The sequence below is a fragment of the Pinus tabuliformis genome, chromosome X (genome assembly GCF_031772625.1).
Source record: "Pinus tabuliformis cultivar Carrire ecotype Pingquan chromosome X, CPIR1, whole genome shotgun sequence".
Taxonomy (NCBI): Eukaryota; Viridiplantae; Streptophyta; class Pinopsida; order Pinales; family Pinaceae; genus Pinus; species Pinus tabuliformis.
The window spans coordinates 438,798,410-438,941,064 of record NC_142308.1 but is presented as its reverse complement, the minus strand read 5'-3'; the positions used below and the strand labels follow the sequence as shown (position 1 = coordinate 438,941,064).

General features: G+C 38.7%; 1 protein-coding gene across 2 annotated transcripts; it reads left to right on the top strand.

The window, feature by feature from the left end:
• The first annotated feature begins 30,772 nt into the window (after positions 1-30,772).
• Positions 30,773-89,011, top strand: LOC149140454 (EH domain-containing protein 1-like). 2 transcript variants are annotated; one of them, XM_089447107.1, is made up of 16 exons: positions 30,773-31,152; positions 33,560-33,639; positions 54,083-54,151; positions 54,255-54,312; positions 54,445-54,506; positions 54,600-54,642; positions 54,754-54,815; positions 76,800-76,913; positions 77,192-77,294; positions 77,385-77,434; positions 86,180-86,308; positions 86,400-86,651; positions 86,752-86,831; positions 87,670-87,796; positions 87,902-88,045; positions 88,224-89,011. In XM_089447107.1, exons 1-16 carry the CDS (start codon positions 31,068-31,070, stop codon positions 88,407-88,409), a joined length of 1,644 nt encoding a protein of 547 aa, XP_089303233.1. In that variant the 5' UTR covers positions 30,773-31,067; the 3' UTR covers positions 88,410-89,011. The 2 variants fall into 2 exon arrangements, with proteins under 2 accessions (XP_089303233.1, XP_089303234.1); XM_089447108.1 differs by having other exon boundaries at positions 30,774-31,152; positions 54,448-54,506.
• The last annotated feature ends 53,644 nt before the right edge of the window (positions 89,012-142,655 follow it).

Here is a 142,655-nt window from a genome sequence, read left to right as displayed (position 1 = left end):
TATAATTTGTATGCACGTGTAATAAACACGAATTAACATATCAAGAAATCTAAGGTAAATAAACCCTCACAATGTAGGTTTCAAATTTCCTAATATATTTTAGTAGATTTATTTTGACAAATTGTCCAGTGGAATATCCATGACAATTTACAGATCAAATCCCATCTTAATTAGTTGGAGCAACTTGGACCATCTTAGAAAGGTCCCCCAAAATGGCTCACCAAAACACTTGAAAGTGTTCATCTTGATGAGGTTGGAAACACAGGACTATAGGTTCCACTAGACAATGATGTAGATAATTATGATTTAGTTGATGTAGATGATATGGATATTTCAAATGATTGTAAATTGAATTTGTGTATTAATTCTAACCAACTTTCTTTAAATGGGATGCTTTTCATGACAAATGGAAAGACGTAGTGCAAGAGTATGATGATGCTCTCATAAAGAATGGAACGTGGAAGTTGGTGGACCCTCCATTCAGAACCAAACCAATTGGATACAAGTGGTTCGACAAGAACAAGTACAAATTGGATGCTCACTTGAAAATCACAAAGAAAGGATCATGGCAAAAAGAAGGTGTTGGAGCGCAAGACCGTGGCTCATTACAAAAGTCCAGGTCGCGAGGCGATGTGACATGATCATGCTTACATACATGTCTCCTTCAGATAGATGGTTGTGATCATGCCATGAGTTTGTTATATGTGATCCTTCTCATTATTGGATGGTTGCGACCATACCTTGGTTAGATACGATCCTTCTTACTAGATGGTTGCACCCATACCTTGGATCCATTTACATGATCTTTTTCTGATGGTTGCGTCTATACCGCGATTCATGTATAAGAGATTTTAGTGATGTATATGTATCTATGCTTGCTTGCAGGTTTTCTGACGAAAGTTTCTGTTTCCATGCATCTACTCGTAAATCATTTCACCCCTCACTCTTGTTCGACCTTCACGCTTCAGGGGGCATCTTTACACAACATTTTATCACTGTCCCTGTACTCCCCATTCCTTGATCCTAGAGGACCTCTGCAGTGAACCTCATGTGTTTCCTTATCATGAAGAACATGTCCTTAAATCCCTCTTCATCTGCAAAACCTTTCCTTCTTACATCATTTCCCAAGAATATTCCTTCAAACTCAGTTTTCAAGACTGACGCTCTCTCAATTTCTTCCCTGCGCCGATTTGCAAAGTCTAACACTGGGCCTAGCGCCAAACAGTGCTAGTAATCCATTCATGACCCATGCCGACCCTCTTTTGGAAAGTTTTTTAAAATGGAGTTGAAGCTTCCAGGTCTAGAAGCTCTGTGAACGGAAGGTCGGAAAATGGTTAGTCGAGATAGAGCTGAGAGAGACTGTTTGGGCTCCTTTCCCCTATTAAAATGGAACAAGCAAAAGGGATAAGGCCTCTCCCATCATAAGAGGATCCATTTTCCCTCTCTCAAGCTATATAAACTCCTCCTTTTCCAACCTCACCTAGCTAATGTAAGGGCTAGAATAATCTGCAAAATCTTGATAGCCAAAACAACTCTCGAGAGATTTTGCTTTCTAGTTTTGTGCTTGTAAAGGGAGAATAAGTGTGTAGTTTTTGGTTTGGAACAAAGAGGAAGAAGCCTTGAACTTCCATTGTTTTGAGGTGAACCATGAGATGCTAATAGTGGTGCTGGAACCCAGACACGTCGAAGGAAACTTGCAACGCAAAGGCGAAGGTTGTACCTTCCTTTTTGTCATAATAATACAACTAATATTTGTTTCTATATCAATTCCATATGCTATTTGGTAGCTTAAGACTCCTTAGCCTCCTAAGTAGGTTGAATATATTGCATGCTATCATGTGTGCTTTGGTTTCTTGTCTCATTGTTTCAGGTGCTTGATTGACATTAAGGAGCTGATCGTTGGAGCAAAGACACAAGGACTTCATCAAACAAGGAATAGCGATACTAGAGGTAGGATCTTATCCATTCTTAATCTAACGGAAGCTATGTCAAATTGTCTTGTTTGTGGCTAGACCCTCTCCCCTGGGCTAGAGGGATTGTCTCTGTCTGCAAAGAGAATCTTCCTACTCCACGGACATTACTACATGTTCATGGTAGTTGACAAATTCAACAAAATGTGTGTTCTAATGCCCTATAAAAAGACCATCAACGAGCAAGAAGCAATGAACTTATTCTTTCGACAGGTCTGGGTGCACTTTGGAATACCAAGGAGCATGAACATGAGATTTCTTAGTGCATTTTGTACTATATTGTAAGAATATGAACATGAAGTTGAAGAGGTCTATAACATTCCATCCACAAATAGATGGGTAGATAGAAATAGTCAACAAGACTTTGGTGCAATTTTTCAGTAGTTGCAATCATAAGCATATGAAGACTTGGGATAAAAAATTGGTATATATACAACACTCTTATAACATAATAATCCACACTTCTATTGCGAGTCCCTCATTTGAATCTTGTTTTGGATTTTGCCACCTTCACCTTTGGATATTGCACATGGGAAACAAGGAGGAGTGAGGAGGATATTACAAGGAATGCCTTAAGACAAAAAAAAATGTTGAGAAGATCAGGCAGATCCATCTATGGGTATAGAGACACTACATAAGTCACAGGAAAAATACAATGTCGGGCATGATCAACATAGAACAAATAATTCATTTAGGGTGGAGACAAAGTATAGTTACAATTGAACAAGAAAGGTTACAAGGTCCCAATAAGAAAATCAAGGCTTTGAAATATGGTCCCTTTCAGATACTAGAAAATGTGGGAGATAATTCCTCTAGACATTCTACCCCCCATACATGTGCATTTACTTAGTGGTGAATGTAAAGAATCTAAAACTCTATGAGCCTTCCATTCTAGATTAGGAAGAGGAACAAGTCTTACCTTCTATAGACGATTTGACATAAATGCTTAGGCAAAGGATATAGTTTTGTAGAATATATCCAAAACTACAAGACATGGGCAACATGAAATTTGGTGGAAATACATCTTACAGGCAAAGCTAAATGGTACGAGAGAAGGTGGAGGAAAAATTTTCCTCACCTCATTTAGTAGAAGCTATTGGGGACCGAAATTCTCCCAAAATGGGGAGGTGTGATATCGATTAGATCATTATATTATTTTTCATCCATCTTGATGCTTTCAAAGTGGAAAAAGTGGTGGAATAAGCTCACAGAACCATTTTTACTAGCAGGTCCTAATTTGGTAAATTGGAGTCTAAAACATTTTGGAAGTAATTTGAGGCATGAAATGGTGTTTCTTTTGGGGGGTATTTTATTTTTAAGTGTTGCGCCATTTAGAACTACTGTACGCAGATACCTTTCCAAGGGTGCAAGAATCACCTCAATCGGAGTTTGTATGCAAAAGTTATGCCAACTGAAAGTTGACCTCCCTGTTTTGACCACCATTATTGAGAGGATGATGGCAACCCCCATTTCATGGAAAATGGCTTATCCATGTGACCACATGAAGAAGACTCTAACATATTCGATATTCTAATTCTAGTTAAAGTTGAAGGAGTCAAACTTACCACTGGTAGGCTATTGGGCTATGTTATAACCGGCTAGTAAGAGGAAAAGGGGTTCCATTCCATTCAAGTGCATTTTGTTTCATAGGTGAGTAGAGTAGTGAAGGTGGATAGGGAGACAGAAAACATAGTGTGTTTCATTCATTGTAGCAGCCCGCAGGCCACAAGCCTCACTTCTTTGTACTTGCATCCACTTTCATACAAAGAAAGAGAGCAGAGTAGCCTCACCTTCTAGTTGGGTTTTCTCTTGTAAGGTTTCCCAGGTTATATCTTGTGATAATTTGTGGTTTGTGAGTTTTATTTCATTGATATCTATTTTCTACATAATTATAATTTTGCACGTGTAATAAACACGAATTAACATATCAAGAAATCTAAGGAGAAATAAACCCTCACAATGTAGGTTTCAAATTTCCTAATATATTTTAGTAGATTTATTTTGACAAATTGTCCAGTGGAATATCCATGACAATTTACAGATCAAATCCCATCTTAATTAGTGGAGCAACTTGGACCATCTTAGAAAGGTCCCCCAAAATGGCTCACCAAAACACTTGAAAGTGTTCATCTTGATGAGGTTGGAAACACAGGACTATAGGTTCCACTAGACAAGTGATGTAGATAATTATGATTTAGTTGATGTAGATGATATGGATATTTCAAATGATTGTAAATTGAATTTGTGTATTAATTCTAAACCAACTTTCTTTAAATGGGATGCTTTTCATGACAAATGGAAAGAGGCAGTGCAAGAGTATGATGATGCTCTCATAAAGAATGGAACGTGGAAGTTGGTGGACCCTCCATTCAGAACCAAACCAATTGGATACAAGTGGGTCGACAAGAACAAGTACAAATTGGATGGCTCACTTGAAAATCACAAAGAAAGGATCATGGCAAAAAGAAGTGTTGGAGCGCAAGACCGTGGGCTCATTACAAAAGTCCAGTCGCGAGGCGATGTGACATGATCATGCTTACATACATGTCTCCTTCAGATAGATGGTTGTGATCATGCCATGAGTTTGTTATATGTGATCCTTCTCATTATTGGATGGTTGCGACCATACCTTGGGTTAGATACGATCCTTCTTACTAGATGGTTGCACCCATACCTTGGATCCATTTACATGATCTTTTTCTGGATGGTTGCGTCTATACCGCGATTCATGTATAAGAGATTTTAGTGATGTATATGTATCTATGCTTGCTTGCAGGTTTTCTGACGAAAGTTTCTGTTTCCATGCATCTACTCGTAAATCATTTCACCCCTCACTCTTGTTCGACCTTCACGCTTCAGGGGGCATCTGTTACACAACATTTTATCACTGTCCCTGTACTCCCCATTCCTTGATCCTAGAGGACCTCTGCAGTGAACCTCATGTGTTTCCTTATCATGAAGAACATGTCCTTAAATCCCTCTTCATCTGCAAAACCTTTCCTTCTTACATCATTTCCCAAGAATATTCCTTCAAACTCAGTTTTCAAGACTGACGCTCTCTCAATTTCTTCCCTGCGCCGATTTGCAAAGTCTAACACTGGGCCTAGCGCCAAACAGTGCTAGTAATCCATTCATGACCCATGCCGACCCTCTTTTGGAAAGTTTTTAAAAATGGAGTTGAAGCTTCCAGGTCTAGAAGCTCTGTGAACGGAAGTCCGGTAAATGGTTAGTCGAGATAGAGCTGAGAGAGACTGTTTGGGCTCCTTTCCCCTATTAAAATGGAACAAGCAAAAGGGATAAGGCCTCTCCCATCATAAGAGGATCCATTTTCCCTCTCTCAAGCTATATAAACTCCTCCTTTTCAAACCTCAGCTAGCTAATGTAAGGGCTAGAATAATCTGCAAAATATTGATAGCCAAAACAACTCGCGAGAGATTTTGCTTTCTAGTTTTGTGCTTGTAAAGGGAGAATAAGTGTGTAGTTTGTTTGGTTTGGAACAAAGAGGAAGAAGCCTTGAACTTCCATTGTTTTGAGGTGAACCATGAGATTGCTAATAGTGGTGCTGGAACCCAGACACGTCGAAGGAAACTTGCAACGCAAAGGCGAAGGTTGTACCTTCCTTTTTGTCATAATAATACAACTAATATTTTGTTTCCTATATCAATTCCATATGCTATTTGGTAGCTTAAGACTCCTTAGCCTCCTAAGTAGGTTGAATATATTGCATGCTATCATGTGTGCTTTGGTTTCTTGTCTCATTGTTTCAGGTGCTTGATTGACATTAAGGAGCTGATCGTTGGAGCAAAGACACAAGGACTTCATCAAACAAGGAATAGCGATACTAGAGGTAGGATCTTATCCATTCTTAATCTAACGGAAGCTATGTCAAATTGTCTTGTTTGTGGCTAGACCCTCTCCCCTGGGCTAGAGGGATTGTCTCTGTCTGCAAAGAGAATCTTCCTACTCCACGGACATTACTACATGTTCATGGTAGTTGACAAATTCAACAAAATGTGTGTTCTAATGCCCTATAAAAAGACCATCAACGAGCAAGAAGCAATGAACTTATTCTTTCGACAGGTCTGGGTGCACTTTGGAATACCAAGGAGCATGAACATGAGATTTCTTAGTGCATTTTGTACTATATTGTAGGAGAATATGAACATGAAGTTGAAGAGGTCTATAACATTCCATCCACAAATAGATGGGTAGATAGAAATAGTCAACAAGACTTTGGTGCAATTTTTCAGTAGTTGCAATCATAAGCATATGAAGACTTGGGATAAAAAATTGGTATATATACAACACTCTTATAACATAATAATCCACACTTCTATTGGCGAGTCCCTCATTTGAATCTTGTTTTGGAATTTTGCCACCTTCACCTTTGGATATTGCACATGGGAAACAAGGAGGAGTGAGGGAGGATATTACAAGGAATGCCTTAAGACAAAAAAAATTGTTGAGAAGATCAGGCAGATCCATCTATGGGTATAGAGACACTACATAATCACAGGAAAAATACAATGTCGGCATGATCAACATAGAACAAATAATTCATTTAGGGTGGGAGACAAAGTATAGTTACAATTGAACAAGGAAGGTTACAAGGTCCCAATAAGAAAATCAAGGCTTTGAAATATGGTCCCTTTCAGATACTAGAAAATGTGGGAGATAATTCCTCTAGACATTCTACCCCCATACATGTGCATTTACTTAGTGGTGAATGTAAAGAATCTAAAACTCTATGAGCCTTCCATCTCTAGATTAGGAAGAGGAACAAGTCTTACCTTCTATAGACGATTTGACATAAGATGCTTAGGCAAAGGATATAGTTTTGTAGAATATATCCAAAACTACAAGACATGGGCAACATGAAATTTGGTGGAAATACATCTTACAGGCAAAGCTAAATGGTACGAGAGAAGGTGGAGGAAAAATTTCCTCACCTCATTTAGTAGAAGCTATTGGGGACCGAAATTCTCCCAAAATGGGGAGGTGTGATATCGATTAGATCATTATATTATTTTTCATCCATCTTGATGCTTTCAAAGTGGAAAAAGTGGTGGAATAAGCTCACAGAACCATTTTTACTAGCAGGTCCTAATTTGGTAAATTGGAGTCTAAAACATTTTGGAAGTAATTTGAGGCATGAAATGGTGTTTCTTTTGGGGTATTTTATTTTTTCTTAAGTGTTGCGCCATTTAGAACTACTGTACGCATAGATACCTTTCCAAGGGTGCAAGAATCACCTCAATCGGAGTTTGTATGCAAAAGTTATGCCAACTGAAAGTTGACCTCCCTGTTTGACCACCATTATTGAGAGGATGATGGCAACCCCCATTGTTCATGGAAAATGGCTTATCCATGTGACCACGATGAAGAAGACTCTAACATATTCGATATTCTAATTCTAGTTAAAGTTGAAGGAGTCAAACTTACCACTGGTAGGCTATTGGGCTATGTTATAACCGGGCTAGTAAGAGGAAAAGGGGTTCCATTCCATTCAAGTGCATTTTGTTTCATAGGTGAGTAGAGTAGTGAAGGTGGATAGGGAGACAGAAAACATAGTGTGTTTCATTCATTGTAGCAGCCCGCAGGCCACAAGCCTCACTTCTTTGTACTTGCATCCACTTTCATACAAAGAAAGAGAGCAGAGTAGCCTCACCTTCTAGTTGGTTTTCTCTTGTAAGGGTTTCCCAGGTTATATCTTGTGATAATTTGTGGTTTGTGAGTTTTATTTCATTGATATCTATTTTCTACATAATTATAATTTGTATGCACGTGTAATAAACACGAATTAACATATCAAGAAATCTAAGGAGAAATAAACCCTCAAATGTAGGTTTCAAATTTCCTAATATATTTTAGTAGATTTATTTTGACAAATTGTCCAGTGGAATATCCATGACAATTTACAGATCAAATCCCATCTTAATTAGTGGAGCAACTTGGACCATCTTAGAAAGGTCCCCCAAAATGGCTCACCAAAACACTTGAAAGTGTTCATCTTGATGAGGTTGGAAACACAGGACTATAGGTTCCACCAGACAAGTGATGTAGATAATTATGATTTAGTTGATGTAGATGATATGGATATTTCAAATGATTGTAAATTGAATTTGTGTATTAATTCTAAACCAACTTTCTTTAAATGGGATGCTTTTCATGACAAATGGAAAGACGTAGTGCAAGAGTATGATGATGCTCTCATAAAGAATGGAACGTGGAAGTTGGTGGACCCTCCATTCAGAACCAAACCAATTGGATACAAGTGGGTCGACAAGAACAAGTACAAATTGGATGGCTCACTTGAAAATCACAAAGAAAGGATCATGGCAAAAAGAAGGTGTTGGAGCGCAAGACCGTGGGCTCATTACAAAAGTCCAGGTCGCGAGGCGATGTGACATGATCATGCTTACATACATGTCTCCTTCAGATAGATGGTTGTGATCATGCCATGAGTTTGTTATATGTGATCCTTCTCATTATTGGATGGTTGCGACCATACCTTGGGTTAGATACGATCCTTCTTACTAGATGGTTGCACCCATACCTTGGATCCATTTACATGATCTTTTTCTGGATGGTTGCGTCTATACCGCGATTCATGTATAAGAGATTTTAGTGATGTATATGTATCTATGCTTGCTTGCAGGTTTTCTGACGAAAGTTTCTGTTTCCATGCATCTACTCGTAAATCATTTCACCCCTCACTCTTGTTCGACCTTCACGCTTCAGGGGGCATCTGTTACACAACATTTTATCACTGTCCCTGTACTCCCCATTCCTTGATCCTAGAGGACCTCTGCAGTGAACCTCATGTGTTTCCTTATCATGAAGAACATGTCCTTAAATCCCTCTTCATCTGCAAAACCTTTCCTTCTTACATCATTTCCCAAGAATATTCCTTCAAACTCAGTTTTCAAGACTGACGCTCTCTCAATTTCTTCCCTGCGCCGATTTGCAAAGTCTAACACTGGGCCTAGCGCCAAACAGTGCTAGTAATCCATTCATGACCCATGCCGACCCTCTTTTGGAAAGTTTTTAAAAATGGAGTTGAAGCTTCCAGGTCTAGAAGCTCTGTGAACGGAAGTCCGGTAAATGGTTAGTCGAGATAGAGCTGAGAGAGACTGTTTGGGCTCCTTTCCCCTATTAAAATGGAACAAGCAAAAGGGATAAGGCCTCTCCCATCATAAGAGGATCCATTTTCCCTCTCTCAAGCTATATAAACTCCTCCTTTTCAAACCTCACTAGCTAATGTAAGGGCTAGAATAATCTGCAAAATCTTGATAGCCAAAACAACTCTCGAGAGATTTTGCTTTCTAGTTTTGTGCTTGTAAAGGGAGAATAAGTGTGTAGTTTGTTTGGTTTGGAACAAAGAGGAAGAAGCCTTGAACTTCCATTGTTTTGAGGTGAACCATGAGATGCTAATAGTGGTGCTGGAACCCAGACACGTCGAAGGAAACTTGCAACGCAAAGGCGAAGGTTGTACCTTCCTTTTTGTCATAATAATACAACTAATATTTTGTTTCCTATATCAATTCCATATGCTATTTGGTAGCTTAAGACTCCTTAGCCTCCTAAGTAGGTTGAATATATTGCATGCTATCATGTGTGCTTTGGTTTCTTGTCTCATTGTTTCAGGTGCTTGATTGACATTAAGGAGCTGATCGTTGGAGCAAAGACACAAGGACTTCATCAAACAAGGAATAGCGATACTAGAGGTAGGATCTTATCCATTCTTAATCTAACGGAAGCTATGTCAAATTGTCTTGTTTGTGGCTAGACCCTCTCCCCTGGGCTAGAGGGATTGTCTCTGTCTGCAAAGAGAATCTTCCTACTCCACGGACATTACTACATGTTCATGGTAGTTGACAAATTCAACAAAATGTGTGTTCTAATGCCCTATAAAAAGACCATCAACGAGCAAGAAGCAATGAACTTATTCTTTCGACAGGTCTGGGTGCACTTTGGAATACCAAGGAGCATGAACATGAGATTTCTTAGTGCATTTTGTACTATATTGTAGGAGAATATGAACATGAAGTTGAAGAGGTCTATAACATTCCATCCACAAATAGATGGGTAGATAGAAATAGTCAACAAGACTTTGGTGCAATTTTTCAGTAGTTGCAATCATAAGCATATGAAGACTTGGGATAAAAAATTGGTATATATACAACACTCTTATAACATAATAATCCACACTTCTATTGGCGAGTCCCTCATTTGAATCTTGTTTTGGAATTTTGCCACCTTCACCTTTGGATATTGCACATGGGAAACAAGGAGGAGTGAGGGAGGATATTACAAGGAATGCCTTAAGACAAAAAAAATTGTTGAGAAGATCAGGCAGATCCATCTATGGGTATAGAGACACTACATAAGTCACAGGAAAAATACAATGTCGGGCATGATCAACATAGAACAAATAATTCATTTAGGGTGGGAGACAAAGTATAGTTACAATTGAACAAGGAAAGGTTACAAGGTCCCAATAAGAAAATCAAGGCTTTGAAATATGGTCCCTTTCAGATACTAGAAAATGTGGGAGATAATTCCTCTAGACATTCTACCCCCATACATGTGCATTTACTTAGTGGTGAATGTAAAGAATCTAAAACTCTATGAGCCTTCCATTCTAGATTAGGAAGAGGAACAAGTCTTACCTTCTATAGACGATTTGACATAAGATGCTTAGGCAAAGGATATAGTTTTGTAGAATATATCCAAAACTACAAGACATGGGCAACATGAAATTTGGTGGAAATACATCTTACAGGCAAAGCTAAATGGTACGAGAGAAGGTGGAGGAAAAATTTCCTCACCTCATTTAGTAGAAGCTATTGGGGACCGAAATTCTCCCAAAATGGGGAGGTGTGATATCGATTAGATCATTATATTATTTTTCATCCATCTTGATGCTTTCAAAGTGGAAAAAGTGGTGGAATAAGCTCACAGAACCATTTTTACTAGCAGGTCCTAATTTGGTAAATTGGAGTCTAAAACATTTTGGAAGTAATTTGAGGCATGAAATGGTGTTTCTTTTGGGGGTATTTTATTTTTTCTTAAGTGTTGCGCCATTTAGAACTACTGTACGCATAGATACCTTTCCAAGGGTGCAAGAATCACCTCAATCGGAGTTTGTATGCAAAAGTTATGCCAACTGAAAGTTGACCTCCCTGTTTTGACCACCATTATTGAGAGGATGATGGCAACCCCATTGTTCATGGAAAATGGCTTATCCATGTGACCACGATGAAGAAGACTCTAACATATTCGATATTCTAATTCTAGTTAAAGTTGAAGGAGTCAAACTTACCACTGGTAGGCTATTGGGCTATGTTATAACCGGGCTAGTAAGAGGAAAAGGGGTTCCATTCCATTCAAGTGCATTTTGTTTCATAGGTGAGTAGAGTAGTGAAGGTGGATAGGGAGACAGAAAACATAGTGTGTTTCATTCATTGTAGCAGCCCGCAGGCCACAAGCCTCACTTCTTTGTACTTGCATCCACTTTCATACAAAGAAAGAGAGCAGAGTAGCCTCACCTTCTAGTTGGGTTTTCTCTTGTAAGGGTTTCCCAGGTTATATCTTGTGATAATTTGTGGTTTGTGAGTTTTATTTCATTGATATCTATTTTCTACATAATTATAATTTGTATGCACGTGTAATAAACACGAATTAACATATCAAGAAATCTAAGGAGAAATAAACCCTCACAATGTAGGTTTCAAATTTCCTAATATATTTTAGTAGATTTATTTTGACAAATTGTCCAGTGGAATATCCATGACAATTTACAGATCAAATCCCATCTTAATTAGTGGAGCAACTTGGACCATCTTAGAAAGGTCCCCCAAAATGGCTCACCAAAACACTTGAAAGTGTTCATCTTGATGAGGTTGGAAACACAGGACTATAGGTTCCACCAGACAAGTGATGTAGATAATTATGATTTAGTTGATGTAGATGATATGGATATTTCAAATGATTGTAAATTGAATTTGTGTATTAATTCTAAACCAACTTTCTTTAAATGGGATGCTTTTCATGACAAATGGAAAGACGTAGTGCAAGAGTATGATGATGCTCTCATAAAGAATGGAACGTGGAAGTTGGTGGACCCTCCATTCAGAACCAAACCAATTGGATACAAGTGGGTCGACAAGAACAAGTACAAATTGGATGGCTCACTTGAAAATCACAAAGAAAGGATCATGGCAAAAAGAAGGTGTTGGAGCGCAAGACCGTGGGCTCATTACAAAAGTCCAGGTCGCGAGGCGATGTGACATGATCATGCTTACATACATGTCTCCTTCAGATAGATGGTTGTGATCATGCCATGAGTTTGTTATATGTGATCCTTCTCATTATTGGATGGTTGCGACCATACCTTGGGTTAGATACGATCCTTCTTACTAGATGGTTGCACCCATACCTTGGATCCATTTACATGATCTTTTTCTGGATGGTTGCGTCTATACCGCGATTCATGTATAAGAGATTTTAGTGATGTATATGTATCTATGCTTGCTTGCAGGTTTTCTGACGAAAGTTTCTGTTTCCATGCATCTACTCGTAAATCATTTCACCCCTCACTCTTGTTCGACCTTCACGCTTCAGGGGGCATCTGTTACACAACATTTTATCACTGTCCCTGTACTCCCCATTCCTTGATCCTAGAGGACCTCTGCAGTGAACCTCATGTGTTTCCTTATCATGAAGAACATGTCCTTAAATCCCTCTTCGTCTGCAAAACCTTTCCTTCTTACATCATTTCCCAAGAATATTCCTTCAAACTCAGTTTTCAAGACTGACGCTCTCTCAATTTCTTCCCTGCGCCGATTTGCAAAGTCTAACACTGGGCCTAGCGCCAAACAGTGCTAGTAATCCATTCATGACCCATGCCGACCCTCTTTTGGAAAGTTTTTAAAAATGGAGTTGAAGCTTCCAGGTCTAGAAGCTCTGTGAACGGAAGTCCGGTAAATGGTTAGTCGAGATAGAGCTGAGAGAGACTGTTTGGGCTCCTTTCCCCTATTAAAATGGAACAAGCAAAAGGGATAAGGCCTCTCCCATCATAAGAGGATCCATTTTCCCTCTCTCAAGCTATATAAACTCCTCCTTTTCAAACCTCACCTAGCTAATGTAAGGGCTAGAATAATCTGCAAAATCTTGATAGCCAAAACAACTCTCGAGAGATTTTGCTTTCTAGTTTTGTGCTTGTAAAGGGAGAATAAGTGTGTAGTTTGTTTGGTTTGGAACAAAGAGGAAGAAGCCTTGAACTTCCATTGTTTTGAGGTGAACCATGAGATGCTAATAGTGGTGCTGGAACCCAGACACGTCGAAGGAAACTTGCAACGCAAAGGCGAAGGTTGTACCTTCCTTTTTGTCATAATAATACAACTAATATTTTGTTTCCTATATCAATTCCATATGCTATTTGGTAGCTTAAGACTCCTTAGCCTCCTAAGTAGGTTGAATATATTGCATGCTATCATGTGTGCTTTGGTTTCTTGTCTCATTGTTTCAGGTGCTTGATTGACATTAAGGAGCTGATCGTTGGAGCAAAGACACAAGGACTTCATCAAACAAGGAATAGCGATACTAGAGGTAGGATCTTATCCATTCTTAATCTAACGGAAGCTATGTCAAATTGTCTTGTTTGTGGCTAGACCCTCTCCCCTGGGCTAGAGGGATTGTCTCTGTCTGCAAAGAGAATCTTCCTACTCCACGGACATTACTACATGTTCATGGTAGTTGACAAATTCAACAAAATGTGTGTTCTAATGCCCTATAAAAAGACCATCAACGAGCAAGAAGCAATGAACTTATTCTTTCGACAGGTCTGGGTGCACTTTGGAATACCAAGGAGCATGAACATGAGATTTCTTAGTGCATTTTGTACTATATTGTAGGAGAATATGAACATGAAGTTGAAGAGGTCTATAACATTCCATCCACAAATAGATGGGTAGATAGAAATAGTCAACAAGACTTTGGTGCAATTTTTCAGTAGTTGCAATCATAAGCATATGAAGACTTGGGATAAAAAATTGGTATATATACAACACTCTTATAACATAATAATCCACACTTCTATTGGCGAGTCCCTCATTTGAATCTTGTTTTGGAATTTTGCCACCTTCACCTTTGGATATTGCACATGGGAAACAAGGAGGAGTGAGGGAGGATATTACAAGGAATGCCTTAAGACAAAAAAAATTGTTGAGAAGATCAGGCAGATCCATCTATGGGTATAGAGACACTACATAAGTCACAGGAAAAATACAATGTCGGGCATGATAAACATAGAACAAATAATTCATTTAGGGTGGGAGACAAAGTATAGTTACAATTGAACAAGGAAAGGTTACAAGGTCCCAATAAGAAAATCAAGGCTTTGAAATATGGTCCCTTTCAGATACTAGAAAATGTGGGAGATAATTCCTCTAGACATTCTACCCCCATACATGTGCATTTACTTAGTGGTGAATGTAAAGAATCTAAAACTCTATGAGCCTTCCATTCTAGATTAGGAAGAGGAACAAGTCTTACCTTCTATAGACGATTTGACATAAGATGCTTAGGCAAAGGATATAGTTTTGTAGAATATATCCAAAACTACAAGACATGGGCAACATGAAATTTGGTGGAAATACATCTTACAGGCAAAGCTAAATGGTACGAGAGAAGGTGGAGGAAAAATTTCCTCACCTCATTTAGTAGAAGCTATTGGGGACCGAAATTCTCCCAAAATGGGGAGGTGTGATATCGATTAGATCATTATATTATTTTTCATCCATCTTGATGCTTTCAAAGTGGAAAAAGTGGTGGAATAAGCTCACAGAACCATTTTTACTAGCAGGTCCTAATTTGGTAAATTGGAGTCTAAAACATTTTGGAAGTAATTTGAGGCATGAAATGGTGTTTCTTTTGGGGGTATTTTATTTTTTCTTAAGTGTTGCGCCATTTAGAACTACTGTACGCATAGATACCTTTCCAAGGGTGCAAGAATCACCTCAATCGGAGTTTGTATGCAAAAGTTATGCCAACTGAAAGTTGACCTCCCTGTTTTGACCACCATTATTGAGAGGATGATGGCAACCCCCATTGTTCATGGAAAATGGCTTGTCCATGTGACCACGATGAAGAAGACTCTAACATATTCGATATTCTAATTCTAGTTAAAGTTGAAGGAGTCAAACTTACCACTGGTAGGCTATTGGGCTATGTTATAACCGGGCTAGTAAGAGGAAAAGGGGTTCCATTCCATTCAAGTGCATTTTGTTTCATAGGTGAGTAGAGTAGTGAAGGTGGATAGGGAGACAGAAAACATAGTGTGTTTCATTCATTGTAGCAGCCCGCAGGCCACAAGCCTCACTTCTTTGTACTTGCATCCACTTTCATACAAAGAAAGAGAGCAGAGTAGCCTCACCTTCTAGTTGGGTTTTCTCTTGTAAGGGTTTCCCAGGTTATATCTTGTGATAATTTGTGGTTTGTGAGTTTTATTTCATTGATATCTATTTTCTACATAATTATAATTTGTATGCACGTGTAATAAACACGAATTAACATATCAAGAAATCTAAGGAGAAATAAACCCTCACAATGTAGGTTTCAAATTTCCTAATATATTTTAGTAGATTTATTTTGACAAATTGTCCAGTGGAATATCCATGACAATTTACAGATCAAATCCCATCTTAATTAGTGGAGCAACTTGGACCATCTTAGAAAGGTCCCCCAAAATGGCTCACCAAAACACTTGAAAGTGTTCATCTTGATGAGGTTGGAAACACAGGACTATAGGTTCCACCAGACAAGTGATGTAGATAATTATGATTTAGTTGATGTAGATGATATGGATATTTCAAATGATTGTAAATTGAATTTGTGTATTAATTCTAAACCAACTTTCTTTAAATGGGATGCTTTTCATGACAAATGGAAAGACGTAGTGCAAGAGTATGATGATGCTCTCATAAAGAATGGAACGTGGAAGTTGGTGGACCCTCCATTCAGAACCAAACCAATTGGATACAAGTGGGTCGACAAGAACAAGTACAAATTGGATGGCTCACTTGAAAATCACAAAGAAAGGATCATGGCAAAAAGAAGGTGTTGGAGCGCAAGACCGTGGGCTCATTACAAAAGTCCAGGTCGCGAGGCGATGTGACATGATCATGCTTACATACATGTCTCCTTCAGATAGATGGTTGTGATCATGCCATGAGTTTGTTATATGTGATCCTTCTCATTATTGGATGGTTGCGACCATACCTTGGGTTAGATACGATCCTTCTTACTAGATGGTTGCACCCATACCTTGGATCCATTTACATGATCTTTTTCTGGATGGTTGCGTCTATACCGCGATTCATGTATAAGAGATTTTAGTGATGTATATGTATCTATGCTTGCTTGCAGGTTTTCTGACGAAAGTTTCTGTTTCCATGCATCTACTCGTAAATCATTTCACCCCTCACTCTTGTTCGACCTTCACGCTTCAGGGGGCATCTGTTACACAACATTTTATCACTGTCCCTGTACTCCCCATTCCTTGATCCTAGAGGACCTCTGCAGTGAACCTCATGTGTTTCCTTATCATGAAGAACATGTCCTTAAATCCCTCTTCGTCTGCAAAACCTTTCCTTCTTACATCATTTCCCAAGAATATTCCTTCAAACTCAGTTTTCAAGACTGACGCTCTCTCAATTTCTTCCCTGCGCCGATTTGCAAAGTCTAACACTGGGCCTAGCGCCAAACAGTGCTAGTAATCCATTCATGACCCATGCCGACCCTCTTTTGGAAAGTTTTTAAAAATGGAGTTGAAGCTTCCAGGTCTAGAAGCTCTGTGAACGGAAGTCCGGTAAATGGTTAGTCGAGATAGAGCTGAGAGAGACTGTTTGGGCTCCTTTCCCCTATTAAAATGGAACAAGCAAAAGGGATAAGGCCTCTCCCATCATAAGAGGATCCATTTTCCCTCTCTCAAGCTATATAAACTCCTCCTTTTCAAACCTCACCTAGCTAATGTAAGGGCTAGAATAATCTGCAAAATCTTGATAGCCAAAACAACTCTCGAGAGATTTTGCTTTCTAGTTTTGTGCTTGTAAAGGGAGAATAAGTGTGTAGTTTGTTTGGTTTGGAACAAAGAGGAAGAAGCCTTGAACTTCCATTGTTTTGAGGTGAACCATGAGATGCTAATAGTGGTGCTGGAACCCAGACACGTCGAAGGAAACTTGCAACGCAAAGGCGAAGGTTGTACCTTCCTTTTTGTCATAATAATACAACTAATATTTTGTTTCCTATATCAATTCCATATGCTATTTGGTAGCTTAAGACTCCTTAGCCTCCTAAGTAGGTTGAATATATTGCATGCTATCATGTGTGCTTTGGTTTCTTGTCTCATTGTTTCAGGTGCTTGATTGACATTAAGGAGCTGATCGTTGGAGCAAAGACACAAGGACTTCATCAAACAAGGAATAGCGATACTAGAGGTAGGATCTTATCCATTCTTAATCTAACGGAAGCTATGTCAAATTGTCTTGTTTGTGGCTAGACCCTCTCCCCTGGGCTAGAGGGATTGTCTCTGTCTGCAAAGAGAATCTTCCTACTCCACGGACATTACTACATGTTCATGGTAGTTGACAAATTCAACAAAATGTGTGTTCTAATGCCCTATAAAAAGACCATCAACGAGCAAGAAGCAATGAACTTATTCTTTCGACAGGTCTGGGTGCACTTTGGAATACCAAGGAGCATGAACATGAGATTTCTTAGTGCATTTTGTACTATATTGTAGGAGAATATGAACATGAAGTTGAAGAGGTCTATAACATTCCATCCACAAATAGATGGGTAGATAGAAATAGTCAACAAGACTTTGGTGCAATTTTTCAGTAGTTGCAATCATAAGCATATGAAGACTTGGGATAAAAAATTGGTATATATACAACACTCTTATAACATAATAATCCACACTTCTATTGGCGAGTCCCTCATTTGAATCTTGTTTTGGAATTTTGCCACCTTCACCTTTGGATATTGCACATGGGAAACAAGGAGGAGTGAGGGAGGATATTACAAGGAATGCCTTAAGACAAAAAAAATTGTTGAGAAGATCAGGCAGATCCATCTATGGGTATAGAGACACTACATAAGTCACAGGAAAAATACAATGTCGGGCATGATAAACATAGAACAAATAATTCATTTAGGGTGGGAGACAAAGTATAGTTACAATTGAACAAGGAAAGGTTACAAGGTCCCAATAAGAAAATCAAGGCTTTGAAATATGGTCCCTTTCAGATACTAGAAAATGTGGGAGATAATTCCTCTAGACATTCTACCCCCATACATGTGCATTTACTTAGTGGTGAATGTAAAGAATCTAAAACTCTATGAGCCTTCCATTCTAGATTAGGAAGAGGAACAAGTCTTACCTTCTATAGACGATTTGACATAAGATGCTTAGGCAAAGGATATAGTTTTGTAGAATATATCCAAAACTACAAGACATGGGCAACATGAAATTTGGTGGAAATACATCTTACAGGCAAAGCTAAATGGTACGAGAGAAGGTGGAGGAAAAATTTCCTCACCTCATTTAGTAGAAGCTATTGGGGACCGAAATTCTCCCAAAATGGGGAGGTGTGATATCGATTAGATCATTATATTATTTTTCATCCATCTTGATGCTTTCAAAGTGGAAAAAGTGGTGGAATAAGCTCACAGAACCATTTTTACTAGCAGGTCCTAATTTGGTAAATTGGAGTCTAAAACATTTTGGAAGTAATTTGAGGCATGAAATGGTGTTTCTTTTGGGGGTATTTTATTTTTTCTTAAGTGTTGCGCCATTTAGAACTACTGTACGCATAGATACCTTTCCAAGGGTGCAAGAATCACCTCAATCGGAGTTTGTATGCAAAAGTTATGCCAACTGAAAGTTGACCTCCCTGTTTTGACCACCATTATTGAGAGGATGATGGCAACCCCCATTGTTCATGGAAAATGGCTTGTCCATGTGACCACGATGAAGAAGACTCTAACATATTCGATATTCTAATTCTAGTTAAAGTTGAAGGAGTCAAACTTACCACTGGTAGGCTATTGGGCTATGTTATAACCGGGCTAGTAAGAGGAAAAGGGGTTCCATTCCATTCAAGTGCATTTTGTTTCATAGGTGAGTAGAGTAGTGAAGGTGGATAGGGAGACAGAAAACATAGTGTGTTTCATTCATTGTAGCAGCCCGCAGGCCACAAGCCTCACTTCTTTGTACTTGCATCCACTTTCATACAAAGAAAGAGAGCAGAGTAGCCTCACCTTCTAGTTGGGTTTTCTCTTGTAAGGGTTTCCCAGGTTATATCTTGTGATAATTTGTGGTTTGTGAGTTTTATTTCATTGATATCTATTTTCTACATAATTATAATTTGTATGCACGTGTAATAAACACGAATTAACATATCAAGAAATCTAAGGAGAAATAAACCCTCACAATGTAGGTTTCAAATTTCCTAATATATTTTAGTAGATTTATTTTGACAAATTGTCCAGTGGAATATCCATGACAATTTACAGATCAAATCCCATCTTAATTAGTGGAGCAACTTGGACCATCTTAGAAAGGTCCCCCAAAATGGCTCACCAAAACACTTGAAAGTGTTCATCTTGATGAGGTTGGAAACACAGGACTATAGGTTCCACCAGACAAGTGATGTAGATAATTATGATTTAGTTGATGTAGATGATATGGATATTTCAAATGATTGTAAATTGAATTTGTGTATTAATTCTAAACCAACTTTCTTTAAATGGGATGCTTTTCATGACAAATGGAAAGACGTAGTGCAAGAGTATGATGATGCTCTCATAAAGAATGGAACGTGGAAGTTGGTGGACCCTCCATTCAGAACCAAACCAATTGGATACAAGTGGGTCGACAAGAACAAGTACAAATTGGATGGCTCACTTGAAAATCACAAAGAAAGGATCATGGCAAAAAGAAGGTGTTGGAGCGCAAGACCGTGGGCTCATTACAAAAGTCCAGGTCGCGAGGCGATGTGACATGATCATGCTTACATACATGTCTCCTTCAGATAGATGGTTGTGATCATGCCATGAGTTTGTTATATGTGATCCTTCTCATTATTGGATGGTTGCGACCATACCTTGGGTTAGATACGATCCTTCTTACTAGATGGTTGCACCCATACCTTGGATCCATTTACATGATCTTTTTCTGGATGGTTGCGTCTATACCGCGATTCATGTATAAGAGATTTTAGTGATGTATATGTATCTATGCTTGCTTGCAGGTTTTCTGACGAAAGTTTCTGTTTCCATGCATCTACTCGTAAATCATTTCACCCCTCACTCTTGTTCGACCTTCACGCTTCAGGGGGCATCTGTTACACAACATTTTATCACTGTCCCTGTACTCCCCATTCCTTGATCCTAGAGGACCTCTGCAGTGAACCTCATGTGTTTCCTTATCATGAAGAACATGTCCTTAAATCCCTCTTCGTCTGCAAAACCTTTCCTTCTTACATCATTTCCCAAGAATATTCCTTCAAACTCAGTTTTCAAGACTGACGCTCTCTCAATTTCTTCCCTGCGCCGATTTGCAAAGTCTAACACTGGGCCTAGCGCCAAACAGTGCTAGTAATCCATTCATGACCCATGCCGACCCTCTTTTGGAAAGTTTTTAAAAATGGAGTTGAAGCTTCCAGGTCTAGAAGCTCTGTGAACGGAAGTCCGGTAAATGGTTAGTCGAGATAGAGCTGAGAGAGACTGTTTGGGCTCCTTTCCCCTATTAAAATGGAACAAGCAAAAGGGATAAGGCCTCTCCCATCATAAGAGGATCCATTTTCCCTCTCTCAAGCTATATAAACTCCTCCTTTTCAAACCTCACCTAGCTAATGTAAGGGCTAGAATAATCTGCAAAATCTTGATAGCCAAAACAACTCTCGAGAGATTTTGCTTTCTAGTTTTGTGCTTGTAAAGGGAGAATAAGTGTGTAGTTTGTTTGGTTTGGAACAAAGAGGAAGAAGCCTTGAACTTCCATTGTTTTGAGGTGAACCATGAGATGCTAATAGTGGTGCTGGAACCCAGACACGTCGAAGGAAACTTGCAACGCAAAGGCGAAGGTTGTACCTTCCTTTTTGTCATAATAATACAACTAATATTTTGTTTCCTATATCAATTCCATATGCTATTTGGTAGCTTAAGACTCCTTAGCCTCCTAAGTAGGTTGAATATATTGCATGCTATCATGTGTGCTTTGGTTTCTTGTCTCATTGTTTCAGGTGCTTGATTGACATTAAGGAGCTGATCGTTGGAGCAAAGACACAAGGACTTCATCAAACAAGGAATAGCGATACTAGAGGTAGGATCTTATCCATTCTTAATCTAACGGAAGCTATGTCAAATTGTCTTGTTTGTGGCTAGACCCTCTCCCCTGGGCTAGAGGGATTGTCTCTGTCTGCAAAGAGAATCTTCCTACTCCACGGACATTACTACATGTTCATGGTAGTTGACAAATTCAACAAAATGTGTGTTCTAATGCCCTATAAAAAGACCATCAACGAGCAAGAAGCAATGAACTTATTCTTTCGACAGGTCTGGGTGCACTTTGGAATACCAAGGAGCATGAACATGAGATTTCTTAGTGCATTTTGTACTATATTGTAGGAGAATATGAACATGAAGTTGAAGAGGTCTATAACATTCCATCCACAAATAGATGGGTAGATAGAAATAGTCAACAAGACTTTGGTGCAATTTTTCAGTAGTTGCAATCATAAGCATATGAAGACTTGGGATAAAAAATTGGTATATATACAACACTCTTATAACATAATAATCCACACTTCTATTGGCGAGTCCCTCATTTGAATCTTGTTTTGGAATTTTGCCACCTTCACCTTTGGATATTGCACATGGGAAACAAGGAGGAGTGAGGGAGGATATTACAAGGAATGCCTTAAGACAAAAAAAATTGTTGAGAAGATCAGGCAGATCCATCTATGGGTATAGAGACACTACATAAGTCACAGGAAAAATACAATGTCGGGCATGATCAACATAGAACAAATAATTCATTTAGGGTGGGAGACAAAGTATAGTTACAATTGAACAAGGAAAGGTTACAAGGTCCCAATAAGAAAATCAAGGCTTTGAAATATGGTCCCTTTCAGATACTAGAAAATGTGGGAGATAATTCCTCTAGACATTCTACCCCCATACATGTGCATTTACTTAGTGGTGAATGTAAAGAATCTAAAACTCTATGAGCCTTCCATTCTAGATTAGGAAGAGGAACAAGTCTTACCTTCTATAGACGATTTGACATAAGATGCTTAGGCAAAGGATATAGTTTTGTAGAATATATACAAAACTACAAGACATGGGCAACATGAAATTTGGTGGATTGTATTGAAATACATCTTACAGGCAAAGCTAAATGGTACGAGAGAAGGTGGAGGAAAAATTTCCTCACCTCATTTAGTAGAAGCTATTGGGGACCAAAATTCTCCCAAAATGGGGAGGTGTGATATCGATTAGATCATTATATTATTTTTCATCCATCTTGATGCTTTCAAAGTGGAAAAAGTGGTGGAATAAGCTCACAGAACCATTTTTACTAGCAGGTCCTAATTTGGTAAATTGGAGTCTAAAACATTTTGGAAGTAATTTGAGGCATGAAATGGTGTTTCTTTTGGGGGTATTTTATTTTTTCTTAAGTGTTGCGCCATTTAGAACTACTGTACGCATAGATACCTTTCCAAGGGTGCAAGAATCACCTCAATCGGAGTTTGTATGCAAAAGTTATGCCAACTGAAAGTTGACCTCCCTGTTTTGACCACCATTATTGAGAGGATGATGACAACCCCCATTGTTCATGGAAAATGGCTTATCCATGTGACCACGATGAAGAAGACTCTAACATATTCGATATTCTAATTCTAGTTAAAGTTGAAGGAGTCAAACTTACCACTGGTAGGCTATTGGGCTATGTTATAACCGGGCTAGTAAGAGGAAAAGGGGTTCCATTCCATTCAAGTGCATTTTGTTTCATAGGTGAGTAGAGTAGTGAAGGTGGATAGGGAGACAGAAAACATAGTGTGTTTCATTCGTTGTAGCAGCCCGCAGGCCACAAGCCTCACTTCTTTGTACTTGCATCCACTTTCATACAAAGAAAGAGAGCAGAGTAGCCTCACCTTCTAGTTGGGTTTTCTCTTGTAAGGGTTTCCCAGGTTATATCTTGTGATAATTTGTGGTTTGTGAGTTTTATTTCATTGATATCTATTTTCTACATAATTATAATTTGTATGCACGTGTAATAAACACGAATTAACATATCAAGAAATCTAAGGAGAAATAAACCCTCACAATGTAGGTTTCAAATTTCCTAATATATTTTAGTAGATTTATTTTGACAAATTGTCCAGTGGAATATCCATGACAATTTACAGATCAAATCCCATCTTAATTAGTGGAGCAACTTGGACCATCTTAGAAAGGTCCCCCAAAATGGCTCACCAAAACACTTGAAAGTGTTCATCTTGATGAGGTTGGAAACACAGGACTATAGGTTCCACCAGACAAGTGATGTAGATAATTATGATTTAGTTGATGTAGATGATATGGATATTTCAAATGATTGTAAATTGAATTTGTGTATTAATTCTAAACCAACTTTCTTTAAATGGGATGCTTTTCATGACAAATGGAAAGACGTAGTGCAAGAGTATGATGATGCTCTCATAAAGAATGGAACGTGGAAGTTGGTGGACCCTCCATTCAGAACCAAACCAATTGGATACAAGTGGGTCGACAAGAACAAGTACAAATTGGATGGCTCACTTGAAAATCACAAAGAAAGGATCATGGCAAAAAGAAGGTGTTGGAGCGCAAGACCGTGGGCTCATTACAAAAGTCCAGGTCGCGAGGCGATGTGACATGATCATGCTTACATACATGTCTCCTTCAGATAGATGGTTGTGATCATGCCATGAGTTTGTTATATGTGATCCTTCTCATTATTGGATGGTTGCGACCATACCTTGGGTTAGATACGATCCTTCTTACTAGATGGTTGCACCCATACCTTGGATCCATTTACATGATCTTTTTCTGGATGGTTGCTTCTATACCGCGATTCATGTATAAGAGATTTTAGTGATGTATATGTATCTATGCTTGCTTGCAGGTTTTCTGACGAAAGTTTCTGTTTCCATGCATCTACTCGTAAATCATTTCACCCCTCACTCTTGTTCGACCTTCACGCTTCAGGGGGCATCTGTTACACAACATTTTATCACTGTCCCTGTACTCCCCATTCCTTGATCCTAGAGGACCTCTGCAGTGAACCTCATGTGTTTCCTTATCATGAAGAACATGTCCTTAAATCCCTCTTCATCTGCAAAACCTTTCCTTCTTACATCATTTCCCAAGAATATTCCTTCAAACTCAGTTTTCAAGACTGACGCTCTCTCAATTTCTTCCCTGCGCCGATTTGCAAAGTCTAACACTGGGCCTAGCGCCAAACAGTGCTAGTAATCCATTCATGACCCATGCCGACCCTCTTTTGGAAAGTTTTTAAAAATGGAGTTGAAGCTTCCAGGTCTAGAAGCTCTGTGAACGGAAGTCCGGTAAATGGTTAGTCGAGATAGAGCTGAGAGAGACTGTTTGGGCTCCTTTCCCCTATTAAAATGGAACAAGCAAAAGGGATAAGGCCTCTCCCATCATAAGAGGATCCATTTTCCCTCTCTCAAGCTATATAAACTCCTCCTTTTCCAACCTCAGCTAGCTAATGTAAGGGCTAGAATAATCTGCAAAATCTTGATAGCCAAAACAACTCTCGAGAGATTTTGCTTTCTAGTTTTGTGCTTGTAAAGGGAGAATAAGTGTGTAGTTTGTTTGGTTTGGAACAAAGAGGAAGAAGCCTTGAACTTCCATTGTTTAGAGGTGAACCATGAGATGCTAATAGTGGTGCTGGAACCCAGACACGTCGAAGGAAACTTGCAACGCAAAGGCGAAGGTTGTACCTTCCTTTTTGTCATAATAATACAACTAATATTTTGTTTCCTATATCAATTCCATATGCTATTTGGTAGCTTAAGACTCCTTAGCCTCCTAAGTAGGTTGAATATATTGCATGCTATCATGTGTGCTTTGGTTTCTTGTCTCATTGTTTCAGGTGCTTGATTGACATTAAGGAGCTTATCGTTGGAGCAAAGACACAAGGACTTCATCAAACAAGGAATAGCGATACTAGAGGTAGGATCTTATCCATTCTTAATCTAACGGAAGCTATGTCAAATTGTCTTGTTTGTGGCTAGACCCTCTCCCCTGGGCTAGAGGGATTGTCTCTGTCTGCAAAGAGAATCTTCCTACTCCACGGACATTACTACATGTTCATGGTAGTTGACAAATTCAACAAAATGTGTGTTCTAATGCCCTATAAAAAGACCATCAACGAGCAAGAAGCAATGAACTTATTCTTTCGACAGGTCTGGGTGCACTTTGGAATACCAAGGAGCATGAACATGAGATTTCTTAGTGCATTTTGTACTATATTGTAGGAGAATATGAACATGAAGTTGAAGAGGTCTATAACATTCCATCCACAAATAGATGGGTAGATAGAAATAGTCAACAAGACTTTGGTGCAATTTTTCAGTAGTTGCAATCATAAGCATATGAAGACTTGGGATAAAAAATTGGTATATATACAACACTCTTATAACATAATAATCCACACTTCTATTGGCGAGTCCCTCATTTGAATCTTGTTTTGGAATTTTGCCACCTTCACCTTTGGATATTGCACATGAGAAACAAGGAGGAGTGAGGGAGGATATTACAAGGAATGCCTTAAGACAAAAAAAAATTGTTGAGAAGATCAGGCAGATCCATCTATGGGTATAGAGACACTACATAAGTCACAGGAAAAATACAATGTCGGGCATGATCAACATAGAACAAATAATTCATTTAGGGTGGGAGACAAAGTATAGTTACAATTGAACAAGGAAAGGTTACAAGGTCCCAATAAGAAAATCAAGGCTTTGAAATATGGTCCCTTTCAGATACTAGAAAATGTGGGAGATAATTCCTCTAGACATTCTACCCCCATACATGTGCATTTACTTAGTGGTGAATGTAAAGAATCTAAAACTCTATGAGCCTTCCATTCTAGATTAGGAAGAGGAACAAGTCTTACCTTCTATAGACGATTTGACATAAGATGCTTAGGCAAAGGATATAGTTTTGTAGAATATATACAAAACTACAAGACATGGGCAACATGAAATTTGGTGGATTGTATTGAAATACATCTTACAGGCAAAGCTAAATGGTACGAGAGAAGGTGGAGGAAAAATTTCCTCACCTCATTTAGTAGAAGCTATTGGGGACCGAAATTCTCCCAAAATGGGGAGGTGTGATATCGATTAGATCATTATATTATTTTTCATCCATCTTGATGCTTTCAAAGTGGAAAAAGTGGTGGAATAAGCTCACAGAACCATTTTTACTAGCAGGTCCTAATTTGGTAAATTGGAGTCTAAAACATTTTGGAAGTAATTTGAGGCATGAAATGGTGTTTCTTTTGGGGGTATTTTATTTTTTCTTAAGTGTTGCGCCATTTAGAACTACTGTACGCATAGATACCTTTCCAAGGGTGCAAGAATCACCTCAATCGGAGTTTGTATGCAAAAGTTATGCCAACTGAAAGTTGACCTCCCTGTTTTGACCACCATTATTGAGAGGATGATGGCAACCCCCATTGTTCATGGAAAATGGCTTATCCATGTGACCACGATGAAGAAGACTCTAACATATTCGATATTCTAATTCTAGTTAAAGTTGAAGGAGTCAAACTTACCACTGGTAGGCTATTGGGCTATGTTATAACCGGGCTAGTAAGAGGAAAAGGGGTTCCATTCCATTCAAGTGCATTTTGTTTCATAGGTGAGTAGAGTAGTGAAGAGTGGATAGGGAGACAGAAAACATAGTGTGTTTCATTCGTTGTAGCAGCCCGCAGGCCACAAGCCTCACTTCTTTGTACTTGCATCCACTTTCATACAAAGAAAGAGAGCAGAGTAGCCTCACCTTCTAGTTGGGTTTTCTCTTGTAAGGGTTTCCCAGGTTATATCTTGTGATAATTTGTGGTTTGTGAGTTTTATTTCATTGATATCTATTTTCTACATAATTATAATTTGTATGCACGTGTAATAAACACGAATTAACATATCAAGAAATCTAAGGAGAAATAAACCCTCACAATGTAGGTTTCAAATTTCCTAATATATTTTAGTAGATTTATTTTGACAAATTGTCCAGTGGAATATCCATGACAATTTACAGATCAAATCCCATCTTAATTAGTGGAGCAACTTGGACCATCTTAGAAAGGTCCCCCAAAATGGCTCACCAAAACACTTGAAAGTGTTCATCTTGATGAGGTTGGAAACACAGGACTATAGGTTCCACTAGACAAGTGATGTAGATAATTATGATTTAGTTGATGTAGATGATATGGATATTTCAAATGATTGTAAATTGAATTTGTGTATTAATTCTAAACCAACTTTCTTTAAATGGGATGCTTTTCATGACAAATGGAAAGAGGCAGTGCAAGAGTATGATGATGCTCTCATAAAGAATGGAACGTGGAAGTTGGTGGACCCTCCATTCAGAACCAAACCAATTGGATACAAGTGGGTCGACAAGAACAAGTACAAATTGGATGGCTCACTTGAAAATCACAAAGAAAGGATCATGGCAAAAAGAAGCTGTTGATTATGAAGAGACTTCCCCCCCCGCAACAAAATGGGCCACCATTCAGACTCTCTTTTCCTTGACAAGTAAAAAAGGATGGAAATTTCATCAAGTGGATGTGAAGACTGCTTTCCTAAATGGATATTTGAAAGACAATGTCTTCATGGCTCAACTGGAAGTTTTTTTTCCACAAAAAACGTGATTTTTATTATGATAATAGGGAATAAAAATGACATTTTGTAGACGCACCATGTGTGTATGCATTTACAAGCGAAAACATGTTTGTACAAGGAGAAATCATATGAAAAATAATATTTAGGGTATGAAACCCTAGGATCAATAAGCCCCAGATCACATAATAGAGAGTTTTCAAAAATATTTGGCCATGTAGGCCCGACCAAGAAAAAACCAGGACACGCAGGCCCGCAAATAACCTAATAGGGAGTAGAAAAATGGCACAAAAAAATGAGCTGAAAACACCAACAAATAACACATGGCCAAAACCCTCGAATGACAACATTAACCTGCTGACAATACACACAGCCATGGCTAACTACCTACCAATGCCAAAAATCCTGGGCACAAGTCACCTAGGTAGCTGAAATAAAGAGCCCTAAGATAGTGCAATAGAAAGAACTGGGCCCAAAACCCTAGAAAGAGCATGTGGCAGCCACAAAGTAGGCCTAAAAATGTTGCAACAAACATAATGGAAATGACAAAGACGCCTCCATAATGAGCACTAGAGTAACAAAGATGATAGCTAGATAGAGAGCCATAGGCACCCAAAAACTGGGCATAAGCTGCCCATAAAGGCCCAAAAAAGAAACATCCACAAAAGTAGAAACGAGAGGCACAAAATAGGGGCAAAAGCAGCAAGGGATCTACTTTAACCTTGCTCTCTCAACTCCCAAATCCATGACATCATTTGTAGAAAAAAGAGGCACAAATCATTCGCTGAAGTAGTAAGGGGGTCACCTCAACCCAACTCCCTTCTCAAAATTAGATAGCGCAACATGATGAACGCTACTGCAGGAAACACATGCCAATGGATGAGAACAAACGAAGAACTATAGGCTAACTTCAGAAGGGAAGCAAGGCACCAACAAAACCCTGAGAATCGAGCCACGAGAGCCACACTAAGAGGCAACAATGACTAACCACGATAGGCAAGCAAGTGGCAACAATAAGTAGAACATTAGTGAACTAGAGGGATGGCAAAATATTGAAAAAGAGGGTTGCAACGACAAAGGTTATTGTATTCGAAACCCCCCTCCCCCCCACCCACCATGAAAGGTCACTTCATTGCATAAATCTAATTGCACATTAATGGAATTGATCAGTTCGAGAGTTACCCATTTGACCTAACAAGAAGTCCATGCTTTGATTTTCCATTTATACCTCTCATATTCCATGAAATTTCATTGATAACTAGGGGATAGGTTGACAAGATTCTATCACCAAGGTAGTCCTTCTAGAGTTCATCAACATTTCTTTTAAATCTTTAATTAATTATCTATTACTATTTTCTTCCCCTTGTTTAATCCTTGTTTGTAGATTTCGAGTTTTGCTTAGTGTTAATTTTTAACTATTAGACAACATGAGGTTTGATTTGACTTACCTATAGGAATTTGATGGAGAATTTCCTATGATTTAATATATGCTTTGGAGATGAGCTATACTTCCTTATCCAAAATTGATATCATATCATGATATTTCCAAGGTATTGCAATAGACTGTAGTTTGAGCTCATCTAATTCCATATCCTCTACATCCTCTACTTCTAATGGTTCCTTCCAATCATGAATCATCTCCACATTCTCAGAGTCCCTGCTCTTGCTTTAATTAAGCAACCTTCTTCTTTTGGTTGGGTCTTCTTTTACCTTCTAGGTTTTGGGCTAGGTTCCTCTTTTCGTCTTCCTTTTCTGCTTCATTGTTAGCTGAATATGGATCTATATTTGATAAGACAATATTTATTATTGATCCTTACGTTTTTCATAGATCCCCCCCCTGAATGGTTCTTCTTCAGTTTGTGACTCACTCAAATGGTTCCTTTCAATTAGTGGCTTTGAGGGTTGCTAGTTCACATTTAGTAGACATTCTTTGAATAGGTGACAGGTTCATGACATTTCCTACATCTGAATGATATATGGTGGTTTGATTCTACATATTACTTTAGTAACTTTGGCATATCGGAAACAACTATAGAAATTCATGTATATATAAATGCAAGTGCAAGAAGTGTATTTTCCTTGCCTAGCAGCGTCTGAATTCACTACAAAGATTCCCAAAGAAATTACAATCCCTTCCAATATTTCTAGTCCCAAAATTCTCAAGGGAGTGAGTATAGTCTAATCTAGACTGGCATTGCTGTAAAATCCTCTTTATTCCGACTAAACCTCTCTATCTGGAAAATATAACCCCAACGAGTAAAACAATTATGGGTCCTTTTGGAAAGCCCTATTTCTATCCTCAATGTTATTAAAGTAATCTAGATAATGCTCCTTACCCAGAGTTGGGTAGAACAACTTTAATATCCAAATATGACCCATTAAAAAAAGGAGGGGAGCAGGGATGGAATTTGACGGGCAAATTGCCCGCCATGGTGTGATTTGCCCGTCAAATATAACTTGAAATTTTACAAGACCGTCAAAGTTCTTTGTTGAAATTGTGGAAACATACCATAAATGTGTGAAAACCATTAAATTTAATGAGTGAGTCTATTTTGAAATTCCAACCCTAGAAGGGAGAGATATTCTTAATATGGGAAGTGTGATAAGAATTGGGATGACTTAAGCCAAAACCATAATATTTATAAATCCACAACTAGTAGGATATAAGTCCACATAAAAAAGGGTAATCACAAGTGAATGGAAAACATCTATAAAAAAGAATGGTTTTTAAAAACGAAATAATAAATAATAGGATAGCTGTGAATTTTTTTTTTTGAAAAACTAAGAATATTGATAATTGGTATCGTCCACAAGCTCTCCTTTAACAAAACCAGGTGATATGAACTGTCATAGTTGGTCCCACTTCATTTTGTGGTAAACTACAACCTGTCAGTGGGACACTCCGAAATGATCGCCGAGATGGAAATCCCGCCCATTACATTTTTTGAAATATGAGATATTCCGCACCTTCGAGTAATGCGGTCTCGGCAATTTACAGGATTTGGGGTTTATATTTACTCTCAAGCGTATATTTTTCCTCAAGCCCTAATTGAATTCAGAGTTTGCACCCGTTGGTGAATCCATCGGTACCCATATTGAGTAGTATCGTGCTCTGTTGTTAGAAGGCTTGCTTAAAGCCATGGAAATAATAGCTAAGAAGTCCAATGACATCCTCAAGGATGATGAGAAGGTTTACCAACGGTGGTTCGAGTATGTGGATGCAGGTGTGGAATTGCATAGTTTTCCATTTTGTTTTTTTATATCATAGGTGAAGGGCTCCATAACAGTTGCAATAATGTTTCTGTAAATCGACTGTGTTATTGAATATTTCGTTGATTTATGCTTATTTTAGTTTCATTTTTCCATCTAACTAAATGTTCTTTTAAATGCAACTTCCATAGAATATGTTGCTGTCAAGGGTTTTGCTTATCTGTTTATTTAATTAATTTTGGTTAAAAGTGTATTGATCTATATTAATATAACATTATGATACAAAACTGGGTTAGTTGTGAATCCCCTTACCGAGTCTGGACATGACCTGTGATACATCACCATGCCTTTTCTGGCCATTCCTGAAATATAATACAGATTAAACAGAACCATTCATCTTGCACATTTCTCGTATAATATTCATATCTACTGTTTCTGAGAAAAGGAATAAGAGCCGTGATATATGATCTCTGAATAACTGATTTTCTCGCTGAAATCAGCGTGAACAAGATCGCTGCCGTCATTTGGGTCAAAATGGCAGCGAATTAAGGTCTCTGCTGGAACTATATAATTCTCACTAAACACGCTATTCTGCTTCCACAGGTCTTTAAATCGTTGCTTAAATATTGATCCGATCTTTGTTTACAGTAGAGAACATCATATTGAAAAGTGACTGATAGTAATGGCATCTGCTCCAGCAATTATTCATATCAATAATACGAAACTCTTAAAAAAGTGTCCATCATATCTATTGTCATCCTCAAGTCACCTGTGATACAGGGCTAGGCTTTACCTTGTCATTACTTGTTTGTGCTTGCCTCTCTTCCGGATCCCCTTTGACGGTATTTAGTTAAATTTCTCTTTCATGTTTCTCATTTCCACAGCTTGCAATTCAGTTGTTTGAAGGTTTTATTACTTGCACGCCTAATATCGTTAATTAATTAATGCGACTTAAAACAGCCCACAAATGAAAGTTCTTTTCTTTCTTAGCTCATCTCGGATAGAGATATTTTATTGCACTTCACATACTTTAGCGGTTTGTGAGGAACCAGTTGTTGTATTATTGTCAGTATAAAGTTGAATTTTACTATGGAGGATGCATTATCTAATGCTGTATAATGACATTTGCCATGATATATACATTTTTAACATGCCAAAGCGGTTTCAAAGCGCTTGTAAGGAAATCTAAAACCGACCCCCAAAAAGGGTATAAAACATGTACTTGATAAATTTAAAATTACCCAATAGCCAACGCTTAACCATAGCAATTAATCACGACAAGGCTAAATGAGAGTTTAACAACAGCAATTAATCATGGAGAGGCGTAACGAGGGTTTTCCATGTCGTTATAAAGAAATCTCTATTTGGCCCGGAGTCAAATGCATACCTTCCAAGTTACCCAATAACCATTGCCCTACAGCATGAAATAAGGGGTTACAATGTAGTTATCAAGAAATCTCAAACCAACCCAAGGCCAAAAGCACCTTCCAAATTACCCGATTATCACTGCCTCACCATGCGAATAACACTGTACAGTGATGTGTGGTTTGACGGTAACTCACTTGGGTGAAGCCCCGGCAGACCGAAGTTCAAATCTCATTGAGTACACTGACCTGCTGTGGTGGAAGCTAAAGGGGCAGATTCCCCAATCCCGTCTTGGCGGCATGTGAGTCTGCTCTTGCTAAAATCATAGGAACTTAGTATACCCGACTTGCAGGTGGTTGGCTATGCTCTTGGTGTTATAGAGGCAGCTACGAGGTTTGATCCTGGGTATCCCATAGATTAGGACTGGCAGTTACCAATTCACCATGTGGTTAAAAAAAACACTGATAGCTTTCGCTGTTATAACTGCTTGAATATTGGTCCAATCTTTATTTACACTAGGAAATATCATATGGAAAATTGATTGATAGTCATGGCATCTGCTTCAGCAATTCTTTGTATCCATATAACGAAACCCCAAAAAGGTGTCTATCATCTCTGTTGTCATCCTCGAATCATCTGGGATACAGCGAGGGGCTTTACCTTTGTCATTGCTTGCAGCTCATCCAGATCTCTTTTGGCGGTATCCAGTTAAATTTCTTTCATGTTCTCATTTCCAGAGCTCGCATTTTAGTTGTTAAGGGCTTTAGTACTTGCAAGGCTAAGTTCGTTAATTAATTAATGCCACTTCAAACAACCCACATATGGAAGTTTTTTCTTTTCTTTTCGCTCATTCTGCACAGAGATATTTTATTGCAGCTAAAATACTTTAGCGGTTTGTAAGGAATCATTTGTTGTATTTCTGTCAGTGTAGAGTTGAATTTACTATGGAAGACGCTTTATCTAATTCCGTACAATGAAATTTACCATGATGTCTACATTTTTAACATGCCAAATGTATTTAATGGTGATAGATGGCATGTGATAAAAATTATGCAGATGGAGATGGCCGCATTACTGGAAACGATGCAGTTAAATTCTTCTCCTTATCTCAGTTGTCAAGGCCTGAACTCAAACAGGTAAGGGCTTTTTCCATAGTGAGTGTAGCTGGACTAATTTGAGCTATATTGAAAATTACGTTTAGTTGAGTAAAAGTTAAAATATAAACCGCTCCATAGTGACAGTTCCATGAGTTTGCAAATCCAATGAATACATGACAGATGGTAAGAAGCCTTGGGGAAACTTTAAGAAAGGCTCAATTTATAATTTTATACAGAGTTAATCAGGTTCAGTTACTATTATCTAAAAGAGAAGAATTTACTCAAGTTAGAAGAAGGTTATATAGAGTTGTTTACTTAACAGAACTGGCTATCTGAAGATTGTCTTGAATTTAATTTGCGATATGTTTTCTTTTCCTAATTAAAGAGTAATGTTTAGTATATATCCCAAGTCACATGACACGTAGGACATGGAAATATGAGTGTTTCATATGGTACACGACTAAGTCATGTGTATAGATACATGTTTGCATATTCCTAAGATTGTGAGAGATGGACATGGGCCTCTAATTGGATGTGTTTTGTTTTTTTTTGTTGGAGCAAGTATCTAGGAAGATCGACCCGAAGGGATCACATGTCGTCAACTTATTAGCAGAGCCTAACCCTGAGGGTGTTGAGGAGAATTGACCTGTGACCTCCCATTGGTGAGGTGCTTTAGCAATTGTAACTCAACCAATTGAGCTAACCCTCGGGGCTTGTCTTGTTTTTTAATACACACTATTACAAGATTTTACAAAATGGGCTGTCCATGGCATGCCCCTGAAAGATGTTTGAACCAATGTTGAATTTTTTTTTTTTCCAAAATTAACAAACACACACACACACAACACATATATATGTTGCACGAATTTCTGGAACGGAGGAATGTTGCGAACTTGGGTATGGGTGTTGGGAACAGCTAGAAGTTTCCCCAAAATTTACAGGAAACAATTAATTGGGAGGTGACAATATTATATAGTAAAAATTAAAAAATATAAAAAAAAATAATTATATAATTTAAAATTCTTATATTTTTCAAACTTTTAATATAATAATATTAAAAATATTAATAATATCTTTTCAATAATCAAAACCAGATTAGAACAACATTCAAGATTCAATGAAACATGTTTTATAATGCCTTTAATTGAAACTAACCAAACATGTGAACTTATTTTTGTTTTTTAACTATAGTAGGCATTGTTTTTTATTTAATAAACATTTAATTTTTATTATAAAAATGATACATGTCAACTTCAAATTGAACATAAAAAGAATTACAAATCTTCCTTACATTAAGTTATAGAATACACCTTTGGACATTTTATATATGTCACACAACATTTCCTAGAAAAAGATTGATAAAACAAAATTAAGATTGATAAAACAAATTTTTTAAATTTTATATTAGATATAAAATAATTTCAATAATAAAAAAATAATTTTCTACTATATAAATATTTTAAAATCAATTTATAAAGATTTAAGAAACCAATTTAATATGGGTTATTGGAGTTAAAGAGACCAAATAGGCCTTTAATATAAATATGCATATGCCCTAAATATCACTTCAAATTTATTTTTTGCTCCTTCATCCCTCCCACACGACACTTTTGTCTACTATTTATTACTTGAATTTTATGGAAATAGTAAAACGGTAAACTAGATTAATAAGCTCACTGTTGCTTCATTCTCAATTTTAATAGCACAATTATATATTGTTTGCGCGAAGACAAATATGAGGATGTTAAAAACTACGTTTTAATAGGAGAGTCGTTTTGGAGCACATCATCACAAGGTTTGGATGTCTGCAAAGATTAAAATATGATAAAGAACAAGGATGATCTTTTGGGCTTAGAGTTTGCTTTACCACCTTCCCATCCTCGTAGTAGAACTATCACATTAAATATTGAACTATCACATTCTTGTAATACCCAGCAGGTGGGTAGTTGAGCTTTCCGATGCAATATGTAGGCATAATAGAGGGCAAATTAAATGGAGCATTCATGCAACACTTGGACTCTGAGCCACCATTCCTCTTTTACAGTAAAATTTCCCATCCACCCCTTTGTTGTATTCCCTTCGATGACTTTAAAGTCCAAAACAAAATAGAAGGATCTTATCTTCACCAATACACGGTCCTCTTAAACCATTGCATCCATACATTGGTAAAACGAGGTTGAAGTTTGAATCTTGGAAGCAACAATGGCGAGTTTCTTTTCAAGTTTCAAGCGCATGTATCTAGCGGTCTATTCCCATGCCTCATATCATCCAACGTATACGACAAAAAGGAATTCTACATATTGACTAGATCAATAGGCTCGTGGTCGTTCCCACAGTTGCAAATGCTTAAAACACCGCTCCCACGTTCCTTGATCGGGGTCTTCCATGTGCTAGAAACGTGCCCTTTCTCTTGTTGCCGTTTCACTCTCGTTCCAAAGCTCTTGGGAATGTAGGAATTGCTAGAATGGGTTCCCTACATATATATATGGATGTCAAATAAAAAATGATCCATCATAGTCGATACTGAATCTTGAAATTTGGTAGTTGTCAAATATTGAAAATGGTAGTGAAGGAAGGTCTTCTCTGGCTCGTGCCTTAGCTAGGAAGACCACGATTTTTCTTCCTTTGACCATGGAGTGATTCATGGAGATGTCAAGTTCATGCATAATGATAGAGGTTTAGTCACGTGGAGCCTTCCCTAGTTAACTACAAGATTGAGTGGTAGTTCAAATTTAGAAGAGGACAAGTTGGTAGCTTCAACTTTTGATTGAGGCAAGGACAAGTTAGAGAAACATTTAAACAAAGTTAAGTAGTCAATCACAACTGTTCTAAATTTGTATTTGCTAGATTTAGTGTGGATAGAATCAATAAAAGGAAGGCGAAGGCATAATTGTAATCATTACTGTTTGCACGAGTTTTTGTGTGCGAGAGATCTTTGTTGTGGCAATGTATCTTGGAGGAGCCAATACACATATTGTAGAGAGACTTTCTTGTGGCAATTTATGTGCTAGGAAATAGGAGTCGAGCCCTATAGAATAAGAGCCTCTATGCTAGGGAATAAGGAGACCTATGCGCAAGGAAATAGGACTGTCTCAACACAAGGAAGTAGGAGCAGGCGTCGAGTGTTTGCAGGGTGTGTCCAACTAGTACAAGGGGAGGACAAGTGTGTTCTTAGGGTCACAATTTTCTGTGTAAGAGATCAAATTGCTCAAACTTTGTCAACAAAAATATTACAACAAAGAAGAGGGTTTTCCTAGTTGGGTTTCCTACGAAAAAATATTGTAGATTGTGTGATCGTGTTTTTGTCTTTGCGATTATTTTGTTGCGTATAAGCGTTAAGAAACTCCGTGTCTTGGTGAAAGAAATATTGGTTTCAGTTTGTAGTTGCCTTAGTTTCAGATTATTTATCTAAGCAGTTATAAAATTTCATGGAAAATTAACATGGTATTAGAGCAGAGATCAACATAAAGACTAGCCCATAAAGAACAATTTTGAAGAGTAGTTCTTTGGACAAGGAGGATGGCATTCCAAGGACTAATATCAAACCATTGTTTAGAGGGAGTCTCTAACTTCCTCTCATGGAAGGAGAGGATCATAATAATGTTGGAAGATAATGTGGTGGGAGAGTTTATCAAGCAAGTTATAACGCCACCTCAAGATCGCCAACAATTGGCCCTGTTACCCACCACTTTGTGGGTTATATCCCCAGGAGAAATTTTTCTCCATGGTGAGCCTTAGTCGGCAACTAGCAGCCCCTTGATGCCTCCTACTAGCTCGTTGTGCCATTTCTCTGCCACCTGAGCCAGCCATGTGGTCCCTCACCCACCTGTACTGATTGTATGTTTGAAGGTGAGCCTCTTGAATCTAAGGTATGTCTTGTCATTTGGTAATTGAGTATTGGGTTTACTTATCATGGATACTTCTGGGTTTGGATTGATGGGGGTATTTGGCGGAAAGAGTGGGCTTAGTTTGTGTTCCTGTCCCCTTGATCTCTTTTGGTTGTTACCCATGGATCTTAGTCATGTGGGATCTCCTTTATTGACCGTTTGGTTCTAGGGTGGTAATACTTTGGAAACCTTGACTTTGGGTGCATGGTCCTGCTCCTTTATGCGCACATATTATTCCCTTTCCACTCACTATACCCCCATTCATCTTTTCTCCCACTTGGGTCCACATTCCCACTTTGGGTCCACACATGGCTAGCCTCCCTATCCCCTAGCCCCCACCTTGGTTCAGGCCTAAAATGATGCCCCGAAGGTTGAAGCAATCAAAAGAAAAGAAGAAAAAGCATAATTAGCCACATTTAACAGGAAATTGTACCACAAAATGCAAAAGATGCTGAGACAAAAATAATTAGCATGTGGGCAAAAGCCGACACATGAGTTCTACCCCATCCATGACCATCACCCTGGTTCCATAGGTCTTAGATGGGCCTCCTCTATCATTCAGGAACCCGTGATTCTCCCAACCCCTAGAGGGTAATGAATTGCCCTACCTCAAAAGGGGTAATCACTGTTACATTATACACATCATGTTCTTGTCCTTTGAGCCCTAAGCAGTTAATTAAAAAAAATTCATAAAAGGCAAAAGGTATATGAAGAAGGGTGGAAAAATCAAGGCTGGGGCACCTCATGTACCACGACTACTCCCTCCTATACATTATATACGTAGGTGTGGGCTTCCCCTTATCTAGCTACCCCTATGCCCCATTATGTGGCCCAGGGCTGCCCCTCTCATTCCTTATTCCATCTCACCTATTTGTCACTTGCCACCCCCATTGGAAAGGTGTACCTTGGGCATACTATCCCCTCTAAGGGCTGAAACCACCTAATAAGGTACTTGGCTAACCCCCTTTGGAGTTTGGAGACACTAGCACATGCTAAAGACCACTAAGGAAGGGCATGCCATTATGAAGTGCCCACTTTGTTATCCATGGTTTGTAAGATCCTTTATCCGATTATTCTAATGATTGATTGTATTGGAAGCCTAGGGGACACATTGGATCTTATGCAGGATTGCAAGTGGTTTCCATTTGGGTTTGGCTTCCCTATATGGGATCCTGACCCCAGAGGTCCACATTGGCACATGTAGGGTGTGCATAGAGAGCCATGGGCCTCCATGGCAACAAGACAACACTCCATAGATCTTCATGGATGTTCAAAAACTACTAGCGATCCACTTTTGGGATGATGGTAACATGATTGGTACACAATGCCCACCAGGCTCCCACAGTATCCCCACACTCTTGGCAGGTGTCCCAACAGTTGTACGATATCATAACAACATTCATTCCACCTCTTGGACCATTGCAGAGGATCTACAGACATCTGTTGATTCATATGGAGACCCATGGGGTCATTGATGTGCCCTAAGATCCATTGAGAGCACCACAGGTCTACTACTTGGAGAATAAGGGGCCACCACCTTGTCCATCATATTCCGAGGAATTTATTCCTCAATATGGCACTTTAGGATGTTATTGAGCCTTTGGAGGGCCCTACAACATGCATACATCATTATTTGGCTGCCAACGAGGCTTGTTTTTACACAATGAGCTAGTATGGTGGGCTTGTCACCATTAGGGGTTATTATTTGCACATTATTTTATCATTAGGGGCCCATAGGTTAATTCAAATTCCTTAGGAGGCTATATATTGATGTTAGATACATTCATTTGTATCATCACTTGACTTGGGATCTCTCTAATCATAGAGATTTTTTGCACTTTTTCCTTGGAGGATATTTTGGAGATGGATGAATTTTGATGTATGGATTTGGGCTATTTCTCTTATCTTGGAGCTTTGTCATGCAAATGAATTGCTGGTTGGATATACTTTATAATGTTGTAAGTGCTATTTATCGTTGTTATTCTTGTTGTTGCATACTGTTAAAATTAGGGCTAGTTGCCACATTATTGTAATGTGGAATTGAGCAATGTTTTAGTTATTAAATGTATGGGCCAATGTTATATGAATGAGATGTCCTTATTTATCTCAAGAAGCTTGTGTCATTTGCTTTAAAGTATAAATGCTTGAAAGTCGCTTTTCTTTTCTTATTATCTACATTGGATGAAGTTGACTTTTTGGGCCTCCTTGATCAAGAATCCAAGTTCTTACTTATTACCATCCTTGACTCCATATCCCCAAGTGAATTAGGCACTGGTTCCATAAAAAGGGTGATCATATTAACATTCTTTTAACCATTTTTCCCCTTTTTCTTGAGTCTAGCCCTAGTGGGTCACTTAGGCCATCAATTTCTTGATGATTGGCCCAAGGAAAAATTTCGATCTTCTCTAGGCTACTGTGTTGGTGGGTACCCTCCTTGCCCTTCAAATTTGAGGCCATTCTGACAGTGGAATCTTTGGGAATCTCAAGCCCTAGTTCTAGGACCGAATTTTGCCTAGGCATCCCCAAGGTCATACACTAGTAGGATCGATTTAACCTTTTGAAGAAATTATTTTTGTTTGATCCTTTCCCCTCACCTTGTCCAAGATAGGAACATCATTGGTTGCTACATTCCATCCTCGAACTTGGGCTGGGTCGACTTGGCCCTGTGTTGTCCCACTTCTCAATGAAGACTATTTGTCAAGGACCCTTTAGGAATCCAAGTTTCCCAAGGATTATAGGGATTGAGAAACTTGTCCATAAGCTTATCCTTTCTCCCTCAACCCTCCAATCCTCACCCCTTATCCCTGGTGGACCAAGTCCCTTGCTTAAAGAGCAAGTAAGCTCGATTCTTCACTCCATCCTTGGGAAAGGGTTTTCAAGGTCACTTCTCACCTATCCATTGACATATACTTTACAAGTGAATCCCTACACTACTGAGACTCCTCCCATCGGTGAAAGTTCGTAAAGAGCAGGGAGACTTAGCTGTGGTGACAGTGGGCTAAGCCTCCACAGTTGCCCTTAACCTAGCAGTTGCCCTCTTAGGAACCCCTTTAGGTTCCTTGCTGGTTTGAGTGGTAATAGGTCCAACATGCTAAGAATGATATCAAGGCAAAGAGGATTATTCTAAAGGGGATCAAAGATCATATTATCTCTCATCTCCATGTGAAAAAGACTACATATGAGATGTTCAAAGCTATCTTAGATCTGTATCAGGGTTCCAGTGATGCTAGGAAGCTTGATCTTAAGGAGAAGCTAAGGAGTATCATGATGAGCAAAGGAGAGCCCATCATCATATATCTTTCAAAGTTCACTTAGGTTCGAAAGGAGCTAGGTGGAGCAGGTGTGTGCCTGTACTAGACAATGACCTTGTGAGTCTTGCATTACTAAGACTTCATAAATCATGATATAGCTTCCAGGACGTAGTCAATGGCAAAGAATTTTTTTCTAGTTGGGAAAGGTTATGGAGTGATTGCATTCAAGAAGAAATCCAGAGAGGGTCTAGAGATGGTAGATCAACAAAGACAAAGGACGAGGAGAACTTTGCCCTGACAAGCAAAGCCAAGGGAAAGAAAGGCAAAGGGAGGGCTGAGTGTAGTCAAATGGGTGAAAAGAAGGATTTGAGCATGATCAAGTGCTTCCATTGCCACAAGTTTGGGCATTATGCTACTAAGTGTCCTAATTGGAAGAAGAGATCCAACAAGGATCATGCAATTGCATCAACTAAGGTAGATGAGTTTGCTTCTCAGTTTGAGAAAGATTTTTCATTGATAGCTTGCATGGGAAGCTTAGTAGGGAGCAACACGTGATATATTGATTCCGGAGCATCCTGTCACATAACTGAGAATAGGTAGTATTTCATTCAGTTGAAGGAGGACATGCAGTTTCAGGTCGAGCTAGGAGATAATGGCAAGTACGCATCTACAGGAGTTGGTATTGTCAACTTTGAGAGTGAGTTTGGGAGCCCTCTCCATCTCAATGATCTCCTTTATGTTCCAGTAACCTTGAGCAACAAGGTAGGTGGTGAGCAGAGTAGAGATGATGGAGAACTTTGGCGCAGGCGCATGTGACACTTACATCATGGGGTGTTGAAGATTCTTCAACAGATAACCACAAGATTATTAGCATGATGTGTGCAAGGGGTGCACACTTGGCAAGTATGCCAAGGCTTCTTTTTAGGGCCAAGATGGCAGAGCCAAAGGGATTTTGGAGCTGGTGCATTTAAATGTATGTGGGCCATTCTCTTTCACATCTCTTATGGGACAAATGTATTATGTCACTTTCATAGATGATTATTCTTGTAAAACTTGGATATTCTTTATGAAGAAGAAGGATGATGTCTTCTCCAAGTTCATGGAGTATAAGGCCTTGGTAGAAAACCAGACAAGGAAGAAGATCAAAGCATTAAGGAGTGACAATGGCAGAGAATATGTTTCCAATGCCTTCAAGGATATGTGTGCAAAGGAGGGCATTAAGAAAGAGCTCATAACAACACATAACCGTTAACAAAATGGAGTGGTTGAGAGAAAGAATCACAATATTGTTGGAGTGGCCAAGGCCATGCTGGATGATCAAGGATTGCCTATGTTCTTGTGGTTAGAGGCATGCAACACTGCAATATTTTTGCAGAACAGGAGTCCACACAGGGTGCTTGGACAATTTACACGGGAGGAGGCTTTCATTGGTAAGAAGCTTGATGTTTCACCCTTATGTATCTTTGGCACAAAAGTTTATTACCATGTGTCCAAAGATTGCAGGAAGAAGTTGGAGCTTGCATCGGAAAAGGGAATTTTTGTGGGATACAGTGAGACAACTTAGGCATACAAGGTGTATCTACCAAGACTCAAAAGACAATGATCAAGTGGGTTGTGAGGTTCTAGGAGGACATGGCCCTAAGGAAATCCTTAGAGCGAGACCAGGTTGGAGTACTTGAGGAGGAGCTACTTACTCCTAAGCAGGAGCCACAACCAAGATCATAGATTGAGTCCCAGCTTGGTGGAAAGAGGGTTGCATAGCAAGATGACCAACAGGATGATGAGGGGGAGAGACCAAGACGAGAGCAGGTAGCTACACAGTTAGAAATTCTCAATACGGGGAGGAAGAGAGCTAAGTGGGCTGATAGGGTGATTCAAGAGGCCGAGGGGCATGTTGAGGCTCCTAACACGATGTTTAGGCAGAGCAAGCAGCCACAAAGGTACACAGGGTATATGGCACTGATGATAGGGTTGATGGTCACTTAGCCTTCTTGTTATAAAGAGGTAGCTTCTCAACAGGTTTGGCAAGATGTTGTGGTGGAGTATTCCTCCATGAAGAATGATGTCTGGGAGATTGTGCCACAACTAAAGGGCACATTAGTAGTAGGCTTACGTTGGGTGTACAAGGTGAAGCATGGAGTATGTGGGAGTGTGAAGTACAACGCCAGATTTGTGGCTAAGGGCTTCTCACAGATTGAGGGCATAGACTATGATGAGACCTTTGCCCCAGTAGCACGATATTCATCCATTAGGACTATTTTGGCTCTTGTAGCATAGATGGGGTGGAAGATCCACTAGATGGACATGAAGACAAAATTCCTCAACAAAGTTGTTGAGGAGGAGATTTATATGGAGTAGTCAAAGGGGTTTAAGTAGTTCAATAGAGACACACATGTGTGCAGGCTAAAGAGAGCTCTTTATGGGATCAAGCAGAGTTCGAGAGCATGGTACACTCGTATTGATAGTTACCTTTGAGGATTGGGTTTCACTTAGAGTGAGATGGATACAAACTTGTACTACATCATGGTTTGAGGGCTTTTTCTCATTTTAGTGCTCTATGTTGATGACCTTATATTGACTGGAGCAGATAGCTTGACCTAGGATTACAAGGAGGAACTTGCAAGGGAGTTTGAGATGAAGGATATGGGGTTATTCACTATTTCATTGGATTGGAGTTTTGGCAGGGTGATGGTGAGATCTTCGTGGGACAGGGGAAGTACACTCTAAAGATTCTCCAGAGATTCCATATGCAGGATTGTAAGCCCATGGCCACGCCTCTACTCACAAATTGGAGGAAGGTGGATGTTAACAGAGCAGAGCCAGTAGATACTATAGTATACATGCAACTCATCAGGTCGTTGATGTATTTGGTCAACACACGACCTAATATTTATTTTGCGGTGAACCAATGAGTCAATTCATGATGGAGCCAACCAAAGTTCACTGGGTTGCTACAAAGCATGTTTTGAGATATCTCAGAGGCACACTGAATTATGGATTACAATACAGATGTGTTGATGGAGTGAGTCTTGAGGGCTTGACAGATGTAGATTGGGCAGGGAGCTCCACAGATTGGAAGAGTACTTCAGGTGGCATCTTCAACATTGGGTTAGCAAATGTTTCTTGGTGCAACAGTGAACAAAGATTAGTTGCACTTAGTTTAGTAGAGGCCAAGTACATGGCTGTCAGTTTGGCAACATGTGAGGCTATTTGGATGAGGAAGTTGCTTGTGGGACTTTTCATACAGGGGATGGAGCCGATTGTGATACACTGTGATAACCAGAGTTGCATTAAGCTCTTTGAGAACCCAATGTTTCATGATTGCTCCAAGCATTTCAAGATCAGGTATCATCATCTCGGAGATTGTGTGCAGAAATGGATAGTGAAGCTACTGTACATTCCAACAAAGGAGCAAACAACAAATATCTTGACCAAGCATTGTCAAGAAGCATTTTGTTTATTTTAGAGACAAGTTGGGAGTTGACAAAATCCCTTCCTTGCTAAGAGGGAGTGTTGAAAATGGTAGCAAAAGAAGGTCTTCTTTGGCTCATGCCTTAGCTAGGAAGACTGCGATTTGTCTTACTTTGACCATGGAGTGCATGGAGATGGCAAGTTCATGTGTTGTGATGGAGCTTTAATCACGTGGAGCCTTCCTCACTTAACTACAAGATCAATTGGCGGTTTGAATTTAGAAGAGGATGAGTTGGCAGCATCATTTTTTGATTGAGGCAAGGACAAGTTAGAGAAACAATTAAACTCAATTAACTAGTCAATCACAATTGCTGTTCTAAATTTGTATGTGCTAGATTTAGCGTGGATAGAATCAATAAAAGGAGGATGAAGGCACATTTGTAGTAATTATTGTTTGCACGAGTTTGCGTGTGAGAGAGATCTCTGTTGTGGTAGCGTATCTTGGAGGAGGCAATATGTAGATTGTAGACTTTTTTGTGGCAATTTGTGCGCTAGGAAATAGGGAGACTTGTGTGCAAGGAAATAGGGCTATCTCAATGTAAGGAAGTAGTAGGGGTTGAGTGTTTGCACAATGTGCCTAGCTAGTACAATGAGAGGACAAGTGTGTTCTCAGGGTCATAGTTTGCCTTGTAAGAGATTAGATTGCTCAAACTCTATCAATAAAAATACTACAACAAAGAAGAGGGTTTTCCCAAGAAAAAATATTGTGTAAATTATGTGATTGTGTTTTTATCTTTGTGATTATTTCGCTCCTTACAAGTGTTAAGAAATTTTGTCTTGGTGAAAGAAATTTTGGTTTCAGTTTTTAGTTGCTGTAGTTTCAGATGATTCAACTAAGCAATTACATAATTTTGTGGAAAATTAACATCAAGTTCTCAAAAATAGAGAACCAATACAAAATGACATGACATATAAATGTATCTCATCATAATGAGCTAGATGTACAATGACAACAAAAACAATACTAGCAACTAGTTAATGCCCTCTTCTCCTTTTACAAGAAAAGATCACGGGCTGTTTGCTAGGCTTACCCCTAATAGTTTAAGGCCCTAGCATTACAACAAGTGTCTAATGGTGACTGGTGGGTGTAAAAATAGGCTCACTAGTTCTCTAAAAGGTGGTGCTGATATTGCCACAATCTCCTCTCACTCATCCTCCAACTCCTCCTGCTGCTCCTCCTCTTCTTCCTCCCTCTCCTCCTCCTCCTCTTGCTCCTCTTGTTGTTCTACTTGTCCCTTCTCTAACCATCCAAGTGCCTCCTCGATGATAGGTTGCTTAGACTCCATCCTCCACTTAGACAATAGATTAATATTGTCTAAGGAAATGGCATCCACATCTGGTGTTTTGTTGATTTGCCTCATCCATAGTTGGAGGTTGTAATGGACATACACCAAGTCATTGAGACATGAGAACTCCAACCTGTAAGAGGGTCATAAAAAATATAATGAGTCTTGAGGGTCATAGTATATTAGAGGGTCATAAATTACAATAAATGTAATTGCTTTGTTCAAGTTCGAAGTTCTAACTTGTTGCATTTCTTTGAGTGTATTTTTCAAATACACTCCAATTGCGCTCACATCTCAAAGTGCTATAGGTTTGATTGAGGATTTTGATGGCAATTTTTTGTAAATTTGGTGCCCTTGCACCATAGTTTCACCACCAAACATCTACAACAAATAAGAAAGAAAGCGAACTAAATTACATTTCATTAAAATGAAAAATAGAAAATAAAGAAAACATAATTAAACTTTCAAATAAAACATAAGTGAATTTAAAAAATTTGAAGTTTTAAAATTTAATGACTTGCATGGCATCAAAGTGGTCCTTCCACTAATAACATCATCAAAGCCAAGTAGTCTAGTACCCTCCCAATACCTTTCTATCTTGCGATTGATTGTGTTGTGAACCTCATTGTTAGGTACCAATACCATCCTATAAAGACAAGCATGCAACCCTTCCATTATCTTGCATTCAAAATCAAAGTTGCATTTGTAGGAAAATGCGGTGTTGAGGAAAAGTGTTGTTGCATGAATGGGTTGATGGAGCATCCTAGTACATCAATGATCAATCAAATCCCACGACATCATCTGTCCATTAAACTTAGGTACCCTTTCCCACATAATAATATATGATAGTTCTTTAGCCCTACCCATGGCGTCATATAGATAGCCCACTGTAGGCTTGTCACCATCAACCAATCTTAAAACCTTTACTAAAGGTTCACTAGCCGAGCACACTTCTTTCACTCCTTTCTAGGAGTCCTCAATGTACAATGTACATTGATTTAGCAATGGATTTGCCATAATCTCTCTAGCTATATGTACATGCATGCCACTCATCACAAGCAAATATTTGCTTCAACTCAATCTAATGTTGAAGCAAAGATTGAAGAATGAGGAAATTGGTGACAACGTGTGTGATTGCAAGATGTCACAACTCCTTGATGAAGAAAAGTTTTGTTATATCCTCAAGCATCAAATCAATACAATGTGCAGTGCATGGAGTCCAAAATACTGAATGATGCTTGTCCATAAGCATCCTAACACCAACCACATAATTAGCTACATTATTAATGGTGATTTGCACAACATTGGGCAAACCTATTTCTTGGAGGAACCCATCCAACGACTCACATTGCAACACTGCATCTTTTACATATGCAGATGCATCCATTGATTTTATAAACATAGTACCCTCAGGACAATGTACCAAGAAATGTAGAAGAGTCCTATTGTTCCTATCTATCTAACTAGACATGATTGTATATCTAGTGACCTTCCACGATTGCTTTAACTCCACCAATCTAGAGTTGATGTCCTTCTCTTCTGCTTGAAGAATTGACCTGTGCAACTCATCATATGTAGTGTTTTTATGCCTTGGGCCAACAACAACAATTGCATCACACATGGATTGCCAAAATGGATTGTTTTCTGTGATGTTCGGAGGTAAGTCACTCCAAAAATGACAGCTCCCCATAACCTTGTTTGCTTCTCGCTTCTCACTTTTTTACCACTGATTTGATGGAAGGTTGTGCTCTAGCTCCAGTTCGTGGAACAAAAAAAGATGAGGACCTCTCGATAGGTGTAGTCATGGAGCCCCTTCCGCTACCCTCAGTGGTAGATAGCCTTGAGGCTCTAGCTACTTGTTTGACCTTGTTTGTAGTTGCCTTTGCTTTCTTTATTTCATTTGCATTGATTACATCATGAACAACTTGCATAATCTCCGGGCTAGATTTACAAATTCCAATTTCTTTGTTAGGGATTTTAGCTAGATGAATTTTAACTTGAAAACTCCCTTTGCCATGTATTGGCCACAAAATTTTCAATGTAGTTTTTACTGTTTGTCACCTGCACGTTCCCCATATTGCCAAAATGTGTCCAAAGCATAATATTCAAAATTGATTGGTTTGAACTGGAAACTTGTCAAACTGGCTAGTTCATTAGCTGAAGGGGATGAATATGTTGAAAACAGGTTAGGTTGATTCACCAACTAGGGTTTTCCATTAACTGACCATAAGCCAACCTGCTCATTACCAACTCGGCTGCAGACCCCACGTGAGTTGTTTTTTGGCTTTTTTGAGTGGTTTTGAGGGAAACTAGGGGCTATTCCCCTCCAAAAGCAACCCCTCCTAGCCTTTAGAAGGATGCCTCCCCTCCAATGTTATCATAATTGAATCGGTGATCGAACCGGAAAACCTTGTGGACCGAGAACCAGTTGGAACCAGTCAGAACCGGTAAAAAATTAGAAAAAGACCTGTTTACCCAAAACACATAAAATATTCATATTTTAAAGAAAAACATATATATTTATGTGCATCCATATGAATCCAAACCATTTATACACAAATATGCAAAATTTCTCATTTACATAGCATGTAAAGGTGCACATTACCAAAATAACATCAAGTGCAATCCATATCTAAATCGAAAATACATCAACAAATAGGCTCTAGATGACCTCTAGCATCCAAAAAAAATCATGCTACAACAAATGCCTACATATCATCAAAACCATTGCCTATATTGGGGTCTTCATCATCAATATAACCATTTAGGCATTAAAATAAGATAGAAAAAACGTAGCATGTCATGTCAAGATTTTGTTTGAGTGATGGGTACATTTTTAGTAGAGTCATGATAGAGGAGTTCGACAACCAATGCCACTAACATCAAAGTACATAGAGGGCTTGGTGCTCTTTATTAAATACTAGTTCCATACCCTCGTACATGACAAAATCCAATGGAAACGTTGCAATCCCCCCAATCCTAAAATCCTGAAAAATTGTTAAGTCTGTTGGATTTTGAGTGAAATCTAAAATTCTACTTTCTCCATATGAAATCCAATGAGGTTGGAACCACTCTCAAACATCCCGAGTCATTTCATGGTAATGTTAAAAATTTAAGTAAAAGGATGAAAATGAAAGATAAAGGAGAATGTCACTTTTACTTCAAAAAATAAAAAAAGGGCAAAATTTTTAGGTTGGTTTGCGTAGGTCAAACAACATGGAATTGGCCTTGAACTTGGTTCGGTGAAATAGGTTGGTTCAGACCAGTTTTGGGCCAAAAACGGTCAGATTGGCCGGTTCCACTAGTTTTGGTTTGATTTTGATAACATTGCTCCCCTCTCATTTGCCTCACACATCTCAACTTTAGCAATGCTAGCAATAAATGGTAATGTTAAATTCTTAAAGTAAAATTGATATTTCCTTTAACCTTTTACTTTAATTTTTGACATTACCATGAAATGACTCATGATGTTTGAGAGTGGTTTCGACCTCATTGGATTTCATATGGAGAAACTAGATTTTTAGATATCAATCAAAATCCAACAGACTTAATGGTTTTCAAGATTTCAAGATTTAGGGGATTGCAATGTTTTCAATTGATTTTGACATGCGTGAGGGTATGAGATTGGCATTTGATCAAGAACATGAAGCCCTTTAAGTACCTTGATGTTGGTGGCATTGATTGTTGAACTTCATTGATGTTGGTGGTATTGCTTGTTGAACTCCTCTACCATGGTCTTAACAAAAATGTACCCTTCACTAAAAGGAAAATGATTGGTTAAGCATGCTAATTCTACCATATTATAAGGTTGAGGAGATGAACCCTTCACTCAAACCAAAATCATTGGTTAGGCATGTTAAACTTTTTCAATTTCTACCATATTATAAGGTTGAGCAATCCAAGTCTAAAGACGTTGAGCTAGATGATGTTTATGGATCTCTTGTTGATGATCCCATTTCTAATAGTGCTGAATCAATGATGAGTTTCATGAGTGATCACGTTGATCAGTTATTTGTAGTTTTGATGTCTACTTTTGTTGCTACTACTACTAGTACTGAGGTTGCAGAGGAGTTTGAGGAGTCCTTAGACTCTGAGCCAAATGATGTTTATGTAGCTCATGTTGATGTTCCCATGTCTAGTAGTGGTGATGAGTTTGATCATGACGAGGAGTGATCATGTTGATCACTGATATATAGACTTGTTGTAGGCCAATGGACCCATAGCTTGTAGCATTGTTTTTGGACTCTAGAGGCCATTTAGAGCCTCGTTAATTATGTATTTTGTTGTTGATATGTATTACACTCGGTGCCATTTTGATATGTTCATCTTTACTTGGTATATAGATGAGCAAAATTTATCTATTTTGTCTCTATTGGTTTGGAATCATGGTTTTGAATTTAAAAAAGAGTTTTTTTTCATTAAAAATTAATTGTTTCACGTGTTTTTTAAAAGACTGATTCATTGAGGTTTGACTAGTCTGGTTTTTTTGGTTCCGATTTGATAGGTGGATTGGTGCCGTCATTGGTTTTGATTTTGAATACTATGGTCCAAAGCCTTTGGCATATTTGCAATGGAAGTGGACAACTTCAAAATCAAACCTAAGGCACAACAAACACAAGAAAATGAAATGAAACCCCCCATTAGAAAAAATAACAGCCTGTTGATTTAATGAATCAATTGCCAAAGATTTAGAAAATTTTATTAGATCTTTGGCAACAAAAAATGCCAATAGGAGGATGGAAAACAAATTGATTCAAGTTGGCTGTCCCATTTCAAAAAAGAAATTTAAAAACCATTACATTGTTTTATGGGCATGAAAATCATGGCAATGTAGGAAAGCAAAGAAACAAGTGAGCAAACAAAAATCTATCTAAAAAAAGCATTAAGATAGTGGGATTTAGATACATACCTGTCAATGGAAACTTCACCACAGTTTTGGCAAATGAAGCTCACCCCTTGCAAAAAAATCTTGATGGTGGATTGGTGATGGCTGCTTAGATTCCTCCACAATCAACAAGGATGCCCACAAACCCTTCTCCTTCCTTCTCCAATAGCTTAGAAAAAATGAGTGAGAAAAAAGAGAGATTGAGTTCTTTAATCTGCCCTTCACGTCGGCCTAGTGAGTTTTTAAATCATAAAAAATGTGCTTTTTATGGGGCGATTTATTGTTTTATTGAAAAATCACAATTTTTAAAAAAATGCTGATATTTTCAACACTAGTAATGAAAATATCATAGGTTTTCATGGTATGTTGCCAATAAAAGTGGGTTTGGGGATGGGTGTGTCACTTTTTGAAACAGGGTACATGGGTTTGTCAGAGGTATATTATAATTTATATATTTTGTAAATTATAATATGTATGAATTTTGAAATCTTCTAACTTACAACAAGAAAAATAAATCATTTAAAGACATAAACATGAACATTCACTTTGACATTTCAAATTTGATATCAAGTGGAAATTGCAATTTATATATTGAAATGAAGACAATAACTCCCTTCAAGAAGAAAGCCAAAGTAGATTATAAAATTAATATATCTGTTTAAATAACGTTAAACCATAAAAACACATTCCTCACATATGGATACTACTAAATAAATAAAGTACTTAGTATTGAAGTGTTGTGTTGAGTGTGATGAAACATTTATATTATATGGGTATTGACATTGTGGAGAAATTTATCAGAGTGAAAGAAACACAAGGAAATTAGTGAATGCTTAAGATAGCAAAACATATTTTTTAAGTGCATATATCCTTCAGGCTTCAGACGACTTGTACTTAATGGTATTTCTACTTTTTTTTAAATGCATATATCCTTCTTAAGATGCATTGTACTTAATGATATTTTTGTAAAACGATGTCGTGTTTTAGTTAGAGGCATGCATTACTAATTAGTGATTATATCATTAAGAAATAAAGTCCATGAACTGATTCATGGCAAAGAAATTTAAAAAACCTCTACTTTTGAAATGATGGGGCTTGAAGACCTCAAAACTTTAGATTTGAAATGTTTTACTAAGATAGGAATTTTGATAAAAATCATGGCAGAGGAAAAAAAAGCTCGTCCTTCTTTCGAAATGATGGGACTATAAGACCTTAGAACTTTAAATTTGAAATGTTTTGCTAAGATATGAATTTTTTTTTCTTGCCTGATGCCACATAAGAACCTTTAACGCACTCATTTTTAGGGTTCACGCACCCTTTTTTAGGGTTCGCCGAACCCGTTTAAGCAAACAAACCCAAACCACAAGTATTGAGTAACGGGTTCTTATGGGAAGAACCTGGTTTGTATAGGTGTGTCTGGAAAGTACTTGCTCCAGCACCCGGTTTGTGGGGACGAGAACCCTGGACAGGTTCGCGAACCCCACCCTTAGGTTAGTGAATGCATCCTACAAAGTTTTCATGCCATTCCTCTAGTAAGCTATATTAATAATAGTAGCATTTTTATCAATTCCCACTGAGCATATCATTGTTTGTCCAGGTTGACCAAGCTAAGGCAAAACAACATTCAAACCATTTTTGCTGATGGGTTTCCTTCTCAATGTCTTCATTTCTTGCTTTCAAAGCAAGCTATGTCTGTCAAAATTGCTGGGATGTGCAATGGTTTGTCCAAAAGATTCATCAGTAGTGTGCACCCCCACTTCCCTGCCTAATCTGGCTTGACATCCATATGTACTGGTGATCGATAGCATCTTTATAAAAATTCAGCAGAAAATCATGACTTTCTGTGATAGACACATACCTTTTCCAAGCTGTTATATACCTGGTATCACTATCATGACTTGATGCAAAAAAGAACCACACCCCTGGATTCAGAGACTAATCATCACTGGAAACAGGGAGAGGGGCAGAGTCTGTGTTACCATTGACAAAAAAGGCAGAACATTTGGTGTCTTCCTTCTAGTTATTGCTTTTGTTGGAATGCAAATCTGGCTTTTCATTTCATTGATATCTGCATGTTGCTGTTGCACCAACTTTGTTATGTTGCTCACCTCCCTGCCCATTACATTAAACCGTTGCTCTGCTTCAAATATCCAGGGGTTGTTCTGAACAAAAGTTACAATTGCATCATGGGCCACCTCCAACATTTGCCTATACAGGTTGTTATTGAGCCCCAGGTATTGATGATTGGAAGATTTCCACTAGTTGCTCCTGATGGCCAAGCATAACATCTAATACAAAGGATTTGACCTCCACAGTCAAATGATATAAGTGGCGTCTGTCTGTTGTGTAATTGGGATCAACAGTTGGCCATATCTCCATCTTCCTTTAATAGTTTCCTTTTTGAGTCCTCTTGTCCAATTCTCTGTTTACGTTCCATATCTGGCAACAACTCTCTTCCTTGCCACTTCTTCCCTTCCTACCTCTCCTTTCTCATATGGGGAAGGGTTAGAAGATTCACCCTATTCCATCTTCTTGCCACTCTTGAAGCCTCCTTTCGCCATAGTTTCATTACTGACATCATTTCCAAAGGGCACTAGGCCAAAACCTAGACCCAAAAATCTTTAACTAAGTGCTCCTAGGAGAAGGCAGGATTGAATTTTAAGCTAGGAAACTCTCCCTTATGCAAAAGAAAGATGGAAAATAGAAAATTAAAAGCCTCTCGCTTTCCCTTTGATGCACATAAATTGGAGCATTTAAAGCAGTAAAGCTGACTGTGCAGTGTTAAAAGACAAATACCCTATCGGGTACCTGAAGAATGAAGGATACTAGAGCAATAATGCTAGGAGATTCCCTTGGCTTTCTCAATCTAAGTCTGACTGGGAATGCAGAAAGCCAGACCAGATGAAGCCAAAAACAGCTTCAAACCAAAAAGGTAGCATGAGAAATCTTGGCAGTCTGCAATAGCAAAGGCAAATAAACCTCCAAATCTGCATATCATAAACCTCATGGATTTGATTCCTCAATGAGTATTGTGCCTCCCCATAATGTATAACAATAGGATTCTTGCAAGGTGAGATCATCATGAAGGGATTTCATCCACTATTGGACGACTTTTTTAGTCTAAGGGTCTGTCATGGAATTGGTCAATTGTCTTATCTCCCTTATTCTCTGCTTGATTTCCTTTCTCTGAGGTGGTTTGCTTTTATGATCCTGCCAGTACTTGGTGATAGCTTCTCCACTTTTGGTGGCCAATGTTGTCAGCCGTCTCCCTTCTTTCCTTTGTCATTAGTGCCAGCATTAATCAAGCTAAAGTTGTTCTTGTGTTCTCCACTAGTTTGTAAACACAAGTTGTGAAATTAATAGATTGTGTACTATTGAGATGAAATAAATGGGGTTTGGTCTAACTTTTACATAGGAATAATCAATTTTGAGTTGCAAGTCCAATCTTTGCCAGACAAGATGTGCATACATAACATATGTGGACTGTTATAAAAGTGTGGTAAATAAGATGAAGAAAGTTGCATAATTGTTGAGAGTAGAATAAGGAAAGAATAGTCCACCTATGTATAGAGTGAAGTTGGGCTGAAATGGCATTTATTAACCTTGAATTTTTGTTTTTTTTGGTTGGCTTATGTTCAGTATGTCTTGATGCTTCAAAAATTTTGAATATGTGACTCTTGCCTTTGGATCTTGAATTCTCAGGTTTGGGCTGTAGCAGATTCAAAACGTCAGGGCTTTCTTAGCTTCAAAGAGTTTGTCTTGGCAATGCAGGTTTTACTTCAGAGCATCTGTTAATGTGAAATTCAATCATGCAATCATCTTATCATGGAAAATTTCTCTTATTGCTGATGAGTATTTTTCCTTGGAACTGCAGATAATCTCTCTTTGTCAAACTGGAAATGAGATTACACCTGATATTTTGAAGAATGCAGGTGGATATTTCTTCATATCCTAATTTTGAGTTTTCTAAATCAATTGGACAGTTAATGTCTTTATTCATTTTTTGTCTGCTACTTACTGTCTCATAATTCAAATGCTTGGTCATTCAAACTTGGTGAATTAAGCAGAACTAGAGAATATTAGCACCCCAGTCATGGAAGGATTGGATGAACTGCTAACAGGAACAGTAAGTATTTGTTTGTGCTCTTTTGACCTTAAGCAATTTTATTACAGTTTTACACACATCCTTAAAATATATCTGTTTGTTGAATTTCTGAAGAATGGCAGGCAGTCACCCCCAGAAAGTGAGGCTCACTCAAATGGTAAGTGTATTACTAATAGTTATATTCTAGCTTCAGGTTTGTGAAGAGCATAACTTAATTTTTTGTAAACTTTTGTTATCACATAATTTATTTGATTGGGAGTGCATACAGACTCGTCTCCCAGATGGCAGGCACAAGCAGTTTATTGGTTTACATCAAAAAACTCAAAGAAGGTATTTTTATAGATTGCACAAATGATGTCTTGCACAATAATTTTATCGCTTTGCATTATAAACATAAATAAGGTGTTTTTTGTGGATTGGACGAAAACAATCTTGAAAACTTTTCAGCAATTAATCATAGTATCTTTATAATGGAATAATTTGTTTCTTATTTACGGCTGAACTGTTATCACCATTGAACAATAATTAGTTGAAATGGATATATACTAGCTACATACCTATCTTATAAAAACATAGTCCAAACCATTTCTCTATGCCCTATCATTTTTGCAACTGATTTAAACATAATTTTAAGCATATTCAAGTTATTATATTTTGTTGTTAAATGCGTATCAATCACTGTTGGGATGAATATCCTGTTTTAACGAATGTTCTATTAGCATCAGGGAGTATGGAGTAGGGAAACATAGATTGGGGACATGTGGAAGCACCTTCAAATTTTGAGGAATTTAGGGGAATAGGAGGATGCCGAGTACCTAACGTAGGGGTCCTGATCTTTAGAAATACAAAAATAAAAATAATAATGATAAATTCCAACAATAATGATTCATCTCATAAAAATTCATGATTGTGCAATATAAATACTAAACATTAAACTATAAAATAATGTTAAATTTAAATTTGTAAATGATATAAACATGATTAAGATTGAGATTTAATAATGACATACATTGATTTGTAAACCGTAAATGACATAGAAATAGTAAAATATTGATACATTGATTTAAATTCATCATTTTAGAATGTAATTAGTACAAAAAAAATAGTAGATACTAAAGTTTGCATGGATTAGTAGTCTGGACACTGCTTGTAGATTTGGAGGAGCAGCAACATGTTCCTTTGAGCTCTACCAGGAGGAGGCTGAGATGGGTTTGAGCAGAATACACACCATACAATGGCACTAGCCTCATGAGTAGTGTGGTAGTCCAATGTGCCAATTTTGAGACCTTTGGCTTTGATATCATTAGTTGGAATCAAGATTTCCGTTACACCAAAACTCGCAGGTGTTAGTAAATGGATGCGTCAGCAGAGTTAACAGATCTTTGAGAGGCGGTTAAGCACATGTCGCAAAACACAACCTTTGGCTTTGATATCATTAGTTGGAATCAAGATTTCCGTTACACCAAAACTCGTAGGTGTTAGTAAATGGATGCATCAACAGAGTTAACAGATCTTCGAGAGGCGGTTAAGCACATGTCGCAAAACACACAAGGAATGCTAGATTATCCAATGCCCAACAGCCTGAGTAGTTTTTGAGAAAAAATAATGAAGAATTGTTGATTGGGCAAAACTTGTGTGTAATATGTTACTGTGCATGATCTAATTGTTGGTTTTGTAAGTTTCAGTGTATAATTTGTTTTTGGTTAGGCACATCGGTGTGTTTTAGTTAATTAGTTTGGTTAAAGTTAATTTGAGATTGTTACCAGATTTGGTATGTGTGTGTGTCTAATGCCCACAAATTCTAACATGAGGTTTGCCAAAAAGGAAATTAGATCCTAGTCAACCATCCAAAAACTCTTTTAGATTGTTTTGGTGATACACATACAAGGCCATAACTATAATAGAAAACATCTAAAGAGTAGGTCTGTAGATAATAGAGGCTTGAGCAAGCACAAGAAGGTTGAGATGGGCCTAGATGAGGTGAGACATTTGGTTCTTTTACTTTGCTAAGTTGTTGCTTCTTTGGTTTGTCCTCAATAATCATTAGGTTGCAATTGGTGACTTGTGAAGTGGAAATGCTATGAGCTCCACTATTTCCTTGTTTTTGTTTGACCCTTCTCCATACACTTTAAAGTTGAGCCCAAAGACAACATTGTCTAGGGAATTTGGCTTTTAGTCTTCTAAGTTTATATTGATTTTGGTTCATATGATTTTTGGTTTTCTAGGTCAATGGCTTCCAAGGTTTTGACAAGCCAATAAAATTCCATTGCTTGAAAAACCTTGGTGTCACGCGATTGAGAAAAGCCAAAATCCTAAACTTAGTTCTTAAATTCAACACTAATTTCCAAGTGGAGGTTTATTGATGATGTCGCTTCATTGAATTAACATGTCTTCCACTGCTTTTTGAGTGTCTAGAGTAATGCCAAAAGGTGTATAAGCTTGGTAGTATGAGGTTTTTGAAAAAGGAAGTTAGATTTCAGTCAATGATCCGAAAACTCTTTTAGATTGTTTCAATGATTGCACATATAAGGTCATAACTGTAATATAAAACATCTAAAGAGTACTTTTGGAGATAATAGAGGCTTGAGCAAGTGTAGGAAGGTTGAGACAGACGTAAATGAGGCGGGACCTTTGGTTCTTTGCCTTTGTTGAGTTGTTTCTTCTTTGGTTCGTCCTTAATAATAATTAGGTTGGAATTGGTGCCTTGTGAAGTGGAAGTGCTATGAGCTACACTATTTCCTCCTTGTTTGACCGTTCTCCATACACTTTAAAGTTGAGCCCAAAGACAATATTGCAGAGTATGGTGAATGTGGCTTCTAGTATTTTAAGTTTATATCTATTTTGGTTCAATGATTTTTGCTTCTCTAAGTCAATGACAACCAAGGTTTTGGCAAGCCAATAAGATTCCATTGCTTGAAAAACCCTAGTGTCACACAATTGAGAAAAACCCAAAATCCTAAACCTAGTTCCTAAATTCAACACTAATTTTTCAAGTGGAGGTTTATTGATGATGCTTCTTCATTGAATTAACATGTCTTCTATCGCTTTCTGAGTGTATGGAGTAATGCATTGTTGAAACTGTAGCTGCACATGCCTAACAACCCTCTCTCTCGTGCCTTGAGGATGAGGAGAGGTAAGCCTGGAGAGTTGCGCATGCCCCTCACCTCTTTTAGTAGCACCCTAGTTGCTAGTTTTAGGCACTTCCAACCTAACCATATTTGTTGGCTTATTGAGATAGAAGTTTGACAACACAACCCCCTATAAAAGCCCCGTGGAACACAACTTGGTCCCAAAGAGCCCCCAACCACTTGAACCTAGGAATGTAGAATAGGTAATGCAAGAGGATGGAAACCATAAATTGAAAACCAACTAGGAGAAAATGCCTAGCATAGAGCTAGTGAAATTTGTATCCACAATTTTTAAAGAAAAATTAGGCAAAGACAGTCTCTAGCCATCAACCAACCAAGCAAGGGAAGAGCTAAAATGCTTAGAGGATGACTCATGAGAGATAGTAGCCAACAACAAATATATAGGGGTGTGTTGAGCCCAAAGACAATGTTGCAGAGTATAGTGAATTTTGCTTCTACTCTGTTTTTTTTTTTTGATTTTCTCCCATGGAAAAATCGTAATTTTCATTAATAATCTGAAAATTACAAGTTGAAGATGCTGGTAGCATATGCAGTAAAAGTGGTCATAAGCCACAAATTGTGTTGTTCTATCAAAAAATGAGTCAATCCCAAGTATGGGAGATTGTTAAGATAAATACATATGATATGTTCTGTAATATATAGACATGACATGTACAATAAACAAAAAATTAATTACATCCATATATGACATGAAATCAGGGTATGTAGGTCCCATCTTGCTACACATCCATGTATGGTCGATGGTAGTAATTGTAGTAATCTTGATCATGTTGTTCCCTAATCAACCAGATCCCCTATGGCTGGAAGTTCTGGAACGAGGCTTCTTTGGATAGCTGGTCAAAAAATTTGTTGTGCTCCCTGCATTAGAAGTAGCCGCACGAGATCTGGTAATACGTGGGGATGGGAGGAGAATAGTCTCCATGGGAGCATCACGGGCCGCTGAATCAACCATCAAGGGATGGTCCTCAGTCTGCACAAGTCTCTTCTCGTGCGAATCCACTGAAGTGTTTGTTGCAACTTGTTTGGACGAGCCATCGATGCAGAGCTGGAGGCAAGTAGAGGGTAGTCTTTGTATAGGTGCCCAATTTTGTGGACCTTCGGCATCGACAGGGGACACCTTCATAATCTAAAATTTGTACCTTGCATGTATTTCTCCAGTGGAGTTGCAGGTTCTCCTCTAGACCCTCTCTAGTGTCCAGGTGCACTAAGATACGTGCCATAGCCATGTTCCTAGTGACAATATAGGATTTGTCATAGTCCAAGTATCTACCCAGGGCATTCCCAATTCTCTTAAAAACATCTTCCGACCAGAAGTGGAGTGGTAATCTCGGAAGACGCACCCATATAGGACCAAGCCCTAAGTGTTTGCGTTCTGGGTTGAATAGTGGATTCTAATGTTTTAGCAGGACCGAAGCAAATTCAATATGCTAGTATTTTGATAATACCCAGGGGATGAACTCGTGGCGTTGAAAACATAGCGCAAACCAACCACGAGAAAGAGTCACCACAGATGGTAGTTCGTTGAGAACTTGTCCCCAAATTTCTAGAATCCATGGATCTGCAAATCTCTAGTTGTCGACAAACCAAGAAAGGGAAGAGCCAAAATGGATAGAGGATAAGAGATAGTAGCCGACAACAAATAGATAGGGGTGCCAGAACCAAAGGAAATACTCTATGAATGTGGTTTCCTTGAGTGGTCCCATATAAAACTAGCCTTCCCATTCATCTCCATCATTGTTGTATTACATAATAAAGCATTATTAGTTATGGTCGTTAACCAACATGTTTTAGTTTCATCATTGCTGAGAGTAGCTGGTGCTCCAATATTAACACTGTCCAGATCCCTTGCTTAGTACACACCTTCATCCCTCATCCCATGTGATCCATCACAAATTTGTCCTTTTGTGAGGATCAACACCTTCCAGATCCCTTGCTTAGCAGAAGCCTTCATTAGTTATCCCGTATGAATTCAGACTATTATTTGCCACCAGTGAGTGACCCCTATAGGCGAAAATTTCTCCTAGATTTTGTCTTCAATCGTCAACCATCAACCCCTTACAACCACCAGATAGCTTGACATGTCACCATTCTCCGCAACTTAAGCAAACTATTATGTACCCTCGCCCATCTGTTATGATTGAATGTTTGAAGGTGGGCCTTCCAACCCTGAAGGTATGGCTTTTCTTTATGTAATTAGGTGCTTTTTGCTTGCTTTGCTTGGACATAGATTAGTGGGGTGATTTGACAGAAAGAATGGGCTTGGTTTGTACTCTTGTCCCCCTAGTCTCAATTTGGTGGTTAATCCTGTATCCCAGTCTTATGCGGTCTTCTGTATTGGATACTACCTTTAGGAGTGGCACTACATGGGAAATCCTGATTTTGGTTGCGTAGTCTTGCTTCTCCATGCCATATATCTCACTCCCCTTTGTTCATTATAACCCCTTTTCACACTTCTCCCATTTGGGTCCACATCTGTCCATTGGGTCCACAAGGAGTTAGCCTGCCCCTCCCCTTGTCCACACTTAGGGTCGGGCTTGGATCAATGCCCCAAAGGTTGATGTAGCTAAAACAAAAGTTAAAAGCATAATTTGGCCACTTATATCAAGAAATGTACCACAAAATGCAAAAGACGGTCGAGACATAAAATTTTAGCGTGTGGGCAAAAGCCAAACATGAGCTCTACCCCCTTTCATTATGGCCATCAACCTGGTTCCTAGGACCCTTATGTGTACTCCTTGCACCATTAAGGAACCCATGATTTTCCCAACCCCTAGTGGGCGATGAACTGCCCAACCTTAAGGGGGTAGCCATTGCTTTATCATACACAACGTACTCTCATCCCCTGGAGCCCTAAGCAATTAAAAAAGAAAAATCAATATAAGGCGAAAGGCATATCAAGAAGGGTGGAAAATCAAAGGTCAGGGTAACTCATGTACCACAATGGTTCCCTTCTACATCTATACACCTAGTGTGTAGGCTTCCCTCATTATAGCTACCCTTGTACCATGGCGTGTCGCTTAGGGCCTTCCCTTTTGCCCCACTCTGTTCCATCTTCATTTCACATGACACCTGCCATTTGATGGATGTACCATGGACCTGTCACTCCCTTAGAGTTTGAAACCACCTAATAGGGTCCATTATTAACCTCTCTTGTTGAGCTTGGTGACACCTGTACACCCTAAAGCCCATTTAGAAGGGCATGCCACTATGAAGTGTCCACTTTTGCCCTTGATTAGAAAGCTTATTACTCAATTGGACCAATGGATTGTTGTAGTGGAAGGTGAGGAGGTGCATTGGATCTTATACAGGATTGTAGGTGGGTCTCCATTTGGACTTGGTCGCCCTATTCGGGGTACAAGCCCTCTAGAGGGTCATAATGGCACATACAGGGTGAGCGCAGAGAGCCATGGGCCTCCACCACAACAGAGCATTGATTGCCACGCCATGGGCTGCTTCAGCACCACACATTGCTTGTTCGTGCTCCAATTATACAAGGATGATGATGCACTTGAACCACGTTGCCCAACTGGCCACATACTTGCACTTAACAGTTGGCAGCTGATCTAGGGCCCAGATGGGGTGTTGTCTCATCCAGAGACACATGGGAGAGCATGTGTCATCATTCTAGCCCTTATTGATGGAACATCGACATGTTTGATCTAGTTTGAGACCATGAGACCATTGATTGTAGCCCACAACCACTTGGGAGCACCATAGGATGTTTTACTTGGAATCAAGCGACCTCCTCGTTGATCATCATTTTGGGAGCCCTCCTCTTCATCATGGCATATTGAGGACTCATTTTGGCCTTCCAATTGTTGAAGGAATGTAACTAGGTTTGGTCTTCATAAATGTACTTTTGATATATGTACTTATTCAAGAAAAGAAATATTATCTTTATATTATTTGTCAATGAGTGTTTTGCTCATTAAGTAGGTCAATCACATTTTAAGTGTTTCTAAGAAGTCAAAAGGTCAATGTATCTATTTTAGACCCTTAGAGGGCATATTACACTATGTATAAAATTGTATAAGGTCAAAGGAATACCTCCAAGCCAAGTGCAAGTCCTCTCCATGCAGCAACGCCCTCCAAAAGAAGCTAAACGATGAAAATAATGAAGAAACAATCAAGTCGGCCTAAAGACATCATGTTGGCCTAATGTCGACCTAAAGGAGGGATAGTCCTCTATATATAGAGGTTGTCCACTCCCTCTCAATGTCCAACATGTAAGCTCTGAAATTAGTGAAGGTAGAAGCCGAGGAAAGTGAACGAAAAGGCGAGTCTAAGGGTCTCCAAGACAAGTGGAGAAAGGAGGAAGAAGGCCGAAGTGAAGAGGACTATTTCTAGGGTAGAATACAGTCACACGTGTGAGATAAAAGAGGTCAAGTCTGCGAGTATGACAATAGTGACAAAATAGTCTATGAACTAGTGTTGTTTGGGCTAGAGGGTCAGTGGGAGATACACCAAGATTGATCAGTCAATTTGATTTTTTGGAGCGGGGTTTGCTGAGAAAATTCGAACAAGTGATCTGAGTTGCAGCGAGGGGCAGTGAGTGCATAGCAGAGAGGCAAAGATAGTGCTGAAGGACTAGTGCAGAGATTGAGAAGGCTACGTAGAGCCAGCAGGAGCCATGTAGAGTGCCAGAGTGACTGCGCAAAGGCTAGCATGGCTTGTGTGGGTGACATAGAAGGCCAAAGAGCCAGCGTAGAGTAGTAGAAGGCTGACGCAGGGGGTTTTAGAGTGACGCAGAGGCTAGGAGGGATGATGTAGAGCCTCATAGAAGCGTTGGAGAGATTTTCGTGGAGTAGACTTGTTGAATATCTGCTTCTGAAGAGAGGATTTATTGCTAGATAGATATCTCTGTTGGGTGAGCCAGTTTGGCACCCTAGTTGTACTCAAGAAAGATGCTTAATAATAAAACCCTCGGAACTGCTGCACTGATTTTCCCAAATTGGGTTTTTCCAGGGACGATTGTCCAAAAATAACGGGGTCCCTTGTGTGTTTGTCTGTTATTTCAGTTGATGATCTGTAGATGAGTTGAGACTGCATTTGTGTTTATTTTCAGTATTTATATGGTTAAATAACTTGTTAAGAAATAAACAAGTAGGTGAAATAAACCAGATAATGCAAGAAGAATTTTTGACGTGTTAGACTTAGAAATTACAACAGAACATCTACAAAAGTTGAAGCATCTAGCAAAGAAGTCTCTATCACATCAAGGACAAGAAGGTCTACACAAAGGCAAGAAGAAGGGCCGTACACAAAGACACCTACAAGAAGAGCAGATCAAAGAAGGACCCACATCAAGCTACAAGTCATCAAGCAAAGCCCACTTGGAGAAAGCAATGTGAAGAACATCAAGATCTAAGGAAGGCAAGCCATCCAATCTTCAAGGAGAAAGCAAGTCTACTACATCTCAAAATCTATCAAGTAAGTATATGTCCCCTTTTGCATCAATGTCTTTTTGCAAGGAAAGCAATAAATTGGTATGTACCAATAACTTTCTTGGATGGAAGAAGAGGATTGATTTACTTTTCAAGGAGATTGAACTCCTAGAACACATCAAAGGGAATGTTACTATTCTTGCTAAGGAACAAACTCAAGCCTTAGCCAAGTACAATAAGGATGAGACTATAGCTCAAAGGATTCTAATAGAATCCATCAAAGACACTCTCATTCCTTATGTCTCCAAACTTGAAACATCAAAAGAAATCTATGATAAACTAGTAGAGCTATTGTCAGTAACCACAATTGGAGAAGTGATATCTCTACGAAATGAATTGTACAAAATGGAGATATCAAAGGAAGGAATAACTCCCTACTTCATGAAGATCTCTGAAATGAGGGATTAACTTCAAGAGCTAGGGAAGTCATGTCCGACAGGGAAATGACAACTGTAGTACTCAATGCTCTACCTGAGGATTGGGGCAACTTCACATCAAGCATATATGCCAAGAAGGAAGCCACCCCACTAAGTGAAATGTGGTTTCTATGCAAGATAGAGGAAACAAGACTTAAAGCAAAGGAAGATGTGGGATCAAAGGAGCAAGCATTTGCTACCATGGCCAATAGAAAGGGAAAATTGGCAAATTTGGTCCACAAAGAACAAACAACAAAGATATGTCCAAAATCCAATGCTATGGATGCCAAGAATATGGATTTTACAAGAGGAATTGTCCTAAACTAAAGAAGGACAACAACAACAAAAGAAAAAGGGAAGAAGCTCATGTGACTCAAGAAATGAAAGAAGAAGACAAAAAGCAAAAGAAGGAAGATCCTCCTGATGTCTACTATGACTAAGTCTACTTCTTAAAGTCCTCTTTCAAAGTTTTGAGTAGTATAAGAGCATGTAGGAATAGGATAAAATTGCATGGCTAGAAACATCTTCTAGAATTTAGAAGCATGATGTACATAGAGTTCGAAATACTCATGTAGAAGGAGCATTTATAAATATAACTAAATGCATGGTTAGAAATATCTTCTAGAATATAGGAGCATGGTAGATATAACTCAAGATATTCATGTAGAAGGAGCATACCTAGAATATGACTTCATCCACAATGAAATAACACTGATCATGATTAATAATCTTAGGAGACCTCCATCATCAATAGGAAAGAAACATTTGTAGGGTAAGGGTCTTCAAGATCCTATGACGGAATCTTCAAAAGAAGATTCATAAACAAAAGTAGCTGTCTCATTGGGAATCCCATTCATGGGATTCAACAAAAGGATTATGTGAAGGCAAGCTAGGATGAAGCAAGAAGGGCCACACCAAGGACAACCAAATGAAGCTAAGACGATCAAAGGAGAATTAAGATGAGGTATGTATGCATCAAAAGTTAGTCATGTTATCCTTTGTATATTATTGAGTCATGGGAAAAGTTCTATGACATCATCAAGTAGGAAAGAATCTCTTTCACCAATGACATGCTCAAAGGCATGTACTACAATGCATTGAAGGTCAACAAAAGGAAATAGTCACATAAGGAGTATAAGATTGCTGACTAAGAAGCAAGAAGAAATGTTGACTAGTCCTAGAAGCAAGCAATGAAGAAGCGTTCTCACAAGTAGCAGAAGGTGGTTGATCAATTTATCCATGAAGAAGCAAATGAAGAAAGAGAACAAGCATGTGAAGAACACCATGATCACAAAGAATCACTATCTGACAAGATCCATTGAAAGACATCTCCTGAAAGAAGGTAGGACAACTCTGACTAAGAAAGGAAAAGATCAAAGGACCCTTGACACCTATGAAGGTCTTGGAGATATGAAAGGTGCAAATAATTGATTCTACTCTACAAAGATGTCATGGTGAAGAAGCCATCCAACAAAAGCACCATTTAATGTTGAAGCAATATCAGGATGAAGTGATGAAGGGCTACTAGATCAAAGCATGGGAACAAGCAAGTACAAAGAAACATCCATGTGAAGAGTAGTCCGAAGCATAGACAAGATGTCAAAGAATGATCGGATGACAAGAGAATTTGATATATGACAAGAAGGCCACTTTCCACGAAGGAAGCAATGACATGACAAACCAGGAAGGAAAGTGATTGATGGATGGTGCCCTACCAAGAAGAAGTTTGACCAAAGACTTCATGACATCAAAGGAAGGAAGGAGATTAAGCAGCTGGAGAACCCATGAAGAAGAAGTTGCCGATGAATGGACAAGTCCTTGTGAAAAAAATTATGCTGCAGTGATTGATTTATTTCTCCTACTTATTTACAATAATAAGTTATTTACCAATGCTTTAGTAAATATCAAAATAAATTCAGCTATAGACTTCACAAATTATGAACTGAGAATAGGAAGAGAAACACCAACACATGAACAATCACATTGACACACTTGTTTTTGGACAATAGTCCCTGGAAAAACCCAATGCAGGATAACCGGTGCAATAGATTTGAGGGTTTCTATTATTGATAGTAAATTTCTGAATACAATCTGGATGCCTTAGAGAAATGGAAATCCACTCAGAGAAGATAACTAATAGAAAAATAGTGAGAATTTTCTCACATTGAATCTGGAGATTTTGCACTAGCCCCAGCTCCTGGATGACCCACTATGCAGTCTTTGCGTGAGCCTACGCAGTCACTGCATGGCTTCTGAGTGGAGACTCCCTCTGATTGTGTCACCCTTGCTGCTGCTGTGTCTGTTGCTGAGAAATCGAGATTTCATCTGTCAATCACTCACAGTGATTTCTGCTATACCCCAATAGTTCTGCATCAACCTCCTCTAGTTGTTGCGCTATCCTCCTTGGCACTGCATTGCTTCTCTGATCCTCCACTGTCTTCTTTGAAGTATATTCACTGGAACTGGAAATCACTTCCTTTTGGTACTGCCTCTGATCTTTAGTGCTTGATCACTTGTTTGAATTCCTTAGCTAACCTTGCCCTAGGAATATCAAACTGACTGATCAACCCTCTGATCAAGCCTCCTTATACTTTTCTCGTTGAGACTTCAACGGTCGAGATTAAGTCTCTAATCAACAGCTAAGATTAAAACTTGACTTGATCCGTCTTTTAGAACATTCTCACCCATATTTTGATTAATAATCATTAATATTTTAATTTTCCTAAGTTTAGACTTAGGAACCCAATTAAAAATATTAATTATTTTAATAAAATACAAGTCGGGTGGAATTTCACGAAATGGTTTTTGGGTTCTTTAGAACTCATGTGCCTTACCCTTTCCACCAAATTTCATGGCTAGAGCACATTCGATGCTACCAAAAACTAACGGTCCCTAGCTAAGAGGGAGTTATAACAAGTTCCCAATTACAAAGGAATTTGTACAAGTACCTTGTCAAAGGATACTTGGGAATGTCTTCCTCAATTGAGGGGACGAGATAGACACAACATTCTTGTCTTCACTCGAGAAGAAAGAATGGGAGGATTGGGTAATCATCTGGCATCCGATACTCTTTGAGGATGTGTAGGGCATCTAAGACAAGAGTAGGCAAGAGCACTGATATTCTTTGAGGGTTGGGAACCCAAGATAAGAATAGTCCTAGAAGGTCATACTTAGTGAACCCCTGGGTGGGTATGTACCTTGAGAGACAATGACTAAGGTGTTTGTAAGTCATTGGTCTCGCCCAATGTTTTAAGACTCCGACTCCGACTCTGACTCGGCCGAGGATCGACTCCGACTCCGACTTCGAAACGGTAATGACTCGGCCGGCTCGATTTCAATGACTCGGTCGTTGTAAACAATACATTAAATATTTATTTTTTTTATAAAAAAAACATAATTTAAAATTTTTTAAACATAATTTTAAAGATTTTCATTCATGTTTCCAAACACACAACATTATAATATAGATGGAAGACAACATATGATTAAAGTAGGCTCATGAACCAATCCATTATATCAAAATGGTACCCAATGGCAATACATAGTCAACTGTCATACATGATCAAAGACTCAAAACAAAATACAAATAACCAAGGAGGCTAGAAATGGCCTCTACAACAAAAGTAAACTGTGATGGTGACCAGACTCCAATACTAGTACTACTGGCTAGTAGCTATTGCCAGAGGAGCCAAGATCATCTCGACCAATCTCTGGATCATCATCATCAGAGTCAGACAAGGGGCCCCATGGCTCCTCCTCATCATCATCATCTCCAACTGCAACTGTAGAAGTGGTGCCAGTACCACTAGCAGGCTGTGCAGCAGATGCAAGCTGAGATAGAGTAGATATGCGGCTGCGCTTCTGTCGTGGCTGAGTAGAGGAAGCACCTACAACTGGAGTCCTACTCCTTGCTGGCTGTGAGACTGAGGCTGGTGGATTGGGATCTGCATTCAACTGAACAGGCTGAAGTGGATGTTCAACTTCAAGTTCATCAAGATCCTCATCAAGATCAAACTCTGGTGGACGACTCTCCACTACCCAATCTGATGTTGGATCAATGTCTTCCAACACAATGGGATCTGAATCAGGTCTTTTGTTCAGCGATTGGTTTCGTCTGAGCCGAAGGTTGTATTCGACAAAAACTAGATCATTCAACCGTTTTTGATCCAAACGGTTTCTCTTCTTTGTGTGAATCCTCTCAAAGACAGACCAATTGCGCTCACACCCAGATGCACTGCAAGTTTGACTCAAAATACGAATTGCAAACCTTTGCAATTGAGGGCACTGGCCACCAAAGGCCTCCCACCATTGTGCTGCAAAAAACATAGGAGTGTAATGAATTATGAGTTAGATGAAGGCTGAAGCTCAACAAAATTACAAATTATATCTAACTTTCAAATTATAAATGATTTAACAAACTTTAATAAAAAAATTAAAACTGTAAAACCATTAAGAAATTGAGAATTGAAATTTTTGTTTACTTGGCTCATCTGCTTCTCTTGCAATCTTTGCTAGGTTCTTCCCAAAGGTACCTGTTGCATTGCTGAAGGATGTGACCTGTTGATGTATCTCCAGCTGATCAGACTCCGATGGGATCATGCGTTCAATGCAATCAACCAGTCCATCTCTGACCTCCCCCCTCAAAGCTCCTGACTCCTTAGCTTTATAATGATACAGTGGGTTCAAAAAATACCCAGCTGCATGTATAGGGCGATGGAGTTGATTGTTCCATCTTTCATCAATGATTGCCCAAATGGGCCCATACTTTGCGACTCTATCCTTGTATGCTGTCTTTATTTCCTCCTTTGCTTGATCCATAGCCTCATAAATGAAGCCCATAGCCAACTTTCCCCATCCACCAACCGCAACACCTTAACTAGTGGCTCAGCAAGCTTCACAATCTCTGTTGCCTTTCTCCAAAAAGTTTCTTCATGGAATTTCCTTTTCAATTCTTTGCCTTCTGGTTTGTTAGACCAATTGCTTTGATTCCATTCATCACTGGAAAACATCTTTTGCAAGTTTCTATGTTGGGAAAGCATAGATTGCAATGTCAAAAAATGTGTAGCAAATCTAGTGATGGCAGGCCTAATAATATCCTTGCCTCCAGTGTGTTTCCTCATGAGACTCAAAACCAGTGTGTGATTGTAGATAAATTTTGTTATGCTTTTGGCATTATCTACAGTGTTTCTGACCCAATCTAATTTTCCAATATCCTCAAGACCAGTGTATGATTGTAGATAAATTTTGTTATGCTTTTGGCATTATCTACAGTGTTTCTGACCCAATCTAATTTTCCAATATCCTCAAGCATGAGGTCTATGCAATGTGCAGCGCATGGGGTCCAAAAGATGGTCTTGTGTTTTTCCTCTAACAGTTTACCAGCAAGAACATAGTTAGAGGCATTGTCTGTGATGATTTGAACAACATTAGCCACCCCCACCTCCTCAATAACCTCATCCAATAGCTGAAACAACAAGTGGCCATCTTTTACCTTATCAGATGCATCAACTGATTTTAAAAACATGGTTCCCTGTGGGCAGAAGACAAGAAAGTTTATGATGGTACGGTTTCTTTGATCAGTCCATCCATCTGACATGATGGTACACCTTGTTCTTGCCCATGAGTCCCTGAACTCTTGCAAATACTCATTAATGGATTGAATTTCTTTCTGCAAACGAAACCCCCTTAGCTCTTGCATAGTAGGGCCTTTGAAGCCTTTTCCAGCAGCATGTATGGTATCAAACATAGGCTCATAATATGGTGAACGAGCAGCATTAAAGGGGATATCAGCATCATACCACCATCTAGCTATGTAGTCACAAGCAGTCTCCCTCACTTCTTTCTTCCAATGGTCATCTAAAGTGGGCTGAATTTGACCTTTACTAACTTCAGGACCATGTGCATCAGATGGAGAGGAGGGAGTGAAATAACTTTTGATAGTCACATCACCCTTTGTCAAATTCATTCTACCCTTTCCCTTATCTTGAACAGAACCAAAAGAGGGAGGAACATAACGGAAAGGGTTGGATGCCTCAGTTTGAGGGATAGAGGAAGAACCCTCAAAATCATAGTGGGGGTTGGTAGCCATCATTTTTTGTATCTCCCTCTTCCTCCCAATTTCAGCCTGTATCTCTTTTTGCCTAGCCTTATCTGCTTTAAATTTCTCAAAGCTGGCCAACAAATTCTTTCTAATCTCCCCAATTTCATCAGAGGTACATGCGGTAATTTGGCCTCTAATCCTTGCCAAGTGTTGTTTCAGCCTATTAGTGCCCCCAGGACCTTCTTTAATTTTCCTATGGCAAAATTTGCAATGCATCTGACTATCAACCATTTCAACATATGCCCAAGCAGGATCTTTTGCTCTAGGTGCCATTTTTTGACTAGGAAAACAATCTGAAAACGAAAAAAAAAATATTGATTCAATGTTCATTTATTTGACAAAAAACACTCTCTAAGCTTTCTTGATATGCACCTAAAATTTACTAAGCAAAAACAGATTTATAGAGGTGGAAAAAAATACCTCCAGGCACAAACTGCCTCCTCAAGCTTGCTCCAAGAATCAGCTCCTCAATGCTGCTCCAAATGGCTGCCCAAGAAGCTCCTCACTCTAGCTACAATGCTCCTCCAAGACTCCTCACTGCTGCTCCAAAACAAGCTCAAGAACTGCTCACTAATTCTCAAAGAAGACTCTCACTCAAATGCATAAGACTGCTGTGAGTGAATGAGAGCATTTGGCTGTCTTAAATAGGGTTTGGGAGGGGGAAATGGACCCCAAAAGCATTTAACAAATTACTATTACCCTTTAGAATCCATAAACTGCATTTAACTTTGTAAAAAATTACAAAAAAAGTGAAATTTTTTTAATTGTTACGCTGCCCAGCTGTCCCTACATTGACTCGGTCGAGTCATAACGGACCTGGCCGGGTTGACGAGTCACATATGACTCGGCCGAGTCATGTGACTCGGTCAACCGAACCGGGTAGCTCACTGTTTCATTGCCCAGGCCATCGACTCGGTTCGACTCGGCCGAGTCGGAGTCGATTCGGCCGTTTTGTAAAACAATGTTCTCGCCAACATTGTGCTCTCATCTATTGAGAGATAGAGCTGTGAGTCAAGACCTTGCTGTGGAAAACAATGTTGGTTATTATGATGTTATAACAGATGGATTGCAAATTCGGTTTCTCTTATGTGAATTCTTCAAGACTAAAACATAGCCAAACACCTTGTAATGTTGTATGAATACCTCCCTAGTTGAGAGGGAGTGTTGAAGGAAATGGAACTAGGTTCGGTCTTCATAAATGTACTTTTGATATTTGTACTTATTCAAGAAAAGAAATGTTTTTTTAATATTTTTGTCAATGAGTTTCTTGCTCATTGATGTAGGTCAAGCACATGTTTAAGTGCTTCTAGAAAGTCAAAAGGTCAATGTATTTATGTAAGACCCTTAGAGGGCATGTTACACTATGTATAAAATTGTATAAGGTCAAAGGAATACCTCCAAGCTAAGTGCAAGTCCTCTCCATGCAACAACGTCCTCCAAAAGAAGCTAAACGATGAAAATAATGAAGAAACAGTCAAGTCAGCCTAAAGACATCATGTCAGCCTAAAGGAGGGACAATCCTCTATATATAGAGGTTGTCCACTCCCTCTCAACGTCCAACAAGAAAGCTTTGAAATCAACGAAGGTAGAAGCCGAGGAAAGTGAAGGAAAAGGCAAGTCTAAGGGTCTCCAAGACAAGTGAAGAAAGGAGGAAGAAGATCGAAGTGGAGAGAACTGTTCCTAGGGCAGAATACAGCCACACGTGTGAGATAAAAGAGGTCAAGTATGCAGGTATGATAGCAGTGACAAAGCAATCATGAACTAGTGTTGTTTGGGCTAGAAATTAGGCCTTCAAGGCCTCCCAAGTCAAGCGAAGAAGCCTATCTCTCTAGCGAAGGAAAAAGGACCCTAATTCTCTAGGGTTCCTACTACACATGGCAAACTAGGGTTGTTGTTAAGTTACATCAGTTTGCAGACTTATCTCAGGAAGAATCTCGTTGGATCAAGGGAAGGTTGTCTCCTTAAGCAGAGAACATCTCTAAGAGAAGAAGCATATCTCATCAAGAAGCTCACATAAGCAAGGTCTATCTCTAGACAAGCAACAAAGAAGGAGGACGAAGTGTTGGGGAGCAAAGTGCCGGAAGGAGGAAGTCTATGTGCCGAGGATTAAAGTGCAGAATAGAGGAAGGACTTGACTTGTGCTTGGAGGACATCCTAGTCAAGGGTCTATGGTTTGGCATTGATCAATAAGAAGCTTCAATAAGAGAAACTTACTGAAGGGTTTTTCTCTCTAAGAGAGAGGTTTTCGCCTTGGCAGAGAGCCAACATCTGTGTTCTTGTCTTTATGGTTTTGGTAGCAGTTTGATGAAACACACACACTAATAATAAGAAGAAGATCAAGCTAAGATAATTGTAAAAGTGCTTCACAAATTGTTATCAAGTAGAGAAGAATCCTAATATACATCATTGCCTTTCATTCTTGAACACCGACGACCCTTGTTTGATCATTTCAACATCATTAGGTAGGATTATTTCACACTTACTGAGCTACTTGGTGGGCTTGTCACCAATAGGGTTGTTATTTGCACATTAAAATATTATTAGGGGCTTAATTAGGCTAATTAGACCAATTCAAACTTGTGAGAGGCTCATATAAATTAAAGAGACCTCATTTGTATTTGATCATCACACTTGGGATTTTCGACCTCTCTATTAGAGAATTTTGGTCTGCACTTTGTGGAGTGATTTGGATGATTAAATGCATTTTGATGTATGGAAAATTTTCGCTATCTCTCTTGGAGCTTCTTGTTGGCAAGATTGTGGATGGATATATTCTTCTTTGCCTTGTAAATGCAATACAATACTATATTTATGTTTTAATGGACATCTAATGCATGAAAATATTTTCTTATGGTGAAATAATGTGCCCTAATTAATGTGAATTAGTGGAATCATTGAAACTATTGGAGATTTTTGCATGTGTTACTCATTGGACAAAGAATGAATGAATGTTCCTAGGGGATAATTTGCATTTGCATCCTTGAAACTCCATAATAATTGCCATCGAAGTGTAAAAGTCTAAAGTTGTCGTGTCGCTGCATCCATAGATAGTGAAGTTGCTTTTTTAGGCCTCTTTGAAGAGCGAAGTTTGCCAAGTCAAGATCATTTTGACTCCAATCATCCCAATTGCTAGTCACTGGTCTTAGATCCTTGGTGATCACATTAACTCAATGGAATATCATTCTTTCACCTATTTCTTCCTCTTTTCTTCATCCCTCTAAAGATAAGGACATTTTCTATGGCTTGATGTGAAATTTTAGGGAGGAGGAATTTTGGGATTCTGTTCAGACAAATTTCTTCATTTGTGTCTACTCTAGGCATCCTCCCATTTTGAACGGATTCTGATGGTGGAATTTCAAATAAATTCATGCCCTCTCTTTCACACCAGGTGGGAACCCTTGACACTGCCTTTGACTTGGGGATTTATTGAAGGTTTACACTTTGTAGTTCACCATTCAAAACCTTTTCTCTTAACTATAGTTGACCATTGGATGAGCCTTTACCTCAATGTATCTCTCAACCCTAGGTCTCTTATAGTATTTCTCTGAAGGGGTTTTTCATGGAAAGTCATCCTAGCTTCTCCCAAAGCCCACACTTTGATTGAATCTTTCCATTGAATGAGCCATTCTTGCCTCATTTTGAACCCTAGTATAGACATATTAATCACAAGTGAGAAATATTGGAAGTCTTAGGCACTCATCATTATCGAACATTCATGAGCTCGAGATCTACCCATCCTTCATAGGTCTTTTTTGGAGAGCTTTTCAGCTTCTTGTGAAGCATTTGAATCATGTTAGTTTTTGGTAGCATTAGATGTGCTCTAGCCATGAAAATTGGTGGAGAGCCTAAGGCACATGAGTTCTAAAGAACCCAGAAATCGTTTTGTGAAATTCCATCTAGATTGTATTTTATTAAAATAATTAATATTTTTAATGGGGTTCCTAAGTCTAAACTTAGGAAAATTAAAGTATTAATGGGTATTAATCAAAATATGGGTGAGAATGTTCTAGAGAGTGGACAAGTCAGGTTTTAATCTTAGCTGTTGAGTAGAGACTTAATCTCGGCCGTTGAAGTCTCAACGAGAAAAATATAAGGAGGTTGGGGGTTCATTTAGAAACACACATGGAGAGAACAAATTGATCTGGAGTTAGATTTCTGGGGCTAGGAAGCTGAGAAATTCGAACTAGAGGGGCAGAGAGAATTCAAGAGAAGGAATTTCAGCAGTAGAGGGGCAGAGAGAATTCAAGAGAAGGAATTTCCTGAGAATATAGAGCAGAGAGGTGAAGAGAGCTTGCAGTGGCAGTGCACTCGCTGGGAGGGCTGACGTTGGGCATGTCTGGGCCCATGTAGCCTTGACGCAGAGCCATAAAGGCCAACGCAAAGGGAAAAGTTGCCTGTCATGCAAAAGTCGGAATTGTCGGAATAGTCGAGATAGCTGATGAAGAGGGTATAAGAGGTGACGCAGAGCTTGAAAGGTTGATACAGGGCCTACGCAGGGCCAGCACAAAAGTAGCCGAGGTTAGCCAATCTTGTTGCCGAATCAACCAGAATTTTGCCCAGTGAAGTGAGGTAAAAGTCACTCAGATATTCTGCCAATATTTTTCTTTGTAAAGGATTGCTAGATGAGCATCCTAGATTTGTATTCAAATATTTCTCCTCCATTATAATAAACCCTCAGAACCGCTGCACCGATTTTTCCCGCATTGGGTTTTTCTGGGGACTATTGTGTCCAAAAATAAGTGTGTCTTATGTATCTTGTTCTTTGCTTTGTTTTTTGTTTTATGAGATCAAATATTTAATTAGTGTAGGTTGCATAAGTAATTTGCTTCAGTATTCAGAAGAATAACTTGATAAATTTAAAAATCAAGTAGGTGAAGTAGATTCAGATTTGTTGCAGTAGGGGTTCCTTCAGTGTAGGAATTTCCACAAACCATTAATTGAGCCTCTCATTGCATGGGCCTTGGAAATCATTTTACATCACATCATTGATCCTATCATCCTAAGTGATTTCCTCCATACTGGAACTCCTCCTGTTGGGGAAAATTCGAGAAGAGAAGGGGACATAGGTTGTGGTGACAGTGGGCTTTTGTCCCAAATTGTTGTTGTGCCTTCTAGCTTTAGCTTATTAACTAGGCCTGCTAGTTCGTGCAAGAAGAATGAACACAATCATCATTTTGTTGAGCACTTGTAGGTAAATCGATCTTACCATACATCAAACCATTGTATCTACTCATTTTGTGTTTGGCTCAAATCTCAAAACATTTGATGACACTTGGTTCAGGGGATATACCTTGTTATATTTGATTTGCATGCTATTAGTTACATCCATATCTTTGTTGCATCAATCTCATTACTCATTTAGATTCCTTATCTCAATTGAATCATCCAAACCTTTGAATTGAATCATTGAAGAAGAACCATTAAGAGTTATAGCTTTCAAACCAAGCTATCTCACCACTCATTATGAACAAAATATCTCATGATCCTAGTTTTAGCGTTTTGTGGATGGACCCCTTTTCCTCTACTTGCATTTGTTTGGTTAAAATTTGTCAACTTGCATTCTTTTTATTTATTTATTGACTATTCATACGATATATTGGAGGACATGAAATTTAAATAATATTAATCCATTTTAGCTTTGGATGTATAAATTTCAAAAAGGGATTAAAAAACAACTAGGATGGAAATTTATCAATGTTTAATAGATTTTGACTCTTGAGTTAAGGTGGATTTATGTTGATGTGCTCTCTCTCTCTCTATGTGTGTGTGTGTGTGTGTGCGCACGCACGCGCGCACACACGCTTAGTATCATGCAACTCACTATTAATACCAATTAGAATTGTCTCAAACTCCTTTTCTTTTGATATTTGATATGATTTGTGACTAATTGATTATTACGAAACTTTAAATTTTGTATAATATGTTATACCAAGTCAATTTATATGGGATTGAAAAATAAGATAGATGTTATAATCTCTTCAATATTAGATTGGAAAATATATCTTTTCAATCTATAAATGAAATTTATAATTTTAAAATAATTTAATAAGATAAATATTCTATTTCTCATAAAATATTTAAAATATAATATATAAATTTAACTTATAATCTTAATTTTTTTTATAAGATAAATACTCTGTTTTTGATAAAATTATTTAAAATATAATCTATATATTCAACTTATAATCTTAAAATGGTTTCATTTGATGAAATATTCTATTTTTGATAAGGAACCAACCTAGATCCATCTTAACCTCGGATTTGTCAAGTCTCGAGAGAGATCAAATCTCTTTTCATAGTAAAAGAGGTTTGTATCTCGAGAGATTTGATCCTTGATAGATCCAGGGTTAAGATGGATCTAGGCTGGTATTAATATTATCCTTTTAATATTAATATTAGATGTTTTTTACATGGCATGACAAATAAGATAAGATAATATAATTATATTTATGTCCAACTAATGACCACAAAGTAGGTCAAAGGGATTGTTGAGTACAATGGTGTCCATACAAAGCAGGAGAACCAAATGGTTTCCTATAAAAGATACAATGTATGATGTAAATCAACATTTGGCCCTAGCGAAGAAGATCCAGAAGCTAATAGGTCTCAGGATCAGACCCATCTCTCCTAACATCTGAGGCCGAATGAAGAACACTCAAGAAACTCAACAAAAATAATATTTTCAAATATTACAACTTTGATGTGGAAATATTTATGTCATTAAAGATTTTAATATATTCATAGGATATGGGTTTTCTTTTTAAAGATTAATTTTACAAATATTTAATTAAAAAAAAATATGGAAAGATTTTGGAGCAAGATTTTTGATTATTTGTGTTAATTTTATTGTAGTTTTTATTTTTATTTTATCTATATGGTTATTTTTATTTTTGTTTTGGACCAACATTAATTTTAATTTTAATTTTAATTTTTATTATTATTTTATTGGAGACCTAACATACACATTGTGGCTCTACAATGCTCTTCTCCGCACAATAAAAAAAAGATACTATCATTATAACCAAGAAGCTCATGCATTTTGCTAAAATGGATCAATGTATCTTAGTCCATGCAAACTATATCTAACCATATTTTAGTGGAAACTTTTGAATCTATATCTGTATTTTCTTGGAAAAGTGCACATTGAAGTTGGGTCTTGTTAACAAAGATGCAAATTAATGTATGCGTTTGTTGTTCAAATATAGATACCTATGACTCCGGTGACATCAATAATTGATGGTCTGAAGAGGCTTTATCGAGAGAAATTGAAGCCATTGGAAGTCACTTATAGATACGATGATTTTGGCTCACCTACAATGGTATGGGATGTTTGGACTTTCGAATAGCGTCCCTCATGGATTTCTTTTAGTGTAATGTTGAATTTTTAGTCCATACCCAATACGCATTCTAATTACGTAGATTGATTATTTACCAAGCAATTTATATTGTCGTTCATGTATAGGAGAGTATGCGCTAAATTAGTTATGATTGTCGTATTTGTAATATAAAGGGATAGAGTTGTTATTTAAGTAGTTTTGTATATAGAGATAACTGATACAATGGCAAGTTAATTAAACTCTTTATTTTGTTGTTCAAGACGGATAGTGACTTCGATGCAAAACCGATGGTCATGCTGTTGGGTCAATATTCTACAGGGAAGACTACGTTCATCAAGCATTTACTAGGAACTAGTTATCCAGGTAAGGGTCATGAGCTGTTTCTTTGGAAGGTGTAAATTCATAATATAAATATGCTTTTAATGAGCTATTCTTTTATGTTGATTTTGCTAGGTTCTCATGTTGGACCAGAACCTACTACAGATCGCTTTATTGTTGTCATGGTAGGTTATTTATTCCTTCACGTTGTTTATGTCTACACAATAAGTGTGGAACTTATTACTTTATTTGCCTAATTTTAAAGCTTTTTATCAAATCTCTGATCGAACATTCCAATGCTTGTTGCTTATGTCTTAACATTCTTATATGGACGTACCTCTAATGTTATCAATTTTATGTATTTGTAATTATTTTAATACTAGTGGATTTGGATTCCTAAGCCCCTGTCGTTTCTTGCCATGGCTTATGGATATGGCAACAGGGAACGAGTTTTCGAATAAGATTAGAGCCTGTTCAACCCAAATTTTAAAGGACAACATGGTATAGGACATAAGTGATGCAATTAGGACATGGTTTTCTGATTTCACCTCAATAACATGGCAACCTAATAACCCCTTTGACCCAATTTTTAAGCGACAACATCGAACATAATTGATGCAATGGGGACATGGTGTTTTGAATTCATCTCACTAATGTGTAACTTATAATTTTATGGTCTCTGTGATGGTGATATAGAGATAATGTTAACACAATAAAGCATCGAAAATGAAGATTTTCACAGTTGGAGATCATGTTGTAGATTTTTTGGAAATAACTGTATAGTTTTTACGAAATGACTAACATTTTGGGTGGATGCTCCACCCATCATCAGGGACAGAAAGGCTTCTATGAAAATTTAACCATTTTTCTTGATTCTCTTTACCTAGCTGTAAACCCTTCATTCCTCTTAACTTGATCCTGCACTCTCATTTTTTCATAGAAAGCTTTACGTGTCTCTGATGATGGGTGGAACATCCACCGAGATGTCGGTTATTTTGTAAAAATTTCCCAGTTGTTTTCAGAAAAAATTTACAACACAATAGAGCATGCCAAACCATGTCAAAACTTATCCTTTATGCCAAAACTTTATAATGCATGTTTAACTTATCACCCTTTTGTCTCATCATCTTTTAACATGTAATATTCATTCTCTTGGTTGTACCTTTTGTGAATGTTCTTACGTTATAGGGTAGTTCCATCGAATATATCTATATATATATATATATATATATATATATAAAAGATTTTGCGTTGACTAAATATTATGGTAGAGTTTGCAACAAAATTACATCAAAGTTTGATCTAAATTTTTTAAAGCAAAATTAAAAACAATGGCTAACTTCTCGCATATATTTGTATTTATTTAGTTTAGTAAGCAAAACATCTCAATATATCTCAGTGGTGTAGATTTTACAAAAGAAATCTACAAGCATTAATTTGTAAATGTAGAAACTTAACAAAAGGCATAAAGTTTGGCTGCTTTTTCCAATTTTGTTTTTGCTAGATCTAATTCCTACTTGACGATCATAAGTCTGGATATGTACTGGTATCAATTGGTCTCTTGGTGCCCTTTTCTGAAGGTAGTACCCTAAAAATGGTCGTGATCCTCTGTGTGGGGTCTAGTCTAATGGGAGGCTGAAGAATATGCACTCGGAACCTGAGAGCCTCCTGCATATATAGGGCCAAACATCTCTAATCGGGATACTTGAAAAAGTCGGCGAGGGTCCAAGAATCTCTGAACAAGCAATGAAACCTTCCTCTGATCTTGTAGTAGACAGGGCATCCAAAAATGAAGTGCACCTCGGTCTCCACTTCCTCTAAACGACATACTTGGCAGATTCTGTCTGGTTTATCAACTTGGTGGTCCGTATCTACCCAAAGTTTATGAGAGCCTACTCTGAATTGGCCTAGAGGAATGCGAAGAGCATGCATCCAGTGGTGAAATGTATACTAGGGTCGAACAATGAGCTTATCTCTCAACTCCAAGAAGTGCTAAGCGTAGAAGGCCATCTTTGGGCACCACCCTCCTGTAGGATTGACCTAGTTGACCTAGATGAATTGGCTGTAGATGTCCTCCTTGATGATCTTGTTTAGTTCTTTCCTAGTAGGTAAAAGGTGACCAAGAGCATCTAAGGAATATTGGAAAGGAGGGAGATGATCCAATTGAATGCCCACTGAATCTAAGAGATTTGAAACTCTTGTAGACGAACATCTAGCCCAGCCCGAGGGAGTAGAACGAGCAATAGTCTCAGAAGAGCGATATGCCAAGTAAGGATATCGGTCCCTACTCTTTATCGAGTCTGCAAAGCCTCGGATACTATGCGAGAATGAAACCAATTTGAAGACTGTCTTAAGCCGAAAGGGATGAGCTCCAAACTCTGCAAGGATGATGTGTTGTGGTACTGTTTGTTTGCATCTAATGATGCGCAAAGAAGAAGAATCTAGACTCTCTCAGTTGAAGCGCAATCTGACTCAAGTAATGACTGTCCCCAAATCTCCAAGTCATACAGAATAGTGGGACAGATCAAGGTGTCCATGAGGATCATCATAATCTGAAGCGGGGACCTGAGAATTGCACCTCCAAGGAAGTATACGTGTTGGTGATCTCAATCTCCTCCTCTTTGAATAAGGAGTAAAGGTTCGAGGTTTTCTTCACCCCATTGAAGATCATAACCTTGGTTTTACCCCGGTTGACTGTCAACAGTTGAAGATCACAAAACAGAGGTAAGGCATCCAACTGTCTCTGTGATCCTTCTAGGGATGAGGAGAGGAGGACCACGTTGTCAAGAAAGAGTAGAATAGATATCAGAACTTGGTGAAGAAGGTAACGATTAGTGTCCTGGATATGCTCGTGTAGAAATGCCTCCAACTCATCAATATAGATCCCAAACAGAGTAGGGGACAATGGGCAACCCTGTTTAACCCTAATAGTGGTTCAGATGAAATTAGACATCCCATGAGCCGCACAAAGACGACCAAGGACGAACTCATATAGGTGCATAATAGTTGTTAATAGGGTCACAAAGATGCCAATATCTCCGAGTCTCTCGAGTAAGGCTTCCCTCGGAACAAAGTCAAAAGCTTTCCGAAAATCTACGAAACAACAATAGACTTTCGAAAAGTGGTGTTGTGCCTCCTCAATCACGGTGTGAAGGGTGAAGATGTGGTCAATGGTTTGATGAGCAGGTTGAAAACTTGCTTATCCCCTTGCTCTGAGCTGTCTCTGCTCAAGGTCACTGGAGAGTTTCCTATGTAGAACAATAACATACAATTTTGAGAACGTGTGGCCCACCATGACCATTTTGTAGTTATTGGGATTTGAGCTGGAACCTGATTTGTGGATCGGATGGATGATCTGGTGTGACCATGTCGGTGGAAGACCTTCACGAACTACATGGTTGAAGAGATCAACCAAGTAACTAACCAAAGCACAGAAACCATGCTTAAAGAACTTTGCTTGGTAGCCTTCCTCATTGGTTGATTTGCTGTTTTTCATCACCTAAATGGCCTGTATAATATCTTTGTCTGAGAATAGGTAATAGAAAGAGGGTGGAGAGGTAACATGAATTTGGGCCTGCTTGGGAATATCATAAAGGTTGGGAGTGTGAGAGAATACAGATGTAGGGTCAAGGTTAGGTGGAAGAGGGGAGCGTCGGGGAAGGATGGTATGCCATAATCGTTTAGGGGACTGGGCAAGGAGAGCATAAAATTCTCGTCTTCTATGAGAGACAAAGAGTCGTTTCTTGCGATGGAGGAGACGACGATAAGAAGCTTTGAGGTTGGAGTAGAAGGGTTGAGAGTGGGTGAAAGCATATCAAAGTTCTCGATGCAGAGTCTTGCATTCGTCATCGTACCATTTTTCATGGGGAAAGATCCAAATTTAGGGGAGATGGAAGTGAAACGAGTGGAGTGGGGGAAGGGTTTGAGTGTTGGTTCCCAAATGGCAGATGAAAGACAAGTGTATTTAGTGGACGCAAAGTCAAGCAAGCAAACCTGGGTCTTCGATGGGAGCATCTTGTGTAGAGTAGAGGACAAGATGCCAGGGTTGCCTTCGTCAAATTGAAAGGTGGTTTGGGAAGGGGAGGGTCAAACCGGAGAGAGAAGGAAAATAATGCATGATCAACAAGGGGGATGGGGGAGATCGAGAAATGGTGATTAAAAGGGAGCAAGTTCTGGCTAGCGAGGACATAATCAACTACACTCGCACCCTCGCCATATGGCCGACATGTGAAAAAGCGGGAGTCTGGGAAACAGGGGAGACCATTTAGAATCAACAACTCTTGGGATTCCCCCAATTGCAATAGATGCTTACCATACACTATAGTGGGCCCCAAAGCATCATTTGACATTTGGTGAAGCCCTACTGAATTTGGATCTATCCCCTAGGTACAAAACACATCCTCTGATTGATCGTGGAGAGGGATTTGGAATTCTCTAGTATGAGCATTGAAGTCACCTAGGAGGATGACTTCCCCACTAGTAGAGTACTGGGTGATGCAGTGTACAAGTATATAAAGGGGTCCCCATTTGAGCCATTATGGATGGAAAATGGTGAAGAGGCTGGGGGAAAGTAACAAATTGCAATGTAGATGTCCCTCAGAGTAGAGACTTCGACACTAATCTGAATCCACATAAACATGACAAACTCATCCACGGCTACCAAAGATATCCTATTGTGGAATGAGTCACTAGCCAAACAAACAATTGCACCTGATCCTTTGACCTCTCTCGAGCTCTTCGTCTCTTGCCTACAAACTGAGAACCAACGGTAACCTACAATATTTGGTTATAACTTGTCTTGTTGCGTGGATCCGTAGATTTAAAACCCTTTCTTTTGTCTCTATCTTTTCCTCAGCAGTAAAATTCATCAAAGGATTTAGAGAAAACCCATCTACCGCCATATTGGTATCAGAGTGGCTGTCAAGGTGAAAATGCAAATTTTGCAGTTTAAAGCAGCTTGGGACCACCACGCTGTTCTCTTCTGTGTTAAATAAGAACGAGAATTAGTAGATACTGTTGTGTTTGCTATGATGTCCCCGCACTGAGGCCTGCCTGCTATGCTGTCAACACATTGAACTTGTCTTTGCCCTGAATTTGATCCTGAATTTGGTGGGCAGCTTCCCTCAAACACTTCATGTGCATCCTCCACATACCACAGTATGGCGCTCTTTTTGATGATTTTGACTTCGCTCTGCTATACTGTTTGCCCACTTATCTGCGGGTTGATCTCGAGTGTTGGAGTTGTGATTGTAGTGTTGTTAGAGAATGTTCCGAAGATAAACAGAGTTGGAAATACGTGACAGAGTGCGGCCAAATTGTTGCAAGTGTTACTAGAAAAATACATCTAGTATGAAATTTTGCTATATCTCGTTGTTAGATTTTCCAATGCCAATATTTAGGAAGAGCACCATTTTTCTAGATTCCTTGCCCATCCAATACACCCCCATGTCATAATAAGACTGTCTAGCAGGCACCGACCTTTAATAAATGTTGTTTGTGCATGTCGGACTATCGTTGCAGCCATAGATTTAATCATGTTGGCTAGGGTTATAGCTAACAATGAGCATCTCGTAGCAGACATCAAGGAAGGTGATCATTGTCCAACCTCCTAGCACATCCCCTTTTGTCCCTTTAGCAACTAGCTTAATTAGGCTTGCATTAACATGTTCTTCCATATGTTTCACTTTCATTGCTTCTTGGCACATCCATGGAAGATCATCACTAATTACAGACCGTTGTTTCTTATAAAATTGGAATTGGAGCCCATTCAAGCTTTTGGCATTTGCCCTTGGCCATATCTTATAAGGCCTTGAACAAATCCTTGTATAATGGCTGAAATAGGTAGTATTGCTCAAATCTGAACAATTTAGGAGTCACGCTTAACGATTTTCTTGGTTTCATTTCAAGTAGCATCACATGCTTTCCGATCGTCCTAAACTAAAGATTCCTTGGAAGTGGTTTTAGAATATTTCTTTTATTTTGTCCCCATTCTCTTTTTGAGTTTTGTTTGGGGAGTTTAAGAAGCATGATTTTTCCAAATGTCTTCCTTCACTTAACTATTTAAAATACATCTTTGTGGAAGCTTGTCCATACTTGCCCTTGTTTTTAGTTTGTTTGCATCGATAGTATTTTTGTGATTCAAGAATTGAGGTTTTTTTGGGAAATAAACTGAACTGAGGGATTTTGTAATGTTCCAAACTTAAATAACAGTGATATGCAAAACAAAATCGATTTGTGACACAAGAAATAAAAACAATAAACAAATGCTTATTAAAACTCCAAAAGTGAGAACTAGCTGAGCCATTTTATTAATGAAATGGAGCAAGTACAATAATATGGAGAAATGCACCTGGGCTTGCCTCAATGGCAAGCTTGACAGGACCCAGGTGATAAAACAATAATCTCGAAGCTGGAAATGATTGCTCCTCTAATGCTCTGCATTATCCCTAAAAACTGCACTGCTGACTGGAAATGATTGCTCCTCTAATGCTCTGCGTTATCCCTAGAAATTGCATTGTTGGCTGGAAAGGAATTGCAAGAAACCCAGTCTCTGGTGCTCAGAAAATGCTGAAACTTTATATCCGGGATCCTTGTCAAATATCCAAAAAAACCCAGAAAGCGTTTGGGCTGAATCCAACCTCCCAAATTCTTCCTCCAATATGCCTTACGCAAACCCCAACAATTCTGCAATGTATGTTGCAAAGATATGGCTGAAAACCCCACCTCCTGTGCTCAAAAAATTATGAAATTTTATATTTGGGATCTTTGTTGAAAACCCAAAAATGGTTTGGCTGGATTTTGCACTTTCAAAATCGACCTTCATTATGCCCCACGCCCTCCAAGCTGTTCCAGAAAATCGCTTTCAATAGACCCCAACGAAATCCTCCTCCAATCTCATGAAAATGCAACAATCACTTCTCCAAATATTTCCCTTAACCTTGACGGTAAAGTTCAGCCTCAAAGATTGACTCTCTACCCTCCACATGAACCCCTAGTGCTTCCTCTGTGCTGGCCCAGGAAGTGCGAAAGTCACCTTGTGAAGTAGCACACTCCTCCAACTCTAAAACTTCTCCCAAATGCCAACAATCCTCCTATGCCTCCTCTCCGAAAAATCCTTCACCCAAACTCCCCTGCAAGAAGCCACAAGCAAACTCAGCCTCCTCTTTGTGTTCTCCAGTAATACACACCATCTGGAGATGGATGCAATCGCTGGGAATCACACTGAGATCCTCCTCTTGAAGAATGAAAGAAAACCTTCCTAGGGTGGCACTCAAAGTCCTTTGAAGAAAGGGTGAGCTCTTCGCTTGAAGAACTCGTGCTGAATAGCAAGTGACTCGGCTAAGCAACTCGAGCGACCAAAGAGAAATTGATATTACCAAAAAGATGAATCAAAATGAGGAGAGTTTCCTTATATAGATTTTGTGGAGTGCTTTTCCCTCCAATTTTACCTCCATCGTGGGCCCTCACCTAACCACCTCCATGCAAACTGAACTAGGGAGTGCGTATTTCCCTAGTGTGGATGGTCCCCGTGTGTAATTTAACCACAACAAAATATCTTCTCCCAAGTCTGATCTCCTAATAAAAATCAAATGGGCCCCACTATCTCCAAAATTGGCCCCTAAAATGCAATAATTATTCTTGTTTCAAATTAATTTAGGAAGGGAGATGACAAATTTGGAGATTTATAATATTTGGGCTTGTCGTCAAATTACGGATAAGCAAATATTTTTGTGAATTGTAATTACAATTCCTTTGGATATACAAGTGCTCACAAATCCATCAATCTTAAGATCCCCATCGGCTAGTGGATGCCTAGCCATTCCTTGTGTGGGTCAAGTGATATCTTGGTGGTCCCTAGCATAGGGGATGTTCCTTTCAAGTTTTCTATAGTTGATAGCTTGGCAATGTCCCTGAATTGTCCCTCTTGTTTCGGGGACTCTGCATAATTTCCAAACTTGACGCCTTATCACTAGGATACAGGGGATACAAAGGACATGCCCTTGTGGTCATTGGTGGAATCTAGATATGCGACGTGTTTGGGATTGCGGTCTACTTGCAATAGGGAGTTGTGATCTTAATGATTGTGATTTTATACATCTAGGGACCTTGCAACATTTATATTGCATTCCTCTTGACATAATGCAAATTGGGCTTGCGACCCTTGAGTAACTGCTAGAGCATCATACTGGGGCATCAGTATACTTAATGTTTTCATTTGTGATAACTCGATTTGGTTTTTGTGTCCTTGCGGAGTCAATTTCAGAGATCTGACTCAGATCATCCATCCCGTTTTACAATCATGTTTTCTCCAAAAGAACAGTGATCTACTATGAAGTAGGGCTCCTTTTTAAGTAACTAAAGCTATCCAAACTTGCTGATCACCATGTACGTACTTGTCAGATAAATATATGGAACTAAAATTAAAAAATAAAGGGCAAATGAATAGTCAGTATTATGGGTAAAATACCCTCTATATTCAGTTAATCTGCTTTCCATGAGCCATCGGCCCATTTTCTTTGGGTAGATTGTTCATTTTTCTTTGCTGAAAGAGCAACAAATTCTTTGCTGCCACTTATAAGTTATAACAGTAGAAATAGGTTACTTATGTTTTGAAAGACGCGGTCTTACATGATTTTCCCGGGTGCCAAGCTGTGCAAGATAGAACAGCCCATAAAGTTTTGTGATGCAACTGGTGAACATTTTATTTGCACTTAAATGATCAAAGGCTTTTTAGTTTGGTTAATCGTTCTTCTCTTATTTGCATAGAACTCCAAGTATCTGTAGTCACATTGTATGAGGTTTTGTTTCTGTTTAGATATTTAGAAAATATCTCTTTCCACACCCATCTTTTGCTTTCTACACAAGTTTCGTTTGTGTTTAGATTCTATAAAAAATAGTATGTAATTTTATCAAATGTGTTGATCTTTCAGTCAGGTCCCGATGGAAGAAGTATACCTGGTAATACAATTGCAGTGCAAGCAGATAAGCCCTTTAGTGCACTGACCAGATTTGGCTCTGCATTTCTCTCAAAATTTGAGTGTTCACAAATGCCACATCCTGTATGTATAGAAACATGTTGTTTATGATATTTCGTTGCTTTACTATTAAATTATTAATCACTTATTGATTTCTATTGTTTATACGCTACAGCTTTTGGATCATTTTACCTTTGTAGATACACCAGGAGTTCTTGCTGGAGAAAAGCAGAGAACTCAACGCAGCTATGACTTCACTAGTGTGACTTCGTGGTTTGCAGCAAAGTGTGATCTTATTCTTCTGTTTTTTGATCCTTACAAACTGGATATCAGTGATGAGTTTAAGCGTGTTATTGGATCTCTTCGTGGCCATGATGACAAGATAAGAGTGGTCCTCAACAAAGCTGATCAAGTTGATACACAACATGTAGGCTTATCTTCGCTCAGTTCTGATTTCCTTAAGATGAAATTCCATATTCTTGGGTTAATTTTGTCTCCTAATTTATTCTAATTGTCACTTTGCGCAGCTAATGAGGGTATATGGAGCTTTGATGTGGTCCCTAGGGAAAGTATTGAGTACTCCTGAAGTTACAAGGGTGTACATTGGGTAATTTTTTAAAACTCCTTTTGTGTTCAGATATGCACCTGTTTTAGTATGATGTGATTCCTTTTTGGCTGAGAAATGCAATATTTCATTACTTTTTTCGTGGAGCTAGTTGTAAGATTATGATGTTAGATGCCAGTTTTTTGGGATGATCACTGTGTTCTTGCTAATGGTTTAACGTACGTCATGTGTTCAACCGTTGTGCTATCTTTTTGTTAAACATATGCCAGCTTAAGAGATCTGTTGTCTCCGTCCTTTAGGCAATTTTTTGTATAAACTACTCTCTATGTTCAGAGGACTGAGTCTCGAAATAGTTCGTGTTTACTGGTGCCACAGATCTATAGTTTATTCTTGGTAACTTTTGATAACGAACCACAAAATCGTGTATACAAACCTACTACTGCTTATCATCAGAATGATGGTTACTATGCTTCACAATGTATTCACCAGTTATGATTTTACTTACTTTCGGTACAGGTAAGAAGCATTGACAGTTTATGCTTAGCAGAATTTATTCACGTACATAAAATACATTAGTAATGTTTACAAGGCAGTTTGAGCGATATGTGTTCCTTAGGAAGTGTGTCTGTCTCATTACTGTCTCTCGGTGCTACACATATTTTGCCTAGTCGAAATATTGTGTTTGTCCATATTTATCTGTTTTGTTGTGATCGTGTTATTGGATGAGGGATAATTGGGTTGCTAAGAAGAAATTATATCACTTATATGTAGTTTTGATGTCATCCCTGTTTCTGCATTCTTGACCCCTTTTAAACTTTTCCATCATTTGGCTTGCAAAGATGCCTTGCACTTGCCATAACTCTTCGTTCTACTGCTGCAGTTCATTCAATGACAAACCTATAAATGAGGCTGCTTTAGGTTCAATGGGGAAAAAGCTTTTCGAGAAAGAACAGGAGGATCTTTTAGTTGATTTGAAAGACATTCCTAGGAAAGCATGTGATCGTCGTGTAAGTTCATCAACTCTTATTTGTTATGTATGTTGTCTGCATCTGTCCCTGATTGCTGATCTCTGTAATTGATTAATGACACAACCGCCTTTACTGGTTATGCAGATAAATGAATTTGTCAAGCGTGCTCGAGCAGCCAAGATTCATGCATATATTATCAGTCATTTGAAGAAAGAGATGCCTGCTATGATGGGCAAAGCTAAGGCGCAACAACGTCTCATTGAGAATCTGGAGGAAGAGTTTGCGAAGGTCTGATTATGATTATTATTATTATTTAATGTCTGTCCCGTTGAAAATTCTTGACAAATATAGTGTTATGCACTGACCACATTCTAACTTATTTTTGAGTTGTGGTCATATCCTCTTTCCAAATGATTTTGTGGTTGTAACTGAACGCTAGTTTTTTGATATTTTCCCCTTTTTGCAGGTGCAAAAGGAGTACCACTTGCCAGTTGGTGATTTTCCGGATATTCAACATTACAAGGAAGTTTTAAGTGGATATCAGATTGATAAATTTGAGAAGCTCAAACCAAAGATGATTCAAGCAGTGGACGACATGCTGGGCTATGACATCCCAGACCTGCTTAAAAAATTTCGGAACCCTTATGATTAAATGACCTATCTACATTCCTTATGATATATCACCATGATATCCCTTCCCGTGATCTGGTTCGGCAGAAGTCCTTGTCAAATCCGCAGTGTATTGCAATATGTTTCGATCATTATTGTTTTGTTGCATGGGTCACTTGTATCCTCCTACTATCTATGTTGCTTCCTGAATGCCAAAACAAATGCCAGCGCCTGTTGCCATATTCTTCTGGTGACCATCTTTGTCAGTGCAGAGATATTTTTAGCACCAAGGTCCAAAACTTTGGTATGTCTCTCAATAAAGGAATTTTATGTCAGATCAACAATTGGTTGGCTGCCACCTGATATATGCTCATAGATGGCCTATTCAACCCATAGTCCCTCATTCAGTTTTGCAAGAATCTTTTGTTCTCGTTATCCTAAAGACGTGGTATCTTATTAGGCTTTAATTTTTTTTACCGTACCTCAATTATCGTTGATTCCAGGCTATACTGTAGGTATTCCCAAAGGTTTTTCGGTCTGTTTTTAATGGTATGTCCTCCTAAATGTTATACCCAAAATATTGAGTTGTATCATGATATGATTTGATCGATATCCAATTTATATATTTGGTACAATATGTTTGAAGGATCGTTGTCTCTATGAGTTTTGATTTATTTAGTTGCTTCCGTCCCTCGGAGCCAATGGGACTCGTAAATAATTTAGCATCTGCTTAATGGAAGAGGGTTTTAACTCGCTTTCAATATTTTATACATGGCATCCCACTGAACCTTATTTTATACGTAGGGTGCATTATTAGCATATCTGATATATGCAAAGGAAACCATGATTGCATTGTTATTTATTTTATTTGAGGAGCATTTTTCATTAAAAGAAATTCGGAAACCATGGTTGCATTGATTTTTATTTTATTTGAGATATTTCATAAAAATGTCGGCTCTTTGCAATGATAAGAATAATATGCAAAGTCGCATTAAAGATAGAAAAATCCCAATACGCTCTGGTTTGCCTCCACATAGATCTCAACATGTGCCTATTCATTTTTGCAAAATCATTCATCCAGCCATATGCACAATGGACGAGTTTCACATTAAACTGATAAAGTAAATAGTGATTTTTTTGTTTGACATTTCAGTTTGAAACTTCCAGTAAATTATTAAAACCTAATTTATAATCATTCATCCAGCCATATGCACAATGGACGAGTTTCACATTAAACTGATAAAGTAAATAGTGATTTTTTTGTTTGACATTTCAGTTTGAAACTTCCAGTAAATTATTAAAACCTAATTTATGCATATGTATGCCGCCCATTTTATTTGGAAACTCGAGTTTTAAACAAGATATTTGTTTGTTATCTAAATGGCACCTTAAAAGACCTTTTATGCATATAGCAGTTATATCATTTTAAGTGAGGGTAAAAAGAGTGAGTCAATCTTCCATTTTTATTTTTATTTTCGATTTTTTATCAAATATAACATTTGTTAAGTTTATAAATTTATTTTATCTAAGAGTTATACAACTTGATTGGGGTTAATGGTTAAGAGTATGTGTTTTTTTGTAAAAGGTTACAGTTTCAAAACCAGAGGGGTAGAGTATGTATGCTTTGTAGACTTAGCAGTCAAATGGGTGGGGGTCTCAAAACCAAGGGTAGAATATGTATGCCTTTGTAAACTTGGCAATCAAATCACTGCAAGGACCTTAAAATTGGATAATAATAATAATAATATCATTTCAAGTGTTGAGAAAAAAAAGAAAATTAATTTTTTTTATTTTTTAATATTACTTTTTAATTTATTTAATTTAAAGAATGCATTTATAAATAATTTTAATATTTAATATTTGTTTTCTTTTATTTTTATTAAAAAATTAATTTAATATTTATTTTAAAGAATTTTATATGAATTTTGTGGTAAAGATTCATCTAATTTAAATATTAAAAATTTTAAATAAATGATTTAAAATTTTTTTTTTTTAATATTTTAATTATAATGATTATTCTTAAATTATGCATTACCATTTAAAATATATTTTATTTTACAATTTAGATTAAGATTAAAACATTGGAAAATATATAAAATTTTATATTAAGATTAAAACATTTGAAAATATATAAAATTATATTACCTTCATCTCTTATGTGTTGTTTGTGTTTTAGAATCATAGATAATAATTTTAAAAAGTAACTTGAATATTCTTAATTGTTATTTTATTTTTCAGTGATTAAGATTTAACAATTACAGAATATCACAATCCAAGTTTATAAACTAAATCTTTCAAAGGGTTCTTTTTGATAGCTTTCTCACATTGGAATTCAATTAATATTCAGTCAATTATTATTATTATTATTATTACTCTTATTTTTTCTCCTATGGTTTTTTACTATTTTATCCTATAATTCATTATATATATATATAAAAGAACCTAATGAACTTCATTTGGACCCCATCAAAAGATTCAAGCTCAAACCGCTGAACTTGAACTCGCTCCCAAACCATGTGACATTGAATACAACTACAAAATTAATGAGCATTATTAGAGTGCAATGGCTTTGGAAATTGCACACTCACATGGTCATAATAAATAGATGCTAGAGAATTAAATGTGCAAAACGAACAATGTGAACATTGTGAAAAGGACAAAAGGAACACTTGATTAAATACTACACCAAATTTAGTATGTGGATTACAGTTTGGAGGCCTTATCATCTCCGTACTTCATACAATTGCAAATTGGCATGATGAAATTGTTGGATGGTCTCAAATCTAATCACATGAACTAATATTCACTCTCTTCATTTTTTGTTGGAGGTTGCTAGACTTGAACTATTTTTCAAGGTAATTTAACAAATTTATGGCTTTTTTCAACCTATTTAATTTGCATGGAATTCAAATAGTTTTTATAGTTAACATCTACGACGATGATCTCTACAAATTCCTCAAGTTGGTTAAGGCCAATTTCTCTTCTATTGCTCAATTTCCTTTGACGTGTTGTCTTTTAGTTTTTGCAACAATTCATGGATTAGTAGCATAGGGAAATGAACTTTGTGGTCTTGACTTTTGTAGCAATCACGCACTCTTGTATTCAATGATGATTAAAATTTGCAATAGACCTTTTTGAGTAGACATGCGCTCTCCAACCCAATATAGTAGAGATGTTGTAACCTAATGTAAGGTAATATCTTGTAAATAAAATTGAAAAAAAAAATATTGTAATATAATGTAAACATTTTAACTCATTCAAAAAAAATGATCCATGGTATTCATGTGGAATATAACTTATTTAAAGGGGGAAATTAAACCAACTTAGATTCATTTTAACTCTGGATCTACCAAGCGTTGAGGGGGATCAAATTTCTTTTCACACTCAAAGAGGTTTGCATCTCAAGCGATTTGATCCCTCTCGGTGCTTGGTAGATTCAGAGTTAAGATGAATCTAGGTTGGTCTATAATAATAAGAACTTGTTTCTTCTTATGAAACAAAAATTTGAACAAGAAATTTAGATTGGAACTAGGTATTTGATGTTGATTACTTGAGCTTAAAGATGATTTTGAATTAGACATCCTTGTTAAGAAAACCATAGGCATCCCACTCATATGGACCAAATGATGGACCCTTTGGGTAATTTAGTTCATTTAAAGCAACCTAGCTCTTCCTTTGCCATGCAAAATGCATTCTATAAATTTTTGTTCTTCTAATTAAGTAAATATTTATCTTGACATTAAGACTCCATGCTAACTTGCTTTGCCAATATCTCTTCAAATTTTCTTTAAATGATTTGATTGGTAGTTGTTCCCCCCATTCTCCAATGGTGCCTACTTTGTTCTTCTTCATGAAACTCAAAGAAGTCAAACATTAAATATTGGAGAAATGTCAAAGGCCTTTGACAAATCTAGCATGTAGACATCATAAAATTTTCTCAGAATCCATATCAATATTCTTGTACTATATATTCCTTTAGGAACCTCATCGTTTATGATGTGTTATCAATGTATCATCTTCTTTAAAAACCTTCAACCTTCTATGCAAATTTTCCTTATACCTATCATTATATTGTTGTCACTTTTTGACTTGCTCATGAAATTTATGCATGCTTTCCACAAAATTGTTGTAGAAAATCCTGTAGATTCACAAGCTCATGTAATCTATTAAAACAAGAGACAAGAATCTACTTCTACTCTTTACAGTGAAAGCGCATAAAAATCGAGTAAAACAATAATCGACAAGAGGAAGAACATCAATGGCACATAACACAATAAAGATCCGGGGAAAGCCACAACGCAAAACCTCATTATCTGTATTGCATTAATCAGATAATACAATGCTTGTTCTCACAAGAACAATCCTAGCACTCAGTAAAATCAATCTACCAGTTCACAAGCAAGCTCAAGCCAAATCCATGTCTCTTTTATGCTCTCCAAGCTTCCTATTTCCTTGCGCCCTTGGTCCAAGAATTTGGATAAATACAATATGCTCTGCTCAACCTTGAGCTTAACCTGCTCAAGTATTTCCTATCCTTTGCTTAATGACTTCCTTTTCCCAATACTTAGCCAAATTTCCAAGCCTCCCAGCTTCTAATTCTTTCATAATTCTTGAGAGAATTAATTCGTATTTAAAGAGAAATTCCTCATCCATAACTGCGGAAGCCAAAATTAGGTCCTTCTCTAATTGCATGCATGGTATTTACAACCCAGTAAATCATACAATTGATAATACACTGTCCGTACACTCTAGTCTCAACTGAGTCTTTCTGTGAACTGACATGCATGAGTTTCTGACGAGGGAATCTTCAGTTAACTGGAGTAACACTTGTGGATGCACCAGTGCACCAACTGACTGCTAATCCTTTAATAGTTCAACAAATTTGTTAGAACTAATTTAACTGACCATAACTCAGTAACCTGAGTTATCTAATTACAACTCATAAATAAACTCATTCTGGACCCCTAAAACTTAGGGAGAACATATACATGACTTCCAACTCGAAATTCCTAAGTTAACTAAGTCAACTCACTCGAGTTAACTATTACATGTTGCTATGAAAATAAAATTCGATTTTAATCCTTAGTTTAATTCAAGGACAAATTAAACTGGAATTTCTGGATTCTATTTTTATCATTTCTTGTTGTTATTTTCAACAATTGTTTCCATCAACACTCTTATCTTTGAATTGTGGCAACATAACCAAGTCTACAACACCCTTTGGAAACCATTGACAAGCCAAAATGAATCACCAACAATCAGGGGGTCTTTTTGGCGTGAAGTCCCAATTAGGCTTCACATCGTTTGGCACAGGGAACCAACTACAAATTAGTTTACATTTGATTACTAGTATTTGCATGGAATGAAAGAGCAAAGATCCAAAGGAAACATACAATCCACATGCAATAAATTAGTTCATCAACATGCAACTAGTATGTGAACATGCATATATTGATCTAGGTGGATATTGTTGGCCACCCACCAAGTCCACTTGGACCCCCACCATTGTTTCTTTCGGCTTTTCAGTTTCTTTAATTGTAGCACAGTTTACTATTTTTAGCAGTTTTTCGGGTTCTGAACTTTCGGAGCCGGTTTGAGGACTTAAACGACGTTTTTGGGAAAACTGGGAGCAACATGGGCCCATGGACTAATGTTCCTCTTCCCAAAGTTGTAGTTATCAGATAGATCTTTCTAACGAGATATTGTGCGCGTCAAACGAAGATCGTATGCCAAAGTTACGACCCCGGGAAGTTGATGTACCAATTTACCCAAATGGGGCCCACATTTTGGCATTTCATCTTCTAGGGTTAGATTTTTGGATGTTTAAGGTTTTCCATTGTTTCTCAACAATAAATAGGCCTTCAAGCCTCATTGTAACACAGTTCAGAGGCATGTAGTCGCCGCATCTCTTCTCAGAGATAAGCTACCATCACCCTAGCTAGTTTAATTCCATTTATGTTTGTAAGCATATTTCAGTATTTTACATTAATGAAATGAAGTATTATTTTCGCTGCATCTCTATGTTTATGGTTATCCCTGTAATTTGTTGCGTTCCTTCTTAAATTTGGATCAATGGTATCAGAGCGATTTGCTTTTTCTATGTTTTTCTTTGCATGTCCCCAACGAGGTCGGGATATAAGGAGTGAGGGCTTGAACTGGTCAAACCTTCGCAAGACCAGCCTCGCAAATCTCGACGACCTCTCATGGCGGATGAAAATAAAGACGAGGGGGCAAGAGATACTATCAAAATCTTGCTTGAAGAGGCCCTTGAGTGACAAAGGAACGCGATGATGGACAATTTTGCTCAGATCCTTCAGCGGCTACCCAGAGGCGATGCATCGGCTTCCAACAGCTACTCTGGAAATTCCACACCCTTTAAGGTACAAGTTAATTTTGAAATCCCCATCTTCGAGGGTCAAATAGACGCAAATGTCATAGATAAATGGTTAAATCTGCTAGAAGGGTATTTTTCTGTTCATGATTTTTCTAGTCGGGAAAAGATTATTTTCGCACTTCTCAAAGTAGTCCCCCACGTCAAAGACTAGTGGGAAACCTACTGCGAGCAAAATGATGAAAGTACTAGCTCACTATTTTCAGCCACACCCACTTGGAATTCATTCCGGGATGCCATCAAGGAGTAGTACTACCCTGTCAAAAGCTATGAGGACAAATACATAAAGTGGATCACGCTGCGGTAGTGAAGGGACCAAGATGTGCTGGAGTTCACAAACAACTTTCATACCCTTCGCACACAGTTGGGTATCAAGGATTTTGAGCTGCATTTGGTACTCAAATACCGTGACTGCCTACACAGATACATCCAGGAAGAGATGGAGTTCCTGAACGTCTCCTCACTTGGCACAACGTATCGATACGCTGTCAAAATCGAGCAAAATTTTAAACAGAAGAAGCGAGACTTTGGATTTGCAAATCCGAAGCAAGGGAAAGGCTTCCCCAAGTCATAGAACCAAGGACAAAGCCAAGACAAGGCAACCCAAGACAACCCATCGAAGCTGCAGGAAAAGAACAACACCACGAAGTCAAAGAAGGACACAGGAAAGTAGTGTGAGTTCCATAAGAGCCCCACTCACAACACAAGTGAGTGTCAAACCAAGCAGTTGCTGGTGGTCGAGTTGAAGGCTTCCGAATCAGATGCATGTTCTGACCCTGAGTTAGAACCCGATAAGGGGAATGGTAAAGGGAAGCAGATCATCGATGCGGAGCCCAACGCCACCGTTGCCACCGGTAAGATCTAGAAGAATGAGCTCGAAGATCCAGAGGAGGGGGAGCATCTTTTCTACTCACAGATGTGGGTGAAGAGTTCGCCACTGCAATTCATTGTTGAAAATGGGAGCCAAAAGAATCTCATTTCAGCAGATGTCGTGAAGTGATTGGGCCTACCGACTACACCGCACCCGCAGCCGTACAATATCGGGTGGCTTCACCAAGGACGAGATCTCTGAGTCCGCCAGCAGCGCCGCCTTCCCTTCAACATCAAGCCCTTCACAGATGAGGTATTGTGTGATGTTACACCTTTGGATGTTTGTGATGTATTATTAGGCCAACCATACTTGTGGAGGCGACATGCTGTGTATGAGTCAAACCCTCGCATTGTCATTATTTCTTTTTGTAATTCATTATACAAGATACCAGAGGTAGCCCCACCTACTGCCACCTCTTTGATCATTGCTAAGAAAGGCAGCGAGCTCATCTCCCAGGCTAGGAAATTCATTTTCTGTCTGGTTCGCTCCCAAAGTAAGGGGAAGATCGTCACCACATCCATGACCCCCGCGAAGGGTTCTTCCATGCAGTAGCAGCAGTAACAGATGGATATGGTCATGAAAACAGACAGAAACATCTTCTCCTCACCCATAGGGGTACTACACAAGTTTTAGGTGGGTTGACAAAGTCTGGTTGAATCTGCAGGAAGAACGCCTTACAAGAACCCATCAGAAGCTCAAACCACTCTGACATGGTCCTTACACCATTAACAAGGCTATGGGAAACAATGCTTTGGAGCACAACATCCCCTCATTCCTTCGCCTGCACCAAGTGTTCAATGTGTACCGCCTTCGCCCATGCTTCCCACCATTACTAGACACGTCAGAGATTGCAGAACAACTCACCAGGGACAAAGTTCAACAGATGGAGGAACTCAACGCAATGGGGACCATTGCTTCCTAAGGGGGGAGGAATGATCCAAGTGGATATTGGTGGCCACCCGCCAAGTCCACTTGGACCCCCACCATTGTTTCTTTTAGCTTTTCAGTTTCCTTAATTGTAGCATTGTTTACTATTTTTAGCAGTTTTTCGGGTCCTGAACTTCCGGAGCCATTTTGAGGACCTAAATGGCGTTTTTTTGGAAAACTGGGAGCAACATGGGTCCATGGACGACTATTTCTCATCCCAAAGTTGTAGTTCTCGGATAGATATTTCTAACGAGATATTGTGCGTGTCAAACAAATATCGTATGCCAAAGTTACGACCCCGGGAAGTTGATGTACCAATTTACCCAAACGGGGCCCACAGTTTGGCGTTTCATCTTCTAGGGTTAGGTTTTTGGATGTTTAGGGTTTTCCATTGTTTCTCAACAATAACTAGGCCTTCGAGCCTCATTGTAACACAGTTAAGAGGCATGTAGCCGCCACATCTCTTCTCAGAGATAAGCTACCATTGCCCTAGTTGGTTTATTTCCATTTCTGTTTGTAAGCATATTTCAGTATTTTACATTAATGAAATGAAGTATTATTTCCGCTGCATCTCCATGTTTATGGTTATCTCTGTAATTTGTTGCGTTCCTTCTTAAATCTGGATCATATATAGCACAAGCATAGGATAACCACTACAAAAGCCATTAAAACGCATACGAATCAATGCAATAAGTGAAAAGCTTCTCATTAATATTGCTGCCCATTCAAATACATATGCCAAAACCTTTTCAAAACCCAATAGTGGGATGGGAGCAATTCATATCATCTTCAAAACAAAAACCCTAGCCTCATATTCCCTCAACCTATAAGCTACCAAGAGCCAATGCAATCAAAGCCTTGAATGATATAGCTAAGCTAAGATTAAAATGCCAAAAGCCCCTATGAATGAGGCATAGGGTCTTTTATGCAAGTGGGTGGGTGACCTTTCACCTCTCCCATGTCCTTTCAAATTTCCATCATTACCTGCAAGACGATACCAGAATACCAAATAATCGAAGAAATATACCCAGAACATAGAACAATGAGAAATAACAGCAAGTATTTTATTGTTCAGAAAGAAATGTTCACTTGCCTCTTCGAGGGGTCAACCTCCAATAGAGCAGCGCTCGATTACAAAATAAGACACAATGATCCTCGCAGGGAGTCTCTATCCTTTATATAGGATTCATACATGGAATACCATGGTTCTTATTAATACCATCTATCTAATACCATGGCCCATTTGCAACTAACTGTGGTCCCGTCACTAAATGCAGGTTAACCACTTACAATTATTAATATGGGCTTTATTGACTCTTTACTAACTATAACTATGACTTGATCCTATTGCATAAATAAGGGGGTTAGGGTGGGACCCTAACATGCCCTCCCCCATAAGAATAGCCTTGTCCTCAAGGCTGAAGCTGCGGAAACTGCTGAAGAATAGTGGTTGGTTCCCAGGTTGCATCTTTCGGAGAGGTGTCTTACCACTTGACGAGGACTTCCTTGATCATGCGGCCACGCAGGTGCCATTCTCATGTGTCCAGGACCTGTTCAGGTTAGAGCTAGATTGGCCCTTCTTCATCTAGTTCAGGTAGATTGGTTTGAATTCTGCAATTGTTCCCAATCACTTTCTTGAGGCATGAGACATGGAAAACTGGATGGATTTTTTTAGTGGGTGGCAAAGCTAGCTTGTAGGCCACTTCTCCAATGCGCTGAAGTACTTGATACGGTCCGTAGAATTTTGGAGAGAGTTTTTGACAACCCTTGTCTTTGAGTGATGTTTGCTTATATGGTTGCAACCTCAAAAATACCTGATCCCCTTCTTGAAATTGGCGTTTTGAGAGATGTTGATCTACCTGTTGCTTCATGCGGTTTGAGCTTGATGAAGATTCTCTCTAAGATGGGCCAGCATGGTTGTGCGGTTATGTAGGAGTTGATCCATTGCTTGTACCTTCGAGCACCCCTTGATATAAGAAGTAGGGGAAGGAGGGAGTTGACCATAAACTGCTTCATATGGAGTCATTTTGGTGGTGGAATGATAGTTGGTGTTGCACCACCATTCAGCTAGAGGTAACCACTGTACCCAGAGATGTTGTTTTTCTGAAGTGAAACACCCAAGGTAGGTTTCCAGACATTTGTTGACTGCCTCAGTTTGACCATCAGTTTGTGGATGATAGGAAGTACTGAGTTGTAGTTGGGTACCTTGTAGCCAGAAGAGTTCCTGCCAAAATTTACTGGTGAAGACCGGGTCACGATCAGACACAATGGAAGTGGGCATGCCATGCAATTTGAAGATCTGATCCAGGAAAGATTGAGCGACCAAAGTCGGTGTAAAAGGGTGGGGTAGGGCGCAAAAATGAGCATACTTAGAAAGTCTGTCCACAACCACCATGACGACTGACTTATTTCCTGACTTTGGAAGACCTGTAATGAAATCCATAGAAATCCATATTGATGCCGGGATGGGAAATGGTTGTAATGTGCGTGGTGCTTTGACTGTTTCTCCTTTGTGGCGCTGACAGACGTTGCATTCAGCTACAAAAGTAAGAATGTCCTTTTTCATGCCTGTCCAAAAAAATGATCTTCGAGTGCAAGCATATGTCTTCTGGAAGCCTCAATGTCCTGCAGTGGGAGATGAGTGCAACTCCACCAAAATGCGGCTTTTGAGGGTGGATGTTGGTGATATTACGACTCTGTCCTTGTAGCGCAGAATCTCATCCTGCCACGAGTAGCCCTTTGTGGAATTTGGATCCCCTGCAATTGAGTAATGAGTTGGGAGAGCCAGGGATGTGAAAACCATTCCTTGCGAGCCTCTTCAATCCATTCTAGAATGGGAAGGGAAATTGCGAGAAGGGTATTTTCCTCCTCAAATTGGCGACATAATGCATCTGCTACAATATTTTCGCGCCCTTTCTTATAAATTATCTCATAATCATATCCCAACATTTTGGCGAGCCATTTATTTTGTTGTAGTGAGGATAGGCGTTGCTCCAAAAAATATTTAAGGCTTTCATGGTTTGTGCGGATTTGGAAGTGTCACCCCAATAAGTATGGTCGCCAAGTATCTACTGCATGTAAGATGGCCATCATCTCCTTCTCATAGGTAGATTGTCCCAGATTCTTCCCACTTAGTTGTTGGCTTGTGAAGGCCAAGGGTCGACCTTCTTGCATTAAGACTGCCCCAATACCCGTACCTGAAGCATCACATTCAATGACAAAAGATTTGGTGAAGTCGGCTAGTGCTAAGACTGGAGTGGAACACATGGCATTTTTGAGAGGTGTAAAGACCTGTTGTGCTTCATCATTCCAGAGGAATGAATTTTTCTTGAGGAGTTGAGTGAGGGGCCTCGCAATGCGACCATAATTACAGACAAATTTGCGTTAGTAGCTCATGAGACCCAAAAATCCTCTCAGGCTCTTCATGGTCTTAGGTTGAGGTCAATCCTGCATTGCCTGGATCTTTTTGGGGTCCACCCTGACACCTTCACGCCCCAGAATGTGGTCCAAATACTCAACTTCTTCCATGCCAAAAGAACACTTGGACATCTTAACAAATAATTTATGCTCGCGGAGCAGTTGCAAGAGTAGATCTACATGCTGAAGATGTGCGGCCCAAGTGCGACTGTAGATGAGGATGTCATCAAAGAAAACAAGGACAAATTTTCTGAGATATAGTTTAAGCAAGTGGTTCATAAGGCTTTGAAAAGTGGATGGGGCATTAAAAAGTCCGAATGGCATGACTAGGAACTCATAATGGCCTTTATGAGTTCGGAAAGCAGTCTTTGGAATGTCGACTTCTTTCATGTGAATTTGGTGGTAGCCTGAGCGAAGATCAAGCTTAGTGAAGAATTGAGCCCCATTTAGTTCATCCAGCAAATCATCAACAACCGGGATGGGAAATTTATCTTTGACTGTCAACTTATTAAGGGCCCTAAAGTCTGGACACATATGCCATTCCCCATCTTTCTTGAGCACCATGACCACCGGTGATGAATAAGGACTAACGCTGGGACGAATGACGTCTGCTTCCAAAAGTTCCTTGATTATTTTTTCTATTTCATTCTTTTAGGCAAACGGATATCTATATGGGCGCACATTTGGTGGTTGGGCCCCTGGGACCAAAGTGATGCTATGATCATGTTCCCCTCTCGAGGGTGGAAGCTCATGAGGCTTGTCAAAGACTGGAAGATGGTTATTTAAGATCTGTTGCATCTCAGGATGAATCTGAAGAGAATTGGGTTCGAAGGCCTGGATGGCATTAAATTGAGCTATAAATCCATGATGGCCCTTTTTTAACAATTCTTCCATCCGATGTGAGTTGATGATAGAGGGAGCTCTTGCCTAGAGTTTGCGGAGGGTATGTGTGTGGTTGTTTTGCTTAAAGCTCATATATAGTTCCTGGAAATCCATTGTGATTGGGCCAAGTGTGCGAAGCCATTCAACACCTAGGACAATGTCGCACCTGCCCATGTGTATGGAAAACATGTGGGTCTTTAACTGATAATACCCCATTTGAAGTTTGACATTTTCACAGCGGCCTTCACATTTCATTGTTCCCCCATCAACAATTTGGACTTGGAAGTTAGAAACTGCTCATACAAAACAATGCACTGCTTCCACGACTCTTTGATGGATAAAATTATGTGTACTTCCATTATCAATCAAGACTACTACTGGGCGATGCTTAATAGAACCTCTGATTTTGAGGTGAAGAAATCCCTACCAAGGCATGCAGCGAAATAACTGGTTCTTTAGGTACATTGTCCTTCTGGTTGTCCTCTTCATCCTCCTCTGGTTCCTCAATTGGTGGGGCTTCCTCCGATGAATTGTGATTAGTAGCATCAATTTGAAAGAATTTGGGCTCCTTGCATTTATGCCCTGGGGAATATTTTTCATCACAGTAGTAACATAATCCTTCCTTTCTTCTTTCCGCCATTTCTGTAGGTGACACCTTTTGAACCTTGAGTGTTTGGGTAGTGCTGTGAGCTTGTGGGGGGCGACCCTTGGTGGTGAAATTTGGGCGATTGAACTGGGCCGCTAACGCACATTCTACTTCACGAGCTATCCTGCAAGCCTCCAGCCATGAGGGAGGGTGGTGCAGTCGGACGTTGGCTTGTATGGCTTCTTTAAGACCACTGATAAAACATTCCATGTAGAAATCATCTTGTAAATCTCCAGTGCAGAAAGCTAAGGCTTCAATGGCTATAATATATTCATCCATTGTTCCTGTTTGTTGGAGTTTAGTGAGACGACCCAAAAAGGTAGAGTCATGGTCAAAGCGATCCATAAGAGATTTTTTGAATGTCTCCCAAGTCAAGGGCCTTCCATAGCAACGTTGATACCATTGCCACCATTGCCATCTTTCATTGTCCAAGTACATGATACCCACACTAAGCTGAGTGGCATTATCCAGGATGTAATTCAGATTGAAATATTGCTCCATTTGTGCTATCCATGCTGCCAGGGGAGAGCCATCAAATTTATACATGTCCAGCTTGGGTGGGCGGACGAGATTGTTGGTTGGTGCCAAAGAGGTGAAGAGACTGGATAGACTCACCCTCACTGTGTTCAGTGCCAATATATGCCTCCTTGCGAGCTTCCACCTTACCCATAGAGAGTGTTGTAGTTATTCCCTTTAGCTGCGCTTGGATGTCTTTCAAGGATGCTTCAAGGTTGTCCATCCTCTCATTCGCCATAGCTTGATTTCTAGGTTGTACCATGCACCAAGCCGATTTATTGGAAATTTGGGACCGCCCGAATTATTTGGCACTAAAATTGAATGGTACCACCTTGCTCAGCTCGTCGTCCTGATTCTTATGGGCTAAGTCACCAATAAGCACCCTGGGGGATCTCAGACTTTTTTTTTACTCCTAACGGAGTTTTACTCCTTTCCTAGGAATACTGTAGTCGCTGAATCCCAGAAATGTCAATGCTGCCAAAAGTCCTGCGAAAATCATGCCTAGGTATAGGAACCCACACAACTACTCAGATTTGGATGATGGATCTGAGAAATCTGAATGGATGATCTGATAGATCCGAACGACAAAACTGATTGTTGCTGCGGATCTGATGGATCTAATAGATCTGAATGGCTGTTCTAATAAATCTGAACGGCGGAACTGCTTGCTGTTGCTGTTACAAAACCCACTTGTGAGATCTGATCTGGCAGAGATTATGTGTGATCTTGAGATAGAGAAGGGAACTATGGTCTCCAGGAGTGTCAGGTGCTACAGATCGCAATATACATAAGGGTCGGATAGTAGTACTCGACCTAATTTTTTAGGGCACTAACCAAGGAGGATCAACCGTACCCTTAGCCGTACAACCCGACTAACCTATTGTATGGGCGAGTAATCTCTCCGAGTGCTGTTCTCGGTGTATTGTAGCAGCAAGACGACAGACGATTTATCTATGGCGAGGTTTCAAGGGAGCTAGGGGGCTTTCGATATACCCAGAAGGTACTTGGAAGACAGTCTGTGCGCGGTTCTGTCTAATGCGCTACTACTCGAAGGGGTACGCACAGGGGTTACAAGGGAGTCCAACAAGCGTGACCACCTCTTGTATTTCCTGCATGCATGCCTCCCCAAATCCGTAGGTTTATGCGCTCAATGATAGATCCTGTGGTTTAAAGACGCCGGAACATGTCTCTAGCCAAAATTTTTTTTGCTAAAATATGGAGATCCCACCGGCCCTGGAAAGTGCTCTGATACCACTTGTTATGCTCTTAACCTGCAAGACGATACCAAAATACTAAATATGCAAAGAAATATACCCAGAACATAGAACAATGAGAAATAACAACAAGTATTTTATTGTTCAGAAAGCAATGTTCACTTGCCTCTTTGAGGGGGCAACCTCCAATAGAGCAGCACTCGATTACAAAATAAGACACGTTGCTCCTCGCAAGGAGTCTCTATCCTTTATATAGGATTCATACATGCAATACCATGGGGCAATACCATGGTTCTTATTAATACCATCTATCTAATACCATGGCCCATTTGCAACTAACTGTGGTCCCGTCATTAAATGCAGGTTAACCACTTACAATTATCAATATGGGTTTTATTGACTCTTTACTAACTAATACTATGACTTGATCCTATTACATAAATAAGGGGGTTAGGGTGGGACCCTAAAAACTCTGACATGGTCCTTACACCATTCACAAGGTTGTGGGAAACAATGCTTTGGAGCATAACATCCCCTCATTCCTTCACCTGCACCGAGTGTTCAATGTGTACCGTCCTCGCCCATGCTTCCCACCATTACTAGACACGTCAGAGATTGTAGAACAACTCACCAGGGACCAAATTCAGCAGATGGAGGAACTCAATGCAATGGGGACCGTTGCTTCCTAACAGGGGAGGAATGATCCAGGTGGATATTGGTGGCCACCTGCCAAGTCCACTTGGACCCCCACCATTGTTTCTTTTAGCTTTTCATTTTCCTTAATTGTAGCATTGTTTACTATTTTTAGCAGAGGTCCTGAACTTTTGGAGCCGTTTTGAGGACCTAAACGACGTTTTTTTTGGGAAAAATGGGAGCAACATGGGTCCATGGATAGTTGTTGCTCATCCCAAAGTTTTAGTTCTCTGATAGATCTTTCTAACAAGATATTGTGCATGTCAAACAAAGATCGTATGCCAAAGTTACGACCCCGGGAAGTTGATGTACCAATTTACTCAAACGGGGCCCACAGTTTGGCGTTTCATCTTCTAGGGTTAGGTTTTTGGATGTTTAGGGTTTTCCATTGTTTCTCAACAATAAGTAGGCCTTCGAGCCTCATTGTAACATAGTTAAGAGGCATGTAGCCGCCACATCTCTTCTTAGAGATAAGATACCATCGCCCTAGCTGATTTATTTCCATTTCTGTTTGTAAGCATATTTCAGTAATTTACATTAATGAAATGAAGTATTATTTCCCTGCATCTCTGTGTTTATGGTTATCTCTGTAATTTGTTGCATTCCTTCTTAAATCCGGATCATATATAGCACAAACATAGGATAACCACTACAAAAGCCATTAAAACGCATACAAATCAATGCAATAAGTGAAAAGCTTCTCATTAATACTGCTGCCCATTCAAATACATGTGCCAGAACCTTTTCAAAACCCAATAGTGGGATGGGAGCAATTCATATCATCTTCAAAACGAAAACCTAGCCTCATAATCCCTCAACCTATAAGCTACCAAGAGCCAATGCACTCAAAGCCTTGAATGCTATAGCTAAGCTAAGATTAAAATGCCAAAAGCCCCTATGAATGAGCATAGGGTCTTTTATGCAAGTAGGTGGGTGACCTTTCACCTCTCCCATGTCCTTTCAAATTTCCATCATTACCTATTCGACTCATAAAACTTTTCATATTCAAAGTGGCTTTTGCATGAACTTATTATTTTTTATTGACAAAATATTATAATATAACGAAGAAAACAAAATGGGCTTTGAGGTTTGAGCATGCAGATTCATAGCACGAGCAATCATCCTAGCGACTTTCCCTTCTAAATGGTATGGTGTCCATCTTGCTGAGGATTTATGACAATAATGATCATATGAGAGGCAACTACAATTTGTGAGCTCAAGCCATATACACAATGCCTTTGCAATATTCTTGCAATTAAAACAATGGGTTAGCTTGATGATTTAAAATCAAGCTTCATTTTAATAATGCATAAATTTACATTTAAATGCCCCATGGTGCTCATATACAAATGGATCAACCCTAATCATTGAGACCTTGAAAGAATAATAGGAAATGAGAATGATCATTGTTGATAGCCAAGTTAGGATCTCTAGTAAGTGCCTTGCTATCCTTCACCATTTTCAAAGTAATATTAGATTTCTAAAACCTTGGCATATCTCTTTATGCCTTTTTGTGACTATGCCCTTTAAAATTTAAGACAATTCAATGCCAAAATCAACCTTTACATAAGTGATGACATTTCTCATTAAAATAACAAGATTATTTATAGTACAACCAATGGGACATAAGGGCTTTAATGCCTTTGGGTGCAACAACCTTCAAGCAACTTCATTCCTGCATGCATGTAACCACAATCAGAATATTAGGTTGCAATATATAAAATGGTTAAGTGTATGTCTTTATTTACCGCATTGAATTAGATAATAAATATAACTTGCATTAAGAATTAAAATCATTTACATCTTTGAAGTGTCGAATTCATTTTTTTTATGCCAAAGTTGATCGACCTTTCATCCATTTGGTAAAAACAAGGTTGTCGAGGCTTCCTCCTGCAACTTTGGATTCAATGAGTTTGTTTAGCATTCAACCATGAAATATGCTCCATTATTAAGTTGATGATTTCTTTGCAACTTGGTCTAGCAAAATTGGGTCATGAAAGCCCTCCTTGCACCATCATGCTTTTAACCTTTTTTCGCTCTTTGGATTTCACATATTACGACTGGTCTGAAGATGTCTTCCTGTGATCCTTATCCCAATGCTATAACTAAAAGAACATGTTTATCAAAGCGTTGTGTACTTGGAAAGAAAGGACACATCCTCATGTATTCCCTTTGAATCAGAATAATTCATTTAGATGATGGATTTGTTAAAATATTTTTTTGGGTTGCACCTTGTATCCTATGCCATATTGTTAGAATTTCTCAACTTGATTTAGGGTTAGGTATCTGACATTACCCAAGACAAGAACTTCCGCTTGAAAAACAAAAGAAATAACAATTGTAACATTCCATTGCTCTCAGCAAGGTGCTTAATGATCTGTATTCTGCCATTGTCTGACAATAACGTCTCCTTTTAATTTCATTTCCATTGCAATGTGTTTAGTGTATATGCTGGGTCCTTTTGATATTAGCTCCTTCTGATATAAAACCAATCATTGTTATTTAACCTTTGCATGCAATTGAATATATAGTCTATCGCAACGCTTTGCATTATTATTATTATTACTTAACGCATTAATTTATTTTTCCAGAGGAAAAATCTGTAACCTTTTATTTAAAAAATGAAAAGTTACAATTGCAGATGCATGATGCATTTCATAAGCTGCCCAGTGGGCTCGAGTGCCATGGCACCCTTCGCAACGTTACAAGACTAACGTGCGAAAAAAATGAGAAAAGAAGAGAGAGAGAGAGAGGGAAGAGGAGTGAAAGCAAGAAAAAACTGAAATACATATGTGAGTAAGACTCACGCTTCAGGTTTTTCTTCCTTTTTTCTTTTCGACCTTGCGCCACTCTCCTTGAGTGGGCTCGATCGAGGCTATGACTAACTGTGTTTCTGCTTTCTGCGGGCCTAATTCCTTGTCTGAATCTGATGTGTCTGATTGGTGGTGCCGCTTTATCCCTCCCATGTTCTGGTCATCATTTGTCTTCTCTGCCTGATTTGGTTGAAGCTGTGAAGCCTTGGTGTCTGAAGTGGTTTCCTTCTGATTCCCCTTTTCTTGGGAAACCTCAGCTTTCTCTGTGGTAATATCTTCCTCTTCAGCTTCTGATTCTTCATCTTCTGAGACCGGAGGGGAAAAGGACCATCCTTTCTTCTGCTTTCCTTTCTGCTTTCTTTTGCTGTTTACTTTTTTGGCTTCTGGACATGTGCTTTGCAAGTGTCCTGTTTGTCTGCAGAGCCTGCACCTAAAGGCAGTATTTTCATAGTCTAGTGCTTGCAACCAATTTTGTTGTTTATAGATCAGCCTTATGTTGTCAGGCAACCCTTTACTTAGATCCACTTCCACACAAATTCGTGCGAAAGTGAAAATCCTTTCATCAATCCTTTCCCTATCTGTTTTGATGTATTTCCCTATGCTGTTCCCGATTTCTTCCAAGACTTGTTCACTCCAGAAGTGTAGGGGAAGGTTATATAGACGAACCCAGACCGACACTTTGGAGACTGTCATTTTGTTTGGATCGAAGTCTGTAAACCATGGGGTCATGAACAGCCCCGCCGTTCCCCAGAACCAAGGCCCAGTATTGATGATTGTATCTCTGACTTCCCTGGATGCAAAAAAGACTATGAAGAACCCTTTGGAGCATAAGTGTATATCGCATTCCATGGTCCAATTTGTGAAGATCCAGTGAAATAGATTCGTTGGTGTTGGCCAAAAACTGTTGAATCGGCAAATTAGGGCCTGCGATTCATATGACTTAACATGGTCATCCAGCCCTGTGGAGTCAAAATTAAGGGCTGGAGTTTGCCCTAGCTGGTCTACTATGTATGGCCGAGGTGTATATCCATCTTGATCTGGGGAGGATCCTGATTCTCTATTGCCTTGGAGAATGTTTTTATAGGATGAAGCTCCCTTAGGTTTATGCTGGGGTGTTGTTTTCCCCTTTTCCCCTGCTGAACTGCTTGGCTGTCCCTGAGATGGTGCCCCTCCTCTCAGCCTGAGATTCAAAACAATGGTTTCTCCTGGGCTGATCTCGTAACTTCCCAGGGTTCTGTTGTCCTGGAGAGACCACCTGCCACTGACTAAATGTTGGATCTGGCCAGGATAGCCAGTCAAAGCACAAATTTGCTGCTTTAGCAGCGAAACAGAGCTATCTGCACTTACCCATACTAAGAAAGATTTCTTCTCAGGGGTTTTAATAAAAATCTGGAAGCGATTTTTAGTTACCTGATGTCTGCGGTTTGGCTGAGCTCTGCCTGAACCAGTGTCTATGCTGGTTGCCAGATGGTCCAGCTGTGTGCATTCTTCCAGATCTTGCCTCTTATTGAGTCGATCTGCCTTTTGTATGACGAGAAACGCGTTCCCTCTGCTCATTCGATGCCTATTCCCGCCGATCTGTTGCCTGGGTTCTGTATAGTCTTGAAACTTGCTCCGATCTGTTAGATCCGGCCTGGATCTGAGGAGTTTGAGCCATGCATTTGTGTGATGGATTGGATCTGCCAGCCAACTGGCAAGGCCTGCATAAATCGGCCCAGACCCTGACGATTCTCCGCCCCCGGGATGGATTCTGAGCCAAAAAACAAAGATTATCTGCCGATCTCTATCCTCGATCGGCTTCCCGGTCTTTTCCTTCTGATCTACCTTTGATTTGTTCAGCCCTTCAAGCATATTTGCTATTCCAAGAGCATCGGGATCTTCCCTAACGCATTAATTTATAACATTCACAACAATGAATATAAAATTCTCCACATGCAATTAATATGAAATTTTCGGATGCAATGATATACTGTCTTATTGCAATGTTGATATATAACTTCCATTCTAGCGTTATAACCTTCACAACATATGTATTGGTAATTATCATCACAAATTTTAATATAGTACCCATTTCACTATTTATCAAATCGTTCATCACATTGTTCATTAAACCTTCATTTCTACACTTGTATAATCTTGCATTGCTGCCTTGGCATGCGTTGATACAACATCGCATGGTTTTAATGTAATTTACAACGCATTTTTTTTTATCGCAGGCAGCCTAATTTTTAAATCTTCATCGCAAGGCATATTTTACTCTTCATCGAACACTTTTTTTTTTTTTTTGTAAGCTTCGGTAGGACCCTCTCATTTTCAAGTTTTTACATGTCGTTATTCACATTTCGGGGAGGGTAGTACAAGAATCAAATCTCCGTTCAGTGAGACTTCATTCACACTTGAGCTACCCCATGCGGACACTCTTCATCGAACACTTGAATAACCTTATCACATCAATTAAATAACCTTATCGCAGGAAATCAATATATGATATTTATCACAATGTTAATAGAACATTCGTATGCCTTGATATGTCACCTCATCCACAATGTTTTAATATGGTTTCATTGCAGTGTTAGAATCATGATATATAACTACCTTTGTATTTTCCTTCAAGGCATTGCTTGTATCATATAGTATTGCGTTATATTGTTTTGTAGTGTATTTTCATATCCCACATTGCATTGTATTGCTTATCACATCCTACCTTTGCATGATATTATTACAGTGCACTATTTTATGACCTCTTGTCGCATGTTTTGAATATACTTCCACCCTTGCCTTGATATGGTATCGATGCATTGTTTGTAACGTTGAAGTATAATCTTTCTTAGCTACTTGCTCAAATGTCTCAGCTTCAACGATCTCTGGCACATCGTCATCATCATCGTTTTCTCCCCGTGTATATTTTGGCCATCTTCATTAAAGATATATCTATCACTAATGTAATATTTGCGAAGCTCATCCCAAGAACCTCAGGCATCACAAAATCTAGAGAGTTTTTCTCAAGTTCATATAAGGACTTGTGTGTAAGTGAGTGTACAAATGCAAAGAGTTAGTGTCCAGCAACAAGTCTCTTTTTCTTTGTAGCTAACTATCCCTTTTGGCGTTATTATGAATTTTTGAAAAGGTAGAACACCTCTTTTTCTTGGGACCAACTTCAATAAACATTTAAGCTTGATTTTGACTTATTTTTTAGGTTTCTTTGGCACTTCCTTTATAGGGTATTTTTATCAACAATTAACCCTTGGGTCGTATTAGGGTTCTCTAGCTATCACAAGAATTCAAAAAATTGGGTCTTCTCTCCATGCTTCAAGAGGCTACTCCAATGGCCTTCAACAACAAGTGGGTTTTATTCAAGATCCAATGTGATATCGCTCCTAAAGGTTGCCGTGAATTCCCAACATAACATGAATTAGTAAAATTATGTGACATGGGATAAGATTTTATAATTTTAAGTGCTAAAGTTTTGGATGCATAATAAATGATTGAGATTGCAAGCATAAGATGGTTGATCAAGCCAATTTCAACAAAATAAACTTTGTAGAACTCCAACATATGATAAATGTTTCAAATGGCTTCCTTGAGGGAATGACATGCAATGCAATGTTGGAAATACTGAGAGGGGGGTGAATCAATATTCAGTTAATTTTAACTTCACATAGCATTAATTATCATTATCATTAGATTAAAACATAAGTTAGCTTCACATCACATGAACAAATAACGACACCATTCAACAATGCACAATATTTAAGACAATAGACACAAGATTTTTTTAGGTGGAAACCCTTTTGGGAGAAAAACCACCAAACACTTCTTAATAAAGGTCTTTGAAGATTAAATCAATGGGAAACTTCAACTTCCAAGATTTACCAGCTCTAACTGGAAGGATGCTCCAACACCCTAATTACAGGCTCCAACATGAAGGAAGATCCAACTCCCCGATTTACCAGCTTCGACTAGAAGGACGCTCCAATGCCCTGGTTTTATCAACTTTGCCTGAAATGATACTTCAATAACTTGATTTACCATCTCCAACTGGAAATATGCTTCAACACCTGCACAGGTTCAAACTTGCTTAAGCACCACCCTGCCACCTTGGAGTGTTCTCAGGATCCGAACTGAAGGAGGTTCCAATCTGTTGCCTTGCACCACCCTGCCACCTTGTCAATATAGGAAATATAAAAATAATTTGTGGGATCCCATACGAGGGATAATGACCCACTGGTGGCCTGGGTGCAGGCGATATGGACAAACGTTCAAACCCAAATATAATTCCCTCTAAATCTGATCGAATCCCTTCATCTTCCTCCACTGGAATATCAATCATCTATTTCCAGATTGACTGTTTTATAAAATTTTTTTTTTTTTTTGGCTATCACCAATCCTTTTTCATTAATCGGTCCAACCCTTGTTATTGGGAACAATTTCATAATAGAGGCCCTTTTTTGCACTATCGGCGTTGTAATTCCATAGGAATTACATAATACACTATCGACGTTGTTGAAAATAGCAATAATGCAATTATACATAAAATACACTATCGGCGGGTTAAAATGCCCATAATGCAATTATACATGAAAATACACTATCGGCGGGTTATTCCATGAGAAATGGAACAACACTATCGACGCTTCACTATCGGCGTTTCCCCGATGCGATAGCACTGTAGCACTTATCGGTCAATCGCAATCGGCAAGTTCAACGCCTCTCTGCCAGGCTCCTTCCGCTTAAAACTTGCGATGTGATAACTATTCGCGGACCCGATAGATTTTAAATCCTCCTCTATAATATTTCGGATCCGGTAGTATCGCAATATCGGTTTTCGGTGGTTCAATAGGCCCGGTTCCTCTCCACTGAAGCAATGCAATGCGATAGCGCTTATGGACCTGATATGGATATAAGCCACGCTTTATAAGACTTCAAGTCTGGATTTCAAATTCGGACTATGTTTTTTGTTGTTTCTTAGTGTAAACAGGAATTTAGCTTGCGGGACTAAAACGATGCATAAATTAGAAACAGAGCACGCCGATATGAAGGAAAAACACTCAAACCGACTCTTATCAGAGTATTAACTGGAAAACTAGGGCCGAACCACTGTTATAAAGACTTACAAGTAAGCGATGCGAGAAAACCAAAGATATGCATAAATACCAGATTTAACAGACAAACAGGTGTTCAGATGCATAGAAAGGGTTTCGGAGGTCACAATGCCTCCGGGATCGACCAATACACAGAGATATCCTCCTCTTTCCTTAAGCAATATGAGATAAAACCACTCAGTCAAAATCCCTTTACAATAGCGTGAAAGTTACATAAATATTGGTTCGTCTTAACAACCAGATCCTAATATAGAGGCTGAAATTTATTAATCCTATCTGTTCTGCGAGGTATTCTCCTCGAGAATCTCCACTACGCTAACTAATCCTATATGTTCTGCGAGGTATTCTCCTCGAGAATCTCCACTACAGTTAACTAATTAACACTTATTACATCATGATCTAACCCTAGATTCTAGCTCTATGCTTAACTAGAAAAACATGGAAATTGATGGCTAAAGGATCCCACTCCTTTGCTTGTAGATTTTTTTGTATTTTTGGAATAAGTTTGAAGTCTTTTCCCTCCAAGTCTCATGCTCCTGCATCACCCACTTACAAAGATATTCAATGAAACCCTTTCTACTAATGTGTGCTTCAAATATAATGGAGAATCAAACTTCTTCAACACTTCTAAATTGCTTCTAATAATGCAATTGAGCACTAATATTAATCTGAACATTTCATGTTCCTCAAGTATTCAAATGCAAAGAGTTCCACTGTAATACTTGTATATTCCCTTTTATTACTAATTGCCAAGGATATATTAGAGTGTTGGGTCCCTATAATACTAGTGATTACCCCATTACTATTGTAGTTATACCCCTTATTTATATTTGATGTACCCATGTAGTGCCCATATTGTTATATTGTGCCACTATTGTGCCCATAGAAGCCCACTATTGTTATTGTTGTGCCTACAATATTATTGTTATGTAGGCTTGATTGTATTGGACACTTAGACTCCTATATATAGAAAGGAGGTATTTTCATTTGTATCATCCAAGAATTGTTCATTTATGTAATGTAAAGGAGGTTGCCCCCTCGAAGAGGCTGAATTCTAAGGCGTTGATCTCTCTTTTCTATCTTTTTGTGAGCTGGTTTCATAACATTTGGTATCAGAGCTTTGGATTCTAGGGTTTCGCTGCTCCAAACAGGTCATCGTGGCATTTTCGCTATAACTTTTTTTCTGTGACGTTTCAGAAGTTGCAAAAAAACCCATTTGAGAAGAATTGGTGCTGAACCTTGGGTCCGAATTTCAGAGATTTTCGCGCGATATTTTTGGAGATATGATCTGAGGAAGTTGGCCTTTTTGCAGACTCCTGAATTACATTCAAAACAGGTGACCTGGGGAAAATCGTCATAACTCTCTCTCTGAGGATCGGATTGAAATTTCGTAAAAAGGTACAGAAAGAGGACGGACTGTAGTTTCTTGTATGTGTGTTTTAGATTCAAAGGTTGAAACAGTGACTCGTGGCACGTCGTACAAGTTCTCTCTACTGAACCAGTCTAAAAGCAAGTCACTGTGGGAGATTTCACATAACTCTTCCTTGGAGAATCCAATTTGGCTCAGACTTGTGGCATTGGAAAGAGGACGCAGAAGGCTACTACAGGTAGCAATTTCAGAACTGGATGATTCAAAATTACAGAGATACATCAGATTCAATATCAGGCTTCTATAAAGTGAAAAAAAAGGTGTGTAATTTTTTTTAAATTTTTGTGTAAGCTTGGTTTAACGGAATTCAAAGGGCATAGTAAAGCATTATTATCGGTAACTGATGCCCCGAGGAAAGAAAATGCAAACACCTAGTAAGGAACCTGAAAGCTCTAGCATGACTCATGAAGAAGAGGAAGAAATGCTACATGATATATCAAAATTACAAGAACAAGTGCAACAAATGTCACGCTCACAAAAGCTAACAGAAGCTAAGATAAGTGGCGTGGAATCTAAGATAAAGGGCATGGAAGCTAAGATGGATGATTCGAAGACAGATTTGAAGAGAGACATGGCAGATTTGAAGATAGATTTGAAGACAGATTTGAAGAGAAACATGGCAGATTTGAAGATAGATTTGAAGACATATATGGAAGAATTGAAGAAGTTGCTACAAGAAAGTGTCACTAATGGTGAAAAGGTAGTAAAGGAAACTCATGATGAGAACAAAAGAAATGTTAATCATGATTCCATAGACTCTAATGTTGGATCGAAGACTCACCATGTTCCAAAAATCGATATGAGGAAGTTTGATGGCAAGGATCCCGCCACATGGATATTACAGATGGAGCAATTCTTCGATCTCAATAATGTGCAAAACACACAAAAGGTACGTATGGCAACTTTATATTTGGAACCAAATCAGTTTGTATGGTATCAATGGCTTTGTTCTCGTAAACAATTTATCACTTGGGCAATTTTTACGGAAGAATTGATAGCACATTATGAGGATACAAAAAGCAACACTTTTTTTAGCCAATTGATAAGTCTCAAACAAAAGGGTTCAATAATGGAGCACATTGAGGAGTTCCAAAAATTGAACATAAGGGTAAAAGATATTCCAGAGGAGCATAGGATTGATGTGTTCATAGGGTCTTTAAAGGATAATATCCAACATGATGTGCGCCTTTGGGAACCTGATTCATTAGAGAAGGCATTCAGGTTAGCAAGAAAAATGGAAAGCAAAATTATGGCAACTAGGAAGCATACCATTCACAACTATAAAGATGGAAGTGTTGTTGCCCATAGTCTTCCACAACCTACAAGGTTGACACCACAACAATTGGAAGAAAAAAGAGCAAAAGGGCTTTGTTACAATTGTGATAGCAAATACACAAAAGGTCATAAGTGTGCTGAGAAGAAATTATTCTACATAGATTGTGAAGAGGAAGAAGAAAAGGAGCAAGAAAGGTCAAAAGAAGAGGATATATTCCAGGAACAAAGCCTAGATGAAGAACAAATAAATCCGACCATATCTTGTAATGCATTGGCGGGAATTACCACTCCTCAAACCATCAAGATAGAAGGACAAATCAAGAAGAAAAAGGTGATAGTGTTGATTGATTCAGGAAGCACCCACAATTTTATTCATTGTAGGGTAGCAAAAGAATTGAATTGCTTCCTATATCCAGCACCAGAGTGTCAAGTGATGATTGCAAATGGAGGAACAATAAATTGCTCTGGAAAGTGCCATAATATCAAGCTATCCATGGGAGAATATGTATTGACTACCCCAATGCTTTCCATTCCAATGGGAGGTGCTGATGTTGTACTAGGAGTCCAATGGCTACAATCCTTGGGTACAATAACTTTTAATTTTCGCTAGATGTTTCCACATTAGAATCATCTATTTCTCCAGATCTCCAAAAAGTCTTGGACAATCATTCCAAGGTATTTGAGACTCCCAAAGGTCTCCCACCTATGCGTGATCATGATCATGCTATTCATCTGATTCCAGGAAGTGTTCCTCCAAACATCAGGCCGTACAGATATCCCTATGTCCAAAAAAGTGAAATTGAACGTATGGTTGCAGAAATGCTAGAGGCTGGTATAATTCAACCGAGTCAAAGTTCTTTCTCTGCTCCAGTAGTATTGGTGCACAAGAAGGATGGATCATGGCGCATGTGTCCGGATTATAGGGAGCTCAACAAGCTCACTATTAAAGATAAGTTCCCCATTCCTGTCATTGATGAATTACTGGATGAATTGCATGGATCAATTTACTTCACCAAGTTGGATCTTCGTTCAGGATATCATCAAATCAGAATGAAGATTGAAGACATTCCGAAAAAAGCATTTAGAACTCATGAGGGTCATTATGAATTTTTGGTCATGCCTTTTGGCCTTACCAATGCACCTTCAACATTTCAAGGTTTGATGAATTCAATTTTCAAACCATTCCTTAGAAAATTTGTGTTAGTATTTTTTGATGATATACTAATCTACAGCAAGTCTTGGAAGGATCATGTTGAACATGTTGACAGGGTGCTACAACTATTGGAGGAGAAACAATTATATGCAAAAAGATCCAAATGTTTCTTTGGAGTCCAGGAGGTGGAATATTTGGGTCATATTGTATCTCATGAAGGAGTTAAGGTAGACCCTAGCAAAATTAAAGCCATTAAGGAATGGAAAATCCCCACATCCATAAAGCATCTGCGAGGATTTCTTGGGTTGACAGGGTATTATCGCAAGTTTGTTAAGAATTATGGGAGAATAGCAGCACCTCTAACAACATTATTGAAGAAAGATGCATTTTCATGGACTCCGGAAGCAACAAAGGCCTTTGAACATCTTAAAGAGGCAATGTGCCAAGCACCGGTCTTAGCTACACCGGACTTCACAAAAACCTTTATTGTGGAATGTGATGCTTCAGGAAATGGAATTGGTGCTGTTCTAATGCAAGATGAAAGACCCATTGCTTTTGAAAGTCGTCCAATCAAGGGAAAGTTTTTAAGCAAAGCTATTTATGAGAAGGAAATGTTGGCAATACTCCATGCACTTAAGAAATGGCGACCCTACCTAATGGGAAGACACTTCAAGGTAAAAACGGATCATGATAGCCTTAAATACTTTTTAGAACAAAGATTATCCTCTGAAGAGCAACAAAAGTGGGTCACAAAGATGTTGGGTTATGACTTTGAAATCATCTACAAAAAAGGGAAGCAAAATGTGGTGGCAGATGCACTCTCAAGAAAGGATGAGGATGTGGAAGCATTGTTGTGCGCCATTTCTATTATCCAACCAGATTGGATAAACGAAGCAAGGGAGGAATGGAAGAATGACGAAGAAGTGTGGGCACTTATTCGAAAGCTACAACAAGATTCCAGTACGTCTGATACATTTAGCTGGAAAAATGATTCGTTATGGTACAAAGATCGCTTATACCTCTGTAAGAATTCCCAGCTAAAACAAAAGATTCTTATGGAATTGCACACTTCTCCCTTAGGAGGGCACTCAGGATTTTTAAAAACTTACCACAGGGTTAAGAAGGAATTTTTTTGGGATGGCCTTAAATCAGATATTCAAAAGTTTGTGGCAGAATGTTTGGTTTGCCAACAAAATAAAGTTGAAACAATTAAGACACCGGGTCTATTACAACCTTTATCCATTCCAAGCCAACGTTGGGAGGAGGTTTCAATGGATTTTATCACAGGTTTACCCAAGTCTGAGGGAAAGAGTGTCATCATGGTGGTAGTTGACAGACTTACCAAGTATGCACACTTTTGTGCATTATCACATCCATTTAAAGCCAGTACAGTTTCTACTGCATTTATGGAAACAATTCAAAAGCTACATGGAAACCCAAAGATTATTGTAAGTGACAGAGATCCCATTTTCACTGGAAATTTTTGGACAGAATTATTTTCTTGTCTTGGTACTCAGTTAGCTCATAGCTCATCTTATCATCCTCAATCTGATGGGCAAACTGAGATAGTAAACAAATGTTTGGAAGGATATCTTCGTTGCTTTGTATCTGATAAACAGACACAATGGGTCAAATGGTTGCCTCTGGCTGAATGGTGGTATAACACTTCCTTCCATACAGCAACAAAAATGACCCCATTTATGGCACTTTATGGGTATCAACCACCATCCATCACATCATATTTAAGAGAAAATTCTAAGGTTCAGGCAGTGGAACATCACATCGAACATCAACAACAAGTCCTCCAACTCTTAAAGGATAACCTTGTGTTGGCACAGAATAGAATGAAACAACAGGCAGATCAACATCGCAGTGAAAGAAGTTTTGATGTAGGTGATTGGGTATTCCTACGGCTACAACCATATAAGCAAATGTCCCTCAAGCAAGCTAAGAAGGATAATAAATTATCACCAAAGTATTATGGTCCGTACAAGGTGTTGCAAAAGATTGGTACTATGGCATACAAATTGGAGCTTCCTGCAGCTTCTCGATTGCACCCAGTTTTCCATGTTTCATGTTTAAAGAAGGTTATAGGCGACAAGCTCCCAGTTCAAACAATATTGCCAGAACTTGACGAGGAAGGAAAAATTATATTGGAACCGGAAGCAGTCACAGAAACAAGAACTCGACAGCTACGAAATCGATCAATTTCAGAGTATCTTATCAAGTGGAAGAACTTATCCGCTGAAGATTCCACATGGGAGGATGAGAATTTTATGCAGAAGTATCCAGAACTACTCAAGCGTTGAGGACAACACTTTTTTGAAGGAGAGGGGCATGTTGGGTCCCTATAATACTAGTGATTACCCCATTACTATTGTAGTTATACCCCTTATTTATATTGTTGTGCCCATGTAGTGCCCATATTGTTACTATTGTGCCACATAGAATCCCTCTATTGTTATTGTTGTGCCCTACAATATTATTGTTATGTAGGCTTTGATTGTATTGGGACCACTTAGACTCCTATATATAGAAAGGAGGTATTTTCATTTGTATCATCCAAGAATTGTTCATTTATGTAATGTAAAGGAGGTTGCCCCCTCGAAGAGGCTGAATTCTAAGGCGCAGATCTCTCTTTTCTATCTTTTTGTGAGCTGGTTTCATAACATAGAGATTCAACAACCCTGATTCGCTGTGACAATCATCTTATTCTGCAACTGTAATTAGTTAAATATAATTCCTTGAAGATGTCAATGGTTGCATCATATCTCTATCATGTATACTTTAAATATATGAAAATGTTCAGAATTTCTTCTGCCCAATGAATATTGTACTAACCCTCACAGTCATGCTGATTCCAAATGCTAGTATCAATGCATACCTTCAATTAGTTAACGATTCTCCACACACACCTCTCAGGGATGCCTACAATGAGCCCTTAAATAGTCAACACTTTCTTAGAAATTTTTGTTGACAACCTGTTAGCACTTGAAATTTCACCTCAGGCTGAAAAGGCAAATCTCAAAGCTACATCAAACCATTCAGCCCCGTAGCTAGCCCTACGGGGCAGGAGAAGGCTCTCTCTGGTCAATCTCGGTAGATCTTCAATTGATGAGATGACCAAACGGGTATCACTGATATTAGGCTAGTAAACTGATTATAAAGGTTGATTTTTGGGGTTTTGGGGTTTTTGGTGGCAAATTGAGGAGCTGCAATTTAGGGTGCGGGGATTGGACACAGTTTCTGCAGGGAAGTCTTTGGGGCAAGGTAGGAGATTGTGTAGATGTCTTTAGCTGAAATGGATGATCAGGAAGAAAGATAAGAAGGCTAAAGAGAGCAAACAATGGATTTGAATTCTCTTTAGACAGTAGAAAACATAGAAATTAAACAAATTTGAAAGCAGAGCATGGCAAGCATGAATTCTAACTTTATCACTTCGTTTGTTTAATATGCAGCAGTATAGAAAGGAAATAAATCACATAACAAAGCTTACAATAACATGAAGAGACACACCATCAACACAATGAGTCCACAAGAATCCCAAAGATGACTGCAAAACCCTGGTCTTCCTTAGCCAAAAATTGCAGAGATACAATTGAATAATACAGTGATAGCTTCTCCCTCAAGAGTCCAACCACGAAAATGAGCATGAAAGTACATAATATAGATGATCTAACCTCTTCCCCACCTCTAGGGGTCGAGCTCACTATCCTAGGAGTTGTTTGAACAACTCCTAAACTAAGCACTACAAAATAGGCAGTCAAAACAACTTGCCTCTAAAAACTTGGAAACCAGTTCATACAGTCAAATTTACCCTTTTACATGAGAGAAACTTCTAGAAGAGTAAAACAAGAGAAAAAGTACCCAAAAAGTGCCACAAGTACAGTCAAAAGGACCACCATCGACCTCAACAAGTCAAACTGGAGCTAAACTGCAAATTCTGGGCTGAACTGGTCAAATCTGGCAAAGTTCCCTCAACGGGTCGCGCACATCCAGCTCAACGGGTCGCGCAATTTGGATCCCTTTTTGGAGGCCTTTCCGGTGTCAAAATCAGGTGCAGGATAGCTCGTTAGAAAGGTCTCTGAGTCTACTTTCCAGCCCAACCAGAATTTTTGGATTTGGAGGTCATTTGCCTAGTCAAAAGTCAATTCTCCCAAGGCTACTTCTGCAGCTCAAAAAAGGGGCAAAAAGTCAAAATTTCACTGTATTTTGACCATTTGGAGGCCCAAAACTCCATTGAAACTCAAGGTAATGGATGGGCATATGTAACTTTGCATGAAAAATCCAAAAATGTTGAGTTTTTGCAAAACGGAGCTACGATGACAAAGGGTCTCACCGGGGGTGAGACCCGTTGAGAAGCCAAAACCTGTAAATTGCCCAAAAATGCCAAAAATGAGCCAAAACTTCCAAAAAAATTTGTACTTGGTGCTGTGAAGAGGCTAGTGAGTGTAATGATGAGTAAGAGAAGCCTCAGCTAAGATGCGGAGTGGGTTGGCCTTCTTCTTCCTCCTAAGAGCCTCGGTCAATCTTCTTTGAAACACTTTCATCTTTGCTTTACAAACGTGCATCCTAGCCCAATAGTGGTTTTTCATGTTCCTTAGCAGCCTTTTGTCTTGGTTGGCCTTAGCCAATAGCCTCTCCAAGTGGGCATTCTCCTGAATAAGCAAAGACTCCCGGTCAACAGGCAATGGATCACCGGGCCTCCTACGGTTGAGGACTCGATCACTACGAATCCTCCAAATCTCATCAAGTGCCTTCTCCTCCTCCAGCTGTGTGTTCCGCTGCTCTAGATATGTGATGGTCCATTGGGCACCCTCAAGTTTCCGCTGCAAAGTATCATTCTCGGCCCTAAGCTGCTGAATGATCTCCTTTGCCTCTTGGCTAGGAGAACTGACCTCAAGATCGATCATTGGATCCTCATGAACCATGGGCTCTTTTCCCCTCTGCAATACCTCTGCTGGTGAAGAAAGCGAGGCCCCTTCCACCTGCTGTGGAGATAACACTCGCTGCTCTGAAGATGAAGGCGAGACCCCTTCCACCTGCTGTGGAGATAGTACTCGCCTGGCTGCTGCAAATAAGGCCCTTGGGCCTTTCTGATAGGTGACCATAGGAGTGGAGCTGACATGTCGGGTGATGGGAGCATCAGACTGCTGAGATGGTCCCCCCTCCTCATGAATGGCCTCCTGATGTGGCTGAGGTGGCACTGTGAAAAACTCACGGGAGATGAACTCCTCCCATGAGATACCCTGCTGAGTCAACTGATAAGAAACTATAAGCTGGATCAAACCATAGTGACAAAGGCTCCTGTACTGGTGAGCCGGGGTCTTCCTCTGCAGCATAGGTACCATCCTCTGAATGTTCTGAAACAGAAAGATCGGGAGGTTCATCATCCTCACCCGGGTGAAATGCATCAACAAGCGAATGTGATATGAATACACCTGCGAAAATCTGCCCTCACATGTAAAATAATGCATGATAAGTCTCATGAGGGGAGCATACTCACTCCGAAGAAATCTGAATGGGAAAACACCTGCCATCAGTTTCACAAATGATGGCCGGACATAGGGCTCAAAGTGAACAAAATCAAGTAGTCTGCGCTTAGACCACACCTCTCCCACATTCGGTATACCTGTAGCCTCTGAGATCACCTCGGGTGTCAATATGAAATTCACCCCTGCAAGAGTGACATGTCCATCATGGAGGTGTAAGACAAACAAGCGGGCCAACTCTCTATGATGCTGAATCTGAGAGAGCCTCTCACAAAAGTGATAGCATGACATGTACTGGAAACAACTCAGTGCCAAAGGACAAGCCTGTAACTCTGCCAATGAAGTAGGCTCCTCCCTCTTATGGTGACCTCCCTTACCCCCTCTACGAGGCCTCCTCTGTTCCTCAATCTCTGTAGATGATGAATGGTCATCACCTTGCTCATAAGTCTCGGTATCTGACATGGTTTTGGAGCAAGGTGGGCAAACTGAAGGACAAATTGAACTGCTGCCTCTGCCTGCAAAAGTACTGAACTCTATGCTGTTTCAAGGGGGAAAACATGAGGGGAATGTTAGGGGAGGGAACTTCTTAACAAGGAATGGGAATATATGAAAATAACAGGGAATTTTTCAAGGGAAACTTTACAAATTGTCATGCATATAGGAACAATTTTAACATTGGGAAATCATTTGCAAAGAACATCTCATATGGGACAAAACATGTATGATAATGAACATGTAAGGGGATACATATATCAATAGGGGCATAGGGACACCATACACCAAATTTGCTTGTATGAGTTCATGTGTGTCATAAGGCAAATTTTGCTCTTTTTGTTCTTTAAGGAGTACATGCACATTAAGGAGTACATACACATTATTTTCACATAAAGGGAAAGTGTTCATGTACAAAGGGATGTCAAGGGTATATAGGGGTTATGTACATGCCTTTTGATATACAGCAACATTTTAATTTCACATGACTCTTTTCTTTATTTTCAAATGTATCTTTTCTTTTTGTTTTATTTTTTGCATGTGTATGGTAGAGGGAATTAGGGTTTTGAGTGCTTGTGAGAGGGGTAGGGTTTATAGCTTAGGGATGGGGGAAAAAATCATCATTCTATGTACAAATCAAATGGGACAGAGATGCAAGCATGACTATGAATGAAAGAGGGAAAAAAGGAAGGGATCAATGGGACAAAAAACACTTGAAACAATCACAAAACCCTAGCATTTTACAAACATTAGCAACAGCCACACTAATCCATTCATTTGCAAATTTAAAAGATAAAACCATAGCATACATCATTATTTTCATCACCCATACCATCAACCTTGAATTAGGAGCCTAGCTCGACCGATCAAGCAAGTTTGAAGAGGAATGAAGGAATTGTTTTGAAATTTTGATAGCAAGCAGATGAACGGGTCGCGCACAGCCCTGGACGGGTCGCGCACAGCCCAACGGGTCGCGCACAGCCCTGGACGGGTCGCGCACAGCCCAACGGGTCGCGCCCGTTATGTTTTTGCACTGCCGGAGACTGCTGGACAGGTCGCGCACAAGCCTGGACGGGTCGCGCACCTGCAAACTGCCCGAAACGCTTGTATTTTCGCCTCCTTCGCCTTTCACTCTCTCACAATCTCTCTTGGAAGCTCGAAATGCACAATGAGAGTGAAAGGAGGGAGAATTACCTTTTATAATCTCACTTTGAAAAAATTTCATTAAAAAACCCACTTTATAAAGTCTATTTTGATTAAAAAACACTGATTTTCTTGGTTTCCTTTATCCTGAAGTTGACCTTTTGAGTGCTTTGACTTGATTATTTTTGCAGGGAGATCATCTGAAGGACTGTGGCAAGGGGACCAGGGTTATTGCTGCCTTTCTGAAGACAATTTGGAAATTTATTCTCTTTACAAAAATTATCATGACCTTGGCTTTAAAAACAGGGTTTTTAAATCCAAGGTTAAAAATGAACTACACATGATGAAAATTTCAAAGGAACATGTTTACCATCCTTCCTCTGGCTTGCTGGTCACTCAAGTACTTTCAGAGATATGACCTTGCTAAGACAACTGACCAAAACCCTAGACCTAGAATTTTGACATTAAGACCAAACAAGATCAGCTTGACAAACTCAATGACTGATATCACCTGATCCAGCAAAGCCAAGAGGGGTATGAATAGACAAGCGCCTCCATCAGGGTTATGGCATGCCTAACGGGATGCAAACTTTAACACTGATGAGACACCTACTAATGCAAATGCAAAGAGCTTTGATCACTGATGGAGGGCTTTCAAGACCGACACTAACATTGGCTCCAATGGGGATGGTAGCTCCTTGGAGGTGCCAAGAACCTTAGACATCTGGGAGAGCAGACCAGTGCTTGCAACCATTGGGCGATGGAGTCATTATTTACACCTTTGACACAAAACTTTGACACATTTATTGAATGAAAACTTGACTGAAAACTGACTGAAACTTAATTGAAGCTTGACTCAAACTGACTCGATGGCAAACTGAAATAACTTGAAAAAACTCACTCAATAGACCAAACACAAATGACTCATGACTGACTTAACTAAAACAAGAGAAGGGCAGCAGTCCATCAATATGTGAAATCATGATGACAACCACCGGTGTTTCTTACAAGACTATATACATCAAACTATATCAAAATGCCAATGCAACCAATCAAGCAGATGCCTTTTTGATTGATTCTCCTGATTATATCTTCTGGTCAACAATACAAACCTATCACTGGGCATCCAAAAACATAGTTGACCATATTCTCCTTCATCACTGAATACTGCAATAAACACTGTCACTGTTGGCTGCAACAAACTTGCTAGAGGATCGTGAAAAACATGAAGATTTGACATTGCCACCTTCTGCTGAAAGAACAAGGTATCTTTTGTTTCAAATTCTAATCTTCCTTCCTCATGTGCTTCGGTGAAAGTATGCTCATGGGCTTCAAACAACTCTGAACAAATGGATGAGCAGATCTCTTCTTGGAAAAGTATTTCAGCACATGAAACATATGAAGAATCGGAAAGGTAATCCTGTATGCTCTGATCTTCTGTAGTCTGACAATATGGGAGGTAATCTTCATATGATATCACAACCAAATTATCAAGTTCCTTATTACATTCTTCAATCATAAGGAAAGAAACTTCAGCTGATTCTTGACGTGCAAAAATGACATTTCTATCATCTACCATAAATTCATCCAAAGGGACTGTTTCACTTACTTGAATGAAGATGTCATCTTGCTTTTCATGAACTAACTGAATTACCTCCTCATGCAGGCTCTGTTCTGATGGCATGAGAACATTTGGATCAAAAACTCTGTCTATGGTCTCAACAACAAAACCCTCCTTTTCAGGATTCAGCACAAGGTATGCTTGGTCATCACAATCTGAATCTAGAACTGAAGTAGCTGTCCTGTCTTCTTCAATCTGCATGCTGTCTTCTTCTGTGGGCAGATCTGAAATAGGACCCTCTCTTTCATCATTTTCAGCCATATGGCCATCTTCAACCTGCTGATCTGCGTTAACTTGAGCCGGAACAAGACCTCTCAAAAGTAGATCTATCTCATCTTCAGATAGAGGAGATAATACCTTTTGTTTTCTTTTGTTCACACAGTGAGTGTCTTCATTGATTTCAAGTGAAGGAGTATACAGATTTTCCTCATACTGTTGATCCATTTCATGCAATTCCTGTTGACTGTCAAGATGCAAAATTGTTTCATTTCCCACCGTACTAAGATCTTGGTCCTGCTGCAAATTTTCATGATCATCTCTATGGGAATCCACTAGGTTCTCTTCATGTTGCTGAAATGGATTCTCATACAGAGCCTCCATGATCTCAACGTCCATAAAATTATCATCTTCATAAAACTTCTCAAGGCTTTCAATAAAACTATAAGCATGCTTGCAACAGTCATGAACCAAATTTAATGATGGATAAGATGCTTGATATCTTTCAATGAACATAACATGAAAATCCTTTAAACAATAAATACAAGCAGGCGGCAAACTTTCATACCATGATTGGGCTTTACCTTCTAGAGTGGCCAGGAATATCTTCATCAAGCAATCTTCAGGAAAATCCACCTTCAACTTGCGAATATGCATATGAAATCTAACTAGATGTAAAGCAGCATCCTTCTTACCATCATCATTAAATGTAGGCAAATTCCTTGACCAATCTACCTTCGGAATTTTATTCGGAAAACCAGGGATGTGATCTCGGCTCAAGGGAGCATATCTTCTTGCGATCCGATCCATCTTAAAAAGCTCAAAGCTACTGATCTCTCTGCAGTGAAGTCACCATGAAGCATAGATCTTTGGAGTTTTCAGTGAAGAAGTCGCCAGTGAATGATTTTCAGCCTTTCAAGTGTCTGATCGTTGTCCACTATCAACAATCAGATCTGAACTTGATACATGTACTGGGGTAAAATGAAAATGAAGTGATGTATTCACAAGCTCACGAAGATTGACTGAAGCAGCGTTTATCTACTGACGCTGATGTAAAACAAGAGTGTTTTCGAAGGCTACCTAGCGTAACTTCAGGCTTCGTCTAAGACCTATGAAATAACACGTCAATGAGCAAACGATCAGTTTTTCTCCCCAGTATGGTCGCCAGTATGTTAGCACTTGAAATTTCACCTCAGGCTGAAAAGGCAAATCTCAAAGCTACATCAAACCATTCAGCCCCGTAGCTAGCCCTACAGGGCAGGAGAAGGCTCTCTCCGGTCAATCTCGGTAGATCTTCAATTGATGAGATGACCAAACGGGTATCACTGATATTAGGCTAGTAAACTGATTATAAAGGTTGATTTTGGGGGTTTTGGGGTTTTTGGTGGCAAATTGAGGAGCTGCAATTTAGGGTGCGGGGATTGGACACAGTTTCTGCAGGGAAGTCTTTGGGGCAAGGTAGGAGATTGTGTAGATGTCTTTAGCTGAAATGGATGATCAGGAAGAAAGATAAGAAGGCTAAAGAGAGCAAACAATGGATTTGAATTCTCTTTAGACAGTAGAAAACATAGAAATTAAACAAATTTGAAAGCAGAGCATGGCAAGCATGAATTCTAACTTTATCACTTCATTTGTTTAATATGCAGCAGTATAGAAAGGAAATGAATCACATAACAAAGCTTACAATAACATGAAGAGACACACCATCAACACAATGAGTCCACAAGAATCCCAAAGATGACTGCAAAACCCTGGTCTTCCTTAGCCAAAAATTGCAGAGATACAAGTGAATAATACAGTGATAGCTTCTCCCTCAAGAGTCCAACCATGAAAATGAGCATGAAAGTACATAATATAGATGATCTAACCTCTTCCCCACCTCTAGGGGTCGAGCTCACTATCCTAGGAGCTGTTTGAACAACTCCTAAACTAAGCACTACAAAATAGGCAGTCAAAACAACTTGCCTCTAAAAACTTGGAAACCAGTTCATACAGTCAAATTTATCCTTTTACATGAGAGAAACTTCTAGAAGAGTAAAACAAGAGAAAAAGTACCCAAAAAGTGCCACAAGTACAGTCAAAAGGACCACCATTGACCTCAGCAAGTCAAACTGGAGCTAAACTGCAAATTCTGGGCTGAACTGGTCAAATCTGGCAAAGTTCCCTCAACGGGTCGCGCACATCCAGCTCAACGGGTCACGCAATTTGGAGCCCTGTTTGAAGGCCTTCCCGGTGTCAGAATCAGGTACAGGATAGCTCGTTGGAAAGGTCTCTGAGTCTACTTTCCAACCCAACCAGAATTTTTGGATTTTGAGGTCATTTGTCTAGTCAAAAGTCAATGCTCCCAAGACTACTTCTGCAGCTCAAAAAAGGGGCAGAAAGTCAAAATTTGACTGTATTTTGACCTTTTGGAGGCCCAAAACTCCATGAAAACTCAAGTTAATGGATTGGCATATGTAACGTTGCATGAAAAATCCAAAAATGCTGAGTTTTTGCAAAACGGAGCTACGATGACAAAGGGTCTCACCGGGGGTGAGACCCGTTGAGAAGCCAAAACCTGTAAATTGCCCAAAAATGCCAAAAATGAGCCAAAACTTCCAAAAATTTTTGTACTTGGTGCTGTGAAGAGGCTAGTGAGTGTCATGATGAGTAAGAGAAGCCTCAGCCAAGATGCAGAGTGGGTTGGCCTTCTTCTTCCTCCTAAGAGCCTCGGTCAATCTTCTTTGAAACACTTTCATCTTTGCTTTACAAACGTGCATTCTAGCCCAATAGTGGTTTTTCATGTTCCTTAGCAGCCTTTTGTCTTGGTTGGCCTTAGCCAACAGCCTCTCCAAGTGGGCATTCTCCTGAATAAGCAAAGACTCCCGGTCAACAGGCAATGGATCACCGGGCCTCCTACGGTTGAGGACTTGATCACTACGAATCCTCCAAATCTCATCAAGTGCCTTCTCCTCCTCCAGCTGTGTGTTCCGCTGCTCTAGATATGTGATGGTCCATTGGGCACCCTCAAGTTTCCGCTGCAAAGTATCATTCTCGGCCCTAAGCTGCTGAATGATCTCCTTTGCCTCTTGGCTAGGAGAACTGACCTCAAGATCGATCACTGGATCCTCATGACCCATGGGCTCTTTGCCCCTCTGCAATACCTCTGCTGGTGAAGAAAGCGAGGCCCCTTCCACCTGCTGTGGAGATAACACTCGCTGCTCTGAAGATGAAGGCGAGACCCCTTCCACCTGCTGTGGAGATAGTACTCGCCCGGCTGCTGCAAATAAGGCCCTTGGGCCTTTCTGATAGGTGACCATAGGAGTGGAGCTGACATGTCGGGTGATGGGAGCATCAGGCTGCTGAGATGGTCCCCCCTCCTCATGAATAGCCTCCTGATGTGGCTGAGGTGGCACTGTGAAAAACTCACGGGAGATGAACTCCTCCCATGAGATACCCTGCTGAGTCAACTGATAAGAAACTATAAGCTGGATCAAACCATAGTGACAAAGGCTCCTGTACTGGTGAGCCGGGGTCTTCCTCTGCAACATAGGTACCATCCTCTGAATGTTCTGAAACAGAAAGATCGGGAGGTTCATCATCCTCACCCGGGTGAAATGCATCAACAGGCGAATGTGATATGAATACACCTGTGAAAATCTGCCCTCACATGTAAAATAATGCATGATAAGTCTCATGAGGGGAGCATACTCACTCTGAAGAAATCTGAATGGGAAAACACCTGCCAACAGTTTCACAAATGATGGTCGGACATAGGGCTCAAAGTGAACAAAATCAAGTAGTCTGCGCTTAGACCACACCTCTCCCACATTCGGTATACCTGTAGCCTCTGAGATCACCTCGGGTGTCAATATGAAATTCACCCCTGCAAGAGTGACATGTCCATCATGGAGGTGTAAGACAAACAAGCGGGCCAACTCTCTATGATGCTGAATCTGAGAGAGCCTCTCACAAAACTGATAGCATGACATGTACTGGAAACAACTCAGTGCCAAAGGACAAGCCTGTAACTCTGCCAATGAAGTAGGCTCCTCCCTCTTATGGTGACCTCCCTTACCCCCTCTACGAGGCCTCCTCTGTTCCTCAATCTCTGTAGATGATGAATGGTCATCACCTTGCTCATAAGTCTCGGTATCTGACATGGTTTTGGAGCAAGGTGGGCAAACTGAAGGACAAATTGAACTGCTGCCTCTGCCTGCAAAAGTACTGAACTCTATGCTGTTTCAAGGGGGAAAACATGAGGGTAATGTTAGGGGAGGGAACTTCTTAACAAGGAATGGGAATATATGAAAATAACAGGGAATTTTTCAAGGGAAACTTTACAAATTGTCATGCATATAGGAACAATTTTAACATTGGGAAATCATTTGCAAAGAACATCTCATATGGGACAAAACATGTATGATAATGAACATGTAAGGGGATACATATATCAATAGGGGCATAGGGACACCATACACCAAATTTGCTTGTATGAGTTCATGTGTGTCATAAGGCAAATTTTGCTCTTTTTGTTCTTTAAGGAGTACATGCACATTAAGGAGTACATACACATTATTTTCACATAAAGGGAAAGTGTTCATGTACAAAGGGATGTCAAGGAGTACATGCACATTAAGGAGTACATACACATTATTTTCACATAAAGGGAAAGTGTTCATGTACAAAGGGATGTCAAGGGTATATAGGGGTTATGTACATGCCTTTTGATATACAGCAACATTTTAATTTCACATGACTCTTTTCTTTATTTTCAAATGTATCTTTTCTTTTTGTTTTATTTTTTGCATGTGTATGGTAGAGGGAATTAGGGTTTTGAGTGCTTGTGAGAGGGGTAGGGTTTATAGCTTAGGGATGGGGGAAAAAATCAACATTTTATGTACAAATCAAATGGGACAGAGATGCAAGCATGACTATGAATGAAAGAGGGAAAAAAGGAAGGGATCAATGGGACAAAAAACACTTGAAACAGTCACAAAACCCTAGCATTTTACAAACATTAGCAACATCCACACTAATCCATTCATTTGCAAATTTAAAAGATAAAACCATAGCATACATCATTATTTTCATCACCCATACCATCAACCATGAATTAGGAGCCTACCTCGACCGATCAAGCAAGTTTGAAGAGGAATGAAGGAATTGTTTTGAAATTTTGATAGCAGGCAGATGAACGGGTCGCGCATAGCCCTGGACGGGTCGCGCACAGCCCAACGGGTCACGCCCGTTATGTTTTTGCACTGCCGGAGACTTCTGGACAGGTCGCGCACCGCCAAACAGGTCGCGCACCGCCCAACAGGTCGCGCACGAGCCTGGACGGATCGCGCACCTGCAAACTGCCCGAAACGCTTGTATTTTCGCCTCCTTCGCCTTTCACTCTCTCACAATCTCTCTTGGAAGCTCGAAATGCACAATGAGAGTGAAAGGAGGGAGAATTACCTTTTATAATCTCACTTTGAAATAATTTCATTCAAAAACCCACTTTATAAAGTCTATTTTGATTAAAAAACACTGATTTTCTTGGTTTCCTTTATCCTGAAGTTGACCTTTTGAGTGCTTTGACCTAATTATTTTTGCAGGGAGATCATCTGAAGGACTGTGGCAAGGGGACCAGGGTTATTGCTGCCTTTCTGAAGACAATTTGGAAATTTATTCTCTTTACAAAAATTATCATGACCTTGGCTTTAAAAACAGGGTTTTTAAATCCAAGGTTAAAAATGAACTATACATGATGAAAATTTCAAAGGAACATGTTTACCATCCTTCCTCTGGCTTGCTGGTCACTCAAGTACTTTCAGAGATATGACCTTGCTAAGACAACTGATCAAAACCCTAGACCTAGAATTTTGACATTAAGACCAAACAAGAGCAGCTTGACAAACTCAATGACTGATATGACCTGATCCAGCAAAGCCAAGAGGGGTATGAATAGACCAGCTCCTCCATCAGGGTTATGGCATGCCTAACGGGATGCAAACTTTGACACTGATGAGACACCTACTAATGCAAATGCAAAGAGCTTTGATCACTGATGGAGGGCTTTCAAGACCGACACTAACACAACCAATAATTTTGACTGGCTTAGGTTCACTGTTGATAAGTTACAATTAGCTCACTTCAGATTTACCAAATGGTACTATGGAGGCAAGTCTCAATCATATGTTCAATCACCAATTGTGTGTCAAAGGAAGGTTTTAGAGACTGTATATCCACCCTTAGACCTGAGAAAAGTTCAACATCAGAAAATTCAGATTTTCTACGAGAAAAACACTAAGAACACTCTTCAGAAGAGCACATATACATCCCTCAAAACACCACGAAAGAATAATAACAAATATGCATGGGTCTACTCCCTTTAGGGCTTGACCATTTCTAGTGAATAGTTCTTTGGATTCAAGTTGTGCTTAGCCACACAAAAATAACTTTTCAATAGTCCTCAAATATCATAGGTTCATCACAGGGAATGTTATAAATGATGTAGACAAGGCTTACCATATCTTCTGATTTGCGTTACTTCATTCTTTGATCCAAAGAGAAGAATAACATAATGATGCTCTACTTAAGTTCCTAAGATTTATAATGTTGATTTCAATGCCTTCTCTCTCGCTACAATTTAAGTATATTGCCCAAATTTAAATCTCTGTATATTTCAGATACATAGCGAGGTTCAAAATTGGTTCATTTAAGGATTATTATATGGACCCTTTCATAATGTCAATTTCAAATCTTCATTACAAAAGAAACCATTACTGTATGGCTTCAATCAACAAAACAAAGTGAATTTATACCTCAGTTTGGATTCCTTACCCATTTAACTAATCTATGCCCATACTTCTTTGACAAGTGTCAAGGTATGTCGAAATTTTTAGTAATAATACCTCAGGTGTTGTCTTCAAAAAGGAGGTCCGAAAACTACAATGAATGTCCTAACAAGATACTTGTGGATATTAGGGCTTAAACTCCAGTTAAATTTGGCTTAGAACAATCATGAATTTAGGTCACAAAACTGAGCCAAATGAAATCTCAAACATATCCACAATGAGTCAGAACAAATCTCAAGAGTATGGCACATTGAAAAACCTCAACATTATCAACAATAGACCCCAGAGAGGAAATTGGATTAGAAGTGTTTTAGGTCCATGAATTTTCTTCATAGGAGGAGATCACAATAGATCCAAGAGATGCCATCTTTTTATGATGCAGGAGACTCCAAAAGAGGGTTGAATAGGCCTTAGGTTAAGGCCATAAGTTGGCTTGCATTGGGTTTGGGAAAGTCTCATAAACTTCAATACTTTCACCTAAAATTTTGTAGATTTGTCCTCCAAATAATAAGAGAATCTAGAAAAGGAACATAGACATATACCTCAGAAACAACAAACCCCTGCATTGGATAATCACATAATTCTTACGCGCTGTAATATGTCTTCTAGACAACCGATTAGGCCTAAGAATATCACCACAAACAATTTTGTGGTTAGGCCTTAGATAGAGCCTCAGAGCTCCACGAAAGTGCTTCAGATCAACTGCAAGAAGGGCCGAATGGCCTCACAGGATACCCAACAAAGAGACAAAAAGCAAAAAAACCATAGAATGCCAAAATAATCTTCAAACTTCGGCCTTCTTCTTTAGTTTTTCAAGACTATACAATGCCACAAAGGTTCACAAAGGATAAGACATTGATATGCTTACCTATGTGGAGGAAACACACTTCCTTTTTAAAATAATAGAAGAGGGGCTTCAATGGAGCTGACCTATTCAAAAGGAGGGAAGCCAACTTGTAAATCAAATTTGAATTTTTAAATTTTGGAGCCAAAAAAATTTCTTCTTAGAGGCCAACTTGACTTGGAGGTCGAATTTAACCTAAAATAACTTAATTAAAATACCCTTGACCATTGAGTTAACACAAGTAATTAGGATAGGCCCAACTTTGATTTTAAAATCAATTTTTGATAATAATATTCCATAAGAAAACCAATCTAAGGGCATCATGCCACATCATCTATGGTGTTTCTTAACCACGAGAGGCTGATCCAAATTTGATTGAGCATATCTCCTCAACTGTGAGGAGTTATGGATTGTTCCACCTATCGATGGAAACAACAAGATAAGGAGTCTCAAATGAAGATGGTCTCATGATCAAAATCACTATCCTTTACATCCATTTTCCTTAACAAGTGGGGGTCATCTAGGGCTTCCTAGGGATTCTTGTCATTTGGAGATTCCAATCAATGCAAACTATATGAATATTAAGAGAATTCAAGGATCAACATTGGCATCAATGACAATACCATTCAACATGCAATTCCTAGCATGATGATGCAATAATGTGACTGGGAATTCCATGAAAACTCAAGCTTGAAGATGGAAATCAAAGAATGAAAATGAAGGTGAAGTATGGCCAACAACACAAGATGCAAGCCTATATTTTGCAAAGAATATCATGGGGAGTATGAAGCTTAAAGGTGTATAAAAGAAGCAACAACCCCCAAAACCCTAAAGCATTTGGTAGATGTAAATCAGGATGAAGCAACGGAAAACTTGAAACTCTTGTTAACTCAGGGAATTCAAGGCATATATTTTACAAATATTAAACACCGAGAGATCGAATGAATGTGTAATAGATGAGAGAAGGTATGTGAGTATAAACTAGTTGAAGTGTTTCACAAGTCTTTGCTTGAGGGCACGTTCAATGCATAAGGTAAAAATTTGAAGATCTGTTCTGGGATTCATGACAGTGCATGTAAAAACTTTCTTCTCTTCTCAAAATCAAGAAGATCCACGAGAACTTAAGTCTTGAATTGTCATTAAATCCCTTTAATACAATATGATATTCAATAGTCAAGAATAAAGTACTGGAAATTGCATTAGTTTTGCAAAAGAAACTCAAGCTTGAAAACCTATTGAATACTTAAACATAGCTCAATGACTAAAGTGTCATTGATGTGGAATGCAGTGACAATGCGGCTACTATGACTGAAATTGGCATAAGAATCTAAGCTTAAAGATTCACCTTAGAGGGTGAAAACCAAGGTAGAGCATCGATGTCATCTTCACTCATGCAATATAAATTCATGCATGTGAATTGCAATGCATGTCATGATAGTAAGTATCTCAAGAGCATGTGAATGAAGCAACATAATGCATTGAAAAGAACATAAACCAAGGTAAAGAATTGTGGGCATATGAAATATACCCGATGAAGACATCAAAAACCAGAGGGCTTGATGATAGCTAGGTCTTTGAAGGACTTAACCAATTCAAGTCATATGCATACCTGTTAGAACCTTGAAAAGCAGAGGCCCCTCCAAAATTTGAGTGTTAGGCTAAAAATTTTGGGTGTTGTTGTAGCATCTGCAACAATTGACGGGCCAATGGTAGAATCCAACATCTCTATCTTAATCCCTTCAAAATATTGAGTCTTAAAATGATAAAAGGAAGTACTGAACTAGATATTGTGGATACCACTTGAGTTATTTGACCATACATATGTGCCATTCATCCATTCCACATTTAGGTCTTGTTATTCTTTACACACTAAATCAAGAGATCACACATGTAAATTTTCAACAATGATATAGAGAACATGACATAGGTTTTATTGTGTTTAGAATTTTAAAGTGAGTTTCGATGTTGCTCCGCTTCCAATGAGCGTTCATAGTCTCAGCAGAGTCACTCAAGAAATCAAAAGCATTGCTTCACTTCCAACGAGTGTCTATAGCCCTGACGAAGTTGCTTACTGCGAAGGAATTATTTCTCATTCCTTTATCCTTTATTTAATTAGTTTCTTCTAGATGCACTTTGGTGTAATTTATTAAGGCATTCATTGCGCAAGGGTGGAAGAGGGATCCTGACTTGTTTTATGGGAAAGAGACGTTGTTTCTTGTTTGACAGAAACTAAAATATTTTATGAATTAAGTTTTCCCTCATGCCATGCTTCCACATCACATCTCCAACTGATAAGTGAGCAATAAAAGCACATAATGAAATATCAGGACTAGACTGGAAATAAACTTTAGGTTATGGATATATAACTTATGAATTGATTAGAGTTTCCAACAAGTATCAAAACATATTTTCCTTGTTAATATATCATACTCATGTATAGATAACATGGACAAGGTTTCGATACTAAGTTCTACAAGGGTCCGCCTCTTGGAGTGACCACCACAACATCATAACCATGGGTTTGGGGGTTCTAGAATTTTGGGAGAGGAAAGTGAATTAAATAAGGGAAGCTCTTCACTTATCATTTATGTACAAGCTTGGAAAGACCATGCAGAGAACAGAGCTTAAATGAAAGGAAAATGCATAATGCAAGGAAATGAATGCGAGATGAAATGAGCCCAACAATGTGAAAGAGACAAGGCTCAATGCAATGGAAGGGGATGAGAATGTTGAATGCAAAATAAAGGAATAATGAAATGTGCATTCATAATGAATACATAATGCAAAAGGAATGCATAATGCATGTGAGTGTAAAAGATGAGACCAATAACTAGATGTAATAAAAGAAAACATAAATTAGTGAATCATGACTAAATGAAATGAAAAATTATGTGAAGCAAGGTTCCAACATATAAATCAAAAGAAAAGTGAAAGAATCATGCAATGAAACTAAATACATGCAATTAAAATGCAACTATATTTGAAAGAAAAAGAGTGCAAAGAGTGAAGTTAGTTTTATGAGACATACAAAACTGTACAAATATGCAAGCAAAAGCTATCTAAACCGAAGTCCTAATCTAATTGAAAAGGTCAGAATTATGTGATGTAAAACTTCCAATGCAACCACAAGAGTTGCTCCCGACTTGCAAACACAAAGGTATCACTAGTTAGTACCAACATGAAATAATATGCAAAAAATAATGTTCACTTGTGTCACTTGCACAAAAGAAAGAAGGTCACACCTGCAAACAAAAGAATTAACCATAAAAGAATGTTCAAATTAGGCCGCAACTCTATCCTGATAAACAAAATGATAAACATGATCACCCTGAAAACCTCTCACAAGTGTGTAATTATTTGCATTCTCATTCACACCAAACAAAAGAGAAAACAGAGGCCCCTTATTAACATAAGAGTTCACTAGATAGGAATATTCCAACCAATCAACAATTCGATCGTGATATTCAAAATGAGGAATGTGAACAACCTGAAAAAAAATTATGAGATGAGCAATCATTAGATGAAAGAGGTCTATGGAAATAATCTCACGAAGAACACCCTAATCTAGTCTTGTTCATAAATCTTGTCAAGATCACAAGGACCTGACATAACCATTAGCGAAAGTTGAAGTGCCTCAATTTCCTGAAAAATCTCAAAATTATCAATTGGTAGATCATCAAATTTTGGTGGCTTAGAAATATCATCAAATGAATATGGGCATCCGTCATGAAATGTATCAGTGAAGACATTATCAATAGGATGATTACTATTAAATCCATCAATTTGATCAGATAGGTCATTTAATACATGATACTCTTCATGATTTAAGAATGAGGATGAATCAATTAGAGGACTTTCTTGAACTCTTAGAGCTATAGAATTTTCCTCTTCACCTATTAAAATAGAAAATTGAAAGGGATATAAGGATCCAATTCATTCTTTTCATCTTATAATTGTGAAACCACACCATCATGTACCGTAGTGCAATCAAGACTAGTAGAATAAAGATATAAAGGATTTTGAGAAATCATTGATGTCCTAGACTCATCAAACAAATCAGGGTACAATGACTAGTGCGTTAAGAATAAAGCAAGGTGAAATGACTCAGGTGAAGAAGCATCAATTCCAACTAAATCTTATCCAAAACTCAAACTTTTCACATTAGTATCATCTTGCGGAAACAACGTATCAACATGTATGTTATGCTCTATGAATTCATTTGAACATCTACTATGACCCAAGGTAATTCCTCAGTCATGGCAGGGAGGTGAAGACAAGATCATATCATGGGAAGATGGCAGGTTAAATACATCAAACAAACTTTCATCAATATGATAATCAAAGGATGGCTTACTCATTTCGATTTGAATCTGCCCCATTTCAACAAGGTTTATTTAAGCTTTTGAAGTAATATTATTATGCTCTTTTGCATGAAGAGTTTTCTCCTTACCTGATCCATCAACAAAAAGTGTTTACATATTAAGACTAGAATCTATTTCATTGGGAAATGAAGACGAAGGAGGATAATGGAAGTCAGGGTGAACCATCTCCTCCTCTGAAATATGAGTTTTTCTTTGACTGACACCCAACAAAAAGGTAGGCATAATGAAATTAGGGAGCATATTTGATGCCTAATTTTCAATGTTCGACTCATATTTAGATTCCGTCTTAGAAAGGCCAACTAGATGTGAAATTATCTTATTAGATGGTATCAATCCTTATCTTTCTTAGGAATTTTATAACAATAGTATTGAGAAATATATTGGAAAAATATTCCATTGATTCATCTAGTCTCATTCCGAGTTCATCAATTTCTTTAAATAATTTTTCAGAATTAGACTCTTGAAAAGCAGACATAAACTCATCTATGAATGACAGGGTCTTACACCATGACTTGACGCGACCTTGAAAGGTGAACAAGACAAGTTTGCATAGGACACTGTCTTGATGAACATAGTTAGAGATACAAATATAAAAAATCAAAGGATATGATAAAATCTAGAGATTTTCCCTTCACCATAAAACTTATTCTTTGACAAGAGATTGAATAGCTTCCTAACGATAAATTGATCTATCAATGACAAGGTCTCACACCATGAGTTGATGTGACCTTGAAAGGTGAAAAATATAAGTCTGCATAGGACACTGTCATTATGAACATCGTTAGAGATACAAATATAAAAAAACCAAAGGATATGTTAAAATGTAGAGATTTTCCCTTCACCATCAAACCTATTCTTTGACAAGAGATTGAATAGCTTCCTAGGGACTGAAATATTTACTTTTTTTAAGAAAAACAACCTAGAGTAAAGATATGGGAAGGAGCCATTTCAAGATCAAAGACTTAAACCAAATTCTAGAGGGTCATCTTGTCATCCGCCCTCTTTCTAGTGCCAAATTTGTTGAGCCAAAATGAACCACGAATAGTTAGGGGTCTCCCCGACGTGAAGTCCTAATTAGACCTAACACCATTTGAGATAGAATCCCCATTCGATATGTAGGTCCGACTACTACCATGTGTGTGTTACTATTGGATTTCAAATGCAAATATGTATGTGTTAAACTAAGTGTAAAATTCCAAGTGAATGAGGGAAACATCAACTCTCCATTGATGGGTTGCAGAACAAAATATAAGGAAGTAACAACATAATAATTAGAAGGAGCATGTCTCAAGAAATAATAAAATAGATATGAATAACTAAGACACACATAAGAAGGAAAGTGTTAGAAACCAACTACAAATTAGTTTACAATTGATTACCAGTATTTGCATGGAATGAAAGAGCAGAGATCCAAGGTAAACATACAAGCCACATGCAACAAATTAGTTCATTAACATGTAACCAATATGTAAACACACATGCACTAATAGAAATATCATAGGATAACCACTACAAATTCCATTAACATGCATGGGGATCAATGCAACAAGTGAAAAACTTCTCATTAATACCATTGCCCATTCAAATACATGTGCCACAAGCTTGTCAAAACCCAATATTGGGATGAGAGTTGTTCATATCATCTTCAAAACAAAAATCATAGCCTCACAATTCGTCAACCTATAACCTACTAAGATCGAATGTGCTTAAAACCTTGAGTGCTATAGCTAAACTAAGATTCAAATGCCAAAAGCCCCTATGAATGAGGCATGAGGGTATTCTATGCAAGTCGGTGGGTAACCTTTCACCTCTCACATGTCATTTCAAATTCCCTCAATGCCTATCTGACTCATAAAACTTTTCATATTCTAAGTGAATTTTGCATGACTTTTATTATTTCTTATTGACAAAATAGTACAATATAATGAAGAAAAAAAATGGCATTTGAGGTTTTAGCACACATATTCATAGCATGGGAAATCATCCTAGAAAATCTTCCTTTTAAATGGTATTAGGTCCATCTTTCTGAGGATTTATGACATTAATGATCATATGAGAGACAACTACAATTTGTGAGCATGATCCATTACACAATGGCTTTGCAATATTCCTGCAATTAAAAGAGCTTGTTAGCTTGCTCATTTAAAACCAAGCTTCATTTTAATAATGCATAAATTTAAATGTAAATGCCCCAGGATGTTCTTGTACAAATGGATCAACCCTAATCATTGAGATCCTTAAAGAAAAATAGGAAATGAGAATGATCATTGGTGCAAGCCAAGGCACAATCTCGAGTAAGTGCCTCACTATCCTTCACCATTTTCAAAGGAATATTATACTTATAAAACCTCCGCTTATCTCTTAATGCCTTTCTATGACTATGCCCTTTAAAATTAATTACATTTTCCTGCCCAAATTGGCCTTTACACAAGTGCTGACATTTCTCATTAAAATAACAATATTATTTATAGTATGACCAATGGGACATAAGAGCTTTAATGCCTTTGGGCACAACAACCTTCAAGCAACTTCATTCCTGCATGCATGCAACCACAATCAGAATATTAGTTGCAATATATAAAATGGTTAAGTGTATATCTTTATTTACCACATTGAATTGCATATAAAATATAACTTGTACTAAGAATTCAAAATAATTTACATCCCTGAAGTGTCGAATTCATTTTTTTTTTATGCGAAAGTTGATCAACCTTTCCATCAATTCGGTAAAAACAAGGTTTCCCAAGCTTCCTTGATATAACTTATTCTACAATCTTTTAAAGTGACTTGGCTTGTAAAAATTTTCAAGCGTGAATGATAAAAATTGAACCAACAATTAACTTAAATCAAGCATGAAATATTTAAATGAAACTGCAATTAAAAATGAAATGTAGAAGATCAAGACAAGACAAAAATAGACACAAAACCAATTGATAACAATTTTCGTTCAGTGTGGATTATGTCTCATGGCCTTGCCTCTAAGGGAGTGCCCTCTTTTATTAATATGTTGCTAAGCTTCAAATTCTTTATTACAACACCAAAATGCCTCCCAAAAATTTGCTACAAAATTGAGCTTTCTACTACTAAACTGAGTTTTTTCATACCAAAACTCCTTTGGTTGCTAAATTCAATCTCTCACTCACTTTCTTTACAAAAAATATGCAAGCTCAAAATTGGAGCTTTAAACACTCTCGACACTATCAAAATATCACCTCTCAAAGACTTAAAAAGCCAAGTTCGAAAACTCTTGGCTCTACAAAACTCTCTTCAATAGCCCCTTCCCTCGTCGCAATGAAAAACATATATATAACATTTGGTGGATTGATAATAGAGCCCACGGGTTTCCGGAATATGCACATGGTTATTGTAACACCCTCCTCCCACATCCACCCAAGTTACCATTGCCAACTAGGGTAAACATGAGACGAGAGGCTACTATGATCAGATTCGACCTCCTAGGTAACCTTAAGGAAGTGGAATCGATGAAACGTCACATACAACCATCCAACACCATCAACAGAACCCTCAGAAGACAAGTCAACCACCCAGATAGCTTGTCCCTGGGTCCCACTATCGTTATGGATAATTTAAGGCTCGATCGCTCTCATGCTATGGGCAAGGGAGCGACTAGAGACCTAAAGTCACTCTGATAGGCCTACCTACCAGTGAATTTGGTCCAAACTTTCCATTTATGTGCTAGCGACTCTGGGATTTGAGCCACTTTTTCAGGCTCAAAGCCCAAGTCACTGCCCAGAGTGGAATGAAAGCTCATAATTAAGTAAAGCACAGGGGGACAATATTCAAAAGTAAATAGTTGATCAAGGCCTTAACTAGACCCCTACTAGCCATGACAAGAATTTCATCAAACATATCAACGACATGTAACCTACAGGTGTAAACAATAGAGTTAAGTGTAGGGATCTCTTACTTATCTGAGAATCATCATGAACCATTGCTTCCTCACATCATTTGCTGCCTTATCACTTATTAGGTCATAGATACAATATCCATTCAAATAAAAGTAAAAACATACTGAGAGTCAAACATAGTTGCTGCCATAAAATGAACATATAACCAACATAATAGGAACAAAATTACAATAAACATATCAGCCATCAAAATCCATATATAAAACAGTACATTTACACATGAATATCAATGGAATGAATTTCTCATTAATCAATGCAATGAATTGACCGGAGATGGGACTACCACGTTCCACCCGACCATAGATTGGTTGAGCCAAGTCTCTCTTCAGCTAATCACCCCCGTGCCATATTCCAAGCATGAATGTGGATACCACCAGAGTTCTTCGCCTACATCGTAAGGAATTTGAGTGCCTCCTAGCCTCTCAGGCTTTACCATGCATCCGCAGTCTGATCCAAGGACCACTAGGCCCTACATCCAGACATACTCTCTAGGCTTTACTGTGAATTCTATCCAGGAATCAATAGGTCCAACAAAGAGAAAATCTACCTCTTGGATTTACCATATATTATCCCCCATTCATCGACAAGGATTCCGAGGCCCACCGAGGCACACAATTTTGATTTACCACAACCCACAATCTCGTTCAGGGGTTACTAGGCCAATGGCTTCGTGCATCCTCAGTCTGGTTTAGGGACCACTACCACCATGTGTTTGTCCATTCGAAGATCCACCCCACTCAACTTCGAATCCAATTCGACCATCCCACACAAACCGCATGAGAGGTCCCATTTCATCAAAGCTATCAAGAAATGGCAAGGCTAGGCTAAAAATATTGTCACACCTGGGAAAACCCATGCCATGGTAGAAAAGAAACACATGAAATCCCATGCATGCCAAATCTAGCAAGGAAAATACACATGAAAGTTGATACCTGCAATGAAGCCTGCTACAGTTGCTGGATTATGCCTTTCCTTGCTTGATCTTTTCTTCCGCTTGCCTTCTTTGCCCTTCTTGCTCCAATGCCAAGCACTCCAAGAAAACTCTAAGTGTCCAAGAGTATCACAGAGAGTGAGAATAATGAGAGAGCTCCAAAGCTAAACTAGAAAAAAGTTACCAATTGATCCTCAAAATCTTTTTATGAATGAGGCCTCTATTTTCTTCATTTTCCATTATTTTCCTTCATTTTCCTCCTCACATGAAACCTGTGACCTTTCACCTCCTTTTTCTTCCAATTTCGATTATTTTCATAAATAATTTTGCCAAAAATTCCATTTTTCCTTTCGAAAGCCTTAGCCATAAACAACCAAATGAACACCCCCTAGGATGTCTTGCCCAACATCCAGCTTGGAATAAGTGTCCCAATCATATGTGGTTATTTTTTTTAACATTGTTTACATGGAATTTTCACCAGGGATGTTATAGAACCCTCCCCCTTGGGGGACACTGTCCTCAGTGTTAAATCACACATATACCTCAACAACCTACTGAAAGAAGACATACTTCTTATGGAGCTTTATAACACAACTCGATGCAGTATTTACAATGAAATATCTGCTCAAGAGAAGAACATCATGGCAACATGACAACATACCACATAGTGGAGCTTTATAACACAGCTCATTACAATATTTACAATAATCATCCTGCTAAGTGACAGTCCATATGACATCATAACATCATGATAACATAACCACATGATAGCATATTAACATAATTGTAATAACGTGACACCCATACCGCATAGTGGAGCTTTATAGCATGACTCGTTATGGTGTTTACATTCATACACGGGTGTACATTTAGCAACATCATCAAAATTATATATACCATTGAAACATATGCCAAATCATATACCAAACATATATCAAACATATACTAACATCATATAGCATGTATCAACCATCATAAAGCATATATCAATCACCATAAATCATATACTAAACCAACATAAAGCAAATACTAAACCACCATGAAGCATATACCAAACCATCATAAGAAAATACCAAACCACCATAA

Excerpts from the sequence above, each read along its gene's own strand:
- LOC149140454 (XM_089447107.1), top strand. The coding sequence starts at position 31,068 with ATGGAAATAATAGCTAAGAAGTCCAATGACATCCTCAAGGATGATGAG. Across the intron at positions 54,816-76,799 it reads CATCAAAAAACTCAAAGAAG|ATACCTATGACTCCGGTGAC; the intron begins GTATTTTTATAG and ends GTTCAAATATAG. Across the intron at positions 86,309-86,399 it reads GTTCACAAATGCCACATCCT|CTTTTGGATCATTTTACCTT; the intron begins GTATGTATAGAA and ends TATACGCTACAG.